The 140549-nt window shown below is 52.5% G+C and overlaps 4 protein-coding genes and 1 long non-coding RNA gene across 6 annotated transcripts; 2 read left to right on the top strand and 3 right to left on the bottom strand.

Moving 5' to 3' along the window:
* Positions 1–63361: 63361 nt before the first annotated feature.
* Positions 63362–64732, top strand: IER5L (immediate early response 5 like). Its single transcript, XM_069873206.1, has one exon. The coding sequence runs from the start codon at positions 63675–63677 to the stop codon at positions 64725–64727; it is 1053 nt and encodes a 350-aa protein (XP_069729307.1). The 5' UTR covers positions 63362–63674; the 3' UTR covers positions 64728–64732.
* Positions 64733–64957: 225 nt separating this feature from the next.
* Positions 64958–66435, bottom strand: LOC138729235 (uncharacterized). The gene is made up of 2 exons (XR_011338862.1): positions 66350–66435; positions 64958–65250 (listed from the first exon to the last, which is right to left on the bottom strand). It is a non-coding gene; the product is annotated as an uncharacterized lncRNA (long non-coding RNA).
* A 9916-nt stretch (positions 66436–76351) lies between these two features.
* PTPA (protein phosphatase 2 phosphatase activator) lies at positions 76352–104890 on the bottom strand. The gene is made up of 10 exons (XM_069873233.1): positions 104776–104890; positions 102236–102336; positions 100733–100819; positions 95459–95584; positions 94598–94715; positions 92667–92766; positions 91386–91510; positions 90790–90890; positions 86818–86925; positions 76352–80966 (listed from the first exon to the last, which is right to left on the bottom strand). Exons 1-10 carry the CDS (start codon positions 104873–104875, stop codon positions 80892–80894), a joined length of 1041 nt encoding a protein of 346 aa, XP_069729334.1. The 5' UTR covers positions 104876–104890; the 3' UTR covers positions 76352–80891.
* A 285-nt stretch (positions 104891–105175) lies between these two features.
* CRAT (carnitine O-acetyltransferase) lies at positions 105176–123217 on the top strand. Of its 2 annotated transcripts, XM_069873213.1 has the most exons (15): positions 105176–105346; positions 108296–108398; positions 109737–110000; positions 110466–110584; positions 112645–112698; positions 113665–113830; positions 114395–114569; positions 115027–115205; positions 116150–116250; positions 116690–116809; positions 117299–117421; positions 117759–117894; positions 118361–118423; positions 118939–119076; positions 120070–123217. In XM_069873213.1, the coding sequence occupies exons 1-15, from the start codon at positions 105192–105194 to the stop codon at positions 120283–120285; spliced, it is 2112 nt and encodes a 703-aa protein (XP_069729314.1). In that variant the 5' UTR covers positions 105176–105191; the 3' UTR covers positions 120286–123217. The 2 variants fall into 2 exon arrangements, with proteins under 2 accessions (XP_069729314.1, XP_069729315.1); XM_069873214.1 differs by lacking the exon at positions 108296–108398 and having other exon boundaries at positions 105220–105346.
* Positions 123218–125376: 2159 nt separating this feature from the next.
* Positions 125377–140276, bottom strand: DOLPP1 (dolichyldiphosphatase 1). Its single transcript, XM_069873234.1, has 8 exons — positions 140152–140276; positions 131893–131993; positions 130205–130289; positions 129836–129935; positions 128897–128995; positions 127479–127607; positions 126476–126565; positions 125377–126145 (listed from the first exon to the last, which is right to left on the bottom strand). The coding sequence occupies exons 1-8, from the start codon at positions 140225–140227 to the stop codon at positions 126109–126111; spliced, it is 717 nt and encodes a 238-aa protein (XP_069729335.1). The 5' UTR covers positions 140228–140276; the 3' UTR covers positions 125377–126108.
* Positions 140277–140549: the final 273 nt, after the last annotated feature.

Here is a 140549-nt window from a genome sequence, read left to right as displayed (position 1 = left end):
GAACACAGAGGAAGCGATAGAAGCAAAGCCCTCAGCCCAGCCAGCCCGGTCTCCCAGTAATTGCTTTGTCCCTGCTGGGCTGGGGCCCCGTCCCCTGCCTGGCCCCACGCAGAGCAGCCCCACTGGCCCAGCTGGTTGGGGCGGCCGCAGCGCTGCGGGAGGCAGGGAATGGCCTGCAAGAGCCCTGGCAATAAACAGCTTCCACACGCACGCTGCTGCCTTGCCTAACCGCCCACTCCCTGCCCTGACATACCAGCACAGTTATTCATCGGCACGCGAGGGGCCGAAGCAGCATTGAGGGCGCTCGGCTTGGATGCTCCGGTGCTTCCAAGATGCAGCCCCTCCTGGGATGGGGTCCCGCAAGCTCCCTGTGGGATGCAGATAGCCTGAGATTCCCATCCAGCCACAGTTCCAGGATAAGAAACACCCACCCTAAGCGTGGACGGCAGTGCTGACAAACTCCTTCAAATCTCCCTTCAACTGGATCCCTGGTTTTCCTCCTCATCCCACACTGTCCGCATCCCCCCAGGTCATAGAACCATAGAATCACCAGGTTGGAAGAGACCCACCAGATCATCGAGTCCAACCATTCCCATCAATCACTAAACCATGTCCCTCAGCGCCTCGTCCACCCGTCCCTTAAACCCCTCCAGGGAAGGTGACTCAACCCCCTCCCTGGGCAGCCTGTTCCATCATCGTGACATCTTCTCCTCCCATAAGGACCAGATCGAACCCACTGGGCTCAAACCCACATCAACCCACATCATGGTTTAGTGTTTGGTAGGAATGGTTGGACTCAATGATCCGGTGGGTCTTTTCCAACCTGGTGAGTCTATGATTCTATGAACCTTTCCCCCAACTCGGCAATAGCGTCCTGACCCCTCCTTGTCCTCTCTGGGAAAAAAAACCTCTCAAATTAGGGGTTGGGAGAGGGTTTGAGCCCTCAGCCCTGAGGCAGAGGGGACTGCAGCTTCAAGGACAACACGTACACATCAACCAACAAGATCTTCTCACTGTCCCATCACGGTGGGGACATCTGGGGATGGGACAATCCCACCCCAGCAGCCTCTGGGGATGCTAAACCCCCTTTGAAGGCAGAGAGCGGGCAGGGCTCCGGCTCACTGGCATCCCGGTGGGTTTACAAGGAGATTTTTAGCAGCACCAGGAACAGTCCCCGGATTAGAGCTACGGGCTTCAAAAGGAGCTGCCGAGCGTGAGAGCCGAGGGCTGGAGTCGCTGCGGCTGAAAAGGGAACGCTGCACATTATAAATAGCTGCCTCGCTGGCAGCACATCTGTTTCAGGCAGCGGCTCGGGAAGGCTGTGCGTGTTCTGGTTTGGCTATTTTGGGGGAAAAGAGATTTGAAACTCACTCATTATTATTGTTTGCCCAAGAGATGTGAACGATGCCTGTTTCTCCTTTGCTTTTTTTCAAAACAGAAAGCAAAAGGTGGGGTGTTCCAAAGCACGTTGTGGTGTAAGGTTCCCTGGGAGCTGCAGCTCTCTCCCTGGGAGATGGTATGAGCGCTGTGGTGACACCTGGGCTCTTCTCCCAAGTGACAGGGGACAGGACGAGAGGGAATGGCCTCAAGCTCCACCAGGGGAGGTTCAGGCTGGACATTAGGAAAAAAATTTTCACAGAAAGGGTCATTGGGCACTGGCAGAGGCTGCTCAGGGAGGGGGTTGAGTCACCTTCCCTGGAGGGGTTTAAGGGACGGGTGGACGGGGCGCTGAAGGACATGGTTTAGTGATTGATGGGAATGGTTGGACTTGATGATCTGGTGGGTCTCTTCCAACCTGGTGATTCTGTGGTTCTGTGAAGGGGTGGTGGCACTCCACAGTGCTGGTGGTGGGATGGGGACAACACAACCCTTGTCTCTGCTCAGCCACTCTAGAGGCTTGGGAAGCTGTGAGGGTGGGAGGGAGACGGGCAGCAACGAGGCCAAGGGCAGCTGTCGAGGCGAGGCTATGAGTGATGCTCTCCAAAATGCTGTGGGCTCACCTGAACTTCCTCACCCCCACACTGGTGCCACCATGTCCCCCCATGGCTCTGGAGAACCAGAACCCCTCCTGAGACCAACTTTTTTGCAGAGAAACAAAGCCACGTAGCGGGATGAAGACCACAGCCCCAGGGATGCTCCAGCTCCACCAGGACAGGGGACAGAAGGATGTCCCAAGCCTGGCTGCCCTATCTCAAAGACCCAACATCCTCTGAGAGCCCATCTGGGCTGAGGAGGTGTGGGATGCTGCTGGGACGAGCACGCCTGGGGCGAGCGGAGGAGGATGAAGAGGCATCCAAAGTCCAAAGGCACTGGAGCAGCCCCACGGCGTGCAACTCAGCCCGAGCACTCCCGTACAGCCCAGCAACGGCTCATTAATCACTCGGCACCGCGGCGGGATGGAGGCCCTCGCCAACCGCCGCCAATCCCCGCGCCGTTACCACAGAAACAACCCTTACCCTGCACAGGCTTCAAAGGGTTTTGTGCGTGTGCCTGTGTGTGCTTCTCCATCTCCCCCCCCCACTCCTGTTGTTGTTTTTTGTGTGTGCGTCTGTGAGAAGAGGGTTGGTTGGGTTTGTTTGGTTTTTTTTTTCTCCTTCTTTTCCCCGGGAAGTGTTTGGCAGCCAGGCTCAGATCAAGTGAAAAGCGAGAAGAGATGGATAGACGGACAGAGTGAAGGAGAACCAGGAGAACCAGCCGCGATAGCCACAGGCTGAAGGGGCTTTGGAAAGGAGAAGGGGAAAGGCTGGGGGGGGTGGAGGCAGCTGCAGCGCTAACGAGTCAAAAATAAATATTTATATGGGGAGAGTTTTAAAACCTATTTTGCATTGTTATAATAAATTATTCATCTGCCTGTTTCTCCCTGCCCGCCTCTCCTGGTAGGGAGCTGGGAAGGGGTTGGTGCTGTGGGGTGGGTGAAGGGGGTCACAGCTGACCAGGACCCACGACAGCACCCCAAGGAGAGGATGCAGGGAGGTTTGGGGAGGGAAAGAGGGGCACAGCGCAGATGCAACCGGACCCCGATAGGATCACGGTGGCGCCAGATGGGGAAGTGTCAAGAGAGGCGGCTGAAGGCGCCCAGGGGACTTGGTGACCTCCTGGTCAGCAGTGTCAGAAACAACACGGCTGTTCTTGCGCTCTACTCTGGGTTTGGACGGAGCCCTCTGTGACTCCCAGACCCTTAGATTTTTGTTTTGGCAAAACCAGGACTTTCAAGCACGGTGCGTGATGCCCTGCAGCATCCTTCTGAGGAGCTGGGGACAGGGAGCTCTGCAAGGAGCCCCACTCCCCCACATCCCTGGCTTCCCAGTGTCCCAGTGCACCAGCCAAGGGCTGGCACACACATACAGGTGGTGATACAGCTCCTATCCACACTCCTGCAGTCACATAGCAGCCAAGGAGCCACAGGGAGACCCGTGCCGCTAGCTGGGACAACACTTCCAGGAGCCATCCTCACCTTCGCATCTCTCCCTGCACACTGACACACACATAATACAGCCCTCTGCAAAGCTGGGAGCAGCTTCCCATTGAAAGCCTTGAGCAACGTCCCGAGGCTGCCCCCAGATTCAGCCTTGACCCTTCTGGGTGCAGCAAAGCATTTGTTTCTGTCACTATTGTACATCCTGGTGCTCTGATCGCAGCTGCCATTGCCTCCACCAGCATACAAGGTTTGAAAAGAGCCACAAAGGAAAGGTTCTGGGAGGAGAGGCTTGCTGTGACTATTTGCAGGCTCACTGCAATTGCATTTGCCAAGAACTGCTGCAACAAGACACAAAAAGCAAGCAGAAAGAAAGGCGTGAGCCTGGCTGAGCAAGTCACGAAAAGCCCCTTGCCTAGCTGGAGGCTTCCAGCATATGGAAGAGGAGGTAAGAGGGCTGGAGAGGATGAAAAATGATCTTCTGGATCACCTCGCTATCTGCTCGACTCCCCTTCAGCCTCTCCTGACAGCTGCTCATCTGACCTGCCCCTCCAGCGACTCCCCTGCTGAAGCTCCACTGCTTCACCCTCAGGATATCTGAACATCGAACTTAAATCTCCCTTGTGCTATGGTTTAAACCCATAATTTCTTGTCCTATCCACCACAGGACACAGAGAATCGTTTATTCCTATCCTGTTTGCCGCAGCCACTGACATATTTTTGAAGGCTGTTATCACATTTCACCTTCAGTCTTAGACCTTTTCATGAAAGATGGAACAGAAACACAGGTTTGTGACGGGGAGGAAGGACAGAATAACAAAGAGATATTTCTGGATCACACATGGAAACCAGGAAAGCCAGTAGAGAGGCAGGGAGCCAAGGAATGGGCAAGGAGCAGCCTGTAACACCAAGAAGAAGTTTAAGTGAAACCAGCCAAGTTCAGGACACAAGGGGAGATGATGGACATGCAGAACAACAGGGAGGAAAAGGGATGACATGAGTGCAGTGCCCAGGGTCCCCACAGACCCAGGGTCCCCACATAGGATGATGTGGCAGTGCCCAGAAGGGATGTTGGGACTTGGCTGCAAGCAGGACGAGGAGCTCTCTGGCCTTGCTTTTGCTGGGATCATTATTTATGGCAGGTAACGAGCAGACTTGGTCCTAAGGTCCTGGAAAGGTGCCATGGAGAAGCAGAGACATGAACAACAGGCACACAACAGCGTGATCCAATACGCTTATCGTGCTTTTGCACGGCCACACGTGTCAAAATTACTTACGAGGAGGAGATAATCTAATTTGATAAGGGAGAGGGTAGAGGAACAACACTGTGGGCATGGATATCAGGAGCTGAAAACAAAGGAGAGACTGCAGCAGGCATCTGCTACAAACCCCCAGGACTCGAGGAGGGAAAGAAAGAACAAAAAGATTCCTGAACCAACTATCAAAGAGCTCGCAAACACAGGATACTTGTACTCAGGGGGCACTTTAACCACCCAGACATCTGTTGGGCGACAAACACATCAAAACGTAGTCAGAACGGCTTCTTCGTTATGTGGAGGACAATTTACAGATGAAGGAAGTAGAAAGACTCGATGAAGCTGCTCTCCAACAAAAAGACCCTGTTTAAAAAAGCAACTGTAATCAGGGAAGTTTGGAGCCTCTGATCGCAAGTGACACAAACCCACCAGAGTGAGAACAGGGAGGCACAAGATATTCACCTCGTAGCAAACATTGCAAGGGGAACTCGGGACAGCCAAGAGCAGCAGAGCTGGGGCTGCTTGCAGCAACTCTGCTCTTGCCCCCTCTGATACCGCTGCTGTTGATACAGGATAAGCCTCCTAAAGGTGATGGGAAGAAAAAAAGCAGGAAGAACAGCCCTTTGCAGCCCTAAATATGGGCTGTCAACCTAGCGAGAGGGGCAGTCCGTGATCCCACCTCAGCTAGCACCTACAGCAGAGCACGGGGGAGCTAAAGGCAGGAGCAGGCAGCCCACAAGAGCTCATCTCCAATGCAGCAAGACTTTCCAAGCCTGTTGCATAAACAAAACCAGCTCTTGCACGTCATCGCAGGAGCTGAGCACCTCCAAACACTGGGTCCCCTCTTGAACATCACCCCTTGGTCCTTCTTCCTCTGTGCTAACAGCAGAGAAAAGGTCTGAGTCTCACAGACCTGAGCCCCAGCACAAGGTCCATGGCTTTTGCTTATCCCCCCGCAGAGGCGAGGACAGAGCCACATGGAAAGGGGTTACACAACATCCATCGCTAAAGACAAAAAAAACCACTCCTGCAAAACTTGGAGATGCAAAAGTAAACATATCTGACAAGTCTGTACCGCAGCACTGGGGCTTTCCCAGCACACAAAGCCCTTTGGCTGCTAGAAAGGAAAGTAAGAAACATATCAGAGGGGTTTGGTCTATGAACTCCTGGAGGAGTTTGGAAAAGATTTGGCTTTGGCCATGTTACCTGTGCTCCAAGGAAAGCCCCAGGCTCTGGGGAGCACAAGAAGCAGGAGTCTGCTTGCAGCCACCCTCCTCCTGGGGCTCCTGCATCCCCCACCAGCCAAGGGGGCGTGAGTTAAGGCTTTGGCGCTCTGAAGTGGGGGTCAAAACCAGCCAGGTTTTAAAGGTGCTCTGTGTGGAAAGATTAAAAAAAAGGAACAACTTGAAGTGCCTAAAATACACCTGAAAATCTGGTCCTTTGGCATTTCAAGGACCTAAATTTCACCGCATGGGGTGGGATGCAGCATGAGCCTCTGCTTCTCCTCCAGAGCCATCTGGGTGGTGAAGGGATACGTCATCCCTTGCTTCCCACACCAAGAGCAAGGACCTCCTCAGCCCTCATCCAAGCAGATGCAGAAACTGGAGATCTACAACTCCAAATGACATAACTTAAAAAAGTACCATCCCTGGGGGAGAGGAAAATCTCCCCTACTTTGGCCGCGTTTCCAAAGGTGGTTCCCACATTTTGGCCTCAGCTGGACCCCCAGTTTCCCGTTTTACTTATCCAAACATAGCTCAGGGTATATGAGCGTCCAAGTTTCACAAGTGCTGCTTTTGAAGTGAGTTGGAAAAATACAGCTATTAAAAAAGGAAGGAAAAGAAAGTAGCAGCAGCCATACCTTGCCCCTTCGCAGGGAACAACTCTGGGCATCTTGCTGCTTATTTATTTAAAAGAAAAAAAAAAGCCAACGTTGCTTTCCAGGCCTGAAATCCTGACTTTGGTTACAACACATGTCTATTTATCAGGAGAAAAGCTGAATATTTCCGCTATCACAAGATTATTGCCAGCGCTTGGATTTTTCCCTAACCTCCAGCTAAAATCCTCTGAGCTGCCGCTCTGAAAATGGAACAGCATACGAAATACGTTCTCTGAGTCTCAGAGTTAGAGTCCGTCCCCCCCCCCCATCTTTCTCCCAATAAACAATTTTGCATCTATTTAAACCTCCTTCCTCTGGTTTCCCGACTCCTCCACCCTCCCCAACAAAGAAATTAAGAAAATCCGTCATTTCTCTCTTTTTCCCTTGCACCTCCATCTATCAGTGTTTCAAAGGCAGTCTCCTCGAATGCCGAGCGGAGCAGGAGATGGGCAGCGGTAATGGGAATGTGCTCCTGACTGTGCAAACCCACACAGAGAGTGAGGACAGGAGAGACTGCATTTGCATACATATTAAACGAGAGCAGTAAAAAATGCAGACGTGCAAACCATTTGGACATGGCTCGCCTCGGCGATGAGCCCTGCAAGGGAATCAATCTTCTGCATTCTTAAAGGGGAAAAAAAAAAACACAAAAAAAACCTGTTAGGGAGCAAAAAGCAAAGCCAGGGAGATGTCCGCTTGTAAACACGGTCAAGGTTTCGAGACAATCTGACCTCCTGGCTTCACTGTGCAAAGGTTGTCATGCAAAAGGGTGAGACCCCAATGGGAGTTTCCACCTCCAGCTGCTGCTCCTGCCCCAGTTTTAGCCTATGGTTCTCCTCCCACCTATCACCAAGGGGAGGAAAGCTGGTGGGACCCCATCCCCAGCCAGCCTGGTGGCTCCCTGCATGAGCTGCAGCAAGAATTCTCACACAAACCAAGCCCTCGGGTGGCGGCAGCACAGAGACCTCCCTGAGCCAAGCTCTACAGAAGGAATCACAGAACGGTTCGGGTTGGAAAGGACCTTAAAGCCCATCCAGTTCCAACCCCTCTGCCATGAGCAGGGACACCTTACACTGGATCAGGGTGATCAAAGCCTCATCCAGCCTGGCTTGAACACCTCCAGAGATGGGGCAGCCACCACTGCTCTGGGCAGCTTGGGCCAGGGCCTCCCCACCCTGACAGGAAAATATTTCTTCCCAATATCTCATCTAAATTTCCCCCTTTTCAGCTTAAAACTGTTTCCCCTCATCCTATCTCTGCACTCCCTGATCAAGAGCCCCTCCCCAGCTTTCCTGCAGCCTCTTCGAGCACTGGAAGCTGCTCCAAGATCTCCCCAGAGCCTTCTCCAAGCTGAACAACCCCAACGCTCTCAGCCTGTCCTCACACAATAGGTGCTCCAGCCCTCCGACCACCTTTGTGGCCTCTTCTGGACCCGCTTTAACAGATCCACATCCTTTTGAAGAAACCAACCTCTGCATCCCAGTACTTTCACCCACGGAACAGTGAGTAGAAACATCACATCCCACCTTGCCTCTGGCTGCGATCCCAGTCACAGCAAGCTCCAGAAAGCGAGGCACTGAGCCTGGAGAGCCTGACTCCCCAAAGTGCCTTTGTTTCCAAGTTTCTAGGAGTCCCTTTGCTCTTTGCATCCACCCTACCACACACCGACTGACTGCACCACACAGGTCACAACAGCATCGCACACACAGGCATTTCCCATGCTCAGGATCTGCCTTGCCCCACCTCTCTTCCACTTGTCCCAATGCCCTGGTTAAGGGTGTTTCCAAGCTAGGATTTTATACCCAAGACAACAAGTACAACGCTGCTTATGGAGCAGATCATTCCTAGGTGCCTGCAAGGCTTCGGATCTAACGAGGCAAATCACGCAGGCAAACCTACTGATTTCAAAGTCTGCAGGTTCAGATGCATAAAAAGTGCAAAATCAGTAACTTTTATATTGCCACTCAAGGAACCACAAAGATAAAAGCAATATTCTGGGAGTGAAGATGCCATGAATATTTCTCATCTGCACTTATAAGGGATATTTGGGACCAACGGCTTGATTCTGCGTTAGCCTTGTTCAAATGAGATAATTTACATTCCCTGCCAGCTGAAAACAGGCTGTCAACATATTTACTTGTGTCAGGTTTCACTTCCCAGGCACCGTACTAAAAACACTAGGAGCGCGTAGAGGAATGGCAAGGATAGGGGCCAGTGCGGACACCTTGGTAAGCTCCAAGCCAGCAAAGTGGAAAGGTCCTGCAGGGAGGGACACCAGGATGCCTCAGCAGGGACCACTTTCATAGAATCATAGAATCACCAGGTTGGAAGAGATCCACTGGATCATTGAGTCCAACCATTCCCATCAATCACTAAACCATGTCCCTCAGCACCTCGTCCACCCGTCCCTTAAACCCCTCCAGGGAAGGTGACTCAACCCCCTCCCTGGGCAGCCTCTGCCAGTGCCCAATGACCCTTTCTGTGAAAAATTTTTTCCTAATGTTCAGCCTAAACCTTTGCATCACATCCTCCTAGTTTCTCTCTGCAGTTTTCCTTCAGGAAACCCAGGAGCTCAGGCTCAGCCGTCCATTCCTGAAGGTCCCAGGGCTGCAGACAGACAACTGGACATACCTCCTCAAGCATCGCATTCTGTTAGTGCCGGCACCATCTCCTGCTGACCAAGCCTCTCTGTCTAGTGGAGTTTGGCCCCCCTGCTCCTGTGGGAATGCTCTCTGGAATCTCTCTTCTCCAGTTATCCTCTGCGACAGCCAGATCTAGCCTAACCACCTGCTTCAATGTGACTGACTCACCCCCACCTGCATTGTCACCTATAGCCCAAAGGTCATGAAGGGGCAACGTGCTTCCAGCATCTCCCTGGCTTTCAGAAGACCTTCCCCACCAACCCCTAGAAGCATCACTTCGTCCAGGTCCACTGAGCCCATTGTAGCAAGGCTGTCTTGCCATTTAACTGTCTTCTGCTTCTCTACCACCCCACAGCCTCACCGAATAAGGTGGTCTCAGGGTGGGAAGGCAAAAATAACAGGCTTCCCAGAAGCCTTTCTAGAGTGGGTTCTCTGGTGTCTCGTAAGGGTTGAGTTCCCATGCGGATATCAAGCGCTTGACTCTCTCCTCTTTACCCACCCACCCGTTTTCACAAGACTTTTGGGAGCCGTACAAGAGCTCTGTCCTTCAGCCAAACGTAATTGAAACTCGACACTGGGTAAAAAAACACAGGGAGGCAGGAACAAATGGAGAGAGAAAGCAAGGGACACACACATGCACAGATTGGATCACGGAGGCCCTATTCCCTTCAAGAAAGGGGGGGTAAAAAAGAAGAAAACCACAAAGTAAGGCTACAGTGGCAACGTGCACCAGCTGAGCTGTTGGATTGCTTGTCTGCCACGCAATCCCATCCCTCTGCATCAGCTGCTGGGGATTTACAGGCACAAATGATCTGGGGAGGACTGGTTCGTCTGCACACGAGTGACCCCGTGCCCAATAGCAAGTGACAATTTGGAAGCATTTGGAGCTGTTAATGATATTCCATTTGAAGTATTTTGCAATAGCGATGCCCGCATGAAAGGGCAGTGGTGAGAAGCTCAAAGAGGAAACTCAGGGATTTCCACCTTGAAACCAGCTCCCCACTTTGCCAGAGAAACATGAAGGCAAAGGAAAGTAGAGTTTGACAACACAACCCAAAAAAACCTTATTGAATAGCTATCACTGGGCAAGTGCAAATATATTAGTGATTGTGTTGATATGAGACTCTTATCAAAGAAGATTAATTTGATAATTGCTTGTGCAAAGAAAAAAACCACAATCAAGTCTATCACCACTGGCATCCAAAATGCCTCCCTTGGTTAAATCAATTTCCTTAAACTTAATTTGAGTTAATAAGAAAGTTATGGTGTAGCCACAATCCACCAATCTTATTTTGGCATCAGCCTGAAACTCCGGAGTAACCAAGGGCCAAGGACTTTATTTGTCAGTTAGGGGGAATTTGAGAGGCAGCAGAAAAATAGAAATTCTCTTGCCAACAAGCTTGTCCCCAAGTTTCCCCAGCAACGCGGTGTCCCACCTCCCCCGGGCGCTAGGTCCTCCCGCAGGACCCGCATCCCAGCAGGAGTCAGCGATGTCAAACTCACCCTGCAAACGGCCCCAAGTGACATTTTTAGAGAGGCTCCGTTATCTGAGACTACAAAATTAGCACCATCCAACAGCCTTGGTTCGCAAGGCAGTTCCTGCCAACGTCAGTGGCCGTGCTGTATGAGGATCAAAGGTAAAGCGCAGCCCTTCAGTGACATGTGGGGTGACGTGAGAGCATGGGGACAAACCCAGCAGCGATCCCTGCCCTGGGCAGAAGAAGCCTTGTTGAAGCTGAAAAACCTCCCCAGCAAAAAAAAAAAATTCTTCCTGCCATTTACCTAAATTAGGCAATACCCCCATGGACAGTCATTTATCTGAAAATCTAGAAATAAAGGTGTTGCCCTTCTGCTCAAGAGTTAACAGTCCCGAGAGAGGATTGCAGGTCTTGCTCTTACTGCAGGATTTCTCCCAGTGACACCAAGTTCCTACTTGGAGACAATTTGCCTTGTTTGTTTTTCCCCAGTTATATAAGGGACATAAATTTTTGTTGCAGAGGGAACTCCAGGCAATCTGCATCTCCCTCCAAGGTTTCTCACTACGCTTCAGCTCGAATATTGCTGCTGGTGCTGCAATTTTCCAGCTCCTGCCTGTGTCTGCACTAAACCCTCTCCCTCACCCTGGAAAGCAGAAGCCCAAACACAGCTCCACATCACGTCTAACCCCACGGGAGCGGCCAAAGCCCTTTGCCATCCTCTCATCCCCAGGCCGTGGCATTGCAGAGGTGAAGACATGAGCCCTGATGAGCTACAAAACCTTGAGCTGGCACAAGGACATGCTCAGAGACGCTTCCCTGTGCAAGTGCATCTCAGGCAGAGTTGGGGTTGTTTAGCCTGGAGAGGAGGAGGCTGAGGGGAGACCTCATTGCTCTCTACAACTACCTGAAAGGAGGTTGTGGAGAGGAGGGAGCTGGGCTCTTCTCCCAAGTGACAGGGGACAGGACAGGAGGGAATGGCCTCAAGCTCCACCAGGGGAGGTTCAGGCTGAATATTAGGAAAAAATTCTTCACGGAAAGGGTCATTGGGCACTGTCAGAGGCTGCCCAGGGAGGGGGTTGAGTCACCTTCCCTGAAGGGGTTTAAGGGCCGGGTGGATGAGGTGCTGAGGGACATGGTTTAGTGTTTGATAGGAATGGTTGGACTCAATTATACGTTGGGTCTCTTCCAACCTGGTTATTTTATGATTCTATGATTTTGCTCAACTCCTTTCCAACTGTTCTCCAGCCCTTGTTGTTGCTCTCCCAGCACCATCATTCGACCTCCCTTGGCCACTGGCTTTTCTCTCCCAGCAGCTCCCTGGTCCCCAGCCCCATCATTCAATCTCCTCCAGCCCCTGGTTTTGCTCTCCCACCGGGTCCTGGATCCCCGGCCCCATCACTCAGCACTGAAGCAAGGAGCCAGGGGAGGCGAGGCTGTGCTGGGAAGTCTCCTGAATCTCTCTCGGGGAGGGCTGGGTGCTTTCGGCCAGCCAGCCGGCGCCGCATTGCACACATACCAGCAAACCTCAGCCCAGCAGCCCCGGAAGGGTAAGGAGGCAGCCAGCAACAGCTCCCAGGCCAGTGAAGAAGCCTTAACCCCTTCCCCACTATGACCAAGAGACTCCTCGAGAGCTAGGAGGCAGTGGGAGAGAGGAATCCACCCCACGGCCAAGCATCCAAAGGCTCCATCGCTCCCTCCCTAAAAAAAAAATACCCTAAAAAAATCCCTAGGAATGCAGCCCTGCTTTTCCCTTTCCCATAGCCCAATGAGGATGAGAGGAGACAATCCTCATCCCTGGCCAAAAGCCACAAGCATTGCCAGCAGCAGCACAGCCCAGGTGACACGGAGCCATCCCTGGGAGACCTGTGCCCTGGGAGGGGGTCTCAGCAGGGTCCTGTGAGGAATCCAGGGTCAGCCAGAGCCTGGCAAGGTTTACCCTGCACCCCAAGGAGCAGGAACTTTGAGCCCCTCCGTTCACAAAACTTAAAATCACAGTGGCAAGGAGGGTTTCTCATCAACATCGGCAGAGAAGAAATCCCTTGAGGTGAGGTTTTGCTCTTGGGTCTGTGGGTCCAAATCACAGAATCATTAGGTTGGAAAAGACCCACCGGATCATCAAGTCCAACCATAACTATCAAACACTAAAACATGTCCCTCAGCACCTCATCCACCTGTCTTTTAAATACCTCCAGGGAAGGTGACTCAACCCCCTCACTGGGCACCTATTCTCCAGCCCCTTCATGAGCTTCATTGCTCATGACTCATAATCAAATCCCCCCATGACTCAAATCAGGACTTTGCACACAGGCATCTGCACCAGCCAGGAGCCCGTTCACACCCTCAGGTGCACAGGGACAGCTTGTCTTTCCCTGGTTGCTTTCTCAGCCTGGTTTCTCTTGATCTCTCCCCTTGAAGGCGCTTGGGCTCTGCTCCCCCAGCAAGACAGAGCCAGCACATCAGTCCCCAAGAGCTGGGAGCAGAGGAGGAGGCACGTCACCTCCAGAGTAGGTACCAGCACACCTCACCTCTGAAAAAAATCACAACCAAGCGTTACTTGGTTTTTGATGGTTGTACTGGATGACCTTAGAGGTCTTTTCCAACTTTAATGATTCTATGAATGAACTAAAAACTCCCTGGGCAGGGCTGTGCACCAGCACAGCTACCAATGTAGCACCAGCTTCCATTAGAAAAGAAATACACACACACGCTCCCAAAGTCTGTGTTAAGGGAATTCTTCAGGTCAAAAGTTGCCTCCAAATTTAGGTTTTCTAAAATTAAGATTCTGTATTTTTTATAAAATAGAATTAGAGCCTTCATAATAAATTAAAAATCAAAGGCCCACAGAAATGTTTCCATAAACTTTTTTTTTTTTTTTTTTATTTCCAAAGGAAACCATTTGTTTAAAAGAAGCGAGTGTTCCCCTGCAGAGCCGGCACTCCAGTAATTGCAGCATGATGATAGAAAATGGGGCTGGATAGCAAAAATAACTTAAAACTATTCTAAACAACCGTGAAGCTGAGTCATCTGTTTCAAAGTCCAAAGGGAGATATCCCAGTGACAGGACCCACAGAAAATGCTAAGGTGCATAGTTAAAAGGGGAGGGGAGAAACAAAAACAAACAGTAAAAATAGTACAAATTCCTTCAGATACTATTTGTGACAAAAGATGAAAGCTGGGATTTTCATCCTCTTTCCAGAATCCTGACTGCAGCAAAGCTCAGAGTTACATCAAGCCAGGTGCTGTGCACCAGGGACCCCTGACGCAACAGTCCCGTTGGTGTAAAACTGATACAGAATCAGAGAATCACAAGGTTGGAAAAGACCTACAGGATTACCGAGTCCAACCATTCCTATCAAACACTAAATCACGTCCCTCAACACCTCGTCCACCCATCCCTTAAACCCCTCCAGGGAAGGTGACTCAGCCACCTCTCTGGGCAGCCTGTTCCAGTGCCCAATGACCCTTTCTGTGAATTTTTTTTTTCTGATATCCAGCCTGAACCTCCCCTGGTGGAGCTTGAGGCCATTCCTTCTCGTCCTGTCCGCTGTCACTTGGAAGAAGGAAATATGGAATACTGGAGCTCAGTGTTCCTCTTAAAAAGTCAAGGGAAAATAAAGGCATCCTCTCCAGCACTGGTAGCAGCAAGTGTGACCCCATGGAGGGGTTCAAGACCAGGCTGGATAAGGCTTTGAACAATGTGATCCAGTGGAAGGTGTCCCTGCCCATGGCAGGGGTTGGAACTGGAAGACTTTTAAGGTCCCTTCTGACCCAAACTGTTCTATGATTCTATGAAGAACAGGGGAAGGAAAGGCCAAACCCTGATCTTTTAGTCTTTTGTACTCCAGCTTTGCTTGTATACACTTCCATCTTGTTATAAAATGTGTAAGTCGCTGTATGAATGGCAAGGTGCCACCAGCATAAATACATTCGTATCTGGACAAAGGATCTGTCCGTACACCAGGATCTTCATTAAAAATGAGTTTGTAAGCACTTCCCTTCATTCTTTTGGTTCATTTCCACAAAAACAAAAATGCAGCGGTGCGTCAAAGTTGCAAGGACGCCCAACATGAGACCAGAACCAAGTGCTTGGTGCTTCAGACCAAGCCAGCTGTGCTTCCATTGCACTCCCAGCTCTCCCAGGGTTTTGAGGCACGGGTTGGAAATAGCAGCATTTGATCCTGGTGACCAGCTTGATCTGACAAGAGGTATATTTACAGGCCTTATTAGGAGCGGTTGAGAGAGCTGGGGGTGTTTAGCCTGGAGAAGAGGAGGCTGAGGGGAGACCTCATTGCTCTCTCCAACTACCTGAAAGGAGGTTGTGGAGAGGAGGGAGCTGGGCTCTTCTCCCAAGGGACAGGGGACAGGACAAGAGGGAATGGCCTGAAGCTCCACCAGGGGAGGTTCAGGCTGAACATTAAGAAAAAATTTTTTACAGAAAGGGTCATTGGTCCCTGGCAGAGGCTGCCCAGGGAGGGGGTTGAGTCACCTTGCCTGGAGGGGTTTAAGGGACGGGTGGATGAGGTGCTGAGGGACATGGTTTAGTGTTTGATAGGAATGGTTGGATTTGAAGATCCGTTGGGTCTTTTCCAACCTGGTGATTCTATGATTCTATTTAAAATACAAAGTTGGAGGCATGGCACCTCGCTCTGAGCATTTCTGGGTAGGTGTTGCTAGAGATGGGCGACCGCAAAGATCTTCAGCATGTTGCTTATGTGTGTTCTCTCTAAGAGGGACAGAGCTCAGCAAACCTGGCAAAGAGCTTGGCAGACCAGTTCTTCATGTCCTGCTAGCAAGACTAATTTCAAGCTAGTTCAAGTAGATATGGGCACACCAGAAACAGGGATTTCCCAGTTGACAGCGCCGCATTTGAAAGTCAAGTGGAAGGTGCTTCAAAGCAACACACCATGAATTTACGGGGCTGCTTCATGAGCAATTTGGACAGAGAGAGAGAAAGCAGAGCAGGAGCCACCTCTGCTGTCCTCCTGCACCCTGGGGCGCTATCTCACGGCTGTAGCTCCAGGGACAATTCAATTCCCCCACGGTTTCACAAAGAGTCAACAAAAGCGGGAGCCCCAGAAGGAGGTGTCAAAATGATGGTAAAGCCTGTGGGAATAAGCAGCCTGCTAGGACCGAGGGACAAGTGACAGCGACAAACCTTTTCTGATGCATCCTTGCAAAAGACATACTGGAAACCTGGTGGCTGCTGGCATCTCCCTCTCCAAAAACCGTTTCAGACCTACCCTCTCCTCCAAAAGATCCGACTGCCTTAAATTCTGCCTTGTGCTGCTGTAATGTGGGAAGGGCTCTTGCTTTCTGCTTACTGATGAGGAACCAACATCCAAAAATAAGAGCATGGATCGGAGTCAGGCAGAGGTTGCAGGAAGAGGTCAGAGCTTTTATCAGGCCAACTGACAGAGCTGGAAACACAACAGGCTGAGTTTTGTGAACAACTGGCTTTCTTCATGGTCTGCCTACCTTGCATGCAGGAGAAGCTTGTAGTTAAAACAGGGTGTTCCAAGTTTTCTTCCAAGGTTGCACCCTGAATTAAAAACAGCACTGGTTGAAGGGCTGGAAGAAAACAATGAGTTCAAACAGGAAGGCATCTAAGAGGGGGATTTCCAAAAAGGTGGGGAAGAAACCATCAAAGCAAGATTTCCAGAGAGCTTGGTGCGTAGGGTGCTGTTTGGGCAGGGAAAGTTTTCCAACATCTGACTCTAGGACAACTTCAAGACAATGATACCATCAATGCGTGAAGCTGCCTCAATCCCTACTTCTCCAGCATGGGTCCAGGTAGGCAGATGACTCACCTAGAGCCACCTGCATGATGGTAGATCTGAACCTCATGGCCCTTTTACACAACACACATTGTAAAGAAGTCATAGAATCATAGAATCACAGAATCATAGAATCACCAGGTTGGAAAAGACCCACTGAATCGAGTCCAACCATCATAAAGCAGAACTTCCTTTAAGCCAACATATGTCTACTTCTTTTTTTTCAGCAGACAGAGGAATGAAAGGGATTCAACACATGGAGAATCAAGCCTTGCACCTTGATCACCAACAATTTGACCCTCCACCTCCCAACAGCTAGGCAGAAAGACTTTGGGCTTTATCCCAGGTCACTGCTGGAGCGTGCAAGCACCTTCCACGCCTGATGTTTCAACATCCCTCAGGCTTTGCAGAGTTTCTGGCAGCACTGCCTCTGGGGGTCAGATACCTGCTGAGATGAAAGCTCTTCCTTAGCTAGAAAAGCACACAGGAGAACATGGGTTGCTCCTTAACAAAAAGCACCATGTGGGTTACACAGCCTCACCCAGAAGACTGTTTGCTCTCATGCCTAAAGTATGATCTCAGGTGTCACCATATTCACAGGTCTTACAGTCTCTGATGTGTTTGTCCTCTGACCGCCCCAAGAAGCAAGGCAGCACTTATCTGTGTTTAACAGATGGGTCACTAGAGGCAGAGAGATAAAGCCCCAGCTTCCCTCCACATAAACTCCTCAAAGCCGCAGGTTTGAGGATTTCATGGTGTCCAGGCACCTGAACCTGTGTCCAACATCACCCAGAGCAAGGAAGAAACCTCAAAATCCCAGAATCTGAGCCAAGAACTCTGACCACTGGCCACCCTTGCCACATCCTGGCCAGTGGAGATTGCTCTCCTCAGTCTCATCCCAGCCTTCATGCTCTGAACTGTCTCAGAGGAGCAGCTTGTGCTGCTCACAGAACAAAATTTAGCCTTTGATGCCATTGGCACTTCTCTGTTAGTTGCTTTGAAGATTAGGGCCAAAGCCTTAAATTGGATTCAGAAGCTGATGAGGAGCCAATGGAGCAGCTTGAGTTCCCGGTGGCCTAGCCCTTTGGGGAGGTGAGCAATCATGCTCTGCACCAGCTGGCCCCACCACACTGTTTCGAGTCTCAGCTTCTGCTACAAGGAACAGAAGTGCAGCCAGCTTGAGCCAAGCAACGGCATCAATACAGTGGACAAATTTATCCCCAAGCTGGAGGGAAGAAGGCAGCATTCTTGGAAACAAGCATTGCCTGGTCATCACAGCTAGCAAAGAGGCCAGAAATATTGGGATTCTCCAAACCACACCCACAGTTCAAGGCGGCATAGTAACCACAGAAGGCAGGATGTCACTGTTGTCTTCAAAGCCTCATGTTTTCCAACCTGCTTCTCCTCCATTCTCATGAGACTCAGCTGCTCATACTCGCATCCCACGGCAGCAGCAGCTCTAGCGGTTGTGCCAGCTGGGAATGAGAAGCACACCCATGGCATCTTCATCTCCCGTCCCGGTGAGGAGTCCCTCTGCTCCCACCACCACACACCCAGGTGCTCCTGGACCTGGGGAAGATGAGCAGCAGCAAAAGCAAGGTCTCTTTGGGGTAAGCAGGTAGCATGGAGGCCAAGAGCATCGGCGGCATTGAAGGGAGCCCAAATTTGGAGCATAATGCATGATTTTAGTTCCCCCGTGTGCTTTTCACCAGATCGGTTCTGCAGTCACAGTGTTAGGCACTGCACACCCACAAAAACATGCTAAGGGACCGAATTTGCTCTAATCTGTACAACTTCAGCACTGAATAACGATCATGGGGTTCTGCACACAGAGCTCAGGCTCAACAAAACATCCATCCCCGTGTCCCCTCCCAGCTGGGAGCCTTGGGGCAGCACAGATGGATCTCACCTGCACCCACCACCCAACCCCACAACATCCGTGAGGACAAATCCCTTTACTCAAATTCCTTCAACCACTTTGGACCCTTCCAACTCAAAGGGCGGTAAGAAAAAAAGGAGGCGCGTGGACCACAAAAAGCTCTCCCCAGCCAAGCTGAATCCCCAAACGAGGGAGGAGATCCATGCATGATAAACTTGCCTCTGAAACATCTCCCTCCTCCGGGAGCCAGGGCACAGGGGCAGCAAGACACTCTGTGCCGTGAAGTGACACGCACCGAGGTAACGTGTGACACAGCCACAGCAACTCTATTAATTTAAGTTAATTTCCTGCAGTTCTGTCTTAGTTTTCCGGCAGATTCAGGACTTAAAGGTTAAAGCGTAACCTTGTCTCAGTAGCTCGCTATTCGCTCCATGCAAATGTCTACCTACAGCCTGGTAATTACATGCATTTCCAAAGAGCCAATCCGCCGTCAGCCTGACAGATACTGATCTTCCCGTTTTATTTTTAGCTCTGTGCTTCCCCCTCTAGATGCAAAAAAAAATTCTGTTTGTTCCATCTTCTGCTGCAGCCTCTTTTTTCCCCGGCTCACCAGCCAGCTCCCGGCTCACCCAGGCTGGAGCAGGGAGCAGCGCGGGGTGGAGCTGGAATTGGGCTCCTGGTGGGAGTCCTGCAAGGGTCCCCACCATGGGGACAGTGGGCAGCCAGCTCCTTTGGGGCCACCCATGGAATTTGTCTCCTCTGGCAGAGAGAGGTGGTTAAATGAGGCGCTGAAGTGAGGCGTAAAGAGCTACGCACCTCTTCGCAAGGGAGCTGGACGCTTGAAGGAAAGCTGGATGTTTTCTCTTGGGGATGTCTCCAGCACGCACACATCCAGCCAGGTTCCAGCTGAGAGAAAAAGGGGCCAAATCTGACAAAATTCACGTGTTAGAGGCTCCGCAAGCCCAGGATTTGTCATCTCACAGAGCTGGGTGGCTTCTCCAGTTAACCACGCGGGGTCATCCAGAAAGAGGAGGTAGTGCTAGGGCAGGGAGTGGAGGCAGGTCAGCCACGCAAAGACAAGGCTCAGTTGACGCTTTCAACCCCCAGAGTCATACAATCATAGAATGGTTTGGGTTGGAAGGGATCTTAAAGCCCATCCAGTTCCAAACCCCCTGCCATGGGCAGGGACACCTCCCATTGGATCAGGCTGCTCCAAGCTCCATCCAACCTGGCCTTGAACACCTCCAGGGATGGGGCAGCCACCACTTCTTTGGGCAACTTGGGCCAGGGAAAACACTTCTTCCTAAGATCTCATCTCAATGTCCCCTCTTTAAGCTTAAAAATGTTTCCTCTCATGCTGTCCCTGCACTCCCTGATAAAGACCCTCTCTCCAACTTTTCTGGAGCTCCTTTCGGTACTGGAAGCTGCCCTAAGATTTCCTCAAAGCCTTCTCTTCTCCAGGCTGAACAGCCCTAATTCTCCCAGTCTCTCCTCATAAGGACAGCCCCTGGATCATCTTCATGGCCTCCTCTGGACTCACTCTAACAGATTCATGTCCTTCCTGTGCTGGAAAATACTTGCCACCGAGGCCAAGGTGCTGCCCTCCTCCATGAGCTGTTCGAGTGGCTTTTGGGAGGAGGCAAGGTGTGCAAACCAGTAGAAACTGGTATTCTCCAGAAGTTTAGCCCCATCAGGCAGCCCACCACCAAAGGTTGTAAATCATAAGACTTAGAAGAAACAGGGATCAGGTTCCTCTTTGCCTTTCCTTTTGGAAGGAATCCGGGAGTGGGGATGGGTTGGGCTTCGAGGCGTGAGGTCTGGATGCCTCCTCCCCCCCACCGCAATGCATATTTTAGATTTAAACCAGAACAGATTTGCACAAACTTCAGTCATGTGGTGGGAAAAAAGAGACATGGAGCCTCCAAAGTGACATGAGAGGAAAGGGCTGGCTGTCGGCACTACAGCACGGAGACCAAACGTGCCATGGCCAGCACTGACCATGGGCCACGAGATACAGCTCAGGGACACTAGGGAGTGAAAAGGGTTTGCAAAGAGCAGAGAAAAGAAACCTACATGCAGGGGAGCCACATAACAAAATACATTAAATAAACAGCTGAAGAGAAAGAAGAAAGAGGAGCAATGATGGGATAAAGCTGAGGGAAGGGTAGGGTGAGGCAGTTGCAACCGCTATGAGCTGGGACTGAAGCATCTCCCCAGCACTAAGAACCCCTCTCTAAGTCTCACCCCTGGAGCAGCTACCCTGGCTCCAGCCCCAGCCACCTGGGAAGTCATAGTTATGTCTCATACCTGCAAAGAAAGGTTTGCTTGTCCTGTCGTACTTCTGAGGATCTTCCTAGTCACAACACCATTAAAAAAAAATATCAAGAAATTATCCCTACGCTGTTTTACATTTCCTGGGAAACTCGTCAAACCTCACCAGCAATTCCCCTCCTTGAAACTTTGCAGCAAACAAAGCACCCACTACTCAGAAGCAGCTTCTCCAGCAGCCTTCAAACATTTTTAACAGGTGGGTATAAGCAGTTAGCAGGAACAAGGATTTTATGGGCTCCAGTGTCCCGGTTTTCCCGTCCCATGGCTCCTAACCTGAAGGTCAATCTACAACACAACTAGGGGAGCATGAGCCATCTCAGCAACTAGAGCAGGCACTGGATGAGATCACAGGAGGACAAAGCAGAGAGCATGGAGGGGAAGGTGATCATCCCCCTTACAGATCAGGGAGAGCTGAGGAACAGAGATTTTGCTATTTACTCAACAGCCCACAAGCTAGGAATGAAGCTCAGATTCCAAATCCCAAACCTTCTGCACCAAAATAAATAAACCAACCAACCAACCTGCCTCCCATCGAGGAGGAGTTGGGGATCTCCAAGGGAGCTTTTCCATCATCTGTGGAGCTGCAAACCCAGGCTGAGCTCCACAATAACCAGTTCCTCCCATGCCAACAAGTTTAGCCAAAGGAATTTGAGGCAAGCAATGAGAAAAGGCTGGTGCAGCCTTTCACCAGGATCCTGCAAAACATCCTTAAATCCAAGAGCTTCGCATAATTGTGTTTTAAACAATTCAAACCTGGCACTGCCAGCCTTTCGATTGAGAGTCGCTTTCTTGCTGCTGGCTCGTTTGTTTGGGTTTTTTTTTTTTAACAACTATTCAGTCTCCATTCTCCTTTGTGTGATTCAATCATATCGTTCTCACCTTAGCTTGAAATTTTAAAAGCTGGGTACCCCCAAGTCTCTTTCCTTGCATTTACACCCTTCTTTTATAAAGAACAACAACAGCCTTTGCTACACATCATCTAACTGAGGACCGCGCCCAGGGCTTCTCTCACATCCTGGACACCCCTACAAAAGAACCAGCAGAATCCAAAGCCTTAACTCTTTCAACCTCTCCTCCCACACTTATCCCTCAGGCTCCATGTCAGCGCGGGGCTTTTCTCCAAAGCCCTTCCCAGTGGGTTTACACTCAAACGTTGTTGCAGCACCCAGGCTTGAGCACTGGAAAACAGCACTGTGAGCACAAGCAAGAGAGAAAGAACCAGGCTAGCATCTCCAGGGCTGTCTGACACGTGGCCTCAGCATCTGCTACCTAAAAAATACCAAAAGGCAGATCTTACACAAGACATGCACAACAGGTTTTAGCCTTTCTGTGACCACACGCGACTTCAGAGCTGGGTTCTTACCACACCGTTTTGACCAGCACGTACATTGTACTCTCCAGTCCTGTGGTGATGTTTATTCCAAGCCTTTCAGCCCATCAGCTGTTCTGCAAGAAGGTCTTTCCCCGGTCTCTGTTGCAGGTGCATCCACTTGCCATTTTCCAGGCTGTGTGGTTATTTCTGCCTTCTTACACCTGACCTTCCCAAGCTTTCCCTGTATTTCTTTCCTCCTTGGCTTCTCAGTCTTTCTGCATCTAATGAACCTGCTCATCATGACCTGGGAGAGGGCTGTAAACAGCAGCATGGACCACACTGAGCAAACTCCCCACAGCAGAGGATGCGACCTGCTAAATGCAGCTGGGCCTGCAGCCAAACTCTCAGATGGGTGCTCAGTGCTCTCCATCACTCAGTCTGTGCCACCTTACCTACATCTTTCATTTACAGCATCTCGCTGCAGCGTTTCGACCTAGGGCTGCACATACCTCCAGCGAGAGGTCCAGAGGCACTGGGTTCCTCTGCTAGAGACTCGTACCATGCAGACAGATGGAAATTAGAATCATAGAATCACCAGGTTGGAAAAGACCCACCGGATCATCAAGTCCAACCATTCCTATCAATCGCTAAACCAAGTTGCCCAGCAGAACCTATTTTTCTCCCTCCATCCCCCTTTCCCCAGGCTTTCCCACCCCATCCCACATTTCTCCTAGGTCCTAGACAAGATGCGAGCTCCTGTCCCACAGCAGGAACATCTCCAACCTACCAGCACAACATCCTAGCAGCAGATACATGCACTCAACGTGAGCCTGTCCACTGGCTTCATTTCCCTATTCCTCTTGGCTTCTCTATTCCCTTATGGGCTGCTTTTCTGTTTGGCAGCCCATGATTGTATCTGACAAGGTCTCCTAATCGTCTCCACTGATTTTACCAGAGACTGGTTTTAAAAGCAGCTCAGCAACTTAACCACTTCGCTATCATTGCTAAATTCAGCTCCCTCATTTATTAATGGGCCTACTTTTGCTCTTTTTCCCCAGATATGTTTGCAAAATCTCTTTTTATTGCTCTTAACCCCTTTGGCTAACATTAACAACCAAAAACTCAGTAATATTTGATATTATATGTGTATAAATAAAAGCAGGAAAAGATCTTATTCACTTGTTACAGCTACTAAAACAGGCCTAGGGCTCTGGAATAACAGCTTTACTGCATACGTTAAATATCTCCATTACTTTATTAACGCGCAGTGTAGGAATTTTATTGGATAGTTTGGGTTATTTACCTTATAAAGCAACATGGGCATCACAAATCATGGGAAGAGAGTATTTAGTACCTTCTCTTTAAGTCTGCATCTCTGCAAACCAAAGGAAAAAAAAAAACTATGTGCTGAATGATCTTTCTTTGACAAGAGGTGGGGAGGGCAGGGGAGAGGGGACAACAGCAGTTATCCAGGCATCGATGCCTTCGCATATTTTTGCTCAGGAGGAATTTGGATCAGCGATTTTCAAACAGCGATCCCAGCCTGATTTTACGGCCCCAACACAGCCAGCAAGTGCAAAGCATCATTCCTTTGGCTAGAAAGAGGTTTTGAGGTTCCTCTTCCCCACAGCCCAAATCCAGAGGTAACAAGAAAGAAAATTAAAAAAAAAAAAAAAAGAAAAACAACTAAAACAAAAATAAACAGTTTCCAAGAGGGAATTTTCAATCTTCAATATTTTCATTGACCACTCAAATACGGTTCAAACAATGCAAAACTGTAATAACCAGAAACATGTAGCAAAGTGACAAGAAAAATCACTTCCAAAAGTCTTCAGAAGAATTAAAATAATCTGGATAAGTCAGAGTAGCCCTAATGAGGGCCAGTTTCCCTAGTGTGCAGGCTGGACTTCTGTTTATCTGCCTTTAAATCGCTGCCTCCAAGACTCCACAACCTGGACACCTGGAGACTGGCTCTGGTTCCCTGCAGAGAGAAGACGACTGGTGAAAGACAGGAGATCACTCAGAGGAGCTGCTCGAGGGTCATAGAATCATAGAATCACCAGGTTGGAAAGGACCCACCAGATCATCAAGTCCAACCATTCCCATCAATCACTAAACCACGTCCCTCAGCACCTCGTCCACCCGTCCCTTAAACACCTCCAGGGAAGGTGACTCAACCCCCTCCCTGGGCAGCCTCTGCCAGTGCCCAATGACCCTTTCTGTGAAAGATTTTTTCGTAATGTCCAGCCTGAACCTCCCCTGGCGGAGCTTGAGGCCATTCCCTCTCGTCCTGTCCCCAAATCTCAGCTTTACAGCTCCCTAACATCCCAGGGGAGCAGCAATGGGGCTGGGTGAGAGCAGCTTAGGCAACTGCATTTTGGAGCTGTGAGAAACCTATACAGGATGCCCCAAGCAGATGTTCACAACGTTTGCCTTTCTGATCTAAAGCTGGAGGGAAAAAAACAGGAATTTAGCCCAGAAAACAGAGCAGCACCTGAGCCTCAGCTGGGGAAGGCTGAGCCTGCATCCCAGGCTCCTGCTGCCCAGCACAATGGCAAGACATCACCCTATTTATTTGCTGCCTTCCTCTCCTTTCCTGTCGGACACTGCCCTCCCACACCCCATTGATACTGAAGCTACTGAGAAAATGCTGAGGGAGAAGCCAAAAAATGGGCAGATGGGGCTCAATGTCTGCCTTGGTTTCCTTCACTCCAGCCAGCACCAGTTCCTAAGGGACCAAGAGACAAGAGGACAGCTGGCATGAGGTGGCCTTTACTGGATAAAGTCCTTCCCATGGCTGAGGGTGTGATGCAGTGATGGGATGCGCTAGGAGAGGAAGGATGCTCAGATTCCAACTCTGCCAGGTGTACGATGGCTGGACAGGGAAGGAACCAGGCAACAGAGCTGCAGGGTGAAATCATAGAATCAGAATCACCAGGTTGGAAGAGACCCACCGGATCATTGAGTCCAACCATTCCTATCAAACACTAAACCATGTCCCTCAGCACCTCGTCCACCCGTCCCTTAGACACCTCCAGGGAAGGTGACCCAACCACCTCCGGAGCAGGGCTGAGTTGCTGGCTGACAACACCATCCCTGACTTCACTCCTGCAAATATTTCCCACTCACTTTTTGGCTGCACAAAACCAGGGACACCCAGAATTTCCCCATTACCCTCCAGTGCAAAACTTCCCCCCGAACACCTAATTTCAAGCCCAGCCCAGTCCAAGCTGGGGCTAAGATTCTCTATTTGCTTTTTTTTTTCTTGGGGGCTGTGATTTTAGGCAGCAGTGGGGAGGCAGAAGCACCTGCTGCCAGCAGCCCCGGAGCTGCGTGCCTGGCTGCCCGCAGACAGCGGAGCAGAGGGAGGGAGGGCGAGCAGGCTCCCCTTGCAAAGTCTGTCCTGTGCTGTCTAATAACACAAGGTGTCATTGTATACCCAAATCAGTGCCTGGAGCTTTATTTATAACAACTGAAACACAAAACCCAGCAGGCCAGAAACGGCAAAGGGAGTGAGAGTTCGGGGAGGGCAGGGAAGAAAACCTATGAAATCTCCCTATTTAGCCTTGAGATTTTCAAGCTGGGTTGAGGCTGGGGAGGGATGCAGGGAGGCACAGGAGGAGGAAAGAGAGATGAAAGGGAGGGAAGGGAGAGCTGGCAGACCATCGATTCCTCCCTGGCTGCAGCAAGGCATCATCTCCACCACAGAGCCCTACGTGGAATGATGAATGTTCTTTGCTCACAGCCCCCCACCAGCCAGAAAAGGGAGGTGGGGGGAGGCTCCAGCTCCCCTGGGACTCCCTGGCTTTTACAGCTACTCTTTTTTAAAGGCCATTTGAGGGTTTTTAGCCACCCCCTCATCCCAGGAAGAGCTTTGCAGCTCAACAGCTGGCTCCAGTGGACTCCCTCTTGCATTGGAATAGGCTGTATCTGCAAACTTGGCAGGAGCCACCGCAAAGGGAATCGCCCAGCCCAGCAGGCACCAGTCCCAGGGCTCTCCCTCAGGCACAGCTCCTACCAACCCCAACACCAGCGGCTTGCACGACCCCACTCCTGCGAGAGACTGAGCACCCTGAACTCTTGCTGAACTCAGTGGGAGCGGAGGCGGCTCAGCGGCGAAAGGTCCCAGCCCTGCACTTACAGCATCAGGAGATGCGCTCTCCTCAGGTGGGTCCAGATGTTATCACCACCACCGCTACCCTCGGCAGCTTGTTCATCTGCTCCCTTGTGCCAGAGGCTCCTACCGCTGGTGCAGCGCTGGTGGAACAGCTCTCAGGTTCTCCTCCACGACTCCTGGGCAAAGACTAGAAGCTTTTCCTAAACCCTCTTTCCCCAGCAGCTGGAAGGAAGCTGCTGCCAGACCTCGTACTGAAGCAACTGGGATGGGAGCGTTCATGTCCCATTCTTCTGACTCACCGTGGAGGTGGTAGCAGCAGCAGGAGGGAAATAATAAACAGCTGCAGGGGGTAAAAAGGGAGGTAACATCTTCAGGAGCTGCAGGTAGGGATGCCATTTGGTGTTCACCTCCCTTGCAGACAGATATTTAAATCTCCAGGTGCAAAAGCCACTGAAAGTTCAGGCTGAGTCAGAGCTCCAAAATTTGATGCACTAAGAGGCAACGGAACGGACCCATTAAGAGGTAAAGCTGAATCCCGAGTCTGCTTGCACTGAGGGTTGCTTTGGTCCAGCTTTGCTTCTACTGAAGACGGTGGGAGCCGAGCTACGCTCCCTGCAAACAATCCAGAGCTGATTTACAAAAGCAAATTCATAATCCACAAAGGAAAAGACTCCCATTGACTCGACCAGGACTTTTAAATCTCCCTTTCCTCCCACCCTATCCTGATATTGGTCTCAGATGTTTTCTGACTCTCCTTTTGAAGAGGGAAAACAAAACAACACTCAAGCCACAAGATGCAGGGGGAAAGGGCTTTCGTGTTCTTCACCAGCAAAGCGTTCCCCCCAGCTGCCCCCGCTGCCCTCAGCCCCCCCAAAGCCTACCTGAGAAATTACATTTGCAAAACTGTTGCCCAGGAAATGTGCAACTAAAATCTGTGAAATAAGCATGCCTGGAATCAGGCGTTCCCAGTGTAGTTAAACAACCGTGCCTTGAAATCTGCCTCTGCGTTTAGCCACGCTGCCATGTACGGAGCTACGAAACAAAACCCTCGGCGCTGGGACTCTTGTTCCTCACAAACGGGGAGTCCAAACTCCTTCCCCTGAGGGCGTAAGAGCATGGAAAAACAGTGAGATAGGGGCCCTACACCCACATTCGTGTACAAAATCAGTGTGAGGGCTCAAAGCACAGGGTATTGCCCATGCAACAAGCTGCAGCCGCTCAGGAAACAAACCCCCAGCTCTCTCCAAGCAAAGGAAATAGAGAACCAAGACACCGGACTTCCCCATCTCTTCCACCGTTCAGGCAGAACCAGTGGGGCCAACGTGACCCCAGTCACCTTGTTTCAGCATGAAGGAAACAAGAACTTTGATGGGGAACGACGGGACCCCAGGAAACACCCACTGAGGTCTGCCCGGCGGAGGATGGGGCTGTCAGGGCAAGCAAACCGTGTCAGTCCCACATCGAGCATCAGGGGAGTGAAACTTGGGTCCCCTCAGCCCACGCTAGAGGTGATATCACCGGTTATTCCAGAGGAGGGCTCGGAAAGCCCTGCTGTTTCTGAGCTCACCATTTCAGTCTCGTGTCCTGCTAGACTAAACCGCAGGACGCAGCCTTCCCACTCACCTCTCTCCCCAGCAGCAAATAAGTTTTTACTCTATTTTTCCTTCATGGTGAGACTGAGCTGCATGGGAAGGTGGGCAGCAGAAAGGCAGGTCCTCACGTGAAACCACAGCTCCACTGCAGCCCCCAACCACTCAACTCGGAGTTTCCAGCACTGGGAGATAGAGCACAGGGTCAGAAGCCCCTTCCGAGCTCAGCTACTTCCCAGGTTTCACGTGGTGCCAACGCCTGCAAGCAGACACCGCATGATCCAGAGGGTGTTGCCTCCCCAAGACAATTAGGTTGTGTTCAAACCACAACCTCGAGGAATCGGATTAATTACAGTGATGTCAAACATGACTTTGTCTACAGGGACAAGTCATGTTCGACATCCCTGCCAGCTGGTTATGGGGCTGGAGGATGAGCAAAACCTGAATGGTCCCTCCTTGGACTGGTTTACTGGGGCATGTTCACTGACGGTGCAGGTTTTGGAGAAAACAGCCTACAAGAAATCTTCAGCGAGCAAAACCTTACACCAGAGCATCCCCACACCAGCCAGATAGAAGCCATATTGCAGTGTCACACTGGTAAATGCAGTTTGAAGTGACAACCTGGTAGAAATCCAGGATCTTCTAGCAAGAAACGGCCAAGTTTCATGGAACATCTGAGCAGGGGATGACTTAAACTTGTTTTAACACACAGATCAGGTCTCCTCAGGGAAAGGCAACAGGTCTCACACAAGAAACAGCATGTTCCCAGCCTGATCAATGGGTTTTAGCTAGCATACAAAGCAGCTGATATTATTTCTCACCTGCTGATGGGTCCTGGCTGTGGGAGGATTACGCAGTTGGTCCCAGAGTCACAGACAGACCTACAGGCTGGAACAAGGTCTCCCTGAAGGGTCAGTGTCTACCTTCCCAGACACCCTGCCCACCTCCTCCTGCCAGGCAAGCCTCTGCCTCAAGAAGTCTAAAATAGCAAATAATAAAAGGGAAAAACCCAACCTGATCTTTGAGGCCAAAAAAAGGGTTTTGAAGCAAAGGAGAAGGGGGGTGGGGAAGGAATCTGAAGTTGCATCGCTTGGAAATACCCGACTGCTTCAGAGATGTATGTACATGTTCAGCTTCCTACTGTTTCTGCAGGAACCTACTTGGGAACAGCAAAGTGACACCAAGAAGAGCCCAATGACATTTGCCTGAAGCAAACATAAACAGCCTTGAATTGAACCCAAACCAGCCACGTGCAAAATATTCTCTTCCTTGGAGCTAGGCACTTTGGGGGTTTGAAGCTCCAGGCAGACGAGTGGGGTGAGAGAGTTTGAAATATAAATCAGTCAAGAGTTTTTGCCCTTTGGCTGGGCTCAAAACCTGTCCAGAGATGTTCTCCATGGTATTTTAAAAGTTTCTCAGCACATGGAACTAAAACTAGATATTGCTTCCTTCCACAGAAGTCACTGCAGCTCCTTCATGACTAGGAAAATCGATCAGAGGGGAAAAGCCTTATTTTCAGTACAAGTTCTGTTCTTTCAGAAAATCAGGCTACTTTCCAGGCAGCTTTCCCGCAGAGAGAAAACCCACACCCAGCTCTGGGAGGTTCCTCCTGCTGCCGCCCACACAGGTGAATTGAAACCCCAGGAAGGCACACGGACAGCGTCGGAGGCACCATCCTGTGCAGGGAACATGATGCCCTCTGGAGACACTGCTTTCGACGTCAAACCAGGACACACCTCTTATGGGGCCAGTCTGGGTCCAACTCAGCTAAGGAGACACGAGCCATTCGACGTGTCAAGCCAGGAGCACACCTGGCGCTTCTCACCCAGCTCCAGTGACACAAAGGTCCAGGGAGGTTCTTCTCCCTCTGGACTCGGCACTGGGGAGACCGCTCCTTGAATCCTGTGTTCAGTTCTGGGCCCCTCACCACAAGGAGGATGTTGAGGCTCTGGAGCGAGTCCAGAGAAGAGCAACGAAGCTGGTGAGGGGGCTGGAGAACAGGCCTTGTGAGGAACGGCTGAGAGAGCTGGGGGTGTTTAGCCTGGAGAAGAGGAGGCTGAGGGGAGACCTCATTGCTCTCTACAACTCCCTGAAAGGAGGTTGTGGAGAGGAGGGAGCTGGGCTCTTCTACCAAGGGACAGGGGACAGGACGAGAGGGAATGGCCTCAAGCTCCGCCAGGGGAGGTTCAGGCTGGACATTAGGAAAAAATTTTTCACGGGAAGGGTCATTGGGCACTGGCAGAGGCTGCCCAGGGAGGGGGCTGAGTCACCTTCCCTGGAGGGGTTTAAGGGACAGGTGGATGAGGTGCTGAGGGACATGGTTTAGTGTTTGATAGGAATGGTTGGACTCGATGATCCGGTGGGTCTCTTCCAACCTGGTGATTCTGTGATTCTATGAAAACGCTTTGCTTACTGTCCAGCACGGGTTGGTCCGCCTGCTGTCTCCAACTCCCTGATGGGCTGGGTCCTCCAGAGGCTCCTTTCTGCAAGGCATAAGGGAGGAGGAGGGGAAGTATACAAATAGAAAAAATGTAAAAATTATTAAAAAAAATTAAAAATATAAAAAAATTTTAAAATATAAATAATATAAAAGCAATGGGCCTGATGCTCCATTTCCAAAGGCTGCCGTCAGCCACCGATCCAGACTGGGAGTGGCTCGATTCGACGCCTGCAGCAGCAGGAGGAGGCTCCTCGCCGGGGCCGTTCCCTCTCCCCGCAGCATCCCCCGGTCCCTGCTCCCACGCGTGCCCTGGCGAGCTGCCCTGTGCTGCTCCTGCCCGCCTGCACAAAATGGTTAATACGGCAGGCGGGCCAGGTGGCTCCGGTGTGCGTGCCAAGCGGCTCCCCTCTCACCTGCAGCGACTTGTCGATGGGGAGCCACATCTGCCCTTTCTTGTCTGGCTTTCATCTGCCTGGGGAAAAGGAAGAAAAAGGCTCGGGGAAGGGTAAACACAGCTTAGGCAGCTGCAAGTCCCGGCAGCCAAAGGGCTGAGCAGGTGATTCAGAGAGCTGGGGGGCTGCAGACGCCCTGTCCTCTACCTCCCACCAACAAGAAAGCTGGAGAGGGGCTGTTCACAAAGGTTTGTAGAGATAGGATGAGGGGCAACAGGTATAAACTGGAGAGGGGCAGATTTAGGCTTGACATAAGGAAGAATTTCTTCACCAGGAGGTGGTGAGGCACTGGGACAGGTTGCCCAGAGCAGTGGTGGCTGCCCCGTCCCTGGAGATGCTCAAGGCCAGGCTGGATGGTCCTTGGGCAGCCTGATCCAGTGGGAGGTGTCCCTGCCCATGGCAGGGGGTTGGAACTGGATGATCTTTAAGGTCCCTTCCAACCCTAACTATTCTCTGATTCTATCCCCTGTGATGGAAGCAGCCTGGGAATAGCCGGGGAGAACATGCTGACTGCCAGAGCCGCAGTATTCGTCGCTAGCCCAGCAAAGGCTGGATGGGGAGTCTCTGCTCCAAGGTCTGGGATAAATTCCTGCCTCTAGCTCTGCCTCACTGCCTCCCTGCAAAGACTGATCCCACCCAAAGGGCACAGGACCCACGGCAAGAGAGGCTGAGCATCAGCAGGTCCTGTGCCTGCAAAGTGTCCAGAGCTGCTGCAGATTTTGCAGCCTCTCATGGGGTTGTCCCTACAGAAACTCGGCTGTACAATAGCCCCAGCTCCAACTTCCTCAGCCTGACTCTGCTCCACGGGACCACGTTACCTCCCTGAGCCTCTCTGCTAGGCTGCCAGCCTTTGCCACTGACCCATCAACAGCTTCCTCACCCTTGGCAGAACAAAGAGGTTCAACCAGGTGGAGGCTAATTTCTGTCTTTGCTTCCATCAGCCTTTCCACAGCCTGAAAAAATACTAACGAATGAACAACAAAAGACCGTTTTCCCCAAAAATGTGACTGAAGGCTTTTGGTACATGAGCTGATGACTTTTGATGTGGGGTTCTTAAAAAAAGTCACAGACATCAACTCCTACATCTTCTGCTGGGACATGGAAACCCCCAAGACGGAGCTGAGCCCCACTGCATCGAGCCCAGGGTTCACACAGGCTCCAGACAGAAAGGCTCAGGACCTCATCCAGCTGCAGAGGCAGGTGCCCCTGGGGGGAAGGAGCCTTTCCAACTGCAACTGCACCACTGAAGAAGTATCCCCAACCTTGCCCAAGACCTGGGAACCTGCCCAGAGAGCCAGACAGGGATATTCTGCCTGGGTGAATCAGGTGTCAGCCAAGCAAAGAACCCCAGCATAGGGCAGGAGGGCAGGCGGTGACAGGAAAGCTTGGGGCAGGCGAGGGGAAAGGGCCAGGCAGGCAGGGAAGGGCAGCGACTCCCTCAAAACCAGGCTATGGCTCCGGAGAAGTCATGCAATGTCTCCCCAGGCACTGCCACCTCTCCTCTCCACAGGGAAGAGACCTGGGACCTGCTGACCTCTCATGTCGTAGAATCATAGAATCATAGAATCACCAGGTTGGAAGAGACCCACCAGATAATTGAGTCCAACCATTCCTATCAAACACTAAACCATGTCCCTTAGCACCTCGTCCACCCGTCCCTTAAACCCCTCCAGGGAAGGTGACTCAACCCCCTCCCTGGGCAGCCTCTGCCAGTGCCCAATGACCCTTTCTGGGAAAATTTTTTTCCTAATGTTCAGCCTAAACCTCCCCTGGTGGAGCTTGAGGCCATTCCCTCTCGTCCTGTCCCCTGTCACTTGGGAGAAGAGCCCAGCTCCCTCCTCTCCACAACCTCCTTTCAGGCAGGGCCAGTCAAGCAAGCCCTGTGCAAACCTGGGAGAGCCACTAGACTCATGCTTGGGCTCCATCCTTTCACCACTCCGATGCACAAGGCAGGGCACAGTTTCCTGGCTTTGCAGGGAATTTTTTTTTTTTTTTTTTTTTTTTTGCAGCTTGCCAGCCCTGCAAATAGCCAGAGCCCAGCAAACCATTCCCCTGTCTGCCCTCTCCTCTCCAAGTCAAGAACAGCCGTAGCCCATTGCAACCCCATGTCTGACAGAGCCGTAGCGCTCCGAGCTGCTCCAGGGAGACGGGAGAGCCAGTTTGACTGGCTCAGGGCTCACCAAGAGCTCCCTGGGCGAGCAGCCTTCCTCACCTGGGAAGCACGGGGAGACCTGTGCTCCCAGTTACCTCCTGAGCAGGTCAGGACGAGGGCCCTTCATCACCCAAGCCTTTCCCCTAATTATTTTCATTCCTGTCCCCACACCCTGCCCATAAGAGCAGGGATCAAGACGCTTATTACAGCAGAAGCGTTTCGGAGGCACTGCCCTGTCTGCCAGCAGTTTAGATGAGCTGGAAAGAAAGAGCTTTGCAGGTTCAGCCTACGAGGTTGAACCCAATTTCATAGCCACCGTATGTATTTGGGGCAGCAGGAGGGTCCCTGACTGCAGACACCAACACCCACCAGGGTTTGCACAGCGGCACACGGGACAGAAAGCTCGGTGCTCCCATCCATTGGCCAGAAACCAGCGTGGTGGCAGCAGAAAGGCTGTGACAGGGAAAAACTCTACCAAAAACATCCCATCAGTTCCCAGGTGGCACCAAGACCGCGTGCGGTGAGGGCTTAAACGTGCCTTAAACTTTTAACCTAACCAACAGGAGAAGATCTATCACTATAGGAAGGAAACCTGTGTGTATAGGGAAGGAAACATCAGAATAAAAAACCCCAAAAGAATCAAATAAGAGGAAAGAAGAGCTGAGAGAAAACAAATGTGGGTAGAATAGTCAGGCTCTGGCAGCAGCTGAAACTTCCATGTGTTTAGATCCCCGAATCGACTGCTAGAGATGCTACAACAAATGTCACCTTCATGTGAGCACCAGAACTGCAATTTTCTCATCATCCCTTTCTTTCTCCCCACCCGTTTGGTTCCTGTTTGAAGCCTGTTCAGAGGATAACCTGTTGGGGGCAACCCTGGTACCCAGCAGACACCAGATTTTTCTCCTGGGTTCCCTTCTTTCCCACTCTCCTCCTCTCTTTGTCCTGTGCTCTGTCGCTCCCGCACACACCGACTCCCTGTCAAGTTTCTGGCTGATCCAGAGGGAGACGTCGGTCCTGCCAGCTCCAGCATCCAACTGCTCTTCCCGGGCTCGGGAGCTGCAGTAACCATAGAAACTGCATCCAACGCGCAGGCTTTGCTTAGGGGGGGCGATAAGATGCTCAGACACATGAACAGGCAGGTAGGGACCAGTCAAGGCTCCATCAAACCACCTCAAATGATGCCCAGGTTGGGAAAAGGGGCAAGACGGGGGAGGGTCGATAGAGGCTTGCTCCCCAAAACCTCACAGAGCAGCTCAGCGCAGCATCAGGGGATGTTTCATCTCGGGGCTGAGTGCTGGCTAGCTGGTTTCAGAGCTGACAGTGCATTTTACAGCGCGCGGGGAGACGGGTGAGGTAATTGGGAGGATTCTGTTGCAAAGCTTTGTCTTGGTCTACCCTGCATTTTATCTGCAGACTAGATGGGTACCCAGAGCTCCTGCTGGCCTGAGAAGTAATCAGTCATTAATCCTTCGGTTCTTTTTGCACCATGAATATAAACAGGCCAAATCCTATCCCTGGCTGTGCTGGGGAGAGTCTTTATGTTGATGGTGCTGGCAGCAGCACACTTGCCTCCAAGGGCAAGATTTGGACCAGCACAGTTAGTTAATGAGCTGATCCAAATATTGCATTAATTTTACACCCCTCCCCATGCACACATAACCCCTGCTTCCAGCAGCACAACTCGGAGCGGGCTCGAACCAAAACCACCTCACACCGAGTCCTTAAATCCACTCACGGCTAAGGAAGAGGCGAGATTTTCAGAGCCACTGGGCACAGCAGATGCTTGCTGTCTACAAGAGCCAGACAGCATCCGTTTCAGTGCCAGGAAAGCGGATCGGAGGGGGTCTGGAGAGGGAGGACGGGGAATTGCTATCTGCAGGCACCCATGCACACGCCATGGGGCAGGAGGTGGCTCTGGCAACAGAGGAGCCCAAGACTAGCAACCAGGGTGGTGGATGGAGATGGCAAACGCGTACAACAGAGACAGCTTAGTGGCTTCACCAGCTGTTGACAGCATCACTTCGTCAAGGGCTTTGGCAGCACCACAATCCCACCATTCCTTCTTTCTGCCCCTTATCCCCATCACCCAGCCGTCACGGCAACCAGCAGAGCGAGCTTCTCACTCTTGCACCAGGACAGAGGCACCCAGCTCACAAGGAAGCACAAGCACCTACGGGAAGGTGTGGAACAGAGATAAAAATACCAGCAATCCTGCCTTTCTAACACCAAAAAAACCCAAATAAAAACAAGTTCACACAAATGCCAGGATTCCTCCTTCCCCCCGCCCCACTCCAAGCCTTAAATAGGCCACAAAATCCCCATGCGCAAACAAGCCGTGGCCTCCAGACAAAGAGGCCCAGCCTCCAAATGGCCACCAGGTGCCTATTTTGGGTGGTAGCTTGGCCAGGGTGGAACAAGCGGGCTCAGCTGTCCTCCCCCTCTGCCGCCCGACGGCCTCAGCCCCAGCTCCAGCCCCTCAATGGCCCCATTGTTTGGGGCTGGGAGCTCAGCTGTAACGAGGGCTGGGGCAGCCCGGCTGGCTCCGTGACATCCGGCATGGTGAGGGACCCGCAGAGGGATGGGGACCTCCCCCATGGTGGGGGACACACCATCTCCCTGATTCAAGGCTCCCTGTGGCTCCTCAGAGGGTTGGGAGAAGAGGGGACTGCGTCCCAGCGAGGCAGAGTTGGGTTGGGGTCTTCTTCTCCAAGAGTTCCCACATCCTTACATGGCTTTTGGGGCTATTTCTTGGGAGAGGAGGGGGGAAATATGGCAAAATCATAGACTCATAGAATCACCAGGTTGGAAAAGACCCACCGGATCATGGAGTCCAACCATTCCCATCACTAAACCACGTCCCTCAGCACCTCATCCACCCGTCCCTTAAACACCTCCAGGGAAGGTGACTCAACCCCCTCCCTGGGCAGCCTCTGACAGTGCCCAATGACCCTTTCTGTGAAAATATTTTCCTAATGTCCAGCCTGAACCTCCCCTGGTGGAGCTTGAGGCCATTCCCTCTCGTCCTGTCCCCTGTCCCTTGGGAGAAGAGCCCAGCTCCCTCCTCTCCACAACCTCCTTTCAGGTAGTTGGAGAGAGCAATGAGGTCTCCCCTCAGCCTCCTCTTCTCCAGGCTAAACACCCCCAGCTCTCTCAGCCGTTCCTCTTGTTCTCCAGCCCCCTCACCAGCTTCGTTGCTCTTCTCTGGACTCGCTCCAGAGCCTCAACATCCTTCTTGTGGTGAGGGGCCCAGAACTGAACACAGGATTCGAGGAGCGGTCTCACCAGTGCCGAGTCCAGAGGGAGAATAACCTCCCTGGCCCTGCTGGTCACGCCGTTTCTGATACAAGCATCCCCAATCGTCTCCCCTTGTCTTGCTTCCCCATGTTGAACTGGGGGTGAAAGCCACCCCACAGGCAGCCTCCACCTCCTCAACGGGCCAAGGGATTGCAGGGCAGGCACGCGCACAAACCCTGTGAGCAGCCAAGAGCAGACCTGAGGGCAGGCTGGCGTCGGGGCAGACACACTCCAGTGGGTCCCAGATCTGCGGGAGATAGAGGCGCCCACGGAGCCTTCCCGCAGCTCGGCACCCCACCAGCCCAGCACTGCTGAAAATCAGAGCCCTGGAGCTACAGCACAAAGAGGCTCCGTCACCCTCTGCCCAGTCGGCAGCTTCAAGGGCTCCGCTTGACACGCAGACACCTCCACCAGGAGCTGAAATTTTCCAAAAGGAAGGTCAGTGTCAACATTTCTTTTTAAACTCCCAGGAGTTTCCTCCTGAAAGATGCAAGTGAAGGGCTGAAAAAAAATCCCTTCCTCGTGCAGCGCGAGGGCAGCATCCTCAGCAAGCTTCAAACATCACCCAAGGAAAAACGCTAAAGAGTCTAAAGAAGCCCAAAAAGCAGCCCAAGGCATCTCGATGCTATTGTTCTTTTGAGGCCAGAAGGGGTGAAAATGCCTTGGGAGCAGCACTGGGACTTTGCTTTCAACACCAACGCGACGCACGGGGACTGTGTCACATTGCAGTGTCTCGCTCTGTTCCTGTTGCGAGTAACCGCTGCACAATCCCACTCAGGACAGGTCACACTGATTTAGCTTCAGCAGCCCCAGCAATTCTCTGTCAACACTGGCACGGTCCAAAGGGTCACCCGCATCAAACACATGCCCGTATCAAACCTCCCGAGCCAGCCCTGGGCAGCAGAACCAGCACATACTGGTTGAACTGGCAAGCGATGCCTATCGATAAGAGAGGTGCCTTCTTTTTGCACAGCTCATTTCTCTCTCCCGACTGAGAATAGCTTTCCTGGCAGCAACGGGAGCCCACGCGCAGGAACAGCTTGCTGTTTGTACTCGAAACAGCGAAGTCGCAGAGCAGCCCAGCACAGGCAAGCTTTGCTTTACTTACCGCTTGAGACGACGTTATTGGCATTTAAGTAATCGCTGACCTGGTGCAAAGCTGGGCAGCCCTGAGCTGGGATCAGTAAAGCAAAGGATGGTTTGGATTTTCTCTCAAATGCATGCACGCAAGTGCCCACAGGGGCAGGGAGGCCCAGGCTGTGCTGATTTATTGGAAGAGATACGAGTGAAACCCTCTCCCCCTCCCAGTAATTCTACAGTTTTGCAAGCGGACCATCTGCAACTCTTATGCTGTCCACACAGATTGTCTCCGACTCCTTGATCCCAAAAGAATGGAGCCAGGCAGTCCTCAAGACCAGCTACAGCTGACACACGGCTCTCCAAAAGCAACAGAAAGGGGCAGCGTGTTCCTAGATCAGACTCTGGAGCAAGGACAATCCATCACCACAGCATCATGAAGGCTGTGTGGTCCTCTCCTTCCCACCATATCCTCTTTGCAGCACAGAACAGACTTGTCACGTCTGTTCCCTGCTTTGGAAGAGTCTCTGCGATGGATTAAAGGAAAAAGCAAAGTAAAAAATCTAACTAGATCATCTCCTTCGCAGGCTTTCCTTGTAGGACTTCCTTTATATGGGCCTGACACCTCACTCCAGCACGCAGGCTCTTAAGCACCTTTCATGAAGGTTGTTTAACTATTCTGAGGGACATGGTTTAGTATTTGATAGGAATGGTTGGACTCAATGATCCGATGGGTCTTTTCTAACCTGGTGATTCTATGATTCTATGATTCTATTCCCTCCTTCTCCTGCATTGACCTCTTCCATTTTTTCAGCTGCCAGTGACCCACCTCTTGGCTCACAGAGGAGGATCTTGCGAAACAGCCACATGCTGCTGGAGACTTGGAAGAGCCCTTCGATGAGTCTTGCAAATTCAGGAGATGCTTTTGCGAAGCAAGTTTTGCGGTCTGGTTCCCCCCAAGCCCTGCTGGAGACAACAGCAGCTGAGCACTCTCCTGCCAGAACCACTCTGCTTGCCCCTTCCCCTGCAAACCCCAGCTCTGGATGCTCAGGCCACCCCAGAAGGGCTTTGTTTGCTGCTGCTGAATCCAAGTTTCCAGGAAACAGAGCTTTAGTAGCAGAGAGCTGGATGATGCTGTTTAAGCATCTTCTTCAAGTAGTTTTTCCCAAATAGCCTGAAACCAATGTCACCGATAACCCCACGCCAGAACTCTGCTCTGACAGCTCCAGAAGATGAGTCACCAGACAAATATTCAAGCCAGGGTCTCCCCATCCAGAGGGAATACCCAGTGATCTGATCCCTCAGATACTATATTTTACTCAGTATTAGAAACTGGCAAAACACTTGATAGGACCCAGAGGGATTTCTGCATCTGCTGATCCACTGCCTCTTCTCTCCATTCCTTTCTAAGACTTCATTGTTGCCTTCAATTTGACTTCAGCCTGTTTTTTTCATGGCATGATGCCCATAATTTCATATCTCCCCAGAGCTTTTAAACCTACTGACCCACTTCCAACCAAATTTATCGGGGCAGGTAGAGACCTCAGAGATAACATCCCTGCAGCCACAGAGAGAGATCGTGGGATGGACTGGGGTGCAAACTCTGCTAAGATGTCATACATTGCACATAGAGAAAGACATTACTGCACAAGCTTCAGAATTAGAGCTTGTGGCTTAAAAACCAACTGCTAGACAAAGCCAGAGGAACCAGGCTTTGCAGGCTCCAAACCCTGCAAAGCAGCACATCCAAATCTTTCCATCTACAAGGACAGAAACGAAGTGAGACCCTGAGCCTTGGGCATTTGTTGAGGAGCTGTTTCAGAGCTGGCCACCACACAACAGCCACCGGTCTCCCAGCAGAGCAGCCATGGCATGAGGTAAATTTAGTAGCAGAGAGATGAGTGAAGTTATAGTCACTGTAGAGATGTAGCCCATCCCAGAATACTTCCCACCTGCCTGGTGAACCATCACACCCTTTCCCAGGCACTGCCAAATGGAAACCAACCAAGAACTCCAGTGAATGAGCCATAGAGGAGGAGAGGACAGGGACACTGCGAACATCTCATGTTCCTGCAAGAGTAGGGTAAAATTCCCTGGGGACCCTGGGAAAAGGATCACGCCTCATGCTACAGAACAGGTTTCCTGCCAGGACAGTCAGACTCAAGATCAGAAACCTCAAGCCTCAAGACAACAACCCCACAAACAAGCATCCTGGAGAATAAACATCTCTGAGGAGCACCAGAGCATCCTTCCCGTGATAGCACGCCTCTTGCTGTGCCCGGTTTCCCGATTTAGAAGAGATTATTTCAGGTGTCAGTTTGGTACCCCGAGGGCTGCAAGAAAAAATGAAAAACACCCACCTTTCTTGCAAGAAGCATGTGGAAGCTTGGAAGAACAGGCTTAACAATGCAAGACCACCCCAAAAGCCTCTCTCTTTAGCAGCTCTAGCCACTATCCTGCACACCAGCCCTTGCATGAGCTCCCACCCAGAAAAAAGGTGGGAGAGGATCACAGGCCCCTACTGGGTCTCCTGGCAGGGAGAGCATCTAATCATAGAATTATAGAATCATCAGGTTGGAAAAGACCCACCGGATCATCGAGTCCAACCGTTCCTATCAAACACGAAACCATGTCCCTCAGCACCTCATCCACCCGTGCCTTAAACCCCTCCAGGGATGGGGACTCAACCCCCTCCCTGGGCAGCCTCTGCCAGTGCCCAATGACCCTTTCTGTGAAATATTTTTTCCTAATGTTCAGCCTGAACCTCCCCTGGCGGAGCTTGAGGCCATTCCCTCTTGTCCTGTCCCCTGTCCCTTGGGAGAAGAGCCCAGCTCCCTCCTCTCCACAACCTCCTTTCAGGGAGTTGTAGAGAGCAATGAGGTCTCCCCTCAGCCTCCTCTTCTCCAGGCTAAACACCCCCAGCTCTCTCAGCCGCTCCTCATAAGGCCTGTTCTCCAGCCCCCTCACCAGCTTCGTTGCTCTTCTCTGGACTCTCTCCAGAGCCTCAACATCCTTCTTGTGGTGAGGGGCCCAGAACTGAACACAGGATTCGAGGAGCGGTCTCACCAGTGCCGAGTCCAGAGGGAGAAGAACCTCCCTGGACCTGCTGGTCACACCGTTTCTGATCCAAGCCAAGATGCCATTGGCCTTCTTGGCCACCTGGGCCACTGCTGGCTCATGTTCAGTCGCTGTCAACCAACACCCCCAGGTCCCTCTCCTCCAGGCAGCTTTCCAGCCAGGCTTCTCCTAGTCTGTAGCACCGCAATCCATACCCTATCCCAGCTACCAGAGCATCTTTGTCACCAGTCTGCTGCTGGACGTCCCGTTTCATTAGGGACAAGTCGTCAGCCTGGCGGCTCACGCAGCCTCGCCCAGCTGGCTGCCCAATTTACCCCGCCTGCCCCAACTCAGGGACACGAATCTCTCAGACGATCTGAAGTCATTATCTGATTGGCCTATTTGATATCGCAGTGCCTGATTCAATCCCCATCGAAATCAAAGGCCCCTTGATCTCAACAGGTGCCAAATCAAGCCCTGGTTCCCCCCAGCCGAGCGCAACCATCCCATCCTCACCGGTTCCTCTGGCAGCCTAGGCCACCGCTACATAATTAGAGGGCATGATGCTGGGTTTAACCCAGCACACCAACACGGCTTTTCTTATCCGTTATGAATTTCCCCTTGCTCTGGACTTCCATTCCAGAGGAGTTAATTGCTATTAAAAGCATCTATAACCACTCGCATCTGAGGATCTCAAAGCACTGCAGACACACCAGCAAGTTATGTTAGCAACTCTCCTAGGAAAGTTTGAGCAGGGTTGAATACAAGGCAGAAATGGAAGCACCGGGAGATTAAATTGGGTCTATCCCAAAATATCCCTGGGCCCAATTACCATCTTACTTTCACTGCAGATGCAAGGTACAAGTAACTACCCCGAGTTGTAGGTCTGGAAAGAGAGCAGAAATCTGGCCCATCACACACAGGCTGCAATTTGAGATGCTATTTATTTTTCTTCTGCTCATTCAGGAGCAGAGCTGCCCGTGTTAGCAGCCACGTCAGTTCTTGGCTCCGTGGGACCCAGGCTGAAAGACGAAGCAGCAAAGAAGAGCAAACCATAGACCACTCCACGCTGTGTAAACGAGTCAAGGATCGTTTCTGGGAACCTGACACTTACACCTGATGTATTTTGGAGCGAAAGAGGACATGAGATCCCAGCCTTACCACCTTCTGGAGACGTGGTTCCTCAGTTCAGCCTTTTGCAAAATGAATTTGAGGCAGCAGGAAGACACCCACCAGGATCTGGCTACACGTCACTGAGCCTTGGTGTCTGTCCAACCCCAGGAACCCCAGACTAATGTTACAGGGTAAAGGGAGACCTGGAGCTCCACTCCACCAGCATCATCTTCATCCCCACTTCCCAGGCTGTACTAGAGCAAAAAGGCAGCACAGGGAGGAAGCTCCTGCCTCCCAGCATGGAAGATTCACCATTTGCTGCTCCAGCAATGGCAGCTGAGATGGTGAAAACTGTTGTGTGAGTAGGAAGGGGAGAGGGACAGCGGGCAGCGAGTGGGATACAGATTCCCTTGGCAGAGAAATCATTTCCCATTCCACTCTGCTGAGAGCAGGAAAAGCCCTTCCATAAATAAAAACACCAAACAAATACATTAAATAAAACCCCAGAGCTGGAGGAAAGAGGAAAAACCCAACACTAACCCAAGGCAGCACCTTTAGCTGAGTCTTGCCGATCGGCAGGGCAGCAAACAGTGAAGTTCACATCCATGGGCACTGGGAGCCACGGAGCACGTGGTTTATAGGCCAAAAAGTGGCTTTATAATTTAAATATTTGCTCTGACATGTCTTGAGTCCCATCTGCTGTGCTGGTTAAACACTCACAGTCCTTACCCATCCCGCTCCCAAAGCAACTTGTGGAGGGCGGCTCCTGCAAGGCAGCAATTCCCTGCCCAGACCCAAGGGGCATTTCCATGCAAACCCAGCCCCTTCCTCCCTGAGCTGTAGAAGCAGATTTGAAAAACAGTTATTTCTCTCCCATCTCTCAAAGAGGAACAAGAATATCAAGTTAGCAAAAAAAACCCCAGATCTGCTCATTTCGGTGGTGCCAACATCAAAGGATCCAAGGACGTCCCTTCTCACTCCAAGATGGGATTTTGAGGTGACTAAAGACACTCTTCTCACAGTCCTCAACAGCTCCTCTTGCCCAGGGAGAGCATTCAGGGTTTTGCCTGCATAGGGCTGAGAGGAGTTGCACGATGAAGCCCTTGTGGGGCATGAGTCTGTGCAGAAACCTCGCTTCGACGCCTGGAAAAGGCAGGCAGGGCAGGCAGGGGCATCACAATCCTTTCTCAGGAACGACTGGGCACCAGAGGGCAAAGCATCACGATTCAAGCAGAATTTCTGGCTCAGAAACGGCCTGAGCCTGCCCACGTCTGAGCTCTTTTGCGAGCTCGACTCGCAGCGTTTCTGAAAGCACCTTCGCTCTAGAAGCAAACAGCTGCGGCAAGCTGGATTTCTGACCGCGTAGGTCAGAAATCTGATTTCTGTAGGGCCTTCGCTTCCCCTCAGCTGGCTGGCTCCAGCTAAGAAAAGCAGGCTGACCTTCCCTATGTGGCACCCAGCCTGTGCTGAGCTGCCATCCCTCCCCAGCACCATCCTGCCATCCCTCCCCAGCACCATCCTGCCTCCTCCACCCTTCCTCCAGCCCTCCCCTCCAGGGCCAAACACGCTTATTTGCTTCTGAAGACCCTGAAGGTGCCTCTACAGCACAGGGGAGCGGCATCAGGCTGCTTCATTTTCTGCTCTTCTCCTCTAGCTCTTGGCTGAATCACAAGAGCCTTCTCCTCTGCACCCCGCGCTGCTGAGCAGCCACCACCTCCCCAGCTCGAGAAGTCGTCTTTCCTCTCCCTCCCTTCGCGCTGGGTCTGTCGAGCAGCTCAGAAGCAGCCTGCATGAAAGGTACTGACAAAATAAAGTTGGATTGTACTGCATTATTGAAAAAGTGACCTCCAGTGGTCAATAAAGCCTTTGCCCACCGTTTCCAGGCAGCAGCGCCTGTTGTCAAGCTCTGCTTCGCTTCAGCAGGACGGTGCGTCGTCTCTCCCAGTCCCGGCTCCCACGGGTGGCTCATTAAAACTCAGAGTCTGCACTTTGGTAACGAGGAGCTCAAAGCGCTTTAATGCACGGATGCAATCATGAATGCAAACAGGCTGCAGGCAAAGAGAGCAGCCTAACAGCAGCCTGTTCCCCCCATCTCCATCCTCACAGCTACAGGCTCCAGGCGAAAGCGCGGGGTCTGATAAGAGAAGTTGGCAGGAGGCACAGTTCTAGGATGAGGCATTTGTCGGTTTTACTGCTAACCCTCAGCCACACTGTGTGGGGAGAGGGAAGGAGGGTTCAAGGGACGCCGTTCCCTGTGTCTCAGCAGCGCTGAGCTCAGCATCTGGGCTGGGAGGAAGCTGGAGGACCCAGTGCAAGTAGCACGCAGGTTCCCCTCAAAGATGCCCTGCCCTGCGCCACTGCATTCCCACTCCTTTCACATTTGATTTCTCTGAACAACTGCACAACCAGCTTCCTTCTTCCCTCCCCGCTACCCCAACTGCAGAAGGCAGATCTGGCCCAGCCACATGAGACATCGCTAGAGGAGGTTAACCCTGGCGTGGAAGGGGAGAAGCCCACTGGCAGCACCCCTCTCCCAGGCACCCCATCGTCTGCACTGGAGCCCAAAGCACAGCCTGGCGTGGGGAGAGCAGAGCTGGATTCCCTTTGCATCACACACAGAGGGGTGTGGGTACCCCTCTATATGCACATACACACGATCCCTTGCTCCTCAGAGGAACAGATGCAGGAGGCAGCGATGGCACCTTTGCAGGATCAGCGGTTCCTGCACACGCAGCAGGATGCTGGTGAGCCCTGGTGCCTGTGGATCCAGTCCCCTCTTCCTTCTCCTTCTTCTTTTAGAGCCTGGACAAGGCAAGCAACATCACCCCACCATCCCCCAGGCACAAAGCCAGCTGGAAATTTTAGGTGAGTGGAATTGTACCCTGGTTGGGTTTAGCTTCAGGTAGGGCACACCTGCAATGTGCCAAGCCTTCTCAGGACAGGTGAGGACAGGAAAGAAGCAGCAATGCCCAGAGAATTGGAGGAAGGCCCTAAAGTAGCCCAGCTCTTACGGATCTTGCTTCATTTCCAAGTGCCAGTGCCACCCTAGCGAGGGATGCCTGCCTCCTTCCAGCTTAGGAGTGCAGCAGTGCCTGTCCCTTCCAGGTCCCACACCACCTCAGGGATGATGTCCTCACATCTTGTCTGGAGTCTGGACCCAGAGAACAGCCCAGACACCTTCACAAGCTAAGCCAGGCTGAGAAGAGTTCCCCATGCCTTGGCAGACACTCATGATGGGAGCTGGAGCCTTCACAGCATCACCTCTCCTTCCCACCAGGGAAATCTGTACAGGGCAGGTAACAAACTTCACAGACACGTTGCAGAGGGGGGTCATGAGCCAGCAGGGTCCAGAAACACGCACAGTGAGGAGTCAGGGAGAAGGGGTTAATTAACCACCTCCTTCCCCAAGGGGGCTGGTTGAGGCAGCCTGCAAGATTAAAGGTCTCAAGGATGCAAGGGGAGGTGGAAGGCAAGAACCTCCTCCCATGCATGGCCAAAGATAGGCAAGGCAGAGCTCACAGGTGCAGTCAGGACTAGGCTACGAGCCGCGGCCAGGAGGCAAGGAGACAACCAACAACATGGTCTCCTCCTAAATTTAGCAGCCATCCTGCATGTCATCTCCCAACCCTTCACCCCCACAGCCCACCCGCAGAGCTGTGCAAGGCTCATTTCCATCAAGGGCTTCTTGGAAGAGACTCTTTCTATTCCAACCCATCTGCCAAGCGCAGGCAGCCTTCCCCAGAGCAGCTCCCCTCTTCTGCAGCACGGACCGGGCTCCTCTCCACCTAAAGCAACGCACCCGTGGCACAGAGACAGCACTTGCCTACCTGCCACCTGCAAAGCAGCCTCCCCTCACATAGAATCATAGAATAACCCGGTTGGAAGAGACCCACCAGATCATCAAATCCAACCATAACATGGAAATGCTCAAAGCAGGGGTGTTTGACAGCAGCATCCAGACGTATCTATTGTACCCTGTTGGTGAACAACCACCTCCACCCTTCCACCATCCTGCAGTTCACAGCCCTGGGCTTGAGAGCAAGGGCAAAGCTCGTCTTTCCCCTCTGGTGGGCATCCCAGCAGCTCTCTGCTTCAACTGTGCACTCACACGTCTCTTGCAGCAAGCAACTGGTACGTGACATCCCTCCCACCAGGGTAGGAGCAAGCGGCTCCATCTGAAACAGCGATTTCGGCGCAGCTCTCCACACCTCAGCATCTGGCACGGCTGCGGTGCCAGGGGCAGGTTGCCTTCAGGCAGAGCCAGGCAGTTGCTCTGTTCTGGAGCAGGTTGCAAGTTCCTAAAGGAGAAATGGACCGTGACATTCAGAGAGGCAAAACCACAAGGCTGAACCCTGCTGCCCGCAACAAGAGGGCATGGCCTTGCGATGGTCGCGAGTGGCCAGGAAGGTGGGAAGATGAAGGGTCCCCAAGCTTTTGGGCTGCCTCCAGACCACAAAGCGCCTCTCCTCCTGCCGTGGGTGGGTGGGCAAACCTCACCAAGTGGAGACCTCCTAGATACAAAGCTCGGCACAGTCCTGACACTGCTGCCACGGGGGATGGCCCAGCCCTTTGTCCTCCTGAGGAATATAAGACATCAGCAGCTCCCTTCAGCTCCAGGAGCTGCAGCCCTCTGATACCCTGCAGAGCTTAACTATATGGGGCAACCCCAGAAACGGTGGCTGTTTCAAGCTGTTGTGAGCTCCCACCAGGACACCTCCCACCATCTCCGTGTGCTGCTGGTATTCAGCCCTTTCTCCCCGCAGGGGCACTTGTGGTGACAGCAGCTCTGACAAGGGTATCTCCCCCTCCTACCCCTCAGGATGGGGTAAAGAATGGTATCAGGGATTAGAATGTCACTTTTTGCCTCTTCTCATGGTTCGAAGGACAAGCTGGACCAAGCATCGTTCCACATGGGTACAGGCATCGTTCAGGCTCTGGCAGAGTCAAGTAGATTCTCCATCACTGGCAGGACTCATCTGGCCATACTCAGCCACATAAAATGCCCATTTCTTTCCAGAGAGATGAGGACACACTGTACTCTAGGTGTGAGTCCAGCCTTTGGGACGCCAAAGGCGGCCAGCTTCAACCCCCTAAAGCTCTGATTTCAAACATAAAGTTGAGGTCCACAGCTTGTTGAAGGCAAGGGACAGAGAACGCAATCCCATAACTGTGCTGAGGGACATGGTTTAGTGTTTGATAGGAATGGTTGGACTCGATGATCCGGTGGGTCTCTTCTAACCTGGTGATTCTAGGATTCTTGTTTGGAGCTGCACCAGCACAACCCTCCACCAGCAGGCATCACATCCGACCTTGTGTCCACCACCCCATCCCTGGCAGATCAGGTCTATCAGGTGAACCTGGGCCCAAGTTAAAGCTTCATGCCTTAGAAGTTTTAAATAATAACGTCATAGCCTCGCATCTCAGATCAAGCTCTCTTTTGGATCATCCAGCCCCAGCCGGGAGTGCTAAACCAGACAGGCAAGACCAGAAAATGTTCCCATCCTACCTCTGCAAAGAGAAGCCTCCACTCCACACCCTTCCAGTCTGCCCCTGGGGTATCCGTCTGACGGGCAGAGCAAGTCTTGGTTGTTTAAGGCAGCCTGAACCTGCAACCTTTACATCAGTGGGACCAGACTCTGGATGTCTTGATTCATCCAAGGTTGGGATGCAGCTGGGAAGGGAGGGGACACCTACAAGAGGCAAGAGAGGGGACACTATTCAGGACCATCACACACCAAGAAGCTGAGCACAAGCTGTTATAGCTCTTCCCTTTTCTCCACTTCCCACCTGCCTCTGCAAACCCTGCTCGGCTTCACGTGGCGAGCGAGGCTCAACCTGAAACAAGGCTGCAGCAAGGTTGTACCTGCACACGGCAAGTCATAGAATCATAGAATCACCAGGTTGGAAAAGACCCATCGGATCATCGAGTCCAACCATTCCCATCAATCACTAAACCATGTCCCTCAGTGCCTCGTCCATCCATCCCTTAAACATCTTCAGGGAAGGTGACTCAACCCCCTCCTTGGGCAGGAGGTGGTCCAGGTGATTTTTGCCAAGGCCTGTGCCCAGCCAAACAGAGCAACCAGGCCAAGGAATAAGCAGAGCACAAACCAGCACCGAGGCACGAGACGTGCTCTGTGCTGTACAGCCAAACCCCAAGAGGCACGAGGAGGCAGCCTGTCTTCTGCAAGAGCTTTGGTGGGGATGAACAGCTGGACAAAGCCATCTACACCAAACCCACTGTGCCACGCGGAGCTCAGGTCATCTCTGAACACTGCAGAGTCACCAACCTCAGCCTCATCTTGCCCCCACCTACAGCAGCCCTGGACCACACGAGCCACCTCTTTCACATCTTGTGGTTTCCAAATTAACAGCGCGGGGCAGTTTGGACCTGGTGCTTTCATAACAAACCTGTTTTCTTTCCCCCAGTCACCTGCAACAAAGCAAACCAGGCACACAGACAGCTGAAGGAGATGTAGAATCTATTTGATTTTTCTATTGTATTTCTGAATAGTAAGTTAAAGCCTATTCACGGCTGATTTAGTTCTGGTTTTGGTAGCATTTGAGACCCTCAGGCTTCATGGGGAGATGAGCTCTCCCACAGAAGAGCTGGCAGGAGCCAGCCTCGCAGAGTTGGGAGCCAGGACAGTCCTGGGAGGTGAGTCAGAAAACCCACACAGAGAAGAAAAAGGGGGATGCTTGGTGTAGGAGAGCCCAGACCTGTGAGCCTACACCAGCAGCCCCACACTTAGAGACTGGAAACAGCTTCAGTCCCTGCCAGGAGCAGAGAGAAACGTCAGAGCGGCATTTTGTTGAAAAGGGATGAGCAGGAGCGTGGGAGGATGTGTTGATGCTCCCTCCCTGGAGGAAAGGGCACAGTTTTCAGTGAGAAAAAGCCGTCCTGGCTCAGAAGCTGTGCCAGGGAGGATGGAGAGCACTGGACTGGGTAGCATTGCAGCCTCCCCTGATGCCCAGGGCAGCTCCAATACCCGGGTCAAGCTGCAGCATCTCTGGCAGCCCTTTGCCTGCCAGCGTCTTGCAAGTACACCATGATTTTAGTCCAGTTCTCCCCGTTGGACACCTGGAATGTTAGGATGCGGTGTCCCGAGCCACGGCAGCGAGCACTGCCTGAGAACACACTCTTACCCCACCTGCACTGCCAGACACGCAGGCTCTGGAGCATCCATCGCGAGCATCAGACCAGATATCAGGATATACAGAATACCAGTCTGCTCCAGGACTGCTGAGGTGAACCTTGATTCTGAGAAAGGGCTCAAACATCAGGCTAAAACATCCCAGAGTTGCAGTGGGGCTCGAGAGGGGGGTCATCCTTGCAGTGAGGTAGCCGAACAACAGCACCCACGTTTCCCACCCTGACCCCTTCCCAAGGAACGCCTGGGCAGGAGGTCCCAGCGTCTCCCCAGAGCCGCTCCCAGCAAACTCTCCGGCCCCCCAAATGCCCCCTCCAAAAGGAGTTTCCACTGCAGGACCCTGGCAGGAGGCCAGGAGCTGAGGGAAGGGGGCTGCCGTCCCTCCAGCCTGCGAGCCAAGGGGGGACACACGTGACTAGGTGTTGGCTTGGATTTCCAAGCGCCTCGACAGCACCAGCTGCTCCTGCCCATCCCTCTCCCCGCAGAGAGGCCCACAGATCGGGTTTCTGGGGTTGATACGTCCAGGTGAGTCCCTGCAGACCTGGCTGACATCATCTTCTCTGTAGACGTTCCACAGAGGCGACAGACCAGCCCTTCGGCAGGTGAGCATCGGAGCATCCCTGAGGGCTCTGGCCAAGCAGCAAGGGAAAGCCGGAGTATCTCATCTCCCGTGAGCCCAGGGGATGCAAGAGCTGTTCTGGGCAGGGACTTGCCCCAGCAGAAACCAGATCTGGGCCGCTACAGAACCAAAAATAACCCACCAGCTGCCTGGGAAGAGAGGAGAGCCAAGCGTGCACAGATCACGCACATGTCAGGAGGAGGAGAGTCATTCGCAGCCATCTTCAGGGATAACGGAAGGGAGCACGGGTTTCGGCGCAATTCAATGGGTAACAGCAGAGCAGCAGCGTCAAACAGCCTCCTCAAACAGCCTCCAGGCCTTTTTGGGTAGAAAAGCAGCAGACAGCCAATGCTCCCAGGCCCCCGTCCTCCATCTGGGGAAGAGCTGTGGTGCCTGGAAGCTGCAGACAGCCCCAGTGCAGCTGTGCTGAGGAGCAGAGACTCCTGCGTGGTTCCTCCTCTCCTAAGAGGCAGCAGCAACACAACTGGGAGCTCAGAAAACTTGCAAACTCGTGCTGGGTGGGAGGGCGTCCTTCCACCCTCGGTCACTCCAGCAGCAATTATCCAGAAAGGCTCTCCCAGCCCAAGCAGGGATGAGCGGTGCCTGGAGAAGCAGGAAAGGAAATCTAGATGTGCAAACCAAACGGAGTAAGGAGGCTCTGGGGTGCCAGAGGTTCGTGATGCACCCTCACCTCATGGTTTTGAGGGGCCCTGATTCTCACAGCTTTCAAGAAAGAGGATAACATAGAGCTTTTTGTCCCTTGGGTTAGCCAGGGTGGACTCCTAGGACTTGGAAGTGATGGGGGCAGAGAATGCAGAGCTGCCTTTGGGGTGAATGCAGGCAAGCAGAGCCCAGAAACAGCAGCCTTTTGGGCAAATACAAGGTCACCATGGCTCACACATGTCCCACCAACAAAGGAGTGGAAAATGGGATGTTTGCTTACCAAAATCCATCACTACCAGCACTGGAAGTGTGCGGTCCCTTCTCTGGGACTTCCTGCTGCTCAGCCACTCAAAGACATTGTTTCTGGGAGATGTTCCCAAGAAAGGCCAAAGATTTTCCAAATCAGAAAAAAAATATATTCCAAATTCCATAATTACACACCAATTGCTACTAGAACTGAAGCAAGGGCTTAGGCCAAACTAGAGAAGCAGCAGGTGACATTTCTGCATCAAAACATACATCAAGGAATCATTTTTCCCTGATCATTCCCAAACCTTCCATTTTTCTTACATCTTCCTGCCTGCAAGACACACACAACGATGTGTCCAGGATCTACCACCTCAAGGCAGATCAACATCTGCCTCCAAACCCAAGCAAGGAGCAGAAAGGAGCAGAAAGACCTTGCACAAGTAACTTGCACCCCAACCTCATCACCCTCCCGGAGACGCCAGCATCACCCTCCCGGAGACGCCAGCATCACCCTCCCGGAGACGCCAGCGTTGCTTGGAGACAAGCACTGTTCCCACAGCCCAAGGGAGAGCAGACACAGGGCACACCTCACGGAAAAGCTCTATCAAACAGGTCCAAGCCCTCAGCAAGTACAAGCCGACCTCAGAAAGCAGAGCCACAGTGGAGCTGACCTCAAGGGGAAGGCAGGAGCGTATCCAGCCAGTCTCTTCTTCCCAGCCAGGGGGTAACAGCAGCTGGGGAAGGATGGAGCCAGTGCCTCACCCGTTTCCCAGCCCTGGGTCATTGCACCAGCCAGAAGAGAGTGTCTCCTTCCTACAGTAACAAGGGCCAGGCAGGAAACCCTTGCACACGGCTGTCACATCCCCAGGAAAGGCTCATCTGCACAGAGTGGAAGAGAAAGCTCCTTCTCCAAGATGAAACCAGCTCCATCATCAGCTCCCTGCAACAGTTTGAGCAGAACTGCTCAGCCCAAGCCTCCCTGCCCCTTGCAGGAGGTGGGAAGGCTCTGTTCCAGCTCCACACCCTGGGTCTGCTCACCCTGCTTCATCAGGAGAGCTTCCATGCAGTTTTGCATAAGACTCTGGTTGCCATCAGTAAGTTTTTAGAGCCTGGCACTGCTTACTCTGCTCAACAGATCTTACTGACATGGGGAAAACCCTTAACTCTGCTCTCTAATGTGGGTCCTCAATGCACCCACTGGCAACTAAGACCCTGCTGCTCAGCATCCCAAAGCACTGAGAGCTAACTCAGACACACAAAAGAAAGCAGAAGCTCCACACTGGTGCTCTGCACCATCTAAAAGCCTTTTCTTTCATTCCACTTGCTCTCTCATTTTAAGTTGGGCACCGATAGCTTGGGAAACACAGGCTAGAGAGACTTCGGAATTATTTTTGAGAGCTTAACATCCATTATGCTCTTAAAAAATGTGTGCCCTTAAGCATCTCCACAGTGGCTGCTGAACACCCATTAAAAAAATTTCATCCGCTGCTTAAGCCTGACAAGTCTCACCTTCGAGAGATACCCGTAAAGACCTGGCAAGACGCTCAGCTTGAGCCCTGGGCTCCTAAGACCTGACCACAGCGTAAACAGCCCTGGGAAAGACGTTATCCCCGAGAGAGAGAGACACCAGAGGTGAGGTTTATATCCCAGAGCAACCACTACGCGCTGACTCTGCCGCAGACGACCGTGGCCGGACAGCTTGAAGTGTCAGTTGGAAATGCAATTAACTTCGATGTGCAAGGGGATAAGGGAAGAACTGAGGTTCCTATGGATGCTGTTGCTTGGCTCTTAATTCCTCTAGCAACGCTGCCTTAGCAATGTTATCCACTTTTCATTTCTACCCTTTTCCAGAGTGGGAAAAGTTCCTTTCAGCTTTGGGAATGCCTGTGCGCATGGGAAAATCATGCGGCATGCAAAGCAGCAGCACACCAGGACCTGTTTACAGCCAGCTTTACCTCCAGGATCCCCAACCCAGGGCTCCTGCCAGCAGCTGCATTCCACCCTTTGGGGATTCTGCATCAGAGCAAGAAGGGTCCAGGGTCAGTTCTGAGCAGGATTGCGTGGGAAGGGGGACACGGAGGGGTCTGCACCCCAGCAGCCTTGGCACAGGGCTCCTCCGAGGCGCCTGCAGCAAAACAACCATCACAACATATTAGGCTGCTGGTATAAGGCTCCCAAATGGCCGGCGAGAGAGGAAAAAGCAAAAAAAGGAACGTGCAACAGAGCTAGACAAGCCTGTAGGAGAGCTTTCCTGTGCCTTCCTCCACCAGACACCTTCACCGGGTTCCCGTGGAGCTCATGGACCCCTCCTCAGATGCTGTATCGGGGCTCACGCACACCCACAGGAGCTGTTTGCAAAACAGCGAGTGTCAGCATCGCGGCACCAGAGAGTGCAGGGAGCACAGTAAGTGACTGGACCAAGGTCAGAGTGGCTCTAGGACGAGTTGTGCAGCCCAGCACACAACAAACACCACCTCACCCGCTCCCTCAACAGCCCCCAGCGAGGAGTTAGGCACCTCAGGAGGTGTTAGACTGAGCCCCCACCCTCTCCCTTGCATCCTAGAATTTCTTTCGCCGTCATCTCCGTTCACACCTCGCCATAAAGGAGGCACAGGTCACTCTGTGCTCCTACAGGCTGGTGGCAGGCAGGCGAGTCCCCCCCCAGGCTCCGTATTTCAGCATCCAAGAGACAGCACAGAAGCAGCACGGGCTTCCTGAGCCCCAGGCACCACAGGCTCCTCGCTGGATGCAGCAGCCGGCAGCCTCTCCCACTCCACCACTTCCTTCTGCACAAGAAAGAACCCAATGTAGACTCTGTCACAGCCCAGAAGGGGTTTGATGCTACCCAGAAGGTCACAGCTGCCTGGGTTGTGATCCAGCATCCAACCACACAGAGTCCCTGCACACAGGGCAGCTCGTGGTGCCTCCGCAGCCACAAGCTCTAATGGGCTTGAGCCCTTCCAGTCCTACTGTGCCACACACACCCCAGGAGCTCTCTGCACGCTAGGGAAGAGTTCATCTGCTCCGAGTAACAATTTCATAGAATCATAGAATCACCAGGTTAGAAAAGACCCGTCGGATCATCAAGTCCAACCATTCCTATCAAACACTAAACCATGTCCCTCAGCACTTCATCTACCCGTATCTTAAACCCCTCCAGGGAAGGTGAATCAACCCCCTCCCTGGGCAGCCTGTTCCAGGGCCCAATGACCCTTTCTGTGAAAATTTTTTCCTAATGTTCAGCCTGAACCTCCCCTGGTGGAGCTTGAGGCCGTTCCCTCTATGTCCTGTCCCCTGTCCCTTGGGAGAAGAGCCCAGCTCCCTCCTCTCCACAACCTCCTTTCAGGTAGTTGGAGAGAGCAATGAGGTCTCCCCTCAGCCTCCTCTTCTCCAGGCTAAACACCCCCAGCTCTCTCAGCCGTTCCTCATAAGGCCTGTTCTCCAGCCCCCTCACCAGCTTCGTTGCTCTTCTCTGGACTCGCTCCAGAGCCTCAACATCCTTCTTGTGGTGAGGGGCCCAGAACTGAACACAGGATTCGAGGAGCGGTCTCACCAGTGCCGAGTCCAGAGGGAGAAGAACCTCCCTGGACCTGCTGGTCACACTGTTTCTGATCCAAGCCAAGATGCCATTGGCCTTCTTGGCCACCTGGGCCACTGCTGGCTCCTGTTCAGTCGCTGTCAACCAACACCCCCAGGTCTTTCTCCTCCAGGCAACCCCAAATACAAGCAAGACCAGCAGTTCTGTCCACTACCAGCCGTGGGGTTGGAGGCAGTGTGGCCATGAGCCCGTACTCACAGCACGGACCAGCTGGAACCCAGTTCCAGGCAGGATCAGGCGTGCCCGACACTCTCTCCAACACCTGCACCCAAGAGGAAAAAAAGCATAGAGCATGGCCCCTTGGCAGGCAAGCACCCAACCCCCGTGCTGCGAGGAGGCTGAGCTGCACCCAGCAGTGAGAAAGGGCAGGCTGAGAGCACCAGTTTGCTACCCAAGCCCTCCCGTTGCCTTCCCAGCGATGCCAACCCACAGGTGAGCTGTGGCGTGCAACCCTGGGCAGCCCAGGCAGGCCAGGGCCATCTGCCCCAGAGCATCACCCAGCGCAAGGCAGCTCAGCTGCTGGCTCCCTGCAGCACCGCAGCCCTTCCCTCCTGTTGGGTTTTGGTAGTTATTCCTGCTTTTCCAGTCAGTGAGGTTCCTGTGCCGTGCTCCAGCAGCCCCTCTCCAGCACATTCGCCTGCCAGAGGGATTTCAACTCCTTCCACTGAAGCTCAAGGAGGCACCGAGGCAAGGACCACCAGGACAAGGCAGCAGGGACAAAGCAATTTGAGGCAACCAGGGGCCAACCCGAGGCCGAATGGCTCTGCTGGGGCAGATGTTTCACTGATACCCCCATCGTGATCCCAGTGCAGGGTCACCCACCCGGCTGCGGCTCCCACCACCCACCCAAGCCAGCTCTGGCTGCCCCAAGACAGGCAGGAGATGCTGTGGGGCTGGATGCTCTGTTGTCATCTCCCTCCAGGCTTGCTCAAGGTCGCTGCTGGCAAGGGGCTGTGGTTTGATGTGGGCGTCTGGCTGGAGGCATCGGGTGCCAGACTGAATTATGCCAGAGGGGGAAGAAATCTCCAGGTCACAGCTGTGCCACAGTGGCACGAGAAATCTGCCTCGCTGCCCGCGTGGTCACTGCTCTGCACTTCACTCCGCAGCTCTTTATCTGTGGAGCTCACGAGCAGGGTTGTGAGGAAACAGCCTCGGTGCCGATTTCCCACGGCACGGAGAGCACGGGATGGTTCGGCATCCATCCCCCGGCAGCACCAGGCTCCTGGGCACAGAGCATCGGAGGAGGATGCTCCGGAGGGGATGCAGGATCAGATGTGGTCCAGCATCGCTCCCGCAGCCTCCCAGCCCCAGCGCCGCCCAGGCACCGAAGGAGTTACCGAGTGCGAGAGATGTCATTAATAACCAAGGCCATGCGAGTGATTTTTTATCTTTAAAAAGCCCACGGCCCAGGTTGCGCGACTCCGCTAGGGAGCTCGCTCGGGCACAGCCACTGCTCCTTTAAGGTATTTAACAACAAAGTGGGTGAACACGCTGGCTCCTCCCCGAGACTGTACATTCCCTCTGGGTCCCCCCGCCCCAGCCACCAGTGGCATCGGGGACCCCCAAGCCAGGACCAGACTACCAGTCCCGGCATCCCCCCCGGTTTGCTCCCTGCCGGGGATTGTAGTCCTTCTCTCGCCATCTATCCATCCATCCATCCGTCCGTCCATCCATCCATCCACCGGGCACTGCAAGGCCACGCTCCTCCCCAGCTGGACTGGAGAAGGCTGCATTTTCCATCACAGGCACACAGCGATTAACCGTTTCGGAGCCCGCGTCACCTGGCAGACACGATCACGCACGCCTCGGGTCACTTTTAGCTAGGAAAGGGACCCCACTGTGCCTGGGGACAGGAGCCCAGGCAGGTCCCACACACCATCCCAGCGTTTATTCCCCACTCGAGCCACAGCTCCAACTTGGTTTGTGCCCCAAACACCCTCCCTGCGGGCTTGGCAAGCACGGGGAGCAGGGAAGGATCTTCTCCTTTGGTTGCTCTCGATGCCAAGCATCACCGCCCAGCACAGCAAGCCCTGGGAAGGTGGTTTCACTGGAGGTGGGCAATTCCCATCACAGGAGTCACCCAAGGACCTCTGATGGTGCCGGTGCAGTAAGAAAAGCCCCATCCTGCACAGATTAGCGCCTACAAACCACAGGACAGGGTATAGGTGGGAGAGAAAAGCAAGGCAGAGAGACACAAGTAGCCCTGGATCACAGGTGCCTGGCCTCCATGCATTCTCATCACTATATAAAGCTTGTTGTCTGGGTTCTTCCAAGAACCTGCGGGTCCCATCACTGGTAGAGAACCTGGCAGCAAATCCCACTTGGTCCTCAGCAAGTCCTATCCTGCTCCACCCAGGACAGATGGGAAAGGGATCTGCAGGTGTCATCCTTTATTCATTTTACAGCTACAAGAAGAGGTCCAAGAAGGGGCATAGACCTGCTTTCTCCAAGGAGGTGGTGGTCACTTCCACAGCCTCCAACAAAACCAGCTCCAGGGACCTTGTGCCAAACGCAGCAAGCCCTTGTCATGGTTTCTTCCCAGAAGATGGGACCAAACACCAGCACAGAGAGGTAGCTTGACTGCTCAACACACACCCAGACCGTGGAGACAAAAGCACGTTTCCCACACAGAGCTCAAAGCTGTCCTTTAGCCTGCTGTTCACCTCTCCACTGGCTCCAAGTGATATTTATTCCCATCCCTAACCCAAGAGCCACCACAGGTAAAAGCACCCTCCTCATAGCGATCCCACAAGCCATGGTCTCAAGTCCCCTGGGTGAGGGTCCTATCCTGTTCCCCCTGCAGCTCTGCCTAGGTGAGAGCAAGTGCTGGGCACACTAAGGTTTCATGGACAGAAGCACCTCAAATTGTCTAACCCTTCGGCACAGCTCCCTCCGGTCAACCGGGAAAGCACCCAGGCAGCAGATCCCAGCCTGGAGCCACACAGCCCTGCAGCCAGGCTGAGCTTTGGTGCCATCACTCCTGCAAGCTGCAGGGCTTGGATCGCCTGCAAGTCCCTGTCAAGCGGTGCAGAGGCCGTGGATACTCCAATCTCAAACACTATATGAGCTGTGAGGATGCTGCTGACACAAAGTCCCTGTGCAAGCCCCCAGGTAGCCACCACGGGGTCTGTGCCTGCCCCGTGTAGGCAGCAGAGAGGCTCTCAGAATCCCTCTTGCCCCCAGGAGGACGAGTGCCATGTCTATCTTGGAGCTGTGACAAGTTCCCTGGGGCGCCAGGGTCCAGTGGAGCACCCGATCCAAGGTGTGGAACAACAAGCGGCTCCTAAGCTTGCTGCATCCAGTTTATCTTGCAGCTTTAGCATCCAACAATGGGTTTGTAGCAATCTGTGTCCTCCATATGCCAGAAAAAAGGAGACAAAGCACCAGCAGAAAGACTAATGCGGTCGGATAGGCTTGCTAAACACCTAGGGAAGCACCTGTGCCAGAAGCTTTACCCATGCAAAACATCACCCCAGCAGCTCTGTGCACCAGGCGAGCCGAGCAAACCTCCCCGAGACCAACGGGGACACTGCAACCTCCCCATGAACACCCACAGCTCCACTCACATCATCGACAGCTCATTCCTCTCAGCTCTAGCAAGGAACAGATCTGCTACCGCAGAGCGACGTGTGGGTACAGCAAAGCCAGTAACAAAATGATGCATGGGTTCCTGGAGAAGAGGAGGCTGAGGGGAGACCTCATTGCTCTCTGCAACTACCTGAAAGGAGGTTGTGGAGGGGAGGGAGCTGGGCTCTTCTCCCAAGGGACAGGGGACAGGACGAGAGGGAATGGCCTCAAGCTCCACCAGGGGAGGTTCAGGCTGGACATCAGGAAAAAATTTTCACAGAAAGGGTCATTGGGCACTGGCAGAGGCTGCCCAGGGAGGGGGTTGAATCACCTTCCCTGGAGGGGTTTAAGGGACAGGTGGACAAGGTGCTGAGGGACATGGTTTAGTGATTGATAGGAATGGTTGGACTCGATGATCCAGTGGGTCTTTTCCAACCTGGTCATTCTATGATTCTATGAAAATACATTGGGTGCAAGCAAAGACCCTCTTCTCCTTTGGGTCATGTCACCAGCCGGCCAACCCAGGCAGCATTTACCCACTCACAGCACGATAAGCTGAGCCCACTGAGGAGGCAAGAAGACCCTGGTAGCAATCAACCACCTCCTTAATTCCACCCTCCTAGGATCAAAGCAAGAATCATGCAATTCCTGGCCAAGGGGACCTCACAACACTCTGGTAGGAGTGCAGGAAGCACAGGGAGCGTTTGAAAGCTCCCCCTTGGGCACAGGGATGGGTCAGGCTGTGCTTGGCAACGCAGGAGGGAGGCTGGGAAGCAACAGCAGCGAAGCCTGTGGGTTGCACGGCAGTGCCCAGGGTACAAGAGATACAGGAGACGAGTCAGTGAAGCTCGGTAGGAACAGAGCAGATCAAAGTACTGAGCACTTCACCCATGCCCTGTTCCATCGTGGTGCTCGGGAGGCATCGTACAGCTTGCCAGTTTAAAGCAAGGAGGAACAATATTAAAGGGATGATATTTTATTATGGTTTTCGTCCCTGTTTTCTCCAGGATTTTATACAACATGTTTGACTGTGAGATCAGTAGGAAAAAGCAAACCCCATGGGTCCGTGCTACAGGTCCCCTCAAGATCAGGGAGCAGCTTAGGGGTCCAGGGAGCAGCTTAGGGGTCCAGGGAGCATCGTGTCTGCCGGGCACAGGGGAGGGGGTTGCAGAGGCCAACCCTCCTCCCAGAGCTCAGCCTGAAAACCTTGTTCTGGCTTGTTTTCCCCTCTAGCTTTGGGTGCCTGACTTGTAATAAGTGAGCCTGAAAAGCAGGCTCCTTTTCAGACATGCCAGGCACCCACAGCTCCGACTTGCAGACGCATCTCCGAGGAGTCAAGTTCCAGGTGCACCCAAAAAACCCTCGTGTTTCAGCCAATACCCAAATGCCTCTGTTTCCTTGTCTGAGGAAAGCCAGGCAATGCCTAGACCCGGGACTCTGAGGCTTAAGGGGAAATTGCTCTCTAGCAGCCAGTCTAATTGCACTGAAATTACGAGATCAAGCAGTAAATTCACGTCTGTGTTCGTTGCTCTGGGTGGCAAAGCTGCCCTGGCAAGACCCTGATCCCCGATCGCTGCAACTTCACGTTTCATTGCAAAGGGAAGGAGGGGGTTAATGGAGGAGAGCACTGCCAGTTGGAAGTGCTACCTAAAAAGGGTTTCTCCTACTAGCTGAAGCAAAATGGTTTCTCTTGCCAGCTTGTTTACTCTGCAGCTGAGAGCAGCGGACCGCCAGGTTTTGCTGCTGGAGCTCGCTGCGGGATCGACGGCTGCGAGAGCAGCGCTGGCACCAGGACATCAGCAGAGCTGGACCGAGCACGGTACAGCTGCACCAGCCCCACGGCACCCACGCCACAGCCTGGGGCCAGGAAAACCCAGAGAGGTGCAGCTACAGCCCTCCACACAGCAAGTCTTGGGCCCATCCTCTTTTCCTTTGGGGAAGAAATGGTACTTGCCATTTTACGGCCAGTTAAAAGCCGCGATTTGGTTTAACTGAGATGGTTTCAGACCAGCAGTAGCATCCTTAAGGTCCCTTTGCGTGGCAAAGGGGCACAAACCCCAGCAGAGATCAGAGAATAGGGATGCTGGATAGGATACGGATATTTTCCTGGGAAAGGCATCACCAAACCAACCCATCCTGCCCCAGCTTGCTGCTGCAGAGCCAGAAAACAGACAGGACTCATCATCCTCCTGGAGAAAAGCAGAGCTCACAGTCATTTGCCAAGACAGGTATCGGCCAGATTCCCGTCTCTCCAGGAGATTTTGGAGTCCACGGGCCAAACTGAAGCAGCGCAGCTTTCGCAGCCTGTCCCGGCTCCAGGATTAAAGCCACCGTGGCTGCAAACAAAACGCTCGCACCCGCCGAGAGAGCCAGTCAGGAAGGAGAGAAAAAATGCAGCCACCACCGGGCTCGCCCGGCAGTCAGGGAGAGGATCAGGCCCGTGTTTTATAGCCTTTATATTAATTACCCAGACTCTAAATAAGATTAAAGTTTTAATTCCGTCTTCAGCTCCTAGAGGCTCCTGCTGTGCTCTTGGGTATTCCTGGTGCCACCAAGCTTCTCCGGCAGCTGTAGCAGAGGGCACTTCCCCAACAGCCAGAAACGGCAGCATCTCCTGCATCGGAGTTGCCCCATGATCCCCAAACCACCCCAAGGATGCATCACCCCGAGCAAGGTCGTCTGCACCTCCATAAACCCTGCAAACTCATAGAATCATAGAATAGTTTGGGTTGGAAGGGACCTTAAAGATCATCCAGTTCCACCCCCTGTCATGGGCAGGGACACCTCCCACTGGATCAGGGGCTCCAAGCTCCATCCAACCTGGCCTGGAACCCCTCCAGGGCTGGGGCAGCCGCAGCTTCCCTGGGCAGCCTGGGCCAGGGCCTCCCCACCCTCACGGTGAAGAAATTCTTCCTTATGTCAAGCCTAAATCTTCCCCTCTCTGTTGCCCCTCGTCCCATCGCCACCAGCCTTTATGAACAGTCCCTCCCCAGCTTTCCTGTAGCCCCTTCAGGTACTGGAAGGTCACTATAAGGTCTCCTCGGAGCCTTCTCTTCTCCAGGCTGAACAAAAGCCCAACTCCCTCAACCTGTCCTCATACAGGAGATGCTCCAGCCCTCTGATCATCTTTGTAGCCTCCCCAAGACGCGTTCCAACAGTCCCATCTCCTTCTTATGTTGAGGATTCCAGAACTGGACACAACACTCCAGATGAGGTCTCGAGTCCACCTGACCCTTCAGTTAAAGCCACAACCCAGGGCCAGCAGGGCCAGGCGATGATTAAAGAGCCGAGGGCCGGCGCTGGGCAGTGTCCCGAGGCCAGACTGCAAGTTCAAGCCACAATGGGACGGTGAGCCTGAGGCAGAGGATGCTTGCCAGGGCAATGCTTTGTGGCCAGCACCATCCGAGCTATCCAAGCCACCTTGTAGCTGCTGGGCTGCTCAGGCTCTTAGCCTGGACCATCTAGGCTGGAGTCAGAGCTGGAGGGGGGTCTTGGAGCTGGACAAAGATGGGTCGGGGAGCTGGATGGAGAAAGGTGGGTCTGGGAGCAGCAAATGCCAGCTGAGCAAGAGGCAACCGCTGCCTGCACTGCCTGGGTGGGAGATGTGGCCCAGGCTGGCAGCATCAGCGCTCGCTATTCTGGTTCCCCAGTGCCCAGGAAGCCACAGAAAACCCTGCAGACCTGCAGCTGGGGCTCACGTCCACGAGCACCAACCCCCAGCAAGGGCAGAGCCTTTGATCTGACTGAGCAGGAGCAGAGCCTGGCTCCAGCCACCGAAGCACCCAAAGCTCAGCACTAGCCTGCGTGATGCACCCCAACGGCAGCCCTGCTGAAGTCGATAATATCTCGCAGAGACCAGCTCTAGGTATCACCTCCCACATCTCCAGCTGCAGCTCAGCCACAGCCTTAGAAAAGGCGACTTGCAGCCAAGCAGCGTTGCAAAAGACACTGGTGGCGGAGAGAAAGGACACGGCACAATCCCCCATCTCCAACACTGTCCTGCTGCCTTGAGCTACAGCCGCCCTCCAGATTATTTTCCACGTTACCAACAAGGAAAGCAGGTCAAAAGCATCCTACAAGAGCTTGGGAATGCACGGAGTGTCTTTCACCCCAGTTGGCGAGTCGATTGCGGAGAAGGATGCTCCACAAGCAAGGTCACCCAAGCAAGGAGGACTTGCCCAGCTGCCACTTGGATTGCAAGGAGCTGCCCCACAGCTCCACCAAGCACAAATCCACCAGGAGAAAATGCTCTGTGGTGCTGGACCTGCTCCCATTCCCTTGGGTGGAGGACATGAGGGAGCCAAGCCAGGAAGCAAGCAGAGCCCCCAGCCCTCCGAGCATGCCCCCCAGAGCTTCTTCGCTTTGCACGGTGCCCCCAAAGCTCAGTGACCACCTAATGCGACTGTCCCTGCAGCGTAGGTGCTGGGCTGCACCAGCAGAAGCAAGAGCTTTGGAGGTTCATTATCCAGCGGGCTCCCCACAACGTGCAGACACGAGGCTAATCGTAGCCACCACTAAGGTACAAACACCAGCTCGCCCCCCCAAAGCAGACACCAAGCCTGGGGAAATTATGCAAAGGGAGAAAAAACCCTCTTCTCTTCCTTCTGCAGAAGATGCTGTTTCAGAAGAGCCCTACAGTCCCTCCTGGGCTCCCCAGTAGCCCCCTCCCCAAGCCCCCCAGCTGCCCTCCCAGCCCTGGCTCTTACCTGCTGGCCAAGGGTGGCTCCTCTGCAGCAGCGCAGCCTTCTCCAAATCCCACTGCTCCCTCTGTTAGCAGGACCCTTAAGCAACAAGCATAGGGACAACCCTGAGCCCCTGCAGCTCCTCGAGGACCTCCAACCCTTAAGGGCATCGCAGCCCCCTCCCCATGGCACAACTCGCAGTGCCTGTCCATAAAGTGTGGGGTAGAGATAAGCATCTGCAAAGCAGGAGAAGGGGGTGCTGCGGGGGGAACCAGCAGTGCTGGGATGCTGCCAGCCCTTCATCACCTTTAACACCTCAAGCTCAGGCAGCCCCAAGGGGAAAGGGGGCGCTGGGGGCTGCAGAGGGGAGCAAGGGGCTGCATCCAGCCAGGAGGGGGGCACCAGGGGCTGCAGGAGAGGCGCAGAGGGCTGCACCCAGCTGGGTGGGGGTTCCGGAGCTCTGCAGAAGAGGGTCAAGGGGCTGCACCCAGGCAAGAGGGAGGCACCAGGGGGCTACAGGAGGGACGCAAGGGGCTGCATCCAGCTGGGGGGGTGCGCCGGGGGGCTGCACCCAGCCGGGTGGGGGGAAGCATTGGGGGCTGCAGGAGAGGTACAAGGGACTGCACCCACCCAGGAGGGGGGCGTCAGGGCCTGCAGAGGGGTGCTAGGGGCTGCAGGAGGCACCAGGGACTGCAGAGGTGGGCAATGGGCTGTGTCCAGCCAGGAGGGGGGCACCGAGGGCTGCAAAATGGGAGGCAAAGAGCTGTGTCCAGCTAGGAGTAGGGCACTGAGGGCTGCAAAAGGGAGGAAAGGGGCTGTGTCCAGCCAGGAGGGGGGCACCAAGGGCTGCGAAAGGGAGGAAAGGGGCTGTGTCCAGCCAGGAGGGGGGCACCAAGGGCTGCGAAAGGGAGGAAAGGGGCTGTGTCCAGCCAGGAGGGGGGCACCAAGGGCTGCGAAAGGGAGGAAAGGGGCTGTGTCCAGCTAGGAGAGGGGCACCAAGGGCTGCGAAAGGAAGAAAAGGGGCTGTGTCCAGCCAGGAGAAGGGGGACACGGGGCTGGCAGCCCCCACCAGGCTCCCCCACGCTGCCCCCATCACGCCGCGCCGAGCCCCGCCGCATTTGAACGGCGCGGGGCGCCCGCCTCGCTCTTATTGGCCGGCGGCGCCGCCCGTCAGGCCGCGCGCGGCTCCCCCATTGGCTGCGGGCGCGGGAGGGGGCGGGGCCGGGCCGGCGCCGCTCTATAAAAGGCGGGGGCTGGGCGGGAGGGCGCTCAGTGCCGCTGCGCGACAGGTACCGGCCGGGGGGGCGTGGTCTGTAATAGAAGGGGGCGTGGTCTGTGTGGGAAGGGGGCGCGGTCTGCGGTGTGTTATGTGCTGTGTGCGCGAATAGGCGTGGTTTGATGTTGAAGGGGGCGTGGTTTGAGTTGGAAGGGGGCGTGGCTTGAGTTGGAAGGGGGCGTGGTCTGCACGGAAGGAGGGCGCTGCCCGTGTGGGAAGGGGCGTGGCCTGCGGGGCGGGGGGCGTGGCCCGGGGGCGCGCACACGCGGGAGGGGAGGGAGCGCGGGGGCGCGCGCGGCGCTGGCTGCACGCGCCGAGCCCGCACGGATCGCGGCGGCGGCAGCAGCAGCAGCACCGGGAGCCACCGGCGATGCCCGCTCCGCTCCCGCCCTGAAGATTATTTTTTTTTTCCCCCTCTCCTTTCCTTCTCCAGCGACTTCTCTTCTTCCCCTCTTTCCCTTCCTTTTTTCTCCCCTCTCCCCCCCCCCTTTCCCTCCCTTCCCACCCCTCCTTTCGCCTCTTTCTCCTCCGTTTTTCCTTCTCCGCCGCCCTCCCGGCTGCCGTGTGGATGCGGCCCGGGCTGCCTGTCCGCTCGGGAGGCGCGAGCAGATGCTGAGGGGCCGGAGGAGGAGGAGGAGAAGGATGATGATGATGATGATGGAGAGCAGCCTGGACGCGCAGAGTTTGATCAGCATCTCCCTGCGGAAGATCCACAGCTCCCGCACTCAGCGAGGCGGCATCAAGCTCCACAAGAACCTGCTCGTCTCCTACGTGCTCCGCAACGCCCGGCAGCTCTACCTGAGCGAGCGCTACGCCGAGCTTTACCGCCGCCAGCAGCAACAGCAGCAGCAGCATCACCACCACTACCCCGACGGCTGCTCCCCGGGGCTCACGATGCCCCCCTGCCCGCCGCCGCCCCCTCCCCAGCCTCTCCCGCATCCCCAAGACGCGCCGCACCGGGAGCTGCTGGAAGCCCCGAGCTGCTCCGCTCACCCCCCGCACCCTCCTCCTCCACCTCCACCACCACCTCCTCCGTGCAGAGACTCGCCTCCCGGTTTTTACCGGGGAGGAGCAGCCTCCTCCTCCCCCCCCGCCGCCGCCGCCGCCTCGGGGCTGCTCTACGCCGCCGCTTGTGACTTGGGGACCCCGCACTGTGGCAGCCGAACCACCGTGCTGGATTTGGACACGCACGTCGTGACCACGGTGGAAAACGGCTACTTGCACCAAGACTGCTGCTCGCAGTGTCCCTGCTGCTGCCAAGCGGGGCCGGGGCTCCTCTCCGCCCCCCCCGGCACCAAGCGCAAGTATCACCCGGGGCACGAGGAGGAGGAGGACGACGACGACGACGACGAGGTGGAGGGGGTGGAGGAGGAAGGGGAGCCGGGGGGAGGAGGAGGAGGAGGAGGAGGAGGAGGCGGCGGGGGGGGGGCGGGCGGCGCCCCCTTCGCCCCGTGCCCCAAACGCGCCCGGTTCGAGGACTACGGCGCCGAGCAAGCCCAGGACTCTTCCAACATCTCCAACTTGATCTCCATCTTCGGCTCCGGTTTCTCCGGGCTGGTGAGCCGGCAGCAGGACTCGGAGCAGCCCCTCAACGGGCAGCTGTGCGGCAAGCAGGCGCTGGCGAGCCTGGGAGCCTGGACTCGGGCCATCGTCGCCTTTTAGAGAGGGAGGGGGGGCGAGGGGAAAAAAAAAAAAAAGGGGAGAAGGGGTAGGGGGGTTTGGTAAACCGAGGGGCAGCGGCTCCGGAGAAAGAGGGGGGGGGGGGGGGGGCTGAAACAAAGGAGGAGGGGGGGGTTGGGGAGGTGGGGGGGGTGCCGAGGGGTGCGCAGGGGAGGTGGGAGGGCAGAGCCACGCTAGTGTTTTATAAATTGTACAATAAAGGACAAAAAAGCGAAGATCTCGGGACTTTATTTTTGGTGAGAAAAAGAAAAAAAAAAACAAAACAAAACAAAACAAAGCGACAACAACAGGAAAAAAAAGCGAACAAAACAACAACAACAACAACAAAAAAAAAAAAGCAAAACAACGAAGCACCTATTTAAATAATCCTCTTTGTGTCCGCTCGGGGTTCTCCTCCCCGGGGCGCCACGTGAGAACCGGGACCGGGACCCTCACCCCTCCCCTGCTGCTTTTTGGGGTGCGAGGAGGGCCCGGAGAGCCGCTGCCCGTTCACTTCTGTGCGTTTCTTTATGTATTTCAAAGGAGAGAAAAAAAAAAAAATTAATAAATACCAAACCAGGCAGAAACGAAAACGTTTCAACTTTCCTCCTAGAAGAAACGCGTGCGATGCGACTTCTCCTTCCCACCGCTTGTGCCAGGGTAACGCTGGAGGGTTAGGAGAGATGGATTTGGGGGGGGAAGAAAGGGGGGCAGGGGGTCCCTCCGGGCTGCTTCCCGCTGGGGATGGGGGGACCCCCCCCTAAGCCTCCACCTCGGTGTGTGTCTGTGATGCCGCAGGTAACCGTGTACACTGCTCCCATCCCTCTGTGCTGTGTCTTCTACTCTTCTTTTTCTCCTTTACCTTTTTTTTTTCCTCTTTCCCCTCTCTTTAAAGTTCAGCTGTTCCCGTTTTCAGCTTCCCAACCCATCAAACCAGCATTGTTTGGTCTTGTGAAGAGATCTGGCTCCTGTAGATCTGTCTCCTCTCTTGCTTTTCTTTTTTTTTAATATATATATTTTTTTTTCTTTTAAAAAGAAAAACCTTTTGTTGTAAAAAGGTGGGTTTTCTGGTCGTGTTTCCCCCCCTCCCTGTTTCTTTGCAGCCTAACCCCTCTCAACTTCACGGTATCAGCACTATGTGTAACTGAGGATGCTTTGCCAAACGGTCTGTTGGGGTCTTTTTTTCTTTTTTTTTTTTTCCCCCCCCCCTCCCCTTTTCTCATTTTTTCTTTTCTTTGTTTGTAAGCCTGTATTTTTGTGCATATGAAATTGTATATCACCGGGTAAAACTGTTCAGATTTGTTTAAATTTATAATCTTAATAAAAAGTCGATTATAAAGTTGCCGTGCCCTCGCTTTCCTTCGCACCGCAGCCCTCGGAAGCTCCTCTCCTGTGTCTGAGACCCTCCCAGAGGCTCTGACCCCCCCTCTATGACCCCCCCAGTCCCATAAAACCCCCTTTACCCCCTCCCCAACACCATCCAGCCCCCCCCCAAGCTGCAACCACAGCCCCTCGGTGGGGCCGGGGATGCCCCGCACAGCGATTCTCGGGGATGGGGGGAGCCGGGGGGCCCCCAACCCCAGCTCCATCCTTACCTGGCAGCCCCCCCTTACACACACACACACCTGGCAGCGCCGCCTCCTCCGCGCCCCCCGCTGCGCTCGGGAACTTTTAAGTTGGAGTTTGTTATCCCCGCGCGGGGCCGCTGGGTGGTGCGGGTGGGTTCCTCCTTTTCTCGCCCCCCCCCTTCCCTTTTTTTTTGTGTTTATGTTTATTAATACACGTTAAAGTAAATGAGCGAACCGGGGGAGCGCTCCCACTCCCGCTCCGCGCCTCCCCCCTCCCCGCCCCCATATCAGCATGGGAGAGGTTTTCTTCTTTTAAATCCCAGTTTCTCGCATCCAGCGGACATCCCGCGGCTGGAGGCTCTCCTCTGCCTCCCCCAGCATCCTCGGGGACCCTTCCAGTATCCTCCAGCATCCCCAGTATCCCCCCAGCATCCCCCCAGCCTCCTGAAGAACCCCTCCAGTATCCCCCCAGCACCCTCAGCATCCTCGGCGATCCCTCCAGCATCCCCAGTACCCACCCAGCATCCCCCCAGCATCCTCAGACACCCCTCCAGTATCCCTCCAGCACCCTCGGGGACCCCTCCAGTATTCCCAGCATCCCCTAGCATCCTCGGGGACCCCTCCAGTATCCTCCAGCATCCTCGGGGACCCCTCCAGCACCCCCAGTATCCCCCCAGCATACTCGGGGACCCCTCCAGCATCCCCAGTATCCCTCCAGCATCCCCCTAGCCTCCTCAAGGACCCCTCCAGTATCCCTCCAGCACCCTCAGCATCCTCGGCGATCCCTCCAGCATCCCCAGTATCCACCCAGCATCCCCCCAGCATCCTCAGACACCCCTCCAGTATCCCTCCAGCACCCTCGGGGACCCCTACAGTATTCCCAGCATCCTCTAGCATCCTCGGGGACCCCTCCAGTCTCCTCCAGCATCCCCAGTATCCCTCCAGCATCCTCAGGGACCCCTCCGGTATCTCCAGTACTCCCCCAGCATCCCCGGGACCCCCTTCCAGCCCACCCCACGGCCAAGCCCCGCTCCGCAGCCCCTCGGGAGCGCAGCCTTCCCCTCTCCCGCACTTAATAAAACCCCAAAAGGCTCCCGGGATGGGATTTCGGGGCTCGGGGTTGGGGGGGAGCCCCAGCGCCCGGCGCTGCCCCTGCCCGGCTCCGCGCCCGCAGCGCCCCCTGCCGCCCGCAGCGGGACCCGCAGCGCCCAGGGCTGCCGGGGGGGGGGCGGCCCCGACCCCGCTGGGGGGCAGAGGAAGGGGCTGGGGTGGGTTCCGACCCCGTATAGGGCACAAAAAGGGGCTGGGGGGCTGCCTCGACCCTTCTGCGGGGAAAGGGAAGGGGCTGGGGGGCAGAGGAAGAGGCTGGGGGGCTGCCCCGACCCCATATGGGGCACAAAAAGGGGCTGGGGGGCTGCCCCGACCCTTCTGCGGGGCAGGGGAAGGGGCTGGGGGTGGTTCCGACCCCGTATGGGTCACAAAAAGGGGCTGGGGGGCTGCCCCGACCCCGCTGCGGGGAAAGGGAAGGGGCTGGGGGGCAGAGGAAGGGACTGAGGGGCTGCCCCAACCCCATATGGGGCACAAAAAGGGGCTGGGGGGCTGCCCCGACCCTTCTGTGGGGAAAGGGAAGGGGCTGGGGGGCAGAGGAAGAGGCTGGGGGGCTGCCCCGACCCCATATGGGACACAAAAAGGGGCTGGGGGGCTGCCTTGACCCCTCTGTGGGGCAGAGGAAGGGGCTGGGGGGCAGAGGAAGAGGCTGGGGGGCTGCCCCGACCCCATATGAGGCACAAAATTGGGCTGGAGGTGGTTCCGACCCCATATGGGGCACAAGAAGGGGTTGGGGGGAGCTCCGACCCCGCTGCGGGGAAAGGGAAGGGGCAGGGGGGCACAGGAAGGGGCTGGGGGGCTGCCTCGACCCCAGTATGGGGCAGAGGAAAGGGCTGCGGGGGCTTCAGGGCAAAAGAAGGGGCTGGGGGGCTGCCCCGACCCCATATGAGGCACAAAAAGGGGCTGGGGGGCTGCCCCGACCCCATATGGGGCACAAAAAGGGGCTGGGGGGCTGCCCCGACCCCATATGGGGCACAAAAAGGGGCTGGGGGGCTGCCTCGACCCCACTGTGGGGCACAAAAAGGGGCTGGGGGGCAAGGGAAGGGGCTGGGGGGCACAAGAAAGGGCTGGGAGGCTGCCCCGACCTCACTTTGGGGCTGAGGAAGGGGCTGGGGGGGCAGCCCCACGCTCCCCACCGAGGCTGCCCCATCCCGCTCAGGCTGTGGGGCTGAACCCCGCTCCGCTCTCCTGCTGCCTTTCCAAATTACCCCCCGAAAATAAAATAAATTGAAATACATAGAGCCTATAAAAGCCCCATCTGGGAGCGCTGGTGGGGACGAACAGAAATATTTGCTCTATGAAACCCGGGATGCTGGGGCCAGGAGAGATTCACCCACGGAGCCAGAGAGAAGCCTTCTCCCCACTCCAGACCCTGGAGTGGGACCCTGGGGCAGCTCCAAGTCACCCTTCAGCCTCAGAATCACAGCTCCCCAGCCCAGAGGCAGCTGGAGAGGGGCGCTGGCAGTGGGATGAGCAGAAACAGCGGCTCCTGCACGCTCCACGCAGGATTTGGGGGAAGTTTTAAGCCCCAAGCCCTCCTGCAGAGCTCTGGATCCCAAACCCTGAGGAGCCTCTGCCCCTAACAGCCCAGAGAGAGGGGCAGATGTTGTTTTAGCCCAGTATCCACACGCACACGCTCATCGGCTTCCCAAACAGCTCCAGATCTCCAAGATCTCAAGGTTACCAGCGGCAAAGCAGGGAGAACTCCCATTCCCGCAGGACTCGACGCCCCCAAGCACACCCGATTCTCCAAACCTCCCTCTCCCAGCGACGCTCAGCCCTCACCCCAGCTCGCAGTGCAAGTTTCTGGGGGTTCAGTCACGGTTTCAAAGGATGGAACTGGCCAAGATGCTTCTGCATCACCAATAACCATGGGGAGAGGTGGGAGAGATGGGGTGCACGTGCCATGGGGATGCTCAAAAATCCCCGACACCGAGGAACGAGTTGATCCTCATCTCCACGGAGCCACTGAGACTCCGACGCTCTCGGCAGCGCAGTTATTTATTTATTTTCAACCCCGGTACATGACATTTCTCTTCTTACGAAGGCGGCGGCAGCAGAAAGCCCATCACACAGCCTCTCTCCTGAAAGCAGAGCCTGGAAACTAGAGTCTCATCTGCATATTCATAAGTACCTGATAAATTAATCATGATGGCAGAAGCATTCAGGCTAGAAGGGAGGTGACAGGGGAAGGTTGCACCCCCCAACACAAGCCTGTCCTCACTCTTGTACGCGCTCCTCGTCTTCCAGGCACAAAATATTTTGATCCCTTCGCGATTCAGCTGAACCCCCCAGCTGCTCGTCCCCCACCGCTACCACAGAATCACCAGGTTGGAAAAGAGCCAGTGGATCATCAAGTCCAACCATTCCTATCAATCACTAAACCATGTCCCTCAGCATCTCATCCACCCGTCCCTTAAACCCCTCCAGGGAAGGGGACTCAACCCCCTCCTTGGGGTGGGAGATGGGGGAGAGCGAGGGGAGCAGGGAGGTCCTGCTCCCGCACCCGGCGCTCGCTCCACCAGCTGCAAGACAGCTGTGCCCTTCCCTCCACCACACAAACCCCTCACCACAAGCAAATCCAGTTCTTGGGGTGCTCTTGGCATCCTTCCACTGAACCCCCTGGGTTAGGGGAAGGGTCAGCCTGCCCCGGAGGGAGGTGTTGCCTCTGCTAACAGAGACAGAAACTCATCCCAAAGCTGGTGCGGCACCTCCTCGCTGGCAGAACGTGGCTGGCAGCCACCTGTGGAGTCCAGGAGGGGCCAACACGGCTCTCGTTTTCATCTCCCTCAGCTGCAAGCGCAGAGGGGGCTCCAGGGCTGGGCTGGGCTCACCGATAGCAGAAGGTGAGGAACACCCCATGGGTGTTTGGTGGGTTCAAATTGGGAATCGGAGTATCAAATCCAGCGCCAAAGCCAACAGCCCAGCCAGGTCTTGGTGCTACTGGAGCAGGTCAGGTTGGGAAAGGACATCGCGGCACATCCAACAGGTTCCCCCTGCACCAGGAGGGATGAGGATGGACACAACGGAGGAGGACAAACCTCTCTCACCTCCGGGGTCATCAGCCCAGCGCCCCTGGAAGGGGTTGGGCTCCAACCAAGAAAACTCCACCCATGCATCACAAAACAGGCACCAGCTCCTGGGTGCTGAGCCCCAAATGGAGCTGCTCCACATCCTAAACCACAAAGTCCAAGAGCAAGACTGCACCCAGCTCCCCCCGAAGAGCCACTTTGTGCCCTCCCAGTCGCAACGCAGGATCCTTCAGTCCTTCAGCTGTGAGTCAGATCCTCCCCCAACCCACCTCCCTGGCTCAAACGTGGAAGAGCAGGGAGAGATTTTGGGATCTGCAGAGGTTTGGAGGTTTGCAGAGAGCAGTGGGAGAGCTATTGGGGGTCACAGCAACGCGGTGGAGAGGCCGCTCCCGTTAGCGCCGTGTTTAATATGTTGGGTTTGGTCTGGGCCTGGGTAATTAGCATCCGAGCGGTAATTATTCACGCTTGGCCTTTCTATATCCTGCTTATAGATTTGATGATTAATGTTGCTCCTTGAGTTAAGCCTACCCTGGATTTACCAGCGCGCGTCGCGAAAGTTAAGAGGAGGCTGTTGTGTGACGGAAGACGCCGTCCCTTGCATCTACCAGCAAAAACAACACGACTGAAAAATTAGAGTAAAAAAAACTGCCTTGCACAGAAGCAGCAGACGCTGAGCACAAAGCAGCCATCTCAGCAGCACGAGAATGTTGGTTGCATGGTAGGAGAAGCAAAAACCTCCTCCAGTATCTAGAAGTCTCCAACGCTGGATGCTTTGGGAGGTCACTGGCACCACAGAGACACAAGCAGGGCAGGTCTGTGCTGCAAAGCAAGGTGCACACACCCCTCCATCCACCTTTTCATGAGCAAAACCCAGCGCAGGGTCTCCAGAGGAGGACCAGCTGCCTCAACAAGCTGGGAAATGGGGAAATCCAGCTGCTAACACCTCCAAACTGGGACTAATCCAGCTCAGCTGAGCAAAATCCATAAGTGGGCTCACCTGCTCTCCTAGGAACCGTCTCCCCCAGGCAAGGAGGCTGCACTGCCCATGATGGTGCTGGTCCTCCTGCAGAAGAACCTGGGGCAGGCCTACAGCACCACTGGGTGAGATGCTTGGAGATAGAGTGTTTTTCCAGCTGCTCCACAGGACAAAAAGTGCTTCTAGCTGAGCTGCTCTCTGGGGTCTCTGTGCCAGGTAGGCATGAGAGCCCAGATCTTCACCAAATTGCACGTGGAGGCCAGCATGAGGAGAAGGAGCCAGCAAGCAGAGCTGCCCTGGCTCCCCTTCCTCAAGGAAGGCACTCAGTGTCCTACAGGACACCCAACCCTGCTCTTATCCTCCCCTCTGATCCCATGATTGGGCCGCTGAGCAGAGACACCTGCCCCACACCTGCTCAGAGGAGGGGAAAAGGGCTTGAGGAAGCCCCAGGAGCAGCCCTGGATGCTGCCATGGACCATTCCTGACCCATGGCCAGGAGGGGAGCATCCTCCCCAGCTCCTGTCACACGGCACCATGGGGACTCGCATGGCTCAGCAGCACCGTGTCCCCTGCTCCCACCTCTCCAGCATGAAGCCAGAGGCACTCCTGAGGTCAATCCCAACCAACTCTGTTTTACGTTCTCCCCAACCTGGATAAAGAGAAAAGTTGCATCTATTAAAGTTGGAGCCGGACTCCAGCAGCCAATTCACGCTCTGCTCAGGCTCAGCCCCACACTGACAGGAGCAGAAAATTTCCTTATCACTCCATATTTCCACAGTTTCATTCTGGGAGCTTGTTTTTTCTTCCCACCAAAGCCATCCTTTCCCTCTCTTTTCCTCCCCAAAATGAGGCTTTTTTTTTTTTCCCTGAAACATGTATAGCTGCTTCCCCCCCGCCCCTTTTTCCCCAGGTTTTACAACATGAAAGTGAACGTTGATGTGAATGGAATTTTGAAATTGGAGACGGGGAAGTTCTGCTCCGAGAGGCGACGGCTCGCTCGCAGAATCGCCTCCTTTCAAGCTCCCCGATGAAATCCTTCACAAAGATTTTTCTTTTTTCCTCTCCTCCTCGCCCAGGCAGCCGCGTGCCCTGCGCTGCTCCAGCTTTTGTTTCTCCGCTGCTCCCTGGGGAGGATGGACACGTCGCCACCCCACCATGCCCTGTCCGTGCCCGCTTCTCCGCAGCACCAATGCCAGCATCCCACACGGAACAAAACACCTCAAATAGGAACCTGCTCCTGCTCCTAAACCTTTTGCAAACAGGGATATTTCTAGGAGCTCCCCCCTAGCAGTGAGCCAGGGCTCGTTGGATGCACAGCTCAGGGATTGGTGTTTCAGAAACCTCTTATTTTCTGGTTGCCCAGGGAAGCTGTGGCTGCCCCATCCCCGGAGATGCTCAAGGCCAGGTTGGATGGAGTCTTGGAGCCCCTGATCCAGTGGGAGGTGTCCCTGCCCATGGCAGGGGTGGGACTGGGTGGGCTTCAAGATTCCTTCCAACCCAAACCTTTCTATGATTGTGTATGTACAGCAGAGATGTGGAAACTAAGGAGTTGAGGCATGGGTTGGCTTCTCCATGCGTTGCACTGCCTGGCTGGAGCATCTCACAGCTTCCAGCAGCTCCCCAACATTTCTGCTCAGCCCAGCCAGGTGGTGCGGTCCCATTTACTGCAGTCTAGGATACAAAAAAAACCACAAACAAACAAACAAAACAAGACAAAGTAGAGATAAATTTGAAATTGGGGTCAGAGAAACCAGGTTTCTTCCATTTTTCAACACCTCCGTGTGTTGCTCTTGCCGGAGCCGCCAGCCTTTGGTTGCACCCTCATCCTTCATGCCCCAGACACGCATCTCTGCGATGCTCCCGTCAGTGTCTGTTGATCTTGGAGGACTGTAGGACAAATAAAGTGGCAGCGAGGCTGTGGAGATCGTGCCCCGTTAGAAGCACCGTGCCAGGATCCAGTGATCTGTCCCAGCTGGTCTCAGCTCTGCTCTTTCTCACGTTGGACCAGAGCACAGGGTCTCCGTGGTCCACAGGCAGAAGAGGAAAAGCCTGGATGATCACAGCGCTGCTTGTTTTAATAGGAGGGCTCCGAAACCTGGGGATTTTCCAGAATCAACGGATCCCAAGCCAAGGTTTGAGCCAGAGGCATTGCCTAACCCAGCAGGCACCGGAGGGCCAAGCTGAAGAAGCTCTCCATGTAAATGCTCCTTAAACAATGTTAGGCTGAGTTAATCCAGACACAGCTCCAGGGGGACAAACTGAAGGCTCTATTCTTCCCATTATCTCAACACTTGTTGCAGAGCTGGGATGTTCACGTCCCAGCTTTTGAGGCTTTTTAACCATGTTCTTGCCTTCTGGTTCACCCAAGAGCAGAAGAACCGGGTATTTGTGGTGCTGCGGGGACCACAAGCGTGGTTTGAAGGGAAATGGGTGATGGAGGAAAGCAGCCATGGCACTTGGACGTGGGTTTGTCCCCTGGTTCTGAGAGAGATCCCCACCGGATCAGGGGCTCCCAGCCCCATCCAACCTGGCCTTGAGCATCTCCAGGGATGGGGCAGCCACCACTGCTCTGGGCAACCTGGGCCAGCACCTCCCCTCCCTCAGAAAAACATTTCTTCCTAAGTTCTCTTCCAGCTCAAAGCACCGAGGCGGTGTCCTTAGCTGAGGTTACAGCAGGGTTGGCAGTAGAGGAGGCAACCGAACCCACGTCTGCTTCCCCCCAAAGCATCCAGGCAGCTCTCACATCTATATGCGATTTATGTTTTACTCTCCCTAGGGACTCATCTCCCCTCTTCCCCCTAATTATAAAAATTAGTAGGTTGGAGGTATATTTGAGGGGTTTCCTTTCCCTGCGTTGACAAAGCGCAACCCTTGATGACTCTAACCCCAAATTCTCTGTGACACAGATACCCTGGCAATTATAAAACACTTCCCCGCTCGCTCCATAAACCCCTTTGCTGTTGCTATTAGTATGCATTAACATTTTATTGGTGTTACAGGATGAAACATCCAGTCTTGCAGCTCCAGTGGGCTTGGGGATTTCCAGCATCCTGCAATATGTATCCGTGCAGAGGAAATTAAAATGTGGATGGATCAGCAAGATACAGTCAAATCCTCTACAGTAATTTGGAGAAGACTAAACTCCGGTGCTAGTGGAGCATATTCCAAGCTATCTAATAGAGAGCTGATGATCTCTGTAACAGCCTTTTTGTAAGTTTTATTCTTGCCTACAAGGGAATTTTTTTTCAAAGGGGATGTGTAATACCTAAACTAATATTTTTAAAGGTATATGCTCCGAACACGGAACAGTGAGACCCAGCGCAGAGCCGCTGCTTTCAGCGAGGAGCTGGTACCAATAAAAGAATAAGCTCCAGTATCTCATTCTGGCTGGAATTTCTTTCTAACCACCATACCAGTCAATTTTATACAGTTCATAGCCATCACAGGACAAATGGACTCTTAGGAATATCAGAATGCTTTGCTCTTTTAGCAGTTGTACCACACACATCTCCTTTATCTCCTTTAGCATCGCAACCACCTCCAGCTGAATCCCAAAGCGCTGTGTCTACGTGAAGGCTGCAGTGCTGGGCATCTCACCAGCTCCACAAATGGCTTAAAAGTGGAAGGAGGAAGATCTAGATCAGACATTTGGAAGAAATTCCTCACCATGAGGGTGGGGAGGCACTGGCTTATGTTGCCCAGAGCACTGGTGGCCACCCCGTCCCTGGAGATGTTCAAGGCCAGGGTGGACACGGCTTTGGGCAACCTGATCCAGTGGAACTGGATGGGCTTTGAGGTCCCTTAGAATCATAGAATCACCAGGTTGGAAGAGACCCACCGGATCATCGAGTCCAACCATTCCTATCAAACACTAAACCATGTCCCTCAGCACCTCGTCCACCCGTCCCTTAAACACCTCCAAGGAAGGTGACACAACCCCCTCCCTAGGCAGCCTCTGCCAGTGCCCAATGACCCTTTCCGTGATTTTTCTTCCTAATGTCCAGCCTGAACCTCCCCTGGTGGAGCTGGAGGCCATTCCCTCTCATCCTGTCCCCCGTCACTTGGGAGAAGAGCCCAGCTCCCTCCTCTCCACAACCTCCTTTCAGGTAGTTGGAGAGAGCAATGAGGTCTCCCCTCAGCCTCCTCTTCTCCAGGCTAAACACCCCCAGCTCTCTCAGCCGTTCCCCATAAGCCCTGTTCTCCAGCCCCCTCACCAGCTTCGTTGCTCTTCTCTGGACTCGCTCCAGAGCCTCAACATCCTTCTTGTGGTGAGGGGCCCAGAACTGAACACAGGATTCGAGGAGCGGTCTCACCAGTGCCGAGTACAGAGGGAGAAGAACCTCCCCGGACCTGCTGGTCACGCCATTCCTGATCCAAGCCAAGATGCCATTGGCCTTCTTGGCCACCTGGGCCACTGCTGGCTCCTGTTCAGTCGCTGTCAACCAACACCCCCAGGTCCCTCTCCTCCAGGCAGCTTTCCAGCCAGACTTCTCCTAGTCTGTAGCTGCACAGGGTTGTTGTGCCCCAAGTGCAGGAAACAACCAAAACCAACCCAAACCATTCTATGATTCTACAAACCGCTCACCAGGCTTGGTCCAGCACCCCAGACCTCACCATCTCCAAAGAAAAAGACATTTCCATACCTAAAACCGTGAGGAATTCAAGTCAAAATAGATAACTTGGGTACCTTGACTCGTGCAGTACGGTCTGCTTGGGTTTATCTCTCCCAAGTGTCTTAGAAGTGATAGGAAGTTGCTCCTCTGCTTTCTCCCCTTCCTGCATTTATAGTCTCAGCAAATCCTCGAGCACATCCTTAATCCATTTTTCACAAAAGGAAGCAAGTCTGCGCTCAGGAGGACTTAAGCAACACCTCGGTGCTCACAGGACCCCACTCCCGCTCCCACGGGTTTGCATGCACCGAGTATTAAGAAGCCCACATTGGGATGAGGGATTTCGACGTAATTTATTATCTGTGTTACAGTTGCAACTGGGAACATGGGGAGTGACTCATTCCAATTTTAGCGACAACTGTATTTATGCCCCACGTAGTGCCGGCCGATATAGACATTCCCAAGCCCAGGCTTTTTATAGCAAGCAGAAGCACCCACTCCACCCCCTCAAAAGCCTTTTTGAACCTCCAAAGCCTGCTCACAGCCTTGTGCTCTTCCCAGCGAGCATATCTCCAGGCTGAAGATGCCCATCATGGTTCAGCCCTCGCTAAATGTGATGTGGAAGCAGCCTTTTTTCAATTGAGCTCATCCTAGCTTGAAGTTTGGCACCATTTTTAGAAGATCAGTCCAGGAAAAGACGTGCCTGTCCCCAAGATGCTCAAGGAGTTTGCTCCATTGTCAATGGGAAGTGCTCATCCACCTAAGGGGAAGCAATGTTCAAGGAGAAGATCAATCCTCTTGGCTATTAGAGCATGAAATGACCCTGTTAAATTCTGCATCTGAGCCAGAAAAGCCCTTGCTGAAGCACTGAGATCACCGTGAGCTTCTCAAGCATAGAAGGTTCCCACCAGGAGAGTTCAGGTTATCGTTAACCACTGATTCCACCTTCTCCCACTCACTTCTGCTTCTTCTCCCTTTTGGGAAGGAAGTCACAACGTGGCATCCAGGGCTCTTGTGGGGTTCGATACCGGCTCCTTGGGGTAAGAAGTACGTCTTCATCCTGAAAACTGTCAGGTTTTGCTGCTCAACAAACACTGGTCCTGCAGTGGGGACTTCTTTGTTTAATAGCAGGAGCCCAGCACTGCGTAATGGAACTGAGCCGCACACCAGCGACAAGCAAATACAGCAACAATGGCATGAAACAGCTCTACCTCTTATTCTTTTCCTGCTGTCACCAGATGAGGCTGCTTCTCTTAACTCTTCATTTATTACTGGCTGCCATGAATGCTCATTTATAAAGGAGGGCTGCAAAGAAAAAGACAGGGGCAGGCTGACGGCGATTTCAGAAACGCACCCCTTGTAAAGGCGACGGCTGTTGAAGAGGAACACAAACCGGCCTACGCATCGCAACGCCAAAGGATCCAGTTCTGAAAACTCAATTTAAACAAAAACTGGCTTGGGCAGTGGGCTGAGCGGGAAGATGGTGAGAAACCCACACGACGTCTGCTTTCCCTTCACCGCACGTCATGTTCACCAAGGGACACGTTCAAGACGAATTCAAGCGCCTTCAAAGAAAACATCTGTGATCCAAGATGACATTTCTGCTCACCATCCGTCCCTCCACGCTGCTGCCACTTTTAGCAACGTGCGCTCACACAGTTGGCCTCCGCTGATGGAGAGGATACAACCCAGCGACAAGGAACCCAGCACTCGCTAAGCACATTTACACTACCTCCAATCACTCCCGAGAAGGTCCAGGTATAATTTTCTATATAAATCCAACACAAAACTGCTGCTCTAAACTGGTGCTGGAAGTCCCGAGCCAGCCCCTGCAGCAGGACAGGAAAAACAGCTGAAGGAAAAGGTTCCAGTTCTCACCCTGCCTCAAAACCAAGGCTCAAACGTCCTTTGTTTGAGTCTCTGATCTTCCAAGAGGTATTTGCTGGCCTGGGAATAGGCTTTGCACATCACCTACCTGCCAAATCCAAGCTGGGAGAGAGGGGGGTGGGCACAGCCAAGTTGTTAAATAAATAAATAAAACATACTATAAAGACAAAAAGACACCTCGGAAGAATACAAAGACAGACCGGATATAATTGATTCATGCAGTTAAATAACGAGTCAATTTGGTGCAAGCAAGAGATGAACCACCAACAAGGCAAGTGCCTCCACAAAGCCTCTTCCCTGCACCGAAGGCTCCAGCCACCAGTTTCGCTGGCTCTGCTCCCAAAGCGGAGCAAACCCCAGGCTGAGAGAGACCAACGCAGCCACCAGTGCAAAACACAGAGACTTTAATTAAAACCACAACGTGGGAGGAGGAGGTGGAGCGCCGCTTCGGACACTGAGCAGCCCTGGGTGCTGCTACGTGCATGGACCCACCGGGAGAGAAGCAGAGCTCCAAGAACCAGTGATGGACGCTGGTGGGGGTCAGGAGCGCAAGCTGCCGACTGCCAAGTGACAGGGACACATCCTAAGTGGGCTGATAAGACTCAAATAGGAATTAGCTGCTTCAAGTCAAAAAAACCCTAGCAGGATGTACAGACTCAGGGAAGCAAGAAACACAGAGCACTCTGTGAGCCTCTCCAGCCTTTTTTTGGTGCTGTATTTCACATTCTTGATGTCCCTCCCATGCATGGATGTCAGCATTTCCACCCATCCTTTTGCACAGAAGCCCCATTTCCATAACATGACCAGGAGAGATGCATGATCCGATGGGTCTTTTCCAACCTGGTGATTCTGTGATACCCAACTCTTCAACAGTTTTTGAAACCATGGGCTTTAGCTCAGCTGCTGCACAGCCCTTTAAAGCACGGTGACACTTGCCAAAAGCCACATAGCGACACGAGGGGACACAGATGGAGACACCTGGGGTCTCTGATGCAGGCACTGGCTGCTAAACTGCTCCATTGGAGTTGGACTCATCAAGTCCCAGCAAGCACACGTATCTCCAGCACCGCTCCACTTGGAAAGTCAAGCTAAATCACATATCCCATTTAAGAGTAAAACAAGACTTAATTCCAGTCTTCCATTTTCATTTATAATGCAAGTTTATAGAGTTGTTTTAGGCAGGTCAGAAGATCCTTGTCCCCTCCCACCCAGGGCCAAGCCAGGAGCAGACAGGACAGTAGCAGTGCTGGAAAGCTCTGCCTTCACTCTGCAGACACCTGCATTTCACTGGCTCTTAATTTCAACCCCTTTCTTGCTCTCCCTGCCCTGAGCGCCCGAGAGAACCTTTACAAGAGGGAACGAGTAGATCTGGCAAAAAGAAAATTGTGGGGAAAAATATTCACAAGCAGGCTTTTTGTTTTTCCTTCCCAACCCTCCCCCCCGCCCCCAGTAAAGCCACACAGCAGCGAAAGCCAAGCAGCCTGGCTGGCGGGAGCCCCACCGTCTCCTCCTGCTGCCCTGACCCCAAGCAAATAGCCTTGTTCCCCCACATCCAGCCTGGAAACCCAAAGAAGAAACATCTCCTCCCCATCTGCAAAGTTGTGGACCATCCTGGTGGACACAACGGCTCAATTCAAACACAGCACCAGCGATTTCTGCCCTCCTAGTGATGCTGCTGGTGTGGTCTGGACCACATCCCCATTTGTTCACCTGCCTGTCTTCAAGATGCTGCTGCTGGTGGCATTGGAAATGTGGTCCCTCTGCCCGAGGTCCAGCATAGCAACACCAGCAGGGAATGGCAAAGGGGAAGAGCCTTCTCCAGATAAAACCCGCTGTCCTGAGTTATTCAGGCCTTTTGTTTCCAGCGCAAGTACATAAATGCAGATAAAGCTGCTCACTTGCCCCCCACGCTGCCTTTGCTCCAGGGATGCTTCCCTAAAAGAGCCGGGGAGCACACTGCTTCGTGGAGAAATCCCTCCGTGATGGGGCTGTCACTACAATTTATGACCAAGCAGCAGCAAACACAGTCACCTTGTGCCACTGAGGCCAGCCCAGCCCCGGGGGCAGCAAAGCACAAAGAGGAAACGGGGAGTGCAGGGGGCAGGTTGGACCCAGCGATGAACACGTGAACATAGGAGGTTTTGTGCCCGTTAAGAGGGAGCCGGAGCAGGCGCCACTCGAGCAGTGTCTTTGCATAGCTGTTCTCACAGAGCCGGGTCCCTCCAGGGACTTTATCTCCGGCTCCGGAGCCAGCTCAGACCCCCGCAGCCCAGAAGGTTCCCAGCTTCACCCGAGAGAAGAGGCGGTGGTGGGAAAGGAAGACCTAGGGAACCTTGTAGAAGAGATGGAGGAGGGAGGGGGTTTTAGTTACCCAGAATAAGGGAGAGATGGCACCCTGGGCTTCCAGCAACCCACAGACCTTCCCTACAACTTCCTCTACCCATTTCAGAGCCCCTCGTGCAAGCAGAGGCGGCTGCCTACAGGCACGTGCAGGCTCACGCCTCACCCCTTGCAGTGGTTTCCCAAACCAAACAGCAACAGGAAACTTCAATGAAATTCAAAAGGGAAATTGCAGTTCCCACTGCCCAACACATACACACGTGCCTTCCTCCCCTCCACACCCCCTTCCTCCCAGGAAGGGAAGCAGAGAGCCTTTTGCTGCAAGGCAGCCTCTATTCAAACCCCATTCACATGCCCAGAGCCACACAGACAGCAGTCACGCTGCCCGTGGATGCAGCAGAGCAGAGAAGCACAGCCCCGGCTCGGTCGCTGGCGAGACATCCCCATCCTGGGGACGTGCAGGAGGAGCTGCTCCAGGTCCTGTCTCCCGTGCAAGGCCAGCGAGTGCTTTGGATCTGTGGTTACCGATGAGGATGTGCAGGAACGAACGGGCTGTGTGTAACGGGCAAGGTGATGAGGAGGGGGTGAGGGGAGGAGGAAGAGCGCCACGCTATGCTTCCGCTGCCTTTATTCCTCCCGCGGCCTCCTTAGGACGTCACAGGCTGGATGGGGAGCAGGCTGCCGAACTTAAAGTGCTGGATCACAGGAAACTTCTCCAGGCACTGCAGGAGGAGAGAGAAAAAGGGGTGAATTCAGGAGATATTTCCACCTTACGCACACAGCCAGAGCCTCTGGGTCAGGAGGCAGCAAGCGTAGGGCCCACTCAGGTCAGTCTCAGACAGAGGGATCAGCCCCACATCTCCCTCAACGTTCCCACCAGGTTCCTCAGGCCAGTAACACTCATACCCCCATCCCCTTTCCTTCAGCCAGAGCCTTTTCCTTGCTGAAATTCAGGCCTGGAGCATGAGCAGAAGAGGCATGTTTATGTCAGCAGCTTTCTCTCTCACCACCTTTCCTTGCTCAGGCTGATCTCTTTGAAGAGCCTCACCCTACAAACACTTTGAGAGCTGCAGAAACCCCCCAGGGAAGAGACTCTCCCTCCACAGGACAGAGCCCCTACTCTGAGTTTGAGGTACCATCCTGCAACCACAAATCGCTGCCCCAGCTGCATTCCAGACTCTCAGGTCTTTGATAGACAAGCACCAGTGATTTTGCTGCCATAGTTTAAGACGCAATCCTATTCCCAACACCCCCTCACTCCTGAAATTCCCACCCTGCATTGCAGAGCAATGATAGAGGGAGTGTGGATCACAGATCCATCATACACGTCCACTGCAAGGCAGCTAAGCTCAGAGCTGCTTCCTCCAGCTGAGCCCCTGCTCTGCGCAGGGAGGGCTGGGCTGGAGGGCAAAGCCCCTTCTGCTCACCACCCCACCAGGGCAGGCAGGTCAGTGGCTGTGGTCAATAACCACGTCAAAGCTTGCCAGCACTCGCCTGGCAGAGCCACTCAGAGCTGGTTTTTTGAGTCACTGCAGATTTAGACTGCCCAAAACTCAGAGCACAGAGCAGACTCACCTCCAGACACACAAACCTCAGCAGTACGTGTGCACCAAGCCAGCGGCTGCGCCTGCACTAACATCCCCGTGGTAGTTGTGCTAAACAAGGGTGATAATCACCTCACCGTGCTGCAACGGGGACTCACCGCCAGCAGCACGGCTAGCGAGATGGTGGCCACCTCCTCACTGCAGGCAGAGGGGCAAGTTCTTCCCTCCCCAGACAGCACTGATACAAAGAGGAGAAAAGGAATCCAAGTGTCTTGGGAGGAGAGCCTTTCCCCGCACCCAGCCATCAGTCTGCTCGCAGGAGTCTTGCTCTGCCGGAGGTGTGAAGTACACACAATGAAAGCACAGCAGCTACCAACCAACAGGAGACCGTCCAGCCCCAACAACTCCTTGGCACAAATGGCATCTGCTTAGAGCCAGGGGGATGGGGTGCGGCACCAGGCAGATCCTGAAGCAGGAGGGTGTCAAAGCCCTGCAACCAGCAGCCCCCCTGACAGACCTTGGGGACAAGATGTACGGCTCAGTTCTTCCAGGCGCTACTTTTGAAGCACGGCTCCTTCCTACCAAAGGGAGGTAAGAGCCATGGTGATGTTGCAAAACCTCTTTTCCATAGGAAGGAGCCTTGTGCTCTCCACAGGGCCGAGCAGAATCATAGAATCAGAATCACCAGGTTGGAAAAGACCCATCGGATCATCGAGAACCTGCTGCAGCAGGATCGATCCCAGCTCTGGGGTGAGGAGGAAGCGGTCGGTGTGCTCTGGGCAGCTCTTCACCCCAAGGCAGGGCACAGGCAATGGCAGGCAGCCTGTCCTCATGCTGTCACCATGGGCAAGCAGGAGGATTTGTGCTCAGAAGCTCATGCCTATGATAATCCATTTGGAGTCAGAGGTGAGACAACGGGTTCCATCGGAACTCACAAGCACACAGGAGCCAAAGCAAGTTTGGAGGTGCTGAAAGCACAGCACGGCTGCATCCACTCCCAGGGAATAACAGCCATGTGGAAACCCACAAGCATCTATGGCAAGGCACCAAGGAGAAAAACTCTGTGACCATTAGGGCACATCACCTTCAAAGCTTCCTAATGCGTGGGATGCTCAGAGCTGCTGCCATCTCCCAGCACAATCACTTAGACAAAGCCTCAGAGGAAGCAGTACTGGACAGCAGTGACGTGAGGGAAGGAGAGAGAGAAGTGAAAACTGGAGATGTTGACAGCTAGAAATGTCAGCCCAACCAGCTCCAAGAGTCTCACAAAGACCAGCCTGGTTTGGGCTCTGGATGGAGAGAATTTACCATCAGGAGGAAGAATGGGTATCCATTCTATTTAATACGTTGTCAGCCCAACAAGAGACAAGCAAATTTTCCTCCTCTAGCCAGCAGGATTAGCACAAATTTACTGGATTATAAGAGATGCCAAGAGACAGGACCTTCCCTGCATCACTTGTGGGTGAAACTCAGCCAGCACTCACTCAATGCAGGGGACAGGCTTATTTTCTTCTTGCCATCAGCTCAATCACATTGAAGCCCTGCTCAGGACTCAACTAGGGAGCAGAAACATGCATCAGGTCCAACCTGTAGAGATGGAAGCAGGACTGGATAGTCACAACGAAAAGTATTTCTTAACTGAGTACAGCGGAGAAGGAAAGGTGAGGAGACTCAAAAAGCAGGCTCAGGGGAGAAACATCAAGGCTGCTGCTGTAACCACACTCTATTCTGTCAACTTCTTCACTCCTCTTTGATGGAGAGAATAAGAAAAGCCCTTGTGCTTCCAAGTCAACACATCTTCACCCATTATATTTATACAGCATAAACAGACACGCTTGAGATTCCACAAACACCCAGAGCTGAAGACACGTTGCCTTCAGTCCACTGCCCATCCACATGCCTTGAAGCAAGCACCGTGGAGTGCCTGGAACCAGGCTAGAGCTCCCAGCCACATGGACGCACCCAAGCTTTCTGATGGTGGTTTAAAGCCATCCTATAATGGGAACAGAGAAAAGATAAAGCATCCGGAGTGCTTTTTTAATGAACCAGGTTTGGGGACTATTCCACTCCTACCAAGTGAGAGCAGATTGTGAGTCAGCATTTGATTTCTCCTGCTCTGTTTCAAGCAAGTGACCCCTTCGCCCTGCCACTGCCTCCACTCAAAACCTGGTCACGGTCAGGGCTGTCCAGCATCAAGCACTTCTCAGCCACCAAAAATGTCTTAAGGAGCTGGAGCCTCCATCCAAGCGCCTGATTTCACCTGATGTAATTGCAATGGGTGATCAGAGGGGGAGGGAGATAGGGAGGGGAGAACAAAGAAGGGAATCATAGAATTACGTAATGGTTCGGGTTGGAAGGGGCCTCAAAGCCCACTCAGTTCCACCCCTGCCATGGGCAGGGACACCTCCCACTGGATCAGAGGCTCCAAGCCCCATCCAACCTGGCCTTGAACACTCCCAGGGATGGGGCAGCCACCCCTGCTCTGGGCAACCCGGGCCAGGGCCTCACCACTCTCACAGAAAAACATTTCTTCCCAATACCTCATCTAAACCTCCCCTCTTTCAGCTTAAAACCATTGCCCCTCATCCCATCTCTGTGCTCTCTTGCTCTTACCTTAGCCAGTTAGACAAAAAGCAACACAACCCCAAACCTCCCTTCTTTTCCATCACACGCCCCGAGCTCTGCCGCGGAAGCTCTCGGCCTTGAGCTCGATGAAGGGCCATGTCAGCACTTGAGGGCTGTTGGCTCACTTATCTTTTGCTAATGTTGGCAATGACTCATTGGAGAAAGACTGCAATGGTGAAGGCTGCACAGCTGGGTACGGCGAGGAGAAACTCGCTCCAGGACCCAGCAACAAGCAGACATCTTCAGCAGTGACTGGGTGCCTAGCCTGAAACACCCACAAGGATTCAGTTTTCAAAGGACTCCTGAGCATTGTGTCATTCCCAGCAAATCAGTCAAAGAGATCCTCCAGTTACAAATGTTGATAAAACCTGCACGGCCCAGCACACCATAACTGAAAGCTCTGCCCAGCCACACTGCCACGTCCACGTTCCTCTCATCTCCCAAGGCAGGCAGGAACAGGCTGAGCCGGCAGCAGGGTGGGAGACTCCCTGGAGCAGATTTAAAGCACCAGTGAAGACTCCTCAGCAGGCGTCCCCACCTCCACTGCCTGTCCAGGTGAACGTGGGACCGTACAGTGGCAGAAGAAGACACTGCTGCATGAGGGTCATGTTCTTAGGAACAGTCCTTCAAGATCTACAAATGCTCTTTGAGAAAAAAAGCTAAATTTAAAGCGCTTTGGTTGACTCAATGTTTTCCACACCTCAGCCTAAACTTGTGCCGTTACTCTTTCTAGCAGCGTTTGCATTCTTCCCTTGAGACACCTACATGTCTGGATGTTTCTAGAAACCCACCAGTACTGGATCCAGCATTTCCACGTAGAACATCATCTACTATTCAAAACAGACCATGGCCTCAAAGAAAGCCCATGCCTGGGGTACCTAAAAGAGACAGAGAATCTGCCTTTCTCTAGAGGATCCCTGAGCTGTGCTGTCCCCAGATCTGCTGGCATGCGGTGGCCCCAAGACACGAGTGGATGTGCGTGTTGCACACTGGTCACACTACAGCCAAGCTCCTCTGGCAGAGTTCATGGTGCACAAGCTGGGATCACCCACACACCACGGGTGCAGGACAGTGTGGGAAGGAACTGGGCCAAAGGAAACGATAGGAATAGTTGGACTCGATGATCCAGTGGGTCTTTTCCAACCTAGTGATTCCGTGAAAGTGAGGATCAAGGCAGGGCTCTTCAGGCAGCAGCAGACCATGCTCAGGCCCTAGGTTTTAGAGGACTAATGTTTCACTTTAACAGCGCTCCCAGCACTGGAGTCTTCCCTCCAGCCCCCCCACATCTCCCTTCAGAGCCTCCAGCTCAGGGTTTCCCAGCAGGAAGGATCTCCAGCTCCCATGACAGAGCTGTGAGTGGGAGCAGTCCCGGAGGGGGAACCTAGGGGCACCCCTCCGAGGAGCAGCCAGCGGAGGGGGTCGACTCCCAGCCCCGCTTCTCCTCTTTGGAGGCTGGGAGGAAAGCTGAGCTGGGGGCGGAAGGAGCCAGCGGGCCTGGGAGTGACACCTCGCAGATTAGAGAGGTATGTGGCCTGGAACCTAAACACAGGATGTGCAGAGCAGAGGAAGGGCTGGGGGAGGGCGCGTGAAGTTCGGCTCAGTTAACCCCTTTGTGCACTGGGCCCGAGCGGAGTTGCCCTCTCAGCTATTTGTCCCAGCGATGGGAGCACAGATGCCTTGAGCAGAGAACACAGGACACGGGATTAAGTCCTTCAAACCCCACCAGTCTCTCCGGGTGTACTAGAGAGCTGCGCCACCCAGGCTCCTCCAACGGTGACTCCCCACAGAGCCAACACAGTCCCATCCCTCCCAGCAAGAGATGGCGGCAGTGGTTCCTGTCCTGCTTCCTTATGCTCAGAGTTAGCTCGAGCAGGAAGGAGAGATAAGGGAGAGCCGAAACTGCCCAGTTCCCCAGGTCAGGGTTCGCCAGGAAAGCCTGCTGGGGCAGTGCCAGCAAAGCCCAGGCAGGTGGAATGCTGCCAAGCTGTGGAGGTAGCAGTGGCCTCACCGGTCCCGCACACTGCACAGAAAAGGGGAGGTCGGTAGGAAGCATTCAGCCTGCTCTGGGGCTCTCAAAACATGGGATGATAATTTAGGTCTCCTCCAGTTGGTAAAAAAGCAGTGTGGGGACAAGAGGAATGAGCATGTCAAGGCACTGGCCCTAAGCTGGAGGCATGCAACTTGCACTGTGGGAAAACAAGAAATGGCGAATTCACATCAGCAAGGAATGGCCATTTTGGGATTGGTTTTGGGGTAAACAAAAGGCAGGCAGAAGCCTCCTTTAGTTAGAAGCACTGAACTGCCAAGGGCCCCCACCCAGGGAGCAGCAGAAGAGCTGATGCACAACGATGTGGAAGAGAAGAGGCGCGTGGCCGAGCAGCCTCCCCCTGCCCATGGCGCTCACCTCTGCCTTGTACATGCGGATGAGGCCCTGGTTGACCTTGGACCAGGAGGGCACGGCGCTGATGTTCCAGAGCTGGTTGGAGTGCTCGGCAAAGGGGCCTGTCTTCATCTGAAAGAGACCCAAGAGCAGGGCTGAGGGAGCCAGGCCAGCCAGGAAACTCGTGCACCAGCGGTGACTCATGCTCACACTCTCTCCAAGCAAACATTCCCACCAAGCCCTGTGACCCACGCACCAGCCACCTCACTGCGCCTTCCCTTCCCTCCCTCCCGCTGCAGCCACATCACATGAAGCCGTGGCAATCCAGCTCCCCCTCCTTCCCTGATAGAATTAAGCCCTTTCCTGCCACGCTTTCCTACTCAGACCTCCCTCTGCACACCTCCTTTTAATGAACGCTTTAAAAAGCCCCACATAAGTCCCGTTCTCCCCCCACTCCCCAGCAGAGCCTGGCTCAGCGCTGTTCCTGTTCTACCCAGAAACCTCCCAGTGCAGCACTGCTGGGCTTTCCAAGAAAATGACTCATGCCCCATTCAGATCAACAACAAGCGGCAGGGACAACAGCGACAACCACCACTGCCTTCCTCGAACAGAGGGCAGCGCAAATTGGCAGCGGCTCCGGTGTCCGCAGCCCACGCCACACCTGCCTCCAGCAGAGGAGGGCGCTGAGGGAGGCAGGAGCAGAGGGGACGTGCTCCAGTTCTGCTTTCCAAACCAGTGCCAAAGCTGCAAGTCACAGCTTTAAATGGTTTTAATTTTATTTCTTTTTTTTTTTTACACTCCAGCATTTCTCCTCCCAGGGCGAGGGGTTTGGAGGAGGGAGGGCAGGGGGGGACGTTACAATCGGGGACAGTTGCGTGTGGATTCCCTGGGTAGTTGTCTCTCCTTCTCCTCCATGAACAAAAACAGACCCTCAGGGAGAAAAAGAAATACAACACAGCCTCTCTGACTGAGTGAAGTTCCCATGACATCAGAAACCACAAGGCCGAAGCTCACGCTAAAAAGGAGCGTGGGGAGAGAGGAATCTCTTGGACTCTCATTCTCGACTCAGGGCTCGAACAACTAACCCGTTCCCCTCCACGCACGCACAGGCCTGGAGCGAGGGTGGGAAAAGAGCCTCCAAAACCTCTTCTCTGCCTGCTGTAAAAGCAAGCAAGGCCAATCAATCTGCTCTGGGAAATTGCTGCTGCCCTTCTGCAAGGTCTGCGTGACACTAACCCGCAGCAGAGAAAGAAAGAGAGTGAAAGGAGTAGGGGGAACTCAACCCACTGCTTGGAAGAGAACGTGTTCCAAACCTGCTGACCCCAGGGCTGGAGCAGCAGGGGAAGCAGGGCTGTAGTTCTGCCCGCTGCTGGGAGAGCACAGACACATCCCCACTTCCCCTCGGCAGTTCTTGCGAGCTGGGGGATGACGGATGAGCCACTCAGCCATTCCCGCTCCCCTCTGCCGTGCGCGCTTTCCTTGCGGATACAAGATGAAACACAAAGCACAACGCTGCTCGACAGAGCCGGCGTGTTATTAAGCACAAGGATCTGGCACCGGCGGGCACCCTTATTAAAGGCTGCCAGGGAGCTCAGCACCAAGCGGGTCGCTCAAAGCATCTCTGCTCCCCATACAGGAGATCTGGCTGCATGCGTTTCGATGCCAAACCTTCCCCTAGCATCACCACCCTTTGCAGGGGCACAGCTTTCATCAGCCACCACCATTATGCTTTGCTTCCTCTCCTTCCCAAGCTGGAGCAGGCACGCTGGAGAGCACAGAGGAGGCAAGTGCGGCCGGCCAGCCCCAGGCTCGCGCCTGGCACAGCCACCACCGAGGCCCTTCTCACCCAGGGCACCCAGCGAGGGACTGCTTGGCTACGGTTTGAAACTGGGGAGGGAAAAACAAGGGGATTGAAGAGGGAAACAAAACAAATCCTCCCCTTCCATCCACAAAGGGCGAAGAGGGAGAGCTGAGGGGAAGAGCGAGAGGCAGCGAGTGCGCTGCAGTCCCGCAGTGACCCCAGGGGAACGGAGTGAGTCAGAGCAGCCATATTGAGCAGGAAATTACTCACAGACGCGGCGTTCCTGCCTCTCGGTTCCCAAGAGAATCGGCCTTTTGTAAATGGTTCCTCTGTCAGTGCCGGGGGGAGGGGGACGGCTGAGGCCGTGCTTTCCTGTCAGCTCCTTCCCTTCCAGTCGAAATCTGAGCCCTCCCTTCCCAAACCTCCAAATTTAGAAGCCAGATTGAAGCTGAAATTCCTGCTGCCTGCCCTGGGCCCTCAGAGGAGCATCTGGGCGACTGCACTGATCCAGTGTAACAGCTGGGACCCCTCTCCTGCACAAACACACACAGCCCTGCTATCACTGCTGTCCGCAGTCCCTAACGCAGCTGGCACCAGAGATGCTCCCAAATCCCCCTCATCTTTGCACCTACAGGTACAAGGTGGCAGCGAGGGGATAGCTCAAGTCCCAGCCTGCTCTGTAAACCTCACCCTATTCAAGAACCATGGTCCAAAGCCACGCTGCAGCTTTCCAAACAGCAGGCAGCTCATGCAAGGCTTGCAGTCGTGCCTGCGTGTGGTGCAGGGTAGTGTTGCTGTACGGAGAAAACCTCGGCGGCTTCAGCCTGGACATCTCGCTACTACTTTAAGAGCCTGAGGTTTAAATGTACGTGTGGCAAACACCGCAGCAGTGTACATTCATATCCCTGAAACGTCATTTAGGGGCTGAGAAAAACACCTGCTCAAGAGAGTATTCTCTCAGTTGAAAGAAAACAACCTCCCTCGGCTGTAGCCTGCTGAAACAAAACCTGCTCTCATGCCGGTAAGACATACCAGACCCATTACAGGAACTGTTGTGGGGCTCGATACATGTTTAACACCTTTAAAGAAGAGCTGTTTCCAGCTGACAAGCTCAAAAGAAAATAATATCTTTCATTTATTGAAGTCTTTAATCCCTTCTGTCTTTTTCCCTGCTATTTTGTTTTGTTGTTGATTTTGGAGAGAAAGCGTTTGGAGGGCACTCAGGGCTGTTTCAGCCCCCCCTAGTGGCAGTAACAGCCTTCCCAAGCGTTTGGGAGGGGAAAAAACAGATTTTAAAAGCCAAATCTTTACAATAAAAATAAAAAGGACTTGCAGGAAGATGGATTGAACGTGCCATGTATTTGATAATCCAGGTCGCTGCCATCCCTTAGCGGCAGCTCATGCCAGGAGGGCCGGAGAGGAGGGCTCCCTGCCACCAGGTGGCACTGAGGAACTTGGCAGAAACATGGAATTCCATGATTCTCAGTAAGTGCACAGAAAAAGAAGTGAAATCACAGATTTCAAGAGCCTAACAAAAAGCTATCTTCCTGCAGGGAAAAGCAAGAGCGACCTGAGGAAGCAGCACGGTGCCGTGTATTTCAAACTTTAAGCGTCACCTGTGCACTGCAGAGTGTTGTACACACATCACGAGATGGTTATTTCCATGTTTTTAACAGGTTAGTGCACAATCAGTATATTAGAAAGGCCCATATTAAAACACATTTTAGAGCATCTTGGCTTCTGCTTGGAGGAGACCAAGCTGCATGGAGGCTGGGAGCCTGCCCTAACCATGGGGAGAGCAAGGGCCTGCCAGGCAGCACCCAGCATCTGCAGGGAAGGAGGTTATTCTAGCAAGCCCCATCCTTTCACAGCTCCTACTCCATCTTCCTAGCACACTCCCATTCCAGTCTTCTCCATCCAAGTCCCCACTGAGTGATCCAAGAGATGATCCAAGGTTATTTGTTTCCTTTTGTTACAGCTTGCTTCAAGTGCAATCCACAGCCCATCCAGATTAATTGTACTTCCCTCTCAACATCCCCATCTCAACTCATTCAAGGAAAGCACCTCAAATATGCAACAACAGTTCATCCACACAGTTCTATGAGAGCAAACAAACAAGCAAAAGAGGAAGAGAAAGCCACAGGCAGAGCCAAGTATGTAATGTCAAATGAACTCTGCTGCGGGACAAACCTCACCTCTGTAATGAAGAGGATGCACTCCAGGAACATGAAGTCCTTATGGTTTTCATTTACCACCTTCTCATCTACAAAGTGTCGGGGCTCCAAATTTGGATGATCTATAAAGAGTAAGAGACAAGACGAAGTGTATGGCACCCTCTTCTGAGACCACATTCAGCCAGGTCTTGCCCTGCCCCTCTTCCCAAAGAAACACAATTCTCCCATCGGAGCTCTTCAGAAGTCAGCATAGAGCTGCTCCTCCCCCCCATCTCATCTCCCACCTCAGTCCCTCAGCAGTGAGAGCACCTGGTAAACTCACCAGGGCAGAAAATGCATTTTCTAGCACCGAAACCAAAACTCTCCTTTTCAAAAGCTTGTAGTCATTGCAATAAAGACAAGTTTACTGTACAAGGAAGCCTCCCATCTCCCAACCTAAGCAAGTAGCTTTATTTGGAAAGCTGCGTGAAAAAAAAATAAAAATCCAAGCTCCAAGCAAACTCTTCTGCTGTATCATACGCAAATTTGAAACATTTAAAAGTCATTCCCAAACCCCATCATCTTTACAACCCAGACGGATGGGGCAGGTTGTGACACAAGAAGATTTTTGTTGGTACCTATCAGTTGGGAACTGCCCCATATGAAAGGTAGGAACTGGAAGTCATCCAAGCCCCACACGCCCTGGCTGCCAGCAGGTTCCATCCTGTAGGTCTTCTGAAGTTTTCGCATCACTTCTAGGTACCTGAGACCAAAGAAAGAAGGAAGAGTTAAGACAAGGCTTTCTTCTTCATTGACTTATGTGAGGACAAGAACAAGCAGTCTGGAGAAGGACGCAGCTTCATCACTTGCAAGCAGGACCCCGCGTGCAGCACAGTACACAGAATATATACTCAGCTCTTTTTCCCTAGAAAGCAGTCTGATGGTTCGTATAGCAGAAAATACCAGCATCTTACAAAAACTGAGGATTTTTTTACACCAAATTCACTAAGAAATCAAGTGGCAGGGATTTATTTTATCTGTGGTGTCTTATGTTGGTGCAGATCTTTCACCATGCCCATTGTTATCTGGAAACATTGACACTTACTCTCTTTCAACAACTTCCAAAAGAGCTCAGAAAGCTTTCCACCTTACAGCAATGGGTACTTCCACTTTTCAGGTAGAAAATTAAAGCTGGAAGTACTATTGAAGGTAATTGTTTCCACGCCACCAAGCAGTGATACAGCTGGGAATAGATCTCTGCACTCCAAACACCCATTCCAACAGTTTCATCATCACCAACTCTACCTCCTGAGCTGGAAACACATCTAGAGGACCAGTGCCTGCAAGTTTTCATAGTTTCGAGGCTTTTTAATGCCTGAAGAGATGTTAGGTCATCTGATCAGATATTCCTGCTGGTCACAAAACAGAGCACTTCGCCACATACCTCTGCGGAATTCAATAACTTGTGGTCAGCTAAAGTAACTTTGCAGAAAGACACTCGGCCTCTAACAGACAAGGTACCATCACCTTCTGGAGATGGCTATAATGGGTCAGCGTATAATCTATTAAAAAGGAATCTGCCTCCTAATTTTGTCCAAATTTGTCTTCAGTTTTCCCATTCTGCCCTTCTTCCCTAAGCCAGCAACCCCTTCAGCACTCATGTTTTCTTATTACTTTGTAGAAAGCCCTTGCTTCACCTAGTTAACACCCCAGGAGGAGACTCTAACAATTTCTCACTCCAAAATGGGAGCAAATGAGTGGAAGAAAGGGGGCACAATCAGCCCTGAGTACGAGAGGAGTCTGGCACACAGGACAGACAGTAACATCTCACACATCTCAGACAGCTGGGAGGATACACCGTCAGGGACCTGCCCCCAAACAGCCCGATGCTTCCAGCCCTTCTCCTTCCACCACCTCACCTGTTAAATACTTTAAAGACAATAGCCATCTGGTCATCCACTCGGAGCACACCGATTTTGCAGAGGCAGCAGAGAAAGGCTGCAAATGCAGCTTCATGCCCTAGAGTTAAAAGACATGAAGAGATGTGACATTGAATCATAGAATCACCAGGTTGGAAAAGACCCACCGGATCATCGAGTCCAACCATTCCTATCAAACACTAAACCATGTCCCTTAGCACCTCGTCCACCCGTCCCTTAAACACCTCCAGGGAAGGGGATTCAACCACCTCCCTGGGCAGCCTGTGCCAGGGCCCAATGACCCTTTCCACAAAAATTTTTTTCCTAATGTCCAGCCTAAATCTCCCCTGGCGGAGCTTGAGGCCATTCCCTCTCGTCCTGTCCCCTGTCACTTGGGAGAAGAGGCCAGCACCCTCCTCTCTACAACCTCCTTTCAGGTAGTTATAGAGAGCAATGAGGTCTCCCCTCAGCCTCCGTGTCTCTGGTCCCCGGGACAACACAACAGCTCTTCAGAAATCACTCCTGTCTCAAGAGCTCCAACCCTACTGCCCCTATTAATGCCATGAGCTGACAATATTTCATCCCCATGCAACACCCACCCAAACAATATCTTCTAGATATTCATACGGTGATTATAAGCTTTGAAAAAAAGAAGTTCTTGAGGAAAAACAGCTTCAATACTGGGCATGCTGGGAGCAAGGCAGGGCCTTTCCCAGGAGCTTGGCACAGCAGGGGAAGCGGAGCACCACAGTCATCTGCTCAGGGGATGTGAGAGAACCTCACATCTGCAAGTAAACAGATTTCCTCCCGCTTCAAAAATATCTCTGTGCCGGAAGGATACAGATTCCATGATGCTGCCAGGAACAGTCCGTCCCAGTAGGTACTGGGAGGTCAGGCTGAGCCTCTGCAGCTCGGTCCTCCAGCTAACAGCAAGGGAAAGAAACACCAGCAAACCCAGAAATTACTTTTAGTGGAATGGACCACAGAGGAAGGGAGAGTACAAGACCAGCAGCTCCACACTGTGAAGAAGTGCTGCTTCCAGCACAGGAAGAAAGTGCACCTATGGTCTAGCCACTGTCAGCTAGGACACAGACCTCTGGCTTGGGACACACAGGAGGGGAGGAAAGGCTGAATTTCCTTCCCCGAGCTGACTAAACCCCAGCCAGTGGGTCCCTTTCCAAAGACAACATCTCCCCCTGGTGCCAGCGAGCTGCAGCTCTCATGGCAGGCACTGCACAGCCTCCAGCTCTTCATCCTTCTACCCACGTCCTCCTTTTCCTCTCCTTGCCCAGGTCCCAAGTCATGGTTCCTTGCACCCACAGCATCCCGCTCTCCTGCCCTTCGGTGAGGACATCCCTGCCCTCCAGACAGAGAAGCAGAGCATGTAGACGATTCTGGATTTACATCTAACTGAAGCTAGTGCGGTTACTTCATCCTGCAGTTCAGTATTCTCCTTAAGTGCAGAATGCTTAAATGCTTAAATACCTTGAGTATTTCAAGTCCCTCTGCAAATACTGATGCCGCTTCCAGGGAGCACCAGCCCTCAAGATACCTCGCACTGAACACAAACTTGCTTCCCACCCTGGTTCCAATTCAAGCAATTATATTTTATCCCTCTGAATTTCCTATTGCAGATCAGTGAGTGCAAGACTGCTGTATGCAGTAAAGCGGCTCCTACAGCTTATTCCAGCATGGCCTGCACAGCTCAGTTTGTTTCCTCAGATCAGAGGTGAAAAGGGAGTCACAGCTCTAGCACAGCCCTGCTCTGTCATAGCCCACAGAGGACGTAGAGGCGAGGATGCCCCTGAAGGAAGGTGTTTGTTTCAAGCTGGCACTAAAAATAGTGGCAATAATGTATTTAAACACCAGGCTCTAAAGGGTCACCACCCGAGGGAGTCCAGCCTCGGCCAGTACGCACACCCAGGTACTACCTGTGCCATAGTCAATGCGGGTGGAGTTCCCCACTGATTCCTTCAGGTACACGGCCACCTCTGGTGCAGCATCAGCCAAATGCTTGGGAATCACAGTGGCTACCAACTTTTCTGCTTCCTGAAAGACACAAAAGACTCCCTCGAGTGAGCGCAGATCTGTCGGTCCTAGGAACAAGTCACTCTCTGCTCAGACAGTGCTGCAGAGCAGAAGCTGCAATGGTGCACTCCTAAAATGGCCAGAACCAGCATGAACGAGGGGCGAGTTCTCCCGTTGAAGTCATCTCCAGAGATGGAGCAATTCAAGGAGCGCTCGTCCTGACACTTAAGTAGGCCACATGCATCATGCAGGGAAAAAAAAAGACTTCACCCTCCAAGAACATCAACCCAGTTACTCAGAGTCACCTCCAGGACAAAGGCACTGAGAGAGCCCCAGACCACCCGCAAGCTCATCGCGGCTGGGTCTGCACCTATGCCACCTCCAGAGCACAGGGCAAGTGCTCCGAGCTGAAGGAAGTTGAGCAGTTTTACAGCCTTCCTTTGATTTTGTAGGTCACCATCAGACACAGTGGGCAGTTATAGAGCAAAGGAGTTCCTTGGGCTTGGAGAAGCCCGCATGGCTCATCCAGAGACCCAGCCAGGAGCATTTATACAGGCTATATGCTCTTGTAAGAGGAGAAGACTGCACCAGATCAGAGGTAAGTGATGCACACCAAGAGGTGGATCTTTCACAGCTTACCCGAGCAATTCCTCTGCAGCCTGCTCGGCTGCCACACAATGACAAAGCCACTCTGCTACCCCTGCTGGGTGCACGGCCCTTCTATAGGTGCTACACATAAAACTACACATGAAAGACACGCTCACCTGGTCCAGTTTGGCATACCAGGTCCTGAAGGCTTTGTTCCCAAAGCGAGAAGGTTGATCCACTGGTGGGGTTTCATCGATCCATCTGTCAAGGGTGTTCAAAAGAGCCACCAGCTTTTCAATGGGCTGCAGAGAACAAAGATGATGAGGAGTCAACAGTGACATAAAACAGAGCAGTCCCTCAGGCTCAGACATCTCTGCCCTGCACTGGAGTCATTAAAGCCCACATCATCCTTCCCAAGGGTGGCAAGTGGAAACGGAGTGTGCCAACCCTCCCTGAAACACAGAGGAGCTGGGAAAAGCGTCCCTCCCCTCAGAAGATCAGTCCAGTACAAAGCCCAGCATGAGGCAAGCTCTCCAGTCGCCCACACAACCTTTCATGAGCTGTGACAGCACTAAAACCTCTGGGAGAAGAGCTCCAGCAGGCTCCTAGATTAGGACGTACAGGGCTGGGAAGCAGGGAAGGGCTACACAATTCACGGTTCTCCAACACAAAATTCAGGCTCTGCATCTTGAGGGTCCTGCGCTGCCCACAGGATCCAGCTCAGCATTAACCATGTATCCTCACCAGTGGCTGATGATGTGATTTAAAGGCCCTTCTCGCAGCCTCTAATCTTTGTCCTGAAGTGTCTCTAAGGAGCCAAGATTAGCAGTGATGGTGTTAGCATTAGTACAGCACCCAGCGCAGCAGGGCCTAATCACAAATCAGCCTTCTCAGCATGGTTTCCGTTGCTCCAAACTCCTGCCAGCCCAACTGCCATGGCAGCTCTAACCCAGGGATACCAAGTGTACATGGCACAACACAACGTAACCAAGGGCAGAGGCAGCCTGGTTTGCCCACTGCTGGTGGCATCAAAGCAAGCATGAGAAGCTCCTGGCTTTCAGAGAAAGGTCTCAACACAAACATAAAGCTGATGGGGAGACAACAGCAGGACAACAGAGCTACATTTCTTACATCTAGTGCTGAAAGGAGAAAGTGAGGCGCCTCTGTAAGACGCCTGAGAGTGACTGGAGGTAGCACTGCTGTGGACACAAAGGAGAAGAGAGATGCAACAGGCCACATTTCAAGCCGCACTGTTTGGCCCAGGACTACCAGAGCACACAGCCTCCTCCCTGCCTTGCCTGTGCAGCTAGGGAACAGCTATGCCCCATGCACCAAGAGGCAACACCACAGGCAGCACCTCAAGCAGCTCCAAACAGATTTAGGAGGCTCTGCCACAACCGGCTAAGGCTGCCAGGGGCTCTGGGATTCTCCTCACCCAACTCCAAGCAGCCAGAGAGCCATCAGCCACCACAGCAGCTGGCCAGGCCCCGGGCAATGTAGGCTCCTCTGTCTCGAGAGGGGTTTCCTCCTTCAAGGGGACAAAGAGGACAGCAGAAGCAGTGGCTGGTTTGACTTTGCTGGAGGCATCGACCATGTGAAGCTGGCTGGTCTCCTGGGCTGTGGTTCAATTCTTCATGCTGCGTGCGGGGAGGACAAGGAAACAGCCGAGCCCAGCAAGTTTCTAGCCCTTGAAGTGCCACCCGAAGGGGGCGGGCGGAGAGACAGCCATGGCAGAGCCGTGCTGCCGCTGAACCAGCTGTGGCTTGCTCCCCATGCCCTCCACTCCCAGGGTTTCACGGCACACAGAGTCGACCACAGACAGCCATTCCCGAGGTGCCATCCTGAGGGCACGCTGGGATAGGCCACCAGGAAGAGGGATCGGGCAGAGGAGGGAACCACCCATCCCACAGGACCTTGACCTGGCCATGCACCAGGCTAGAGGCTGGGATAAAGGACAAGACCTGGACACAGCAGGAACAGAAAAGACCCAAGTGCCAAGAGACACTGAGGGAAGAAGCTCTGGGTGCCCTGTGAGGCTGCAGCCTGGAGCCACTGACAGACCAGTGCCCCAGATTCACGTGGATTGAGGGAGCGCGACCTGCTCTGCTTCAGCTCCCTGCTGCACATAACACCGCAGAGACTCGGTGTTTCTCCGCTGCACCGGGCCAGGTTCAGACTCAGCTCTACTCCTTCCTGGCAACTGCATTCCCCTCCAATTAAGCAACGGCATCCCCAGCACTGGGTTGCATTAAATAATTAAATCATGCTGGTGATTTATCCGCCAGCACCAGCAGCTCATTACGAGCAGCCACCGTATTTCAAACCCCTCTCAGCGAGCACTCAGTGCTGCCTGGATAAATGGCTGGCAAGGACCCGCTCCTTCCCCCTCCCCAGATCTGCCCGCAGGCCTTGGTGAGAGCAAGAGTCCAACCTCCGCTTCCCCACTCCCTCGCTTTAAAGGGATTAAAAAGCCCAGCGCGGCTGAACACAGGAGAGCAGGACCCAGCTGCCGGCTCAGCCAAGCCAATAAATAATTAAAGAGATGAAGCTCGGTTTGGGCTCCAGGCCCTTTGAAAGGGGGTGGCTAAAAGAAGCAGCTTCCCATTGTCCAGCAGAGGAAACTTGTGCATCCAGGGCTGACCCCAGCGGGGGAGAAGGAGGGGAAGGGCAGAGCTTACGGGAACACAACCATCAGCACCTTTGCAGCCTTCTTTTGCCTGGCTGGGTTTTTAAGCTCTATTTTTGCTTTACCTTTCCAGTGATCAAAGCAAGGGCAGCTCCCCCTCCCACTCTCCCTGCTCTTCTCGTTGTGCTGATTTTGCATCCCCTTGACCCTGATCCTGCCACCGGTCCCAAAGGCAAAGCACAGAGACTCTGACAGAGCACAGACCTGTCAGCATCTCTCAAGAACAGGGGCAAGGCAGCCAGAGATGCTGAGAAGGCATCACAGCAGCCAGAGCCGCTCACGGGGACCAAGTCTGTCGTTGTGAGCTACTTGGGCCCTGTCAGAGGTGGGTGATGCTAAAATTGGGGCATTTGCTGCTTCACCCACTTCCCAGGAATCAGAGCAAGCCCAAAGGCTGTTCAGTTTCCCCCAGCGTAAAGAACTATTTGAAGGGAAGGTCTGCTCCTCACATGGCCAAAATTAACCTCCTCCTTGCTGCACTGCGCCTCCGATCAAAGTCACAGCTTTGAAACGCTGCTCCAGGCTGCAGCCCCAGCAGTTACTGCGGGATCCCCACGTGAAGAGCACTCCCTCCAGGAGGAGAAGGCAGGTCACAGCCTATCACTCATACAACCTTGTGCCAGACACAGCGTCTGCGCTGGAGTCCTGAACAACAGCTCAGCTATCATTGCTTGTCAGATGCCTCCAGCAAAACCCCAGACAGCTCCATGCAATTTTTCCATAAGAGCTGAGCCCGCACAGCAAACCTCAGAGGGGGCTCAGCCCCCAAAGGGTTCAGCTCTAGCTCCAGCAGACAGTTTGGTATTGACACACGCTTCTCTGGAAACCATTAAGCCGTCTCTTTCAAAGCAGGGCACACCATGCTTTCTTTTTTTTTCCATGGCAAAGCAATACCAGTAAAGTCATGCAGAGGATTCGTTCAGCAGAAAGGATTCCAGGAGGTCATTTGCCAAAGGCAGGCGTCCCCGGCATTTGATCAGGGAGGAAGATGGGACAGCACAAAAGCGCATCAGCAGCAGGTACAGCAAAAGAGAAGAAAGCAGAGCAGAGATGCAAGCAGAGGCCACAAGGGGCTGAGCCTTTAAAAGCACAGATAAGCAGTTTGATCTACAAACGAACCCGCGTGAACAGGCAACCTCATCAACAAGGCAACCCTGGGGATGCTCCACCTGTGCCGCAAGTCACAGGCTTCTGCTCTCCACAGTGTGAGGGGAATGAGACGAGACCAGCGCAAGGGGAATGAGATATGTTCACTGTCACTTCCCAAGCAGTCAGGATTGTGTCTCTGTTTGTCACCTGGAGCGAGGATGGAAAACATTCACTCCAAGAGGGATCCGCTGCACAGGACACAGCCCTGATACAGCTTTTCCTACACTGCTGACAGCTCAAAGGGGTTGGAGGAAGAGAGTTTCCCACCCCCCACCCCCCTTCTCTTTGTTTTGCTCATATTTAATGCTTTGTTTCCCTAGAACTGGTCTGTGAATGGTTGGGAATGAGCGAGATCTCCACAAAGACACAACTCAAAGGTGAAATGCAAACAGCAGAAAGCAAAAGCAGCATTTGACAGCAGTTTCTACTGAATTGAAGGAACAAAAGGGGGACACAAAGCCTGTTAGGGAGGGATTTGTTATCCCTGATCCCCCCCACGAACTACAAGCAAGGTTGCCATTCACACAGGGTTCCTACAAGGGAAGGCTGGACTTAACATGCCTCCTTCAAACATAAATGATTAGGTTAAAGATAAAAAATGAGCCTGCTTCAAACGTAAAGGATTATCGAAGGCTGCCTTCCCTCACCAGAATGAAGCTATAAACACAGTCAGCTACCTAGATCTTTTTAGACCAACGCCCTCTTTCTTGCATAGCCGTGATAAGTTTGAACAGTAAAAATATACCCAAGAATCTCCTTATGGCAATGCAGAACAAGGGAGGGGGATCCAGTGGGCCACACAGAAGCCAAGCTGGTGGCCAAGGCACGCTCTGCAGGTCAGGGCAGCACACGCAGAGACTCAGGCTGAGGATGCCTCCCCTTCCCCTCTGGCTCCAAACGATGTAAGTTGAACAGCTACTAAACCAAGCCACGACAGAACCAGGTGGCATCACATTAATGCAAGGGGAATAATAGGTCCTTTCTGTTTAACACCTCTGAAGAGGCAATTCTGCTCCACAGGCTAAAAGTAGCTCCTCATCCCAGCCCTCCTGCGTGCTCCGCAGCCCCCGCAGCCCTCAGGTCCACTCAAGGACGTGCCTTGCGCTTGCACGCTGCCAAACTAGACCTTGCACAGCTCAGTTACAGCGTGGGGTGAGGAGATCAGTGCTGTGAACATAGTCTGAGCAACAGGGATACCCAGGAACAGGGAGACACAGCAGGACCAGTGGGAGAAACAGAACGGTATAGGCATCTCGGCCTTTCCCTCGCAGCCAGGAGGGAATAACTAAACCAAGAGGATCTCCTGAACATCACTGGTTGAAGCCAGACTGCGAAAGCAGGGTCTAATCATGTCCCTTCTACATCCTCTTTTCACCACCAGCTCCTATCCACTTATAACTTGTTTGATTTCCCACCCAGTGAGCACAAACAGAACCTCTGCATCTTGCAGGGAGGACTGCAGGCTGACATTTGCATCCCCAAGCATAAACCAACTGCATTTATTCTCCCCGGCTCCCAGAAAAGCTGCCAACTCATTCCTTGCCATGGAAACATTCGCTGTAGAGCCAAAAAAAAAGAGGGAAAAAAAAGGAGAAACAAGGAGATCTTTTCCTACCTCTGAAACTTTGTATTCGCAGGTCAGCTTCTTGCCTCTGACACCTTCGTTCAGAGTGAGGATGAAGCCCATGTAATCTGCAAATGCCTGCAAACACACCCAAGAGAGCAGGGCATTAGTGAACACCCACAGTGTGTTTGAGCAAGCAACACAGCATGGGAGCACTCCTGCACACCAAGAGAACCCTTCCCAGAACATAACACTGCTTTCTTGGAGACACCTGGAACGCGGGGCCTGCTGCGAGGTTACTGCTATTTTTGGCAGAGCTTAGAGACAGATGGTGATTGCACCAAGAACACTGTAAAAATTACAGCAAGGAGAATCCTAAAAATGCCCGCACTGCCCCCAAAATCCTTCCCTCAGCTCCCCGCCTCCTATCAGGTCAAATTCAAACCCCTCAGCTCTGCAAACTCAGCTGTGCCTACACATCCTCAGCACGGGAAGGACGTGGAGCTGTTGGAGTGAGTCCAGAGGAGGTCACAGAGATGATCCAAGGGCTGGAGCACCTCCTGTATGAGGACAGGCTGAGAGAGTTGGACTTGTTCAGCCTGGAGGAGAGAAGGCTCTGAGGAGACCTTAGAGCAGCTTCCAGTACTGAAAGGGGCTACAGGAAAGCTGGGAGGTGTTCTTGATCAAGGAGAGCAGGGATAGGACAAGGAGGAACAGTTTTATGCCGAAAGAGGGGAGATTTAGATGTGACCTTAGGAAGAAATGTTTTCCTATGAGGGTGGCGAGGCCCTGGCCCAGGTTGCCCAGAGAAGTCATGGCTGCCCCATCCCTGGAGGCCCCTTTTGCACAGTAATCCTGACCAGGAACAAGTCTTTAAACCCAGGAGATTTCACAGAGCAAGCTGCACCTAGAGGATTGCTTGAGACCTGGCTATAACTTCAGCTTTTCTTAAGACATCCCAGATCAGTCATCACGCAAGAATTTGCTCCTAAGAGGTGGGACAAGTCTGGGCTAACACACCAATCCCTCAAAGGCAGAGCAGGGATAACCTCCCTGTTCCACCAGCTCCACACAGACTGTACACAAGAATTATCCAGGAAAGCGAAGGCATGGGTTCAGGAGCCCTTTCCAGCACAGACAGGTGGGAAGGGCCCAGGAACCAGCCCAGGACTGTGTTCAAGCTGAGTTCAAACAGCACCAGGTAAACCCAGTTTTGATGTAATGTACAGGACAGGTGGGAGGAAATAATTACCAGCTTCCCGTCTCGCTTGTTGAGAGAGAGCAGTAATGAGTTTTAAGCACCTCTGGTCTCCCTCAACCTCTGGGCTCTGCTCGCTCCTTCATTAGAGCGTTTGGCTGCCAGACTCACACCTCACTGCCAAGGTTTATTCCTACAAACCGGCAGCAACTCTTCTGCTTTAAAACACAAATCACTTCATTTCCTTTTATTTGCCTAAACCTGCTTTACTTATTCCCAGGCTGCTCCCAGACAAGTCCTGGCTGCCACCGAAGCACAAAGAGCACTTAACTGTTTTCCCTGACCCCAGACCATACCTGAGAGCGCTTCCACTTGGCCATGTCAGAAACCACGTTTATCTCCTTTTTGGGGATCATGAAGTTCTGCTGGATGGGAGGAGCCACCTCCTCAGAGGTGCCTGGGAGATGCAAACAAAAAAAAAAAGAGGTGAAATAAAGGCAGGAGAACAAAACCTTTCTCTTCCTTTCTTAGAAATTAACATTCATTTTTTGGGAGAGAAAGCAAACAAATCCATCCCAGCTTGTGCCACTATTAGAAGTCCTCCTCACCAAACAATATCTTATTGATCCGTGGATAATACACTCCTAAGGACACCATAAAGCTTCACAAAGTGGCATTATGCTTGTCTGCACCACTGAAAACGCATTTCCCATCCAGACAGTGAGGCTGGTGCAGGAGATAACGAAGACAACACCCAGTTAGTTTAATTATTTCTGCTAAGGAGACTGGGTGCTAATGTGAATTTCTGACTTCTGTTAAAGTCAACCAGTTCATCTTTTAGATCCTAGAAAATCCAAAGGCAATTGTTCAGCACCAGCCCCCCGGTGACACGTCAGTGACTGTGCTCCACTCTACGGCACCAGCTCCCTAAGAGACACCAAAATCCAATTCCTTAAAGTATTACTAGCTGCATTTACACAGAAAATACTACCTAGAAGCACAAGCAGCCTTTTCTGCAGCACAGCAGCGCTGTCTAGCAGGCAGATTAGGAAAAAAGGAATCCAAAGTCCTAGGAACCACGCAGACACTTGTCACGTCACCTTAGAAAGCCATTTAACTTCTCTGCCTTCCCAGTTGCCCAGCTACAGAATTAACATAGTCTCATCCCCTGCCTAGGGCGTTACGGTGTTCGGTTCAGTCCTGTACGTAAGTTAGAGCAAAACTTCCAGGTATAGGGACGAGAAGAACACCACGCGAAGAATTTAAATGAGAGACACGCGTGCCTCTCTGCTGAAAATCCAGCACACGCTCACAACTCACACCATGAAGGTGGAACTCTTACTTTAAAATAACTTATAAAGTGAAAACAATGAAAACCTCCAGAGAACACAGAATTATCCATTAATACAGAGGATACATAAAGCCCAGAGATGCAGCCAAGGCAGCGTCCTGCATCGAGGGGATTGAGGTGTTACCCTAACCTCTGTCTCACCGTGGAACTCATTTCATCTCTTTACATTTGTTTCTCAACCACCACTTCTCCAAGGTGCAATTTTTGCGTTTCCTCTCACGGAGGAGACCACAGACATTCAGAGGAGGAAGCACAGGGAGGGCTGCAGGCGTTACAATACCACAAACAGATAAATAAGCAAAAGTCCAAAGCCTGCGATGCAATGGAGGCAGAAGCGAGTTTGGTTTATGATGAGAAACAACTTAGACAAGGGAGATGCTTTCCCTCTCACGCTTGTGATGTGGGAGAACCAAACTCGGCCAAGAAACAGACTTTCTGCACTGGCAAACACCACCCACCTCAGCAAGAGTCACAGAACACGGGCTAAGCCAACAGATTGCCCCGACTCTAGATGCTCCAGCAGCAGCTGGAAGCCTGGCTGCCTCACTGCAGAGGGCACCCATCCTAGACATGGAGTGCGGACCCCTTGGGAGGACCCAGGCCAGACCCTCTTGGGGGGCAAACACCCTCACCCAGATCCCTCTTGGGGGGCTCAGACCCTCACCCAGATCCCTCTTGGGGGGCTCAGACCCTCACCCAGATCTCTCTTGGGGGGCTCAGACCCTCACCCAGATCTCTCTTGGGGGGCTCAGACCCTCACCCAGATCTCTCTTGGGGGGCTCAGACCCTCACCCAGATCTCTCTTGGGGGGCTCAGACCCTCACCCAGCCCCTCTTGGGGGGCTCAGACCCTCACCCAGATCCCTCTTGGGGGGCTCAGACCCTCACCCAGATCCCTCTTGGGGGGCTCAGACCCTCACCCAGATCCCTCTTGGGGGACCTAGACCCTCACCCAGATCCCTCTTGGGGGACCTAGACCCTCACCCAGATCCCTCTTGGGGGGCTAAGACCCTCACCCAGCCCCTCTTGGGGGGTTCAGACCCTCACCCAGCCCCTCTGGGGGGGCTCAGACCCTCACCCAGCCCCTCTTCGGGGGCTCAGACCCTCACCCAGATCCCTCTCGGGGGGCTCAGACCCTCACCCAGATCCCTCTTGGGGGGCCTAGACCCTCACCCAGCCCCTCTTAGGGGTTTCAGACCCTCACCCAGCCCCTCTTGGGGGACCTAGACCCTCACCCAGATCCCTCTTGGGGGGCTCAGACCCTCACCCAGATCCCTCTTGGGGGGCTCAGACCCTCACCCAGCCCCTCAAGGGAGTCCCATCCCCTCACTCAGCCCCTCAAGGAGGACGCAGCCCCCCACCCAGCCCCTCCGGGGGGTCCCATCCCCTCACCCCCGCCCGGGGTCCCGGCCCCCCCACCCGCTGAGGCCCAGGGCCTCCAGGGCCCGTTCCCACCCTCCCTCCCGCCCTCCCCGCAGCCCGAGCCCCCCCTGCCCGTGTCCCGGTCCCTCCGGGACCCCCGGCGCAGCTCCCGGGCGCCGCTCACCTGCCCGCCGCTCGCTCTCTGCCATCTTCCCGCAGCCCGGCCGCCGCCACCCCTCACCCCTCACCTCCGGACACGCTGAAGCCGCCGCCGCCGCCGCCATCTTTGAGGAGGGCACGCTGCCCCCGCGCTACCGGCGGGCTGCGCTGACCCCTCCCGGCCACCGTCGTGACCCGAGGGCCGCCATGTTTGTATAGGGCACGGCCCTCTCCGCCCACACCGGCCCGCGTCGCCGCCATGTTTGTGTAGGGCACGGCCCTCTCCGCCCGCACGGGCCCGCCCCGCCCGCTGGAGGAGGCGCGTCTCGGTCAGCAGGAGAACGCTCCTCACCGACTCTAGGAGAAGGCGGCCGGCAGAGAAGCCGCGACGCCGGCCGCCGCCCTCCCTCTCTTCGCTGAGCGGCCTTGCCCTTCCCCAAGATGGCGGCGCGGGCTTCACCCCGCTCCAAGATGGCGGCGCGGAGGCCCCGCCCCAGCGGGCGGAGGGGGGCGGTGGCGGCGGCCGGTGCGGCCGGTGTCCTTGTCGGGGCCGGCGCGGGCGGGGAGCCATGCTGGCCTGGGTGGCCAGGGCCGCGGTGAGTGCGGGGGTCAGCGCCGGGGGGCGCCACGGGCACGGCAAGGGGCGGGGGGTGGCCACAGAGAGGGTGGTGGGTAGCCACGGGCAGGGCCAGGGATCTGGTGGCTGCAGAGAGGGTGGTTGGTAGCCATAGCAAGGGAGCTGGTGGCCACAGAGAGGGTGGTTGGTAGCCGCAGGCAGGGCCAGGGATCTGGGGGCCACAGAGAGGGGGGTTGGTAGCCATAGCAAGGGAGCTAGTGGCCACAGAGAGGGTGGTCGGTAGCCATAGTAAGGGATCTGGTGGCCACAGAGAGGGTGGTTGGTAGCCATGGGCTTGGCAAGGGGGAGTGGTGGCCACAGTGAGGGTGGTTGGTAGCCACGGGCAGGGCCAGGGATCTGGTGGCCACAGAGAGGGTGGTTGGTAGCCATAGCAAGGGAGCTAGTGGCCACAGTGAGGGTGGTTGGTAGCTATGAGCATGGCAAGGGGGAGTGGTGGCCACAGTGACGGTGGTTGGTAGCCATGTGCATGGCAAGGAAGCTGGGTGCTGTGGCAAGGGTGGGTGGTGGGCACAGAGGAGGTGGTTGGTAGCCATGGGCATGGCAGGGGTGGGTAGTGGCCACAGCAAGGGTGGTCAGTAGCCGTAGCCAGGGAGCTAGTGGCCACAGTGAGGGTGGTTGGTAGCCATGGGCACGGCAAGGGGGAGTGGTGGCCACAGTAAGGGTGGTCGGTAGCCAGAGCCATGACAGGGGAGCTTGCTGCTGTGGCAAGGGAGCTGGTGGCCACAGAGAGGGTGGGTGGTAGCCATAGCCGTGGGAAGGGTGGCTGGTGGCCCTGGCGAAGGTGGGTGGTAGCCATAGCCATGCAGAAGGTGGGAGCAGCTCTCTGCAGGCTCCATGTGTGGAACGCGCCTTTCCCTGCCCCCGTGCCAGCCCCACGCTTGGCCCTGGCAACCGCTTCTTGCAGACTCTGAGAGATCCCAGGGAGGAGGAGGCCGAGCGGGACGGCAGCAGCTCCACGGTGGATTCCCCCGTGACAGCTCCTCGGGGCCAGGCAGGGCTGGTTGGCTCCAGGCTCTCAGGCTTCTAATTTGAAAGTAAAAGAGAAACCTCTGCCATCTGACACGGAACGTGGTGGCCGTGCTGGCAATCAGACACTGCTCTAAATTCCTCCTGCCCCCCGAGGCTCTCAGTGGGTTTCCCACCAGCTTTTCTGGCTCTAGCAAAGGTCACCGGCTGCGTTGGAACGTGGCTGGGGAGCAGTGCCAGCCCGTGAGCCGCACGCCCCGCGCTCCGCTGGTGTCTCTCCTCCCCGGTGCTTGTGGGGCAAGGTGGACTGTTCGCTCCGTGCGCTGCCGGCTGCCGCTTCTGCTCAGCCGCGATCGCTGCCCGTCCTCCCAGCCAACGCTCAAGTTTGACCTCGAACCAAACCGGCAGAGGACATGAAGATGCAAACCCACCCCACGTTTTAACATGCAGAATTTTCAGTTAATTTGGTTTGGGATTCTCACCGTTACCCCAGGGAAAACCTGAAACTGTTTGGAATCACCGTAGCTGTGCAGGAGGCTGCGTTTGTCTGCTCCTCTGTCGATCAGATCAGTGGGAAGGAGGGGGGTGATATTCCATGTGATCACCCAGTTCTGCTTTGGAGATACCTTTTTTTTTTTTTTTTAAGGTTTGACAACCCAGAATTCCCCAAAGTCTCTGCTTGCAATAAGGACCATGCATGCAGGAGGTCCACCTTCTGCCCCAAACTGAATCTGCTCCGATCTCCAACTGATCCTACATCACCCACAGCGACGCTGGCTCACTGTCCAGGTCCTGCTGGAGCTGTACTAGAATCGGGGAATGGTTTGGGTAAAACCTACCCAGTTCCACCCCCAGCCATGGGCAGGGACACCTCCCACTGGATCAGGGCTCCAAGCTCCATCCAACCTGGCCTTGAACCCCTCCAGGGATGGGGCAGCCACCGCTGCTCTGGGCAACCTGGGCCTCCCTGCCCTCACAGCAGAACATTTCTTCTTAAGATCTCACCTCAATCTCCCCTCTTTCAGCTGAAAACCGTTGCCCCTCATCTATCCCTGGGCTCCCTGACACCCTGTGGCCACCTTTGCCTGAACAAAAGAATCAGTTTGCCCTGTGGCTGTGGCTGCAGTTCATCCCGTGCTGTGCAGCCCACGGTGCCACCTCCTTCCAGGACACGAAATTGGGGTCTCTCTTGCCTGGAGATGTTCAGGCATCTCTTACAACACCTGCTCTAGTTTGACAGTGCAGTCAAGCGCTGAGAGAACAAACGCCTCAGGAAACTAAGTCCTCAGAATCTTCTAAGCTCGTGAGGGGGCTGGAGAACAAGAGGAGTGGCTGAGAGAGCTGGGGGTGTTTAGCCTGGAGAAGAGGAGGCTGAGGGGAGACCTCATTGCTCTCTACAACTACCTGAAAGGAGGTTGTGGAGAGGAGGGAGCTGGGCTCTTCTCCCAAGTGACAGGGGACAGGACGAGAGGGAATGGCCTCAAGCTCCGCCAGGGGAGGTTCAGGCTGGACATTAGGAAAATATTTTCACAGAAAGTGTCATTGGGCACTGGCAGAGGCTGCCCAGGGAGGCGGTTGAGTCACCTTCCCTGGAGGGGTTTAAGGGACGGGTGGACAAGGTGCTGAGGGACATGGTTTAGTGATTGATGGGAATGGTTGGACTCAATGATCCGGTGGGTCTTTCCCAACCTGGTGATTCTGTGCTGCTGCCGTGGCTGGCAGCCCCGAGCTATCGAGCAGAAGGCGACTCTGCCCGCATGGTGTTGATCGGGGCTGGCAATCGGTGGCCGCGGGAGGGCTTCCCAGGAAAGCACCTTTGTGACGCTGACGCAGTCCGAAGGTCCAATTCCTCCGGCCGCTCCCGGGCCGTGTCTGGCCTTGAGCCCTCGCATCAGGCAGTCAGGGGGCAGTTTGCTAACGAGCTGACGCCCTGCACGGGCAGCACATTGCCAGGTGGAAGAGGAAACCGAGAGAGGCCGAGGGAGAGGTTTACGATCTTTTCTGTCCTCCCAGCCATGGATAGCAAGCAGAAGCAAGCAGAGCAGGTACAGTATGCCCACGCCACCTTGATTAACGCCTTCATTTCTTCCCAGCTCCACTCTCCTTCCGTGCTTCCGTAATTCCCCTTTCTCTTGTTTTTAACATTTCTTCTCCAAACCTTGATCACGTAGTTCTTGCCAGGTAGGACATAGAGCATTTTCTCTGGAGGCTCAGCACCGCACAGAGGCTTTGTCACCTTGCAGATTGAGCTTGCTTTTTCTTTTTCTCTGTGCTTAACTCCTGGAAGGAGGCGCGGGGACAGCTGTTTGCTCATTGCCATGGAAATCAAAGGGCATATTCTTGCTGGCTTCTCATCCTCAGTGCACTGAGGATGCAAAGTCTGGAGTCCTGCAGCAGAGCATCTGATTCAGTGGATCCAGCAGGGTGGGAGGAGCAGAGGGAACTGAAAACAGTTCAGTTCTGACACCTGAAGAGTTTAAATGTCCTCAAGCTAAAGGATGTCCAGCCTTGTTCACCCAAGAGGAGGGTGTCATTCTTTCAGGGAAAAAACAGCAAATTGGTTTCGTGGTTAGCAGCTAGGTTTGCTCCGTTTCAATTCCCTGCTCAGGGGAATGCCCGGGTGCTTCCTAAGGCCCACATGGCCCCATCAGATCCCAGAGGGATCACCCACAATTTCCTGAAAAGCTCTCACTGTTCCCTCTTCTAAGGCTCCTGTGGTTCGGCCAGTCCCTTACTGGTACAAGCAAACAGAGGCTGTGATGTCGCTGGGTCCTCCAGCAACTGAGAGGTTCTCCGGCACGACGGAGCATCATGCCAAGACCTGCCCGTTCACAGCCAGTCCTTACCTGACCATCCCTGGCCGCTCAGAGAAGAGCAAGTCACTAAATTCTCTCTCCTCAAAGACCAAAGGGTACTTTGGTTTGGCACAAGGGTTCTGCTTATCTCTTTACGCTGCTGTAAGGAGTAACGAAGCCCACAATGATAATACACAAGATATTTCTTTCATTACTTGCTTTCTCCCCACTTACCGTGCAATGGAAGGGTTTGACTGTCAAATGCACGGAGACTCAGCTGGAAGGTGCCCAGAGAGTTGAACATGTATCGTTACCCTGGCAGCGTTTCCTCTGATGAGCTGAGAATCAGTATCTCGGGAGATAAAGTTTCTCTTTTGCAGCATTTCTGGACGTCCTACAACCGTCTCTAGCGAGTGGTCAGTAGATCCGTGCCTTGCGTTTGCGCTTCACGTGCTCTGCTTCCGCGTCGAAACCCTCGTGTGCCCTCGGAGAGGCTGGGACGGAGACTCCCAGATCCAGGTTGCTTGTTTGCCACCTCGTGCGCTTTGAGGGGAAGTTTTGTCTCGACATTTGCTCTGTGCTTTGCAGGCCAGGCCCTCCGGCCTGCTGAAGCCGACGGCTTTAGCCAAGATCCCAGGCAGATTCCAACTTCACCAGGAAGCGTTGCCCCATCTCCCCGTGCCGCCGCTCCAGCAAACGCTGGACCGCTACCTACAGGCTCTGCAGCCCATCATCAGCGAGGAGGAGCTGAGCCACACGCAGGAGCTGGTGTCCGAGTTCTGCAAGCCTGGAGGCGTCGGGGAGAGGCTGCAGAAAGGCCTGGAGAGAAGAGCCAAGAAAACAGAAAACTGGGTAGGTTGGGACTCTGGTCTCAGGTTCTGATTAGGGAGGGTGGAGGTCTGATGCGAACCTCTCCGATGTCTGGTGCGCATCCGTGTGGTTTCATGGCATCATCTTCGTGACCAGCGTGCTGCCACCCTCCCCAAGCTGTGCAAGCTCCTCACCTTGGGTGAGCAGAGATTTATGGCAGAACAGGGAGTCACTGACTCCTCCTGTGGCTGCTGAAGCCTCTGAGCTGTCAGCATCACACAGCTGCCTTGAGAAGCTGAAAGAAATCCTCTGCTTGAGCCCTGCACCCAGAGCCCCCCGCTGCCACCTTCAAAGCCCCCTCTACCCTTCCACAGGCAAAGCATAACGCCCAAACAGTTTGTTTGCTAAGAGTGGGACAGAGCTCGGGGCAGGACGGGGAGACCATTAAGCCGGGCTGGGGTCAAACAAGCAGATGCTGTGCCTGCATGTTGCTTTTCTCCATCCCAGCTCTCGGACTGGTGGCTGAAGACGGCTTACCTGGAATATCGCCTCCCGGTTGTGGTCCACTCCAGCCCAGGCGTGGTTCTGCCTAAGCAGGATTTTCTAGATCGACAAGGTCAGCTCAGGTAAAGCCTTTCCCTGCCTCCCCCTGGATTTCAGATTGGATGAGCTATCTCTCTGCCGGACAGTGAGGAGAGTGTTCAGGCTGATTGGGAAATAGTAATTAGCACGTGGGCCCCAAGTTTGATAGCTGTCTGGGCTGTGCAGGAGGGCTGTACGGATAAGGAAAGGCAGCCAGGCTGTTGCACCAGACAAAATAATTCATCAGGAGGGAAAACCGAAGAGTCCAGTGGTTTAGGTGCTAAACTGGGACTGAAAACTAAGGGTTTGGTCTTTGCTTTAGCACAGATCTTCATTGTGAGATGGCTACGTTGCTGGCCAGAGGCATGGTGAGTGTATATTGGGCACTAAAGAGTAGGAGGCGCTAAGATTGTGTGTGCAGTTGAAGGAGGCATGAAAACTAGCCCAGGTATGTGAGGGAGAGCAACCAGAAATGCCTCTGGAGTCGGGTGGATTAAAGGGGTGGGGAAAGCTGCCGCGGGGACTGTGCCCTACTACGTCCTGTCACTTGTGGATTTATGGTTTGGAAAACAAGTGACCTGCCTCTCTCCACCCCTAGTTTTGATTTGCAATCAAACCCTGCCATGTGCTCCCTTCCTTGTGGGCTCCCTTTAATTTTTAACCACCACTACAAGTGCGTTAAATCCTCTTGGCAGAACTTCTGCCTTGACCTTTATACAGAGTTAGCTTCACCGCAGTTACTAGTCACCAGTGCTCTGGCAGATCCAAAGTGCGAGCCACGGAAGCAGCGAAGCTGGGAACAAATCCTCCCTTCTGCTCCCTTGGATACACCGGAACAGGGGTGCAGAGGGTGAGCCTTACAGGGACACCAAGACTAGACAGACTTTGAAAGCTCTCACATTGTTCACTCTCAAGTTATCCAAAAGAGAAGATAAGATCTGGAGCACTACCAGTGCCTCAGCCCAGGGAATCGAGCACCTGCACCAGGCTCCCATGTAAAATACAATTTAAATGCATGTTGGTATAGTTTTTGGCTGCAGAAAGAAGTTTGACAGTGTGGCTCGAGACTAAAGCTTCAGAAAGCAAGTTTAGAAAGTGGAGTTCTCCATTCCTTAATCTGGCAACGCTGCTGGCTGAAAACAAGTTGGCTAACGTCTCCCCCTCAATCCATGACTCTGCTCCCAGGCTGTTTGCTCTCTGCAAAGGAACATAGGGTCTCTTGCTGTTATTTCCCAACTGTTTTACCTTCTCGGGTTTCACAATAAGGCTGGGAGATTTTTATGGAAAGCTACTTTGCAAGATGTCATTATTTGTTTACCAGCCCGCAAGGTTCTTGAGTTACATCCTTTGATCCTTGCTAGGGATGAGTAGGCTGAGCAAATCTAGATGACCCTGCCTGCTAATGCCAAATGCTTGCACCACCTTAAAGCCTTTGAAGCTGCAACCTCTTGTCACAGTGACCTCCTGCCTCCTTTCTCCCATGCGGGGGTGGCCAACCTGTCCCTCCCAAGCGAAGCAATTTGTGCCTTGTCACAGCCTCCCTCCCTGCTGGGAGCTGGCAGTGTTTGTGTTGATCCTGGTAAACACAACACCTGCATTTGGTTCAGATCCCTCAATGCCAGAGGAATGCTCTGAAGAGTTGCATCAGCAGGACATTCCCTGGGGAGGAACCAAATCAGGAGCGGAGTCAGATGCCGGGAGATCCAGGTGGTCCCTGAACAGGCTAGGGCAGAAATTCCCTTTTCTCAGTGTGGTTTTAATGCTAAGACTTGGAACTAGTACGCGATAAAATCACAACGCACCAGTAAAAAATGCTGCTGTCAGAGGTCATTAATGCCTCCAGACTGAACCCTGCTTCCTCGAAAACTGTCTGGAGTTCCTTGGTTACTCAGTAAGACCCATGAAGAAGTGCCACATGGTAGGACCATCAAGCAGCCTCAAGTCACAATCCCAGAGTGGCTGCACCAACAAACCAGAGATGGGCACAAGAGGGGCTTGGCAGAGGCTGAACTTTGTAAGGAGCAGCGAGAAGCTCTGCGAGCCCTCCCCAATCCCAGATGTTCTGCATTTAAACCTCAACGTGTCACATCTTATACTTTTCCAGGTTTGCTGCCAAGCTGATCGAGGGCATCCTGGACTTCAAGACCATGATTGACAAGTGAGTTGGTGACCCTCCTGACTTCTCCCGGGCTCCTTACTGTCCCAAAGAGGCTGAGCCTAGTCAGTAAATCTCTCTTCCAAATAGGAAGGCAAGAGTAGACAGCACATATTTGATAATATTGTAATCAACATTGCTGCCAAGGTCACCACCTCTGGAAAAAAAAGCAAATTTACTTTACTTTTCTTCATGTTCTTTGTTTACCTTAATGCTTTCATTGGCACGTGTTTGTGCGTAGAGGGAGTCAGCGTGGCTGGCAGTCCTGTGGAGCTACATACTGTTGTTTGCCCACAGAACAATTTACAGCTCAGGCAGCAGGAATTTGTTCCTTTCAATTTGGGTTTCTGGTGTTTCTCATCTCCTAGCTAGACAAGAGGAGCTCTAGAGAAACTTGTTCCTCCAGTCACCAACAACCCTTCGCTGACCATGGCTTATTTATATTCCAACCATGTTTACCAACACATTACCAACATCACACCTTTAGAGCCAATTCAGACAAGGCTCAGGGCCAGCTGCAAGAAGGGCAGTTAGAATATAACTGCTCAAACGATCAACTGAGTCCCAGTCGAGCTGGTGAGTCACCAATAGCACGTCAGACACCCACTCGAGATTACAGCCAAAACCATCTTTCTGCTATTTCACCAGAAACAATACATCTCCCCGGATATTGTGCCCTGATTCTCGCCTCTGCAGACAACACAGCGTGTGCTAAGCTGTGTAGTAGATGCAGAGCTCTGTTTCTCTGGTGCTATAGAAGACAGGGACTCCTCCGCAGTCCCTTCTAAGGAAGTGTGTGGGAATGGGGAAGGACGGCTCATTTTTCATACCACCAGCACACTTAGGTCTTGCTGGAGTGAGGGACAGAAGCCTCGTGGCTGAGGATTTTCCTGTCTTATGTAGGGAGTGCCAGCCTTCTCACTACTGTGTTTTCTCTTCCCCTTCCTTCTTCCCTTGCTGTGTCTCCAGTGAGACCCTCCCGGTGGAATACATGGGTGGGAAGCCCCTCTGCATGAACCAGTACTACCAGATCCTCTCATCCTGCCGCATTCCTGGACCCAAGCGGGACTCCATTGTCAACTATGCCAAAGGCAAAAAGCAATCCAGACACATCACAGTGGTTCACAACTTCCAGGTACGGCAGCTCCCAGTTTTCATTTGGATGCAGGTGTCCCTTTCAGCTCGCTGTGGTCTTGAGGAAAGGGAAAAACAGAAAGCCCCTGCCCACAAGGTTGGCCTCACCAGGAATTCATTCCTACTCCCTTCATCCCCTGTGGCCGTAGCTGTGTGACAGCAACAGTACGAGGCAGAAAAATGCTCTCCTCTATCTCTTGTCCCTGCAACCCCTGTCTCTCAAAGCCCAGAGATCATGTCTGGAACTGGAAATTCCCTGGGGAAACTGGATAATAAAACCTGCCACCAGGGACGAGTCTCAGGAATAGGAATTCCTCATGTGTTTTGGCCCTCGTTACCATGATTTCTGAGCTTCTTAACACCTGGACTGTATTTATGCCCTGCAAGGGGTGTTGGACCTTCGTCTCCCAGTTCTGAGCGTCCTTCAAAGATCTGCTTACAAGCAGAGTCCTTACCTCCTCAGGCCAGTCTTACCTCCTCAAAGCAGCAGTTCCCTGTTTCTGGGGCTGGACAATAAAGATCGTCTCTCATGTTCTCTGTCCTTCTCCGCTCTTCTCACCATCAGTTCTTTGAGCTGGACGTTTACAACAGCGATGGAAGTCCCCTTACCACTGACCAGCTCTTCATGCAGCTGGAGAAGATCTGGAACACGTCCCTCCAAACAAACAAAGAACCTATTGGGATCCTCACCACCAACCACCGGAACAGCTGGGCAAAAGCCTACAACAACCTTCTGAAAGGTCTGTAGTGCCCCTAACATCAAGTACCAAACACTAAAAGTGCTTGAACTACCAACATCGCCGCTGTGCTCTGCTCAGTTCTTCATTTGGAAGCTTGTTCTGGATGGATAACGTGAGCACTCCTCCTCAAAGCAATTTAATTTCGCTGCTGAGTTTTGTTATTTCTGTTTTGGAAGACACGCAGGTGAAGCTTGGTTTGTTAGACCCGAAATCCTAGTTTGTTGCTTTGCAAATGGGTGAAATATAAGAAATATGAAAAAAAAAGAAGGAAGGACGCAGCTCTCATCTGAAAACAGTTTTGATAACTTTGTGCACCCCTAAATGACCAGGATTGCCTTGAGGCACAGGGGGAATCCAACACTGGGGCCTTCAAACCTGCTCTGCCAACTTTCGGTCTCTAAATAAAATGAAGGCTTTTCAACTCCCCTTCCTTATTTAGCGTTCGTTTCTCTCCCAGATAAGACCAACAAGGAGTCGGTGCGTACGATCGAGAAGAGCATTTGCACCGTCTGCCTTGACGCGCCCATGCCCCGGGTGTCTGAAGACATTTACAAGAGCCGCGTGGCCGCTCAGATGCTGCACGGCGGAGGCAGCCGCTGGAACAGCGGGAACCGATGGTTCGACAAAACCCTCCAAGTAAGTGCTGGTGCTCCAAAGGCGCTCAAGACACGGGGCTGGAGGAGATGCTCTTCCCTGACACTGCAAAAGTCCAAGAAATGCCACAAAGCTTTCGCGGGAGAGTTTTTCCCTCGTATCAAGACAGCAAAGAGATAGGGGAGACAAGGTGTGGTGGCTGGCAGTGTGAGATCCCAGGGTTTCCCTTGTGCTCATTCCTGCCTCAGGGGCTTTTGTTTCTTTTACTGTCTCTGCCCATGCGGATTTTGTGTAGCAGTTCTTTGTGTTCCTTGTAAATCAATTTTCTGCCTGCGGTGAACAACGCCTCGTCTGCTTGGAGGCAGCCCAAACGTAGGGAGATCTGTTCCCTGTGCCTCCTCTAGGCTTGTCACTTTTCCTGTTTCTGCCAGGAGCTGCCCAATGGCTTTTTGTTTTGTTATTTTCAAACGCGAGCTGCCATCCCAATGGCATCGCTGTGATCTCTTCTCAATTCACCCTTGTCAAGAGCCTTCAACAGCAGCTGCTATTCAAGCTTCTCCTTCATTAGCTGGTAGATCCTGGCTTGGGGATAGTAGCAGCAGTGCTTTAAGAGTCTTCTACCTGCTGAACGCTTCAATGTTTTCAGCTGGTTTATTCCTATTTGGAACTCTTCATTGTTGAGATAAAGCTTAGATGTTCCAGTTAATTGAAAAGTAAAGGTAAGCCAGCACATGGTGATATTATTCCTGTACTGCAGTAGATCAAAGCCACTGAACAGCTCTGTAGTGCCAGGACACTGAGCACACCAGTGCATCCATCAGAAACGCTCTCACCCAGTTCATTTTACAGTGCCACCGCATCTTCTAGGCCTGCGGAAAGGCTCGCATTGCTGTTCTAAGATACTAAGAGATACTGAGATGTCTTCGATTGCTCCTACCTCACACACCACACGTCTCCAACACTGTCCTCTCCTGCTTCTCTCCTAGTTCATCATCGCTGAAGATGGCTCCTGCGGTCTGGTGTACGAACATGCTCCCTCAGAAGGCCCACCCATTGTTGCTCTTCTGGATCACATTGTGGAGTACACGTGAGTCCTGCCTCCTCTACTTTTCCTTATCTTTGGAGATAGGTCTTAAACCTGCCTGCTCCCCAGGAATGGGCCTCTTCGCAGCTCAGCCCATAGGACTTTGTTCTGGAGGAAGGGTAAAAGTGAGTGAATTAGATATTGCAGTTCTGATTGTAATGAGAATGGAGGGGCCAAGTTCATCTGGTAAATTTTGCTACTGCTTCCACTCTCAGGGAGTCACATTGTTCAGGCTTAACAGGACTTTTGTCTGGGAGAGAAGTTTCTTTTGGACACAAGGCACAGAAAACATTTCATTCATACTCTTCGAAAACACTGTAATAGCACTGTGAAGAATTTTTCAGCCTGGGACTAAGTGTAAGGAGGTGTTAGAGGTCTGTGCATTTCTACTCAGGCTCTGCTGTTAAAGGTCTTACTTAATCATAATCATTTCTGTATGCAGGAAGAAACCTGAGCTGGTCAGATCACCCATGATTCCTTTGCCAATGCCCAAAAAGCTGCGGTTTAACATCACCCCAGAAATCAAGAATGACATAGAGAAAGCAAAGCAGAATCTCAACATGTAAGTACGAAGCAGTGGAGAGGTCTGGTTAGCAACCGAGTAATCGATGTCTCCCTTTGGAAAGGGGCAGTGGCTTAAACGAGGCTTCCCCCAGTGCAGCCAAGGAGTTCTCCCAGTGACTTCTTGGGTTAACAACATTGAACTGAAAGGCACCCTAAAGCCACAGGCCAGGAATCAAGTCAGAGTTGCTGGAAGCGGGTAAATGCTGATCCATCCTACTTCACTAAGAAAGAGCAAGGCTTTACTGGATCAAACTAGGGATAATAGAGCATACACCCGTCTAACCTGATGAAGATTTTCCGTAGCGACTAAAAATTTATCTCTGTCACGCAGCCCAAACAAGTCTGTGTGTGACTGAGCTCCTTCTGTCCCTGCGTAGAGCAAATCCAAATAGCCTGTTCTCCGAGCCTCGTGAAAGCAAAGTCCATACCTCTCTGTTATAAGAACAAGCAGCAGGTAAAAGAACTCTTCCTCTTTCTTTCCTTGCAGAATGGTTGAAGACCTGGATATCAAAGTCATGGTCTTTCATCAATTTGGGAAGAACTTCCCCAAGTCAGAGAAGATAAGCCCTGATGCCTTTATCCAGCTTGCCTTGCAGCTAGCGTATTACAGGTAAGACCACCAAGAGCTGGTTTCTCTGCATCTTCACCACCAGCCTCAAATCTGTGAGCCTGATAAGGGTGGCATATACAAGTCTCGCAGGCTGCTATTGCCTGCTTCCCAGTTTCCATGTGTTCCCTCTGCACTGGGGCTGAACAGCAGCTCTCCCTTGTGGCAGCTGCCAAGCAACAAACAAGATAAACCCCTCTGCGTGTGTACAGTTGTAGTAAGAAAGCATTAGAAATGCTTCACAGGAAGTCTTCGCCTTCCCCTCAGTTCTCCAGCTTCACAAGAGGCCATTCCTCTCACGACAAACTCACTTCTGTGACTTTTGATTTCCATCTCCCAGGATGTACGGCCACGCCTGTGCCACGTACGAGAGCGCATCGCTAAGAATGTTCCGCCTGGGCCGCACAGACACCATCCGCTCCACTTCCGTAGCCTCCCTTAAGTTTGTGCAAGCAATGGACAGCCCTGACAAATCGGTGAGGATCTCATATTGGTGGAGTAGGACTCCATTCCAGAAAAAGAGGAAAGCTGCTTACTTGGCCAACCCTGTGTCAGCTCAGAACTGCATCCAATATGATGCCGAGCTAAAACATAGCTTAGAGTATAGAGTTACACACCTTGGGTTGCATTGGGCTTTCCTTTCACATGTACTGAAAGCCTGGGAAACAACACTGGCATTTCTAATCCCACCAAAAAGCAGCATGTCCCTTCTAAAAGTCTCTGTTTAGCTACTCAAACTAAGTTCTGCTATAGACTGATGGAGAACTCCTTTCAGAATGAAGTCACGCAGCCAAGCAAAATGATATAAAATTCAATCTGGTAAATCTAAGAATTACTTTAGTGTAGACACACAGGGCAGAAACGCCCTCCATCCTAGTGGAACAGATAAAGTGAGACTTCTATTCTGCAGCAAAACTTACAGACGAATCTGTGTGTTCTCAGGACCAGGAGAAAGCAGACTTGCTGCACCGAGCTACCCAGGCCCACAGGGAATACACGGATATGGTGAGTGCCCTGGCTGCAGCCAGGCTTGGGGTTTTACATCGCAGGGGAGGGTTCTGGTGAAAGATGAGCCCTTAAGAGCTTTCTCTGCTGGCGTCGCGCTGTGGCCGTTAGTGCTCTTGTCTCACTCTGACCCGATGCTGCTCTAGGGCACAGAATGAACCCTTTCTCTCAGCCAATGGTTTGTGTGTCCCTTGCAACTGACCAAAAGGAGAGAATCAAATATGAAAACAGCTTCAGTTATCACTGTCATTATGGCTGATAAACACCAGAGTTGCATAAGGACCCCTTAAAACTGGGGAGCCCATAGGCAGGGGCGGTAAGGTTGGTTCCACCGGCATGTTTCCTTTCACAGTCCTTGCCAACAAGACTGACCTCTGATCCTAAAGGCAAAACGTAGTTTCCTTCTAACTTTAAACATCTAGAGATTTTTTAGAAGCGTTCTTTCCTTTAACACAAAGGAATTGATAGTTTTGCTCGCCTGCCTGCTATCAGGCTTTCATCTCCCTTCCTTACAGGCAATAAGGGGCCACGCAATAGACCGCCACCTCTTGGGCTTGAAGCTTCAAGCCATCGAGGACCTAGTGAGCATGCCAGAGCTGTTCATGGACACCGCATACGCTGTTGCGATGCACTTCAACCTCTCAACCAGCCAGGTAGGACTCATCTGCAAAACCTAAATGCTTCTTGTTTATTTTCATTGCCTTTCTCCTCCACGTTTCTCCTTCATTTCCTCTGTTAGAAACTAAACTTCATAGAATCATAGAATCACCAGGTTGGAAAAGACCCACCGGATCATCGAGTCCAACCATTCCTATCAAACACTAAACCATGTCACTCAGCACCTTGTCCACCCGTCCCTTAAACCCCTCCAGGGAAGGTGAATCACCCCCCTCCCTGGGCAGCCTCTGCCAGTGCCCAATGACCCTTTCTGGGAAAATGTTTTTCCTAATGTCCAGCCTGAACCTCCCCTGGTGGAGCTTGAGGCCATTCCCTCTCGTCCTGTCCCCTGTCCCTTGGGAGAAGAGCCCAGCTCCCTCCTCTCCACAACCTCCTTCCAGGTAGTTGCAGAGAGCAATGAGGTCTCCCCTCAGCCTCCTCTTCTCCAGGCTAAACACCCCCAGCTCTCTCAGCCGTTCCTCATAAGGCCTGTTCTCCAGCCCCCTCACCAGCTTCGTTGCTCTTCTCTGGACTCGCTCCAGAGCCTCAACATCCTTCTTGTGGTGAGGGGCAGAAATTTTTAAGCCTTCTACCAATCCCATAAAACTGCAGATCTGATTTACAGCAGCCTCAGTCTGTCTCAACCCTGTAAAACACCAGCACAGCCAAGGCCAACATCACCAGAAGTGGTTGGTCTCTACCTGCAGGCGGTAGCAATTGCACAGTTAGCTGCCAGAACAGCTTTATGCTCGTATCTGTGCTGTGATTCTTACTGATCTAGTTCTGCTTGTGACTTACAATCTCGGGGAGAAACGTTCCTTAACATTATGTCTTTGCAAAGTGGCAGAATCCAGCATGTAGGTGGGTCTGACAAGAAATGCCGTCTTCCAGCTCTTCAGGCCGCTTCCTGCACTGCTGACAGAGCCATTTAGCATTTGATGTCTATATTTGTGGCCAGAGAGAGGTTTTTAATCACATTGTCTCCACAGGTCCCAGCAAAGACAGACTGTGTGATGTGCTTTGGTCCCGTGGTTCCAGATGGCTACGGAGTCTGTTACAACCCTATGGATGAACACATCAACTTTGCCATTTCAGCATTTAACAGCTGTGCAGAAACAAACGCAGCCCGCATGGCTCATTATCTTGAGAAAGCGCTGCTAGACATGAGGATCTTGCTCCAGTCCACTCCCAGATCCAAACTCTAAGAGGCAAACGTGATGCAAAACCCCCAATTAAAGGGGTTACCCCTCGTGCACTGAAGTTCCCAGTTCCTCAGAAAATTATTTGAGGGGATGGCTTTTGCTGACTGGAACCTAGGAGGGCATCTACCATTTGTGGTCAGCAAGAGGTTGCAGAACGGTCACCTGCAAATATTGGACTCTATGGTGAGAAGAAACATTGTCTTAAGCCAAAATAGAACTGACTGGTCCTCTCCCATCAATGCAAAGTGCACCTTCCTGTCCTCAAAGAGGACCAACACATGATTTGTACGGAACTTACTGTAAAAGGAATACAGAAAGCACAGTCCTTACCAGTATCTAAATCCTTTTGGTGAGGAAGGTAGTTCTTCTCCAGGAAAAGCAGAGCGTGTTTTTTGTATGATGGAACTACTGCCAGACCAAGTCTTTTTGCTGGTTTAGCTTCCAAGGAGCGCAGCGTCTTTCAAACCTGACTGAAGACTTTCCTGCTGCTCCAGCAAAACACCACCATTGAACTTTACCAAGGGGAGAAAGAAGTTCTTAAGTCAGAGCAGATTCAGGCCTGTTAAGAGTGCACTGCACTGCTTATCTTGCGCGCTCCAACCGTTACGTGTGTTACAGGCCTGGGAACGCTCCCTTCCCCTTGTTTTGGGATGCTGGGATCTCCTTTCTGTTGCACTGACCCCATTAACAACAGAATATCATTCGCTACAAACTAATCTGGGTTTGTTGTTGTTGTTGTTCTTGTTCTGGGCTTGTTGTTAAGCTGCTGTTGTGGTCCTGGCTATGGATCTTCAGGCTCAGCATAAAGCTGCTTCCCCATAAAGCTTCACAAAACTTCTTTCTTATAAAGGTTCTCCTAGCTTTGGCTTTGGAGAGGTGAGAAGGGATTGCCAATGCATTTAGCAGGACACTTGCTTTGTTGTCCCTGCCTTTGGAATTGAGGAAAAGCAGCACATGCTGACCTTCTGTTTACTGCCCTCGTCTCCTTCAGGGCGCTCACGTTAACCCAGCCTGGGTTTATACTTTGCTTTCAGAAACAGCATATTTGTGCACAACATGTTATGACCAAGTTGTGGACAAACACGAACGTTTCTGAACAGGAACTGCAGAACAAACTTCCAGTTCTGGCCCACAGAGTGCGGATCTGTTAGAACCAAAGGAAAACCACCCTTCTTTTACATCTGTCTGCTTTAACGAGGCAGAAAGTCTTGAAAAGCAAGCTAAGAATATGTGGGCGCTGTAGATGTTTGTCCACTGTGGCAGCCACTGTTCTACAGCAACTACAGCACCTTTTCTGCCATTCTTGGGAGTTTTTCCTGACTGCTGTGTCAACTCAGCTCTGTGCCAGCTCTGTTCTGTGAGAGAATGATCTCATGACAGTGTTTTCATGTTCAGCTGTCAAACCTGAGACAGTAAAAAAATTCTATATAAACATTAACATACAGCCGTAGCGTAGGAATTTTTGTAAGCGCTCTTCCAACGAAGCTGCCAGAATCCAAGCTCCTGACTATATTTTTACTTGTTAAAAGCGGATGGTAATGAAGAATCCTAGTGCTTTTTCTGCAAGAGGAATCGAGCATTTAACTTGCACACCTTCCAAGATGTGGCTGCTGGGACATCACCATGAACGAGAAGCACTAGGAGTCTGACAGGCTGTTTCATTACAGGAGAATACCTGATCATAATTGCTACTTTTCTGATCATAGAACAGCGAGGAATAGCAACAAAGTGCCTTAGTGAACATCTGTGAAGAAATTTGCACTAAATCTGTTCAAAGTAAGAGAAAAAAAATCCCTCCTCTGCTTCTTGAAAGACACAAGACAACACTACTGCATTTTTCCTAAAAGAATGTCCTTTCAAAGCTTCTATCTCACACCTAAACAAATCGTAAAATGGAAAATTTAACTGAAACTCACCTGCACAGCCAGTGATTGTATGAACTGCCACTTTCATGTCATCTACATGGATTTAGTTGATCTTTTAGAAGAATCCTGAGTGGACTGAGATACAGCAGGAGCACTGCGAACCCACGAGCACGTGTCCCTGCTCTCCTGCCTTGCTCAAATTATATCTGAGGGAGCCTTTTACACTGAAATACTATTCCTTTTGCCAGTAATCTTCCCCCTGGACTGAATCAGCCTCTTTTGCTAGGGGATGAGGTATTTCTCCCTGTCTGCAATGCCTTCGACCACTGACACTACAGTATTGCCGCTGAAGTATTTGAGGCTGGCCCTTTTCCACTTCTGTCTCATCAAAGGGGAAGATTCTCAAAAGGAAAGTGCCCATTAAAGATTAGGCAGAAGCTCGCACTGCTGTGACTGTATCTCAGAAGATGGGATTGATCTGTTCTGGATCTAAATCTGGATATCCCAGTAGCTTCAGCCGAGTACAGCTGCAAGAAGCAGACTGCCACATGGAAAGAGATACAAGATCCATAAATCACTTAACGCATCCTTAATGCCAGACAGAGCTGGAATTCAGATGAATAAAGCTGATTTTTTAAGTGCCTGAAAGGAGACTAAAATCATTACAAAGATTTTCCTTTAAAAAGTCTTTCCTTACTGTACAAGTTCTGAAATGTGATGTCCTGATTCATACTTTCTTGATTTCTTCAGCGTCAGCTTACAGAATACTATTCTCCTCCCTGTTGTCCGATTGTTTTATGGAGAGATGTCCATTGTCGTAAAGGCACATAAGTGAAGGAAACTTAAATTGCCAATTTGGAGCAAACAATTAAAGAAATGCATAGACTGAAAATACTCAGATAACTCTCGGGGGATGAGTGCAATTTGTGACACAGCCTGGTAGTGTTGCATGCTTTGCTGGTTAGCTGTGTTCAGTACTGTTTCGACAGCGTAATCCATGTCATGCAAAGTTTTGAGATGTTCTTTGAATAAACTAAGACACAATAAACAGAAGTGCTACAAAAAAAAAAGGCTGAAGTCTCCTTAAGACACTACAGAAATTGTATAATTGCCCTTACAGGGAGATGTTTGTGTGAGGACAGCAGGAACAGTGAAGCACAGCGTTCTGTCACCTTCCTTTTATTGTCTTAGCATCTCCATCCAGCCCCTTCGAGTACAGGGGAGGAATAGAAAGCATCTGCTTGCAAAGCCACATACTCCAAAGAAAATATTCCAATTCAGAAAACTAGTGCCAGGAGACTTCATACAAGTGCAGGATAATAAGGCAGAGCTCACATCTTTCTCCTGCACAGCACCATTTAGTTAAGGAAATCCACAAGATCACTAAGGAATTTCTACCATATCAATTATTGCAGGTTTCCAGACAGGTACAGCAGAAGTTGGCAGAAGATGCAGATTACAAACAACTCAGAGAACAGAGGAGAGTTTATTACAGTATCTTACAAGAGCTCTTCTTCCTCTCCCTTACTCCTAGGAATTACTGTAGGGAGCTTGGGGTTGAAGGCAACATGAAGTGGAACAGCTTTGTACACCTCACTGCTCTCCATGAGGAGGTAAAACCTCTTCCCTATAACTCTAGTTGCCAGTACGTGCTTCCACACATCATTCCTCCAGCAGTCTGTCGTAACAGCTTGAGAGAGGCTAGGGATGCGCAAGCCACTCTTGAAACAACCCACTCTTTCAGCCTTGTCCTTGGGGAAGAGAGTTCCCATCTCCCCTCTGGCTTTGTAAGGGAACTTAATAAGAGATATAAAGAGAAAAGAAATAGGTTTGCAAGAAATAAGTGATCAGTACCAGCTCGCAAACCAAAATATACAGTACCACCATATCTGATGTCCTGTCTTAACAGGGCTGCTCTCAGTCTGATCAAATCTCCTCATGAAAGCTGTGAGATGCCCCTTTATTCTGATGCAGATCCAGTGCCCAGATCCTTCAGATGTTACCAGGACTGCTCATCTTATACAAATACTAAACAGTTCTTAAAAAAATATTTGCTGTAACAACTGAAAACAATTAGTTCACTGCCCATAGCTACTTAAACACAGTAATTTAAGCAGCCTTCATTCCCGATCTCCTAGATCAGGATCACTGCCTTCTGCAGTTAACACTCTACTCAGCCAACAGTTCTTAAAGCAGGTCCCGCTCCGTACACACACAAACTCCTACAGCAACAGGCACAGATGAAAACTTAAAGAAAATAAAAACAATCCAAATCAAGACGAACAGAAACGCATCTCACTTCGAGGAGCTTTATAGCGCAGGAGTCTGATTAAAGTGGAGATAGTGAAACAGGCAACAAGACCGAGCTGTGACAGTCGTTTTACCTCTGCTGACGTGACTGCATTGAAGGCACGCGATGACCTTTGAGCCCCTTCAGAAGCTGTGTCCTTCATCTGTGAAAGTTCAAGTCAATTGTGCTTTGAATAAATACTCCTCTGTAGTTAGATTTGAGCTGCTGCGTTACACTAGAGAGACAGAAAGTGTCCATGCACAGCCCTGAAGCACTTCCAGTAGAGCCCTTGCCAGGTTAACTCATGGATCGCAGAAGTCGTAGGCGTCACCAGCACACACAGATGGCAGCCGCGCTCCCACAGAGACACAGCATCCCGAGAGCTGACCAGCCACACGGAAAACCGGAATGGGAGAAGGATGGAATGCAAAACTTGCTTGCAGGAGCTTGGAATTCAAGGTTACCGCTGCAGAACCCCAACCAAGCCACTGCAATAACTGGTGGGAGTCTCTGCCAGGACAAGCTCAGTGCTCGAGTGCACAGCTGGGTTCTAACAGGACTCAGACAGCAGCTGAGCCACTTACTGCTCATTCACCTTGTTACTTACACTTATCACTTTGTTCTTTCTTAAAAATCCCTCCCTTTAACAGAAAAAAAAATAAACTCCAGTGCTCAAGAGTGAATTGTGTAAGGCTTTAGGCTGACTCTCACTGGAGAACAGCACCACTTAGAATCCATGGGCGTCCAGTAGCTGTACAGATCACAGCAACCCTGAGGTAATACAAGTATAAAGGAAGAGATGGAATAAACGTGAGATATGTACGATAGCCTTGCCACCTCAAAGAGATTCTGAGAAAGACACTCTTGCTAATTACACAACAGGAGCAGCAGTGGAAAAAAGAATAGTCAGTATATTTCAGGTTTTCCTTTGTTTTACACACACACACACACACTCCCCCTTACTGGTATCCGTGCAGGCTTCCCTGCAGAACCATCACTAGTGTTAAAAATCAGATCTTTAGTCTCTCTTTCCATCTGTACAAAGTGCAGTTGGAATTGATTTTTATCTCCCAAACCAGTTGCAAAAAGGCAAGGACACTTTCCTCCCCTTTCTGCCTAAGTCACCCCGTCACAGTTCCCCTCCCTCTTAAGAAGTTCTTAAAAATTAAAAGCCCTATTTATGCATGATCGATTGGAGATTAGTTTTGTCATCCTCTTCCAGAAAGAGAAACCCAAACAAAAAGCAAAACCCAAAACACACAATGCCTCACCCACCCCAAAAACAATAGTTCCATTTAAAAAAATAAATAAATAATGTGTGTATTTCATGCTGAAAAAAAAAAAAGTCACAGAAAGGATTCGTTTTTGGTTTTCCCTCCCCCGAACACAACACCAGGCATTTTCTCCCCCCTCCCCTGACGTAGACATGATGGGAACATTCCAGCCAGCAATGTGCATCGGTGTTGAAAATGAGTTTCCACTCCTGCACAGTCCCACATGCATCAGGGAGCATCCAGCTAGCTGCTAAAGCAGAGCAAAGGCTTTCAGGTTTTGGGTATGGTCCCTGCCTGTTCCTTTGGTCCGTTTGTTAAAAGGCTCCTTGCTGCTCCCAGGTCTCTGCTCTTCGCCATCTCCGTTAAAACGTGCGCTCTGGTCCTCACGCTTCCCGAGTCACTGGAGCTTCGTACCCAGCTTGCGTTGCCTGTTTCTGTAAGGGCAACAGAGAGCAAGGTGAGAGAGGACCCCAGCCCTATCGCAGGGTAAACAACCAGCGGGTTAAAATAAGGCTCTAATAGTTCCACACAAAATAAACCTGCCCCTCGCACACCCTACAGGGAGATCAATCAGTCCTTACTCTTTTCAGCCCTAGAACATCCACTGTGTTTTAAGTGTGAGCACAAGCTCACATAGAATCATAGAATCATCAGGTTGGAAGAGACCTACCGGATCATCGAGTCCAACCATCATAGAATAAGAGAATCACAGAACAGTTTGGGTTGGAACTATCTCCAGCTCCTCCACCCGCAGGGTCACTCACCTCGCCTCTGCTCTCGTGACTGTGTATTCAAACCACAGGATATTCGGGATGAGGCTGGTATCTCGGATTAAAAAGAACTCTGAAATTGGCCTGGAAACAGACAAGGAGGGGGAAAGGGGTAAATAATTAAGATTTTTTTCTCCACTTTTCTGATCAAAATAAAAAAAATAGCACAAAAACTGCTCCAGACTTAACACTACCGTTCTATCGCCCTTCAGTCTGGGCAAGGAGTTCCTTGTTACATTGGATTTTTTAAAAATACAGGTTTCTTTTCTTTCCTCATACAATATTTCAGACTACATTACATTTAAATGGCTTTGCAATTTCACCAAGTCATCAAACATTCATTAAGAAAGGTCTGTTCTGCTTGAAAGCTTCTCCAGCGCTCTGCCATATCTCGTAACTTGAGTAGGGCCTTACAAACTGAACAGTTGCTTAAATCCCTTCTCTGTATCACCCCTATCAGGCAAGGATCTGCGATCCTTCGTATACACACGCACAAGAAAACAGAGGAACAAGCAGGTTACACAACAGTCAGTAGGCAAAACTGGAAAGGAACACAGGGATTCTCATTTCTGACATCTCTAATTTAGGCTGTATTTGACAGGAATGGTTGGACTCGATGACCCGATGGGTCTTTTCCAACCTGGTGATTCTATGATTCTATGTTCATAGCAGTCTGAGCAGCCCATTCACAGAATCAGAGGATCAAAGGTTTGGAAAGACCTTTAAGATCATGTTCAACCATCAGCCCAGGCTGGACAGTCAGGGTTTGCACAGCTACAACTAAAATCCTAGAGAATGAAGCATCTTTGCGTTTGTTTTGTTTCGGATACAGGGTATAATTTTCACATTAAGTGATAATGAAAACTTTCCTTTGCCAGGTAATTCCACTCCACCTGTGTGACCAGCTCAGTGCAAGGGACTTGTTTAATGAGCAAAACACCAAACCACAGAGTGCACACCTACAGGAAGGAAACCTCCACAGAAAAGAGAGACTTACCACGCAGCTATTCTTGGGAAGAGAGGAGTTAATATCTCTTGTGTGAAGGCAAACCAGGCTATGGCCATAATGCTTCCTGCCACACCTCCATATAGGACTTGGCTCCAGGTGTGGTAGAGCAAATAAACCCTGCAGTGGAAGAGAAAAGTCACCAGAGAGGATTTAAAACAAGAAGAGTCATAATTCAAGGGCTGATGTTTCACTGGACCCTCAGAGTTTCTGAGCAAGTTCTCCTCCAGATATTAAAAGGGACATCTGACCTTTTTTCACTAAAAAGCTGGCAAAAAAAGTGGATTAAAAAAAGGACAGGAAAAAATGTGTTCCCTGCTACAGCAGTTTCAGCTTAGAGCGCTCCTAGCTTGAGCTTAACTCAATAGCCCTCCACATTCTTCTTCATGTATCTTGGGGTCAGCTGAGGAACTACTACTGTTGGTTCTCACAGGAGACTTTTCCAAAGCCAGAGAGAGGACAAGTCCCCTCCAAGCCACCAAAGCTGGGGCTTAAAGGCTTTTAACAGCAAAATCTTAACAAAAATGCTGTCTATGCTCTCAAATGTGACAGCAGCCACTCAGAAAACTGTGTTAATGGTCTGTTCAGTTACCAGGCACAAGAGCTATGGAGTCACATTCAACATTCTTCTCACTCCTGTATCACAAAGCCATTAAGACCATCTTATCTGATCCTCTGCCCAGCGCAGGCCACTAGACTCCCTCAAATTAATTTTTATTTCAATTAGACCACATATACCCTTGTGAAACTGTCCTGTCAGCATTTTAAAAAGAACCAGGACTGAGGAACCAGCTCTGGTGTATGGTCAGCTGTGCCAATAGGCAAATGTTTTCCTGTGGAAAACTTAGCCTTGCTTCTACCCTGAATTTGTTGGGTTTCCAATCATTGGAGTTCATTTTATATATGTGTGTATATCTATTTATTTATAAAAATCTAATGAAGGGGGGAAAGATCATTATCAAAGTTACATTGTCTTTATTCACTCTCATACCGCTCAATCCTGCCAGTTGAACAGCTACAATTGTTTTTATTCACTAACGCTCAAGCAAAACAATCACGCTGACCAACTGTAGCAAGCTGCAGATGCTGGTGTGCCAAGGCATGGGATAACACTTCCACGATTAGTGCTGGAAGGAGGGCGAGGCAGTGAGGCTAGAGCATGGCGACAGAGCCGATGGGGAGCTGGTGCAAGCTCAGCTGGTCTCAGGTCCTATAAATGCTTCCGTGAAACACCATCTTTGCTTATCTGAAGGGCCTGATGGCAACACAGCAACTTCTGCAAAGCTCTGACTTGTACAATGCAGTCATCAAGAGTTAGGTGAGAAGCGCAGGATAAGGAATGACAGGTCTGCTGACTAGTAAAGGCCACAGGACTGTATGAGAGCATAAGACAAACAGTTGCTCCATACCTACTATATGAGACTAGCAAAGCCACTGTGACGAGGCAGATGGACAGCACATGTCGCCATAGTAAATCCAGAAACCTCGCATTGTTTGTTTGGTGCATTCTGAAAGAGATGGAGAGCCATTAGCATAGTGGCAGGGAGTGGAGCAGTCCTTATCTCTGTTCTCACTATCTCCACAGCTGGAGGGAAGCTCTGCTCCAGCAGGATCACGGGCAGCTCAATATCATCCCAGCAGCAATCAGTCCCACTGACAGAGAAGCCAGAAAGCCACACACCTCCTTCTCCAACCGTTAACAGGGATTGCTGTGATGGAAGGCAGAATGCTCACAATTACTGCGACTGATGAGAAAGGCACATGCTGAGCATATGCAACAGGGAGCCAAGACGTCAGAGTCCCTCCATCGTCCACAAAGCTCAGAGGAACTGTGAGTTTTGTCTTCCTCCACACGTGGAGACACAAGACAGAGCCATGCCCCAGCAAGAACTTCGGGAAAGCACAGCACAGCGTATAAAACCAGTACTTGGTAGGGGTATGAACTAAAATGTCATGCAAGTGGGCCACAGGTATTACCTAAAAGATTGCAGACAACCCCACTATCAAAACCAAGTAGACACATGAGAAAGCAGCAATTCTTTCCTCCTCCCTATCCCCCCCAACTTTTTCCTCACGCTGGTGGATCACCATGGCTTAGAAAAGCAAGTCAGGAGACTTGTACCCAGATATGCATCAGAGGCCCACCCATACCCTTCAGTTTTCAGTCAGGATAACCACAGTCCTACACTCAGGTTGAGACAGACATGCTCCATCCAGCCCAGCCACAGCAAAGTGTGCAGTCCTCTGATTCAATCCCATTATTCCATTTAGGAGGCACACAGCAAGGGAGCCATCCATTTGAGGTGTTTCAACAAATTAACAGCCAAAACCTGACATAGAATTTTTACCTTAAATAAAGGAACAGAAAAGAATAGACAGAGAAAAACCACATGAATTGGGAGTGGCTGGACGGCATCCCATATTTTGTGGTCACTGTTGAATGGGCTTCTGGGAAGAGAAGAAGAAAGAGTATGGTCAAGGTCTACTCTGCACGTAGCAGCTGGAACAATCTAGATGTGAAGCCAGATCACTCTGCTGGAGCACGAGTGCACGAGTCCACAGGACACGTCTCTGCTCAGATGGCTCTGGCAGCCCTCTGACACCCAAACACCCAAAGCCAACACGAGGCAAAGGGGGAAACACCCTCTAACCCCCCCGCAGTGAGCATTCCACTCAAAACCCAACCAAGACTGCGACACCGACAGGCCATACCATACCTTCACAGGGCCGAGGCTCACGGATAACGTTTTTTATTAACCAGTTCACTCCCTCGTTGAATGCCAGCCCTCCCAAGAAAGAGATCTGTGAAGGCAAGACAATCACGTCATCCTATCTAAAAGATTCATCTACTTACCAGGCTCCCTCTGTTGACAAAACCCCAAACCATCTCTCTCTAATTTTCTTTTTTGATTACTACAGTTAAAACCAACAGCTTCAAAATTCTCTGCCTGAGGAAGAAAAGCATTTTTTTTTCAGCTCATTTTGTGTCTTTGGCAACACATTACAAACATGCAAGTTTTCAGCAAATGATAACACAGAAAGAGACAAATACCATGCTCAATAGCAGTTGCGTTAGCAGAGCTCTACCAGCAAGTGTGTAAAGTGACATTTTTTACCAGGACAGGTTTTACAGGATTGTCTTTCCACGACGACCAACAGGGGGAGTGCACAGACTGTTATTTGGGCAAATAGCTAAAAAAAGGTCATTTTTTAGGCTTTCTGGCTATTCCCCTCTATGAACATTTTAATCTTGAATTCACTGTCTTCAGTCTAAAACGAAGTCACATTCTGAACCAAGCCAGACGGGTAGAGTTTATTTTTACTCTCCAATTCCACAGTCCATACACCTCTCCTAAATTAGTCCTGCTGCCATGATCAATGACACTCTGCCTCCTTAGTGCTCAGTCCCATTCCAGTGTCCTGAGCTGTGGGTCAAGCTGCTGCACACCAGCTAACAGCTCTCCAGCTCAATGGTGATTTCCCACACAAAGAACTAGGAATCAACTCAGCACTTGCCTCCTCACTAACACCTAACAAGCTCCTCTATTAAAAAAAACCAACTATTAATCTGTGCAATAGTTACTCTGGCTTATTCTCCCTTTTGGGTCAACAAGAAGCCTTTGGATAGCCAAACTATCATCAGCTTCGTAACCTCAAAGTCCCATCCCCAGGTCCCTTGAGCCACTGGTTCCCATGACATTTGATCAGAAATCTGCTGCCAAAATCCTTTCACTGGCCCGATCTCATCTGTTTCCTGAGTGCAAATGCAACAAATGGTTTACACCTCCTAAAGGGAATTTATCCATGACCCCGATTCCCAACTACCTGTCAGAACACACAGAAAGCATTTTGTATTACAAAAAACATGCCTCATTTGGTCACCTGGACAGAAGCAAGAGTCTCTTCTGGCCCTGATATTCGATGCACAGCTGGGAATCAGCCCTTACAGACAGACCTGCTACCTTGGGATTCTGTAGGTTTTATTTCATATCCCATTTTCTGCCTCAGCACTGTGCAAAGACAGCACATCCCACTGAGTTACAGACACCATCCCCTGCACACGCTGCCCATCTTGCAGGGATCTACCAGTGCTACCATCCTACTGGATCTTGGGAGCGCTCCCATTCCGCAGCAGCTTTATTTAGCTCCTCAGTCAGCTCCATTGATGTTTTTGGACAGATAATGCCCAAAACACACCACAGAGTAACAGAGAAGTCAGCAAAGGCTAAGCAGTCTTTAAATGGTGCAGGTGTTAAGCGTCTCCTGCTGCTCCTTGGCAGAAAAATCACCTCACCTAAGCCTGCTCTTTAAAGGCAGAAAAAGAAATGCGAATACAGGAGCACCAGGTGACAAAGGGAAAGACTTTTTTCATAAGGAAAAGCTGGGAAGGGAGAGAAGGACTCACCGTGTGAAGCTCTCTCTTGAATATGATGAGTGTTACAAAGCCAACAATAATGAATATCGGACCAAGACTCAAATAAGCTAAAAGCTGACCAGAGAAATCACCTAGGGAAACAAACAAGAGAAACAAATCAGCTTGAACTTCACACATACCACCTGCCACCAGAGAATGGGTCAGTCAGGGCTCCAAACCACTGAGAGAAGAGGGACAAACCCAGCCCTGCTTCACCTTGCACACCGACTGCTCCTGAGGAGCGGAGGCAAGGAGGCAGCAGTGCTCACACGCAGGTTCGAGAGAGAGGAGCTTGGCATCATTCAGCAGAGATTGCCACCAGACAATTTACAACGGCGACTATGGGTGTGGGCCCAGAATCACTTTAATCCAACATAAGCACAGGCTGCTGGAAAAGAGGCAGCATCTTTCCCTCCCCCTCATTCATATCACCTCCCTGCGCCAGCAATTACCAGCAAGCACTCCCCAAACAAATCCTTTCCCACTCCCTTACTAAAATGGGTTAGTTTTCAGCTGGATCAGCTCCCTAATCTGTCTCACCATGTGTCTGCACGAACACTAGCATTAGCAAAATGGGGAGGAAATAAAAAGCTAAACATAAAAGGAGATAAAAGAAGGAGACTCTGCTCTTTAAGCCAGTATCAATCCAGTGACTTTGAGCCTCCACCTCAAATAGCCAACAAGCTTCATCCCCCAGGGAGGACAGGGGGCAGAGAAGGCACCTCAAAACCATCTGCTTCATCCTGAGCTGTCACAGCCACAGAAACAAGCAGACAGAACAACTATACATTTCAGTCTCCATTTCTCTTGGACAAAATACAATAGTATTTGGAGAGATGTCAGCATAAACTCCAAGGAAACAAAAACTCAAGAGTAATTTTGCTCCAAGATTGGCGCCTAACATCATAAGAGTGAGAACAAACTACCAGAGAGGTAGCAGTCGCTACAACAACGCGGTGTGAACCCTGTGAGCAGCTTAAAAAAAAGGGAAATTCTTATATTGGGTTCTCAGAGACCATATCTTCTCCACCCCATCACCAAGCACAACAGGATCAGCCCCCACAGAAAAATTGATCCATCCTCTCTCCTCTCGAAAGGAAACAGGATGCCTCTGCAAGGCTGAGCATTGGACTCATTCCTAGATCAATTCTACTGCAAGAGACTGAGTCTCCCCAGCCCACGCACCCACATTTTAAAACAGCACTTGGCAAACCAGACCTTAACCTCCGCCGCCAAATACAGGAACCGGAAAAAAACAGTTATTGCACTGCTACAAAGTTCACTCTGCTGATGGTATTGGCACATGGTTGTGGTTACATCAGGTACAGCACGCAGATCCCTCCCGAATTCCAAACGCCGGGTTAGATTTGAGAACAGCAACGCAATCAGCAAGGATTCCTAGTTTCACTGGTGAAACTAGGAAGAGTTGGAGGACAAAACCCCCAAGGATGACGGATTTTCACTGCAGCGACGTTCTACTTTGGTTTTAACCTGAAAAGCATCACAAGACACTGAATCTGAAACCCTTCTTGCACCAGGGCAGGTTAGCCTTGCATCAGGCAGGTTCCAAATGCCCCCAGAGCAGAACAGCCACGGGTTACAGTTACACCAAGTGGATGCAAGCCCTTTACCTGGTAATGGAGAATCAAACTCCTTGTGGTTTTACACAAATCAAGCTCTCAACGTAAGTAATCTGGTCTCAAATGATGAGGGGAATCACAAGACAAGCCACCAGGCAATCAACACCTCCCTGAAAGCCTTAGGAACACATCCCCGATAGTTTTGTTTCCAGTGTTACCAATGGAAGACAGCTCCTCATAGAAGAATCTCCGTGTTTCAAGTCATTCACTCTTCATCCATGGCACATAAAGGCTCTGCATTTCAAGACTCAAAGCCCTAATTTTGTCAAGTAGAAAACCAAATCAGACTCTTTGTCTTCTCAGGGGGTTCCATTTCTTCTGTAGATGGTGGAAGAATACTTAAGGAAGTAGTATTTAAATGTAATAGCATTACCTCTATCAAACTCAAGCTTCTCTATTATGTTCTATAACAAATAAACAAAGCCACCTAAGACTTCACCTGCACAAAACCTGCACTCAAAGACGAGCTGGAGAGTCAGAAATTATTGCTCCCGAACGCTGCCTGCAGGCAGACTACCAAGTCCTTTATTCCAGCAATCTTAACACAAACATTTCAACTGCCCATTTAGAACAGAACAGAGATAACATTAACCATATTTCACATTGCTGTAGCTGACAGCAATCAAACAGAATCACATTCCGAAGCCGTTTTTTCCAGGGGAGAAGGCAAATCGATAGCTGTGCACTTCTGCTCTGCCCTGGGAGCTACCCCAGGAACGCACTAATGCCATCAGAAACGTATGCGCTAGATTAGAGATTCAAGGCAGAGTGGCACAAGCTACAGCAGCTCCAAATTGATGGGAAATCCCCAGTGAAGAAGGCAAAGCAAGCTCTGAGAGAAAGGCCAGCACGGTGCTGCTGGGGCCTCAGAGCGTGATTACTTGTGTCACTCCTACCCACTCTTCTCATGCTCCAGTGCACCCGGAGACTTATTCCCACGGAAAGGAGAATTGCAGGAGAGCTGACAGTTTGCAGTCCACTCAGATCCAAAACATGTCCCCACCACCTTTTTTTTTAATTAATTTTTCTTCACTTTACTAAACTCAGGAATTTTAGAGCAATTCCTCCAACCAGTAAGAATAGAGCCCGCTAAAACCTCTGGAAAAATGCAAAAGGAAAATCTATTTAATATGCATTTCAGGATTTTGCTTGGTTTTACTTTTGCTTTTTTAAAGCCCAGCCTCCCCTGGTCATCTTTTGGTGCTTGAGATGCAAAAATAAAGAACCCAAGTACCTCATTTTCAGGCATAAATAGGATGAAACACTATTCATAGCTCAGAAGCACGCTATTTTTTTCAGCCTTCATTCATCATCTACTTCTGCTCCAATTCAACATTTTACCCAGCATCCTTTCAGTGGAAACATCCAAGCTTAACCTGTATAGAATGTAAAAATGTGAATTGACAGCACTCTAACCACATCCTGCCACAAAATCTAGTTTTACCACCACTGCTTCCTATTGAAGCATCTATTTGTGGCGCTGCCGCTGTCGGATGCTCCTGACGAGATGCATGCGTGCAAGCTGCGCAGACAACACGCAGCCTATGTATGTCACATGCGTTTACACCAGTAAATATTCATGATGGATCCTCATTTCCTCTGCTTGCGCATATCCTGGTATCACGAGTTGGGGGACAGTAAAAATACCTTCAGGAGGCTTTAAATTCTGGCATAAAAGGCACACATCAGACATGAGATTTCTGCAGGAAGATTAAACGTTAAACCCAGCGTTAAAGAAGCCAAAGAAGCGAGTGGTATCTCCTTCTTTCCACAGACACTATTACTCAGCCACGAAATAAGACCTGACTGGCGAGCTAACGTCCTAAACAGACATCACAGCAAGGGTTATCAGGATAAACATTCCTAGAGAAGCAGCACGTGCTGGCAGTGACAGCAATGAGATCGGCTGAGCAGAGGCACTCGCAGCACGAGCACCTTTGCTCCCGTGAGTGGATCCCGCACACCTGCTTCTCCAACTCTGCCCGACTGCGGCAAACACCCTCCGCCACCGAGAAAAAGGGAAGGTTCCTTGTCAATCCGCAGAGAAAGGTGCTCGCACGCCAGGTTTCTCTTCGTAAAGGAATCGCCCAGTGTAAGAGGAGGCCCAGAAAGCCCCAGAGCTGTAAGGATCCCAGCTGCACTGAGGAGAGGAAGTTGTTTTTCTTTTCTCCAAATAATAATAAAAAAACCCAAACAAGCCAGGAACTCAATGTTTCTCCAGTGAAATCCACCCTGCAGACAGGAAGTCCCTGAAGATGAGTTTTAAGCCTGCAACAAAAAGTCATCCCATGTGAAGCATTGCATATGGGAAAAAAACAACCCTAATTATACACACAACATGACAGGATTCAGTTTAACTGTTATCAAACAAGAAGCCTCAGGCTTAGCGTGAGCCAATACCTTCAGAATTAGAATCCAATACTCTGCAGCTGTCAAAAAGGCAAGAACAACATTTTTAAAACAAGATACTGATACAGCACTGCAAAAACTTATGTGATTCTGGTGTTACTCTGAAAAGGGATAACAAACACAGAGAAGGCAAACAGAAAGGGAACAAAGGTAACAAGAACGAAACAGCAGCCACTCAGAAAGCTTCAAAACAGCTCAAATTTTCAGCTGAAAAAGGAAAATAGAGGATACAACAGCTCTAGAAAGTCATGAATGATATGGAGAAACGGAGAGCCATTTGAAGAAATTACTGAGCAGTGGACTTAAAAGCAGAGAAGAAACAACCACCACATTAAGTTACAAAGCTCAGTGCCAAAGACGCTGAGAGATCCAAAGCAGAAATGGGTTCAAAGAGCAAGGAGACATATTCAAAGCATAGCTTTTAAATATGCATCAAAGGTCTTAGCAATCCTGATGCAATCTCCAGCTGATTACTGGAAACACGTACCTGCCAGCAACCCAACACCAGGCCAGAAAAGCTCCAGGACCAGATACTCCTGAAATAAGTATCGGGATGATATATTTAAAGATCATCCTCTTCAGCAGCACATTTAACACGCTGCCCTGTATCACTGCTGTTGTGAGGATCATCTCCCTATGCCCGATCTTGACATTTACTATGAGGACTGTTTGTTTTAGCCGGGTCTCCACAACCTCACTACTCAGACCAGTTCATCCCCTGTTTCTCACTTGATCTTGCTCAAAGCTGACATCGCAGAAAGCTCCAGAGAACAGAGCAGCCACACGAGCAATAAGGACGGGCACTAGGTATTTTGCACTATTGATAAGGAAATACTAGGTAAAGATAAGGAGGGTGAGCACCGTGTTGGAAACACCTCTACCCTTCACAATTTAAAGCAGAAGCCCAGTAACGGGCTTCATCTGCCAGAGAGAAATCAGCAGTGACTGCTTTTCACCTGATCACAGCGAGAGGGACCATCGCTCTCAGCAGATGAAAGCTGGGATGACAGCAGCTCTGCAGTGGAAGTCTTTAAAGACGTGAGACTTTAAGAGCCAGTTGCCACAGCGGCTCAGCACGCTGCGCTCCAGGCCAGCAGCCTCCAGGATCAGCCGAGAGCAAAAGACGTTTGCCACACAACACTTGACAGGCCAAGACAGCTTAATAATGTATGTAGGTAAAAGCAGGATCTATTTCTCATTCCGACCCCTCTCTCTCAGCACAAGGCTCCATTAACTCTATGGTGCTGAGCAGACTGCCAACATCACTGTTTTATAAATATACATTATCTAGCAGTTTTATGGATCTGGACTTCAGCCGTACATCGCTTTCCTAGCAAAGTTGGAGCACTTTCCCGAAATCCAGGTAAAAGTATCGGACCTATCATCTTCCTGCAACTCATTTCTCTAGACCACAACAAATCTGGACAGTTTTGTACCTCCAGCTGTTTTAATGTTTTAGTCTTTTGTCACCACTTTACAGGCTTCCATAATTGCATGTTTTATCCAAGACAAATCCCCTCAATACATAACCCAAATCTCAGTGGTGATTTACCCCCTCTACACAACCACCATCTTCATCAGCCAGTATAAAGACACTCAATGCAGAGAGGAAAATAATCATGCTAGGTCACACTCTTTAAGGTCTGACAGATAACCCTTGCACAGCAATTCCAACCACCTTCATTTCTCAATCCAATCCCACAAACAGGACACTCTACGTACTGCCAGGTTCCAATAAGGACAGAGGATACAAAAATGAATATATTGGTACTGGAAAGATTATTTCCACCATCTCCCCCAGGCTTTCACATTAATATATTTGAGAAGAGGAATGGCAGAAGAACATAGAAGCCAAGCCCAACCCAGGGACTGAGCTGCCTTGGCACAGCTCCTGGTGCCGTGAGGGCACAGCAGGGCTCACTATCCCTGGGACATACCGAGACAGACCTCCAGCATCGACCCAGATCACAGAATCACAGAGCCGCTTAGGCTGGAAAAGACCTTTAAGATAATCAAGTCCAGCCATAAACCCAATCACATCTACACATCTTTTTAAACACCTCTAGGTGACTCCCCCACTACCTTGGGCAGCCGGTTCTAGTGCCTGAGAACCCTTCCAGTTAAGCAGTATTTCCCAATATCCAGTTTAAATATGCTCTGGCACAACTTGAGGCTGTTCCCTCTCGTCCCATCACTTATTACCTGGGAGAAAAGACCAACACCTACCTCACTACACACTCCTTTCTGGGAGCTGCAGAGAGTGAGGTTTCCCCTCAGCTTCCTTTTCTCCAGGTTAAACAACCCCAGTTCCCTCAGCCGCTCCTCGTAAGACCTGTTCTCCAGACTCTTCACCCACGGGTCCTGCTCCCACTTGCGTGCCTGACAGCGCAGCACGGAGGGAACCCCTGACCCCGCCACGCTGCTGTGGGGCAGCACAGGGGCTGTGGGGCACAGCAGAGAGGGGACCCCTGACCCCACAATGCTGCTGTGGGGCAGCACAGGGGCTGTGGGGCACAGCAGAGAAGGGACCCCTGGCCCCACCACGCTGCTGTGGGGCAGCACAGGGGCTGTGGGGCACAGCAGAGAAGGGACCCCTGGCCCCACCACGCTGCTGTGGGGCAGCACAGGGGCTGTGGGGCACAGCAGAGAGGGGAACCCCTGGCCCCACCACGCTGCTGTGGGGCAGCACTGGGGCTGTGGGGCAGTGCAGGGAGGGGACCCCTGGCCCCACCACTCTAATGTGGGGCAGCACTGGGGCTGTGGGGCAGTGCAGGGAGGGGACCCCTAACCCCACCACGCTGCTGTGGGGCAGCACTGGGGGCTGTGGGGCAGTGCAGGCAGGGGACCCCTAAACCCACCATGCTGCTATAGGGCAGCACAGGGTCTGCGGGGCACAGCAGAGAGGGGACCCCTGGCCCCACCACACTGCTGCAGTGCAGAGAGGGAACCTTTGGCCTCATCATGCTGCCATGGGGCAGCACTGGGGCTGTGGGGCACAGCAGAGAGGGGACCCCTGACCCCACTACGCTTCTGTGGGGCAGCATATGGGCTGTGGGGTACAGCAGGGAGGGGACCCCTGGCCTCACTACGCTTCTGTGGGGCAGCATATGGGCTGTGGAGCAGCACTGGGGGCTATGGGGCACAGCAGGGAGGGGATCCCTGGCCCCACCACGTTGCTCTGGGGCAGCACAGGGGCTGTAGGGCAGCACAAAGGTTGTGGGGCACAGCAGAGAAGGGACCCCTGACTCCCTCACGCTGCTGTGGGGCAGATCTGGGGGCTCTGGGGGACAGCAGAGAGGGGACCCCTGACCCCCCCACGCTTCTGTGGGGCAGCATATGGGCTGTGGGACAGCACTGGGGGCTATGGGGCACAGCAGGGAGGGGATCCCTGGCCCCACGACGCTGCTGTGGGGCAGCACAGAGGCTATAGGGCAGCACAAAGGTTGTGGGGCACAGCAGAGAGAGGACCGCTTTTCCCGTCACGCTGCTGTGGGGCAGCGCTAGGGGCTGCTGGGGACAGCAGAGAGGGGACCCCTGACCCCACCACGCTTCTGTGGGGCAGCATATGGGCTGTGGGGCAGCACTGGGGGCTATGGGGCACAGCAGGGAGGGGATCCCTGGCCCCACCACGTTGCTCTGGGGCAGCAGGGCAGCACAAAGGTTGTGGAGCACAGCAGAGAGAGGACCCCTGGCCCCGTCACGCTGCTGTGGGGCAGCACAGGGGCTGTAGGGCAGCACAAAGGTTGTGGGGCACAGCAGAGAGTGGACCCCTGGCCCCGTCACGCTGCTATGGGGCAGCACAGGGGCTGTAGGGCAGCACAAAGGTTGGGGGGGACAGCAGAGAGGGGACCCCTGGCCCCGTCACGCTGCCGTGGCTGCCGCCCCGATGCCCAAGGGCAGCCACACGTGGCCAGGGCTGCAGGGGGGGCTGCAAGGGAGACGAGGCAGCGCTGTGGGGAGGGGAGGGCAGCGAGGGGCGGCCCCGGGGGAGACGGAGCCCGCCCCCCAAGCGCATGCGGGACCCCCCGGCTCACTATCTGGCAGCGGGGGGCTCCCGCCGCCTCCCCAGCGCGCACGCGCGGCGGCTGCTCAATGGCTCACTATTTGGCAGCCTCCCGCCCGGCCCTCAGAGACGTCGCGGAGAGGCGGGAGCGGAACGGCCGACCCGGACAACCGGGCTGAGATAAAACCGTGACTTTACCTGCGGGATATTCGACGTGGGTGAGAGAAACCGGCCGCCACGGAGCTGGGAGCGAGCACTCTCCGACTGCGGCCATCTTTACCCGGATACCGGGCCGGGCCGCGCCGGCCAATGGGAACGCGCTTAGGGGGAGGCGCAGCCAATGGGCGGGGGCGCGGGGAGGCGCCAGCCAATGGCAGGAGGCGCAGGCCGGGCCGCCGCCCAATCAAAACCGCAGCCCGGGAGCCGCTCAGCCAATCGGCGGCCGCAGCCGCTGCCCCAGGGGAGGGCGCGGCCGGGGCTCGGCCAATCACGTGAGGCGCTGGGGAAGGGGCGGGGGCGGGAAAGGGAACAGCAAGGGGAGCGGCGATGAGAAGCCTGTGGGACTCCTCTGGGACCCTCTAGGAACCTCTAGGAAC

The sequence above is a fragment of the Phaenicophaeus curvirostris genome, chromosome 20, assembly GCF_032191515.1.
Source record: "Phaenicophaeus curvirostris isolate KB17595 chromosome 20, BPBGC_Pcur_1.0, whole genome shotgun sequence".
In the NCBI taxonomy this organism is placed as follows: Eukaryota; Metazoa; Chordata; class Aves; order Cuculiformes; family Cuculidae; genus Phaenicophaeus; species Phaenicophaeus curvirostris.
This window is presented reverse-complemented; position numbering and strand designations above follow the sequence as displayed.

Coding starts and splice junctions, on each gene's coding strand:
- IER5L (XM_069873206.1), top strand. CDS start 63,675: ATGCTGAGGGGCCGGAGGAGGAGGAGGAGAAGGATGATGATGATGATG.
- PTPA (XM_069873233.1), bottom strand. CDS start 104,875: ATGGCGGCGGCGGCGGCGGCTTCAGCGTGTCCGGAGGTGAGGGGTGAG. Junction 95,585..100,732: donor GCGAATACAAAGTTTCAGAG/GTAGGAAAAGAT, acceptor TGTTCTCTGCAG/CCCATTGAAAAGCTGGTGGC. Junction 90,891..91,385: donor GGGCAGTTCCCAACTGATAG/GTACCAACAAAA, acceptor TACTCTTTATAG/ATCATCCAAATTTGGAGCCC.
- CRAT (XM_069873213.1), top strand. CDS start 105,192: ATGGCGGCGCGGGCTTCACCCCGCTCCAAGATGGCGGCGCGGAGGCCC. Junction 105,347..108,295: donor CCTGGGTGGCCAGGGCCGCG/GTGAGTGCGGGG, acceptor CTGCACGGGCAG/CACATTGCCAGGTGGAAGAG. Junction 115,206..116,149: donor GGTTCGACAAAACCCTCCAA/GTAAGTGCTGGT, acceptor CTTCTCTCCTAG/TTCATCATCGCTGAAGATGG.
- DOLPP1 (XM_069873234.1), bottom strand. CDS start 140,227: ATGGCCGCAGTCGGAGAGTGCTCGCTCCCAGCTCCGTGGCGGCCGGTT. Junction 131,994..140,151: donor CCACGTCGAATATCCCGCAG/GTAAAGTCACGG, acceptor TTGTTTCCCTAG/GTGATTTCTCTGGTCAGCTT. Junction 128,996..129,835: donor TTTCTGTTCCTTTATTTAAG/GTAAAAATTCTA, acceptor CATCTCTTTCAG/AATGCACCAAACAAACAATG.